The following is a 144,179-nucleotide window of genomic DNA, read 5'->3' on the forward strand; positions in this document are numbered from 1 at the left end:
GTCTAATGATCCACATGAATATTTAATCTAGAAAATTAACTTTTGATAAAAGTGGCTGAAATACCTTCTTACATCATATTGTGTTTATCAAATACTACAGTAACTGATCTCTGACGAAAACAGAATGTTAGTATTTAGGGACAGACTCCACTACTTCTTTTCAAATGAAAGTTTTGAGAGAGATTTATAGTGGCCCATGTCACAAAGGTTGCCAGAGTATGAATCTGATGTCTTTAATGCCAAAACACATATCTCTGTCTCTTGAGAGGAAGTAGCAGTGCCAATGCACCTCACATTCAGCATTTTTTTATGAGTTCATGTTGCTTAGTCTGAGTTCTAAGCCTGTAATTATTGCTGAATTTTCAAATTAATTAATTACATGATTGCCCTGTTCGTACATCCCTACATAGGAATAACTATCCATTAACAGAGAAGATTTAGCCACAGCTGAAATGTAACCACAGCACATCTGAGTTTTCATCGAGCTTTCATCCAGCTAACCATAGCTCCAACAGTGGAATTTCCAAGTTTCAAAAGTCTTTCCACAAGAGGGCCGTATGGAGGTAAAAACTTGAAAGTTTGTAATAGGATTTCTTCTCAGATACATGCTTACTTTCCTGACAAACTAAGACTTTAAACACCCTTTCAAAAACTGCATCATAGCACTGTACAGCTTTCTCTGTTTTACAATTGATTTAAGGGGCATGGACTAACACTAAATATTTTTGTACTCCCACCTGTGACATCTCTAAGGTGAGTGGACACAAAACCACTGTTTTATAACCAACTGCTGATATATTTGTCCTTTTTCTTACCACAGTCTACTAAACAGAGCTGGGGTTGCCACATGCACAGCTCCATTTTCTCCCCCCACACCAATCTATCACTACCAAACCATCATGTTTATAACATATATTTTGCCCTTAAGGATCACAGAGCACTCCAACGGGATGAGGTTGCTGAGGAGAGGTATTGAACTCATTAATGATGAACACTCTCCAACACAATAATAGGGGAAAGAAGCAGATTTTAGAAGCTGTGCACCCCCCCCCCCCCCCAAAAAAAAAAAAAGTCCCTTCACCTGCATTTCCCTGGCCTGCCTGAGGCCCCACAAGGTGCACATGCAGCAACAGAGGTGGGCTGGGTGAGGACACATACCCAGGGTGGCAATGGGGTGAGAACTGGAGCACAGGGAGCTGCCAGGGCCAGCAACAAGCAAGGGTCTCTTCAGGCTTTGAAACAAAATGCAGGTGCCTGCAAGAATGCAGATGCTCATGCATGCATGGCTTCTCTCTGTTTCTCACAATTTCCATTGCATGAAGGGCACCCAAATGTGTTGTGACCTTGTGTATACATGTCTTCTGCTTCACTCACAGTTGAGTTATCAATGATACAATGATATGTCCTAAGCCTTAACGAGGAAAAGAAAACAAATTCCAATCCCCTTCTGAAGTCAGCAATAACCACAATAGAGAATATTCAGAACACCTCAACAAAGGACTCTACATGACCAAGAGCTTAAGAGACAAAGCATCTCTTAAGAGGCAGCAGATCTATCATGTGAAAGGCAATTACAGACAAGCAATCCATAGCACTTGCTGACAAATAATAATTTAGGAAATGGAGAATAAAATACACCCTACCTGGTATCATAAACTGTAGTATCACCAAGGGATTTTCTTGGTGTTATTAAGTTTGAAAGACAAGCTCAAGTGGCTGAAATAATAGAAAGAATAAAATACAACTTCCAAAATGTTATGTCTCAAAGTACACTTCCTTGCGTGTAATATAAAGAGTAGTCTCACCCCAAATACATCTGAGATTTTCTACTTCATGTTCTGCAGCTCATATTTGCAGCTCTGTGCAGGTATCTAATTTCCATCCAATCTAAAACATTACACTGGAGGTAGCATGAGGTTATAGCAACAAGCCAGTCAAAAAACAAATTATTCAAAGACTGCTCAAAATAATAGTGTAATTCTATCTTGTGTGCAATCTTTGCTTTCTAAGGACAGAGTAATATGCTGTTCACTGGACAGACTTTTCAAAGAGAAAAAAAAACCACAAAAACAACACACCACAGTTTCTGTAGCCTTACTGAACTCCAAAGAAATATAATATACTCTTTATCACTAGTTTATCATTATTCTTAATTCTGCAGTACCAAATAACTGGACACTTATAAATTATTTGCTTCAAAGGGGAAAAAATCAGTAGCAGGCTAATTCTGCACAAACATTTTGTTTTGGATAAAGAAATTATTGATGAAATATAAAGTATATTATGTCAAGATGATGACATATCTGAGAAGCTTGGCCAAGTAACTGAAATCATAGAATCACAGAATACTTAGAGTTGGAAGACACTTTGAAGATCAACTTGTCCAACTTCTCTGCAGTGAAAAGGTACATGCACAGATAGATTTGTTCATCTGTTTGTGCTGCGTGATCCAGTTTCGCCTTGAAAGCCTCCAGGGACAGGGCATCAACCACATCTCTGGGCAACATATTCCACTGCCTCATCACCCTCATTATAAAAGACTTTTTCCTCATATCCAATCTAAACCTCCCCTCTTTGAGCTTGAGACCATTTCCCCTTGTTCTATCACCACAGACCCTGCTAAAGGGTCTGTCCTCTTCTTTCCTGTATCTCCCCCTTTAGATATTTGAAAGGCCACTATCAGGATATATAAGATCAGAATATATGGGATATATATTGCTATCAGAATATACAACAGGCTTTCTTGTGTATCAATTGCAAGATGCATAAGAAATGCTCCCCAACTTAGATCTACACCCATTTATGAAATTCATGCAGTTTGGGTGCAGAGCCCTTGCAAATCTCTCCAAAAAAAACCCAGTGGTTATGGAATGGTTCTTCCAGAGAATTACTAAGTGAATAATGGACAGGAAATAAAGGAAAGGAACCGATTTTGCCAGTTTCTCATCTTAGAGAGAATATTTTTTGACAAAGTGAATAAATCTTATGGCAGGGATAGATTTTAAATCAGCATTTCCTCTTCTTGAAAAGACCCGGAAGCCTGTGGCTACCTCTCTGAAACACCAGATCAGTGTTCAAGAGCAAGCTTAAAAGCATGTTCAACGTTAACAATTTTAAGGAGAATTGAGCACAAAACAGAAAAAAAAAAACTGTTCTGAAGACATACAAATCTACAAAGCACAGTCATCATGAATGCTTTAGGCAGCTTGGTGCAACCCATTTCCAGAGCAAGGGATAGAGATCTCAAAGAGGTTTCAGTTCAGAGAAGGAGGAGGAACTAAATAAACTGTAAACCTTGCATCTCAAATAGAAGTAACAGAGGCAGAGGGATGTGATATGACTTCACAAAGTGCCAACAGTCTGCTGTCTGTTTCTCACACCCCAACAGGTAGGGACACCCAACAATGGTATGTGACAGCAACTTTGAAATAAAAGAGGTGAGTTTCTAACACAGCACACAACTACATTGTGGAAGCAATTACCACAAGATGCTATGGAGACAAAAGTAAGAATACAAAACAGGTAAAAATAGCTGGTTACGAGTGGAAGTCAGTGGAAATATTTTAGAAATATTATTCTACATTTGGCTTGGCTTTTTTGTACTTTTCTCTTAAACATGCAGCAGTAAGCACTGTCAGAAAGTGGATACCAGACTACATGAGTATTTGCACTTGGTGTGATTATTGCTTTGCTCCTGCACTTTCATATACATTAAGGGTTAAATGCAGAATTCCGTTCTCACTCAGTTTTGCCAAGAACAAGGATTTGGGCATTTTGTCTCCTAAGCACTGTGACAGGTATTAGTTAAATCCGACTTTGTAAGGGAAACAGTGCTTAAAACTTGTACTGCTGTCCTATCATCGGCATAATCTCCTTCTCCTATGTTTTTCTTGAAGAATGATAGTAACTGAAGAAACTCTCTTAAAGAATTCATCCTCACTTTTCGATCATATCTCCTCTACTTAATAGCAAACTGGAAACCTTTCTCAATAATAGCATTCATTCTAACTTTTTGTATGGCACATCCATCAGCGTATGAAAAGAGCTGCATTGTATCAATCCTGAATTAACAACAGTACATTTAAGTGCAAACTATAGCTGCCATTCTGTTTTTTGCAAAAATTTTATTTAAAGGAGCTCAAATACTAAGTAAATATAAAGAGAAACCACATACATGAAACACAAAAATGCAGGGTTGATAATACACATTGCTTTGTGGTAAGAATTTGCAGAAGGAGTCAGCTTTTATGACTAGACTAAGATGCTATTTACTCACCTAAATAATTATTAGGAGGTTTTCAAAGGAGCTCAGTGCTCAGTGTACTGAAATCTTTTGAAAACCTGGTCATAATAGCCACAATGGGAACTGAGCTCTTTTGAAAAACTACTCACAGCTGAGAGTGCCAAACCAGTGAGGGCTGGATTTCAGACAGGAAACTTGCATCATAACACCTCTTGAAATAATCAGCGGTGGCTGATGGGAGTGGACGAGCATCTAGACTCTGTCTGCATCAGATGAATAACCAGTTGTGATTTTTCCTTTACAGTGATTTCCCAACAGGTATCTTGCTTTCCAAAAAATCCTTTTCTGAGAGAAGATACTGATTTTGAAGTACCGGTTTGTTTTCCATCAGAATATAATTTTCACAATCTGCAGCTATGAGCATGTCCTGGCAGCCTGTACTTCTCAGCTTGTGAATCCACAGAAACTATTAGAGAACAGAAAGGAAATCCATGAATTAAAAATCACACATCCGTAGAATTTTGTCAAGTGGGAACTTGTGAAGGAGACATCTGTGGTCATCCTATGCCCAGCCCCGAGTAGTTCCATAAGCTCTGCATCTCTTCATGCTTTCTGTTTTCAGCGGTGTTCTCATGCCCTTGGGTTGTGTTTCAGCTGTCCAAGACCTGGTGCGACCTGGTGTAGGGAGCCTGCTTTGGCAGGGGGGTTGGACTCGATGATCTCTGGAGGTCCCTTCCAACCCCTACAATTCTGTGATTCTGTGATTCTGTGATTCTGTGAAGACCATTTTGAATTCCTCCTGACATCCTCTGTGGCTGCCAGCTGCTGCTCCCGTGGGCCACAGCGCTCACCAATCTTGAAAATCTGAGGACATCTAAAGAGGCACTAGATGCATATGTCTACGTACTGAATTGCTCAAAATCAGCAGATTTTGGGACAAGCTGCTACTTCTCTGAGGAGTCCAGGGTGACAGGCCAATAAGCTCGAGCCAATAAGCAAGACACAAAGGTGAAAAAATGTACATTTTTTTCTGCAGTGTAATTTCTTCAAGTTGGCTGTAGAGACTTATATTTGGAGTTCAAGGAAAAAAAAAAAAAAAGTCACTCAAAATCTAATTATTTTCTACAAGAAATATAAGGTTTCTACTTGCTGCACAATTTTTTGCTTCTGTCATGATTTAATCATTGCCATTTTCATTCTCCAGATACTTCCAAATCCTTCTATGTCCTTCATGGGATGGGAGATCAGAATCAAAAACCATAGTCAGTTTAATATTCCACTGAGGCATATCATAGCAAAGCAAACTGAGAATTTCTGTTACTAAAATATTCAGGCCATATATTGAATCACCTTTTTAATCCTCTCCTGTTAAGAAGAGGTCCTTCCCCTCAAGAGGTTAAACCAGAATCAAAAGTTTTGTTAACTTTAACATATCAATGCTATCAAAGCGAAGTTCATGAGGTGACATCACAGTGTTCGTCTGTAATGCATTTCCTCCACCTGATGCCTGAAGTTTTAATGCAAGCTAAGATTTAAAAATAAATATGTAAACAAAAAGACATTGAAGCTTTGGCCTACAGAATGATATTCTGCACTACACTGCATAACTACACACTATCAGTCATAAAGAGAAATGCTACAGCCCTTTGAATATCTTCATGGCTCTCATGATTACACCTCCAAAAGCCAGAAAGTAGCCTTTCTATTTCTGAAATTTGAAAATAAGCCAAACACTCAAAAACTAGAAAATTTCTCATTTATAAACTCTCCATAACCTGTTTTTTCTCTCTTCAGGTGCATGCTTTATGTTACAGTCTCTAATTGCTGAACTGAATAATCCTTTTGGGGTAGAACATTTAAATTTGGTCTCTTCCTACTTCTAATTAGTCAACTTCTCTATCAGAACTATCAAAACTGTTGCCGTTTTCTTTTTGTACACTGCACATATGCTAAACTTTAAACATATTTGAAGATGAAGATGAGGCACAGTGCCTGCTCGTAACTCACAAATGAAATGAAAGCATTTCTGCATTTTATTTCAACACACTAAGAAAACAGAAAACCTTTCTGGCGCGGCTTAGTTTCAGAAAGAAGGGTGTAAAGCAGACTCTTTCAGATGGGACTTCAGTTGATGCTCCTGTACAGTTGAAATTACCACACACGGCACCTACACGCTGGGTGGGAATCCGGGGATGGGAACAGCCACCCCAGGTTCTCAGTGCTGGAGACGCAGCGCAGGTGCCTGGATGCATCTTCTCTGCTCTGCATCTAAACGAATCCCTCCCAGCCTCTGCACTCTATACAAACCATGTCCATTTAATGCCGTCCTTGTCGTTTTTCCACCCACGAGCCCTGAGGCTGCTCCTAGGACCTCAGCTATAGCATTTATTAGTCCCCCGCTGGCCGGCAGCGGGCCCGGTTATGGCGCCGTAGCCTGGGCTCTGCTGCCCCCTGGTGGCGCGGCGGGGACTCTTCCGCCATCTCACTTCGCCGGGGTGCAGCGGGCCAGGCTGAGGGGCTGCTGTGGGATCTGCTTTTTCTCACCCTCAGAGCACGTAGCAGATCCCCGTAGCCTGGTATAAACCACCGCCGGTTTATATATCGCAGCACGAAGGCGAGAAGAGATAACACTGTGTTATCCCATCTGTGGAAATCATGCTGGCATGATTGTTTTCTGTGTGATTTTCTTTTCCAAACAAATCTTAGTATGTCTTTCCTCAGACAAGATAACAGGCTGAAATCAATTCATTCCAGCCATAAACCCACACGTTTGGATAATGCTATAAAGGCTGCATTTAAAAGGTAGGGGAAAAAAAACTGGGCAAAGGTTGATTGTTCCTTATCGTTATCTGCAATTCAATTCTATTACTAGTAAATTATTAACTGTATTAATCTAACTTTGTCTGACTGTTCAAAACAAAGGCATTACTATGAAAGCATACAAGCTAGATGTAGGCCAAAATAATAACGAACTCTGCATTGTCTGGAGCAAGGAAGGAAGTCAGCAGGTAATAAAACCACAGTAAGAACACAGCCTCTGCTGCTTCCCCCAGCAGCATGAATTCCCTCACGCTACAATGCTTGGGATTTCCAAACACCCCTAGTTCTAATAGCCAACTGCTAAGGTCTAAAAGTTACATGCTGTGCTCTGACCTGCTTGTCTGTTGTGGGCTGGAGAAACCCACAACATTTGTCTCACCATTTGCCTGTTCCATATACTCCGTGTAACCCTATCCACTCTAAATTTGGGAATCTCAGGGTTTTCCTGCTATTTTGACCTTTCACTCAGCAGCTCTAGCAGAAATACAAGACATGTAGAAACAGTTCATCTCTCTCCTGTTTGAATCATTAGAAATTGCAAAATAGTTTTGACTGAGATTTGCCATTAAGACCCGTTTGAGCCACATTCTCATATTGTTTAACCTCAGTATATGTTTTCAGTTTCCAGTTTCACTGAATCATAGATTGATATGGGTTGACAGAAACCTTAAAGAATACCCAGTTCCAAATCCCTGCTATGAGCAGTGTTGCCACCCACTAGATCAGGAGTCCATCAAACCTGGCCTTGAACACCTCCAGGGATGGGACGTTCACAGTTTCTCTGGGCAGCCTGTGCCAGTGCCTCATCACCATTTGAGTAAGGAATTTCTCCCCAGTATCTAATCTAAATCTCTTGTATTTTAGTTTAAAGCCATTTCCCTTTGTCCAATCACTATCAGACCAGTCGGTTTCCCTCCTATTTATATGCTCCCTTCAAATACTGGAAGGCTGCATTAAGTTCACCCCAGAGCTTTCTTCAAGCTAAACAAGCCCAACTCATTCAGTCTTCCTTCATAGGAGAGGTACTTCATGGCCCTCCTCTGAACTGGCTCCAACAGTTCTGTGTCCTTCCTGTACTGGGGGCTGCAGGCTGCTGTACTGGACATTGTACTGTAGATGGGGCCTCATGAGAGCAGAGCAGAGGGGGATAATCACTTCCCTCTCCATGCTGACCTCCTCTCTTTTGATGCAGCCCAGGCTACTCTTGGCCTTCAGGATTGCAAGCCGACACTGATGGCTCATGTCAGGCTTTTCAACCACCCAGACCCCCAGGTCCTTCTTTACAGAGCTGCTCTTGTTGAGTTTTTTCCTGGTCTGTACACATACCTGGTATTGCCCCACCCCAAGTGCAACACCTTGCACTTGGCTTCGTTAAATTTCAAGAGGAGGGCCCACTTTTCAAGCCTGACAAGGTCCCCTTAGATGGCATCCCTTCCTTCTGTTATATCGATTGCACCACTCAGCTTGCTGTCATCAGCAAACTTGCTGAGGGTACACACAATCCCACTGTCTATGTCACTGATAAAGATTTGAAGAGCACCAGTCCCAAGACAGACCTCTGGGGGATACCACTTGTACCTGGACTCCTCCTGGACAAAGAGTCATGAATCACATCTTAAAACTTATGTGCTTACGTTATGCAAACAGGCAGATGTTGATTCAGTCCACAGGTTTACTTTGGTGTGTTTATCCACCATCTCATTATGATTTATTTCATTCCAAGTTTTTGTGAGGAGTACATGTTATATTTGCAGTCCATTAAATACCAGATTTAATGATTCTGAAGAGTACTGTGTTGCCAAAAAGAGTTATGGTGTTCAAAAAAGTCTAGATACTTCTCCAAGGCAACATCTTCCTCATTTGCTATGCTGCTAGCTGGCAGCAATATGGGACCATAGTCTATGCCTGGTCTCTGAAGAACCACAGGACAGAAAATGATGCTGAGCAAATACAGGAACACAAGGCTGGCTTCCGTAGCTCTTCATATCACCTGTACCATCATGTCTGAGTTACTAAGTCCTTCCCTTCATGCCTGTAGCATTGTCACCCAGGACTCCTGCAGACTTAGTCCCCTGTACATCTTGACTATATGTCACACAGCTGAGCATGAGTGATGCTTTCTACAACTCTGAGAGTTATTTGCACATTCTACAGGGCACAGAGTTTTACCTATGGCTAGAGCCCTACTTTCATGGTTTTTTTAAGCAACATGCTATTCAGGCACAAAAGGGCAGCAGAGGTAGCCCTGAGCAGAGTGGGGTTTTATGGTCATTCCCTGAAGAGCAGGGGTTATATCTGATTATAAGCTCAGCCTAACAGCTCACCCACCTAACACCACCTTAAAATTCACAGTAAATAACACTGTCTAGGTTTGTGCCACGTATGCTGCTCTCTCAGTGTCTCCCTAGCAAAGCCCTCTCTGCAATGGCCTCAGCTAGAATGCCTTTTGTTTACAATTTCACCAGCTGAAAGACTCTTTTGAGACCAAAAAAAAAAAGAGGGGAGAGAAAGAAAGCTGAAGAGGCCACTATGAGGATCTAATCTATGGCTAAGACTTGACTGGCAGTCTGCATTGCCATCAGCTGTATGCACTGGGAACGCATTTGGGTTTAGATCAGCTGTCTGTGCCTTCTCCCTCATTAACATTGATAAAAGCAATGGCCTCTGCCGGCCGCACGGCATTCCTCAGCATACCAGCTGCAGTTCTATCTTAATGCATCTTATGGGCTTGGAGAATTAATTAGTTCTGATAGTCATAGTGTTTCAAAATGACGCCTGTCATAACCCCGCAGATAAAATTACACACCCCTAAAATTCTCCGTATTGACCATTCAGACTCTCCATAGGCCATCATTGGTTTTCTCAGATGTATGGCACTAGCACGATTTAACTTGCCAAACCTTTTTTTTTTTTTTTTAACCTCTTTGTTACATTCCAATTAAAGCTGTGTTAATCAGAGCAGTATTTCCCAAATATTTCCCCCTCCTCTTTCCCCAAGCCTCCTCCTAGGCAACTTGGTGGCTTGTGCCCCCCTTCCTCCCACCTACAATTAGCATTCAGACGTTCCTCTGGGCCTCCCTCTCCTGAGGAAGCTTTCTTCCTCTGAGCATGCTTTATCTTTTCCTACCCTCTGCAAGGTGCTTTGTCAGTTTCCAAACAAAGAGAAAAATGACTTCCCTCGGACATGTGCAGCCTCAAATCACAGCTATTCAAGCACCTTGTGGACAGTTTTGCCGTGACGAGTCTAAAACTGAGGCTACACACTGAGAATAATGATAGCTTGTTTATTTTCTGATGTTCACTTACACATTAATTTTATCTCAAAATTAGCTCTTACACTTGGCACTGGCTCCTCAATTCACTCTCTAAGACCTCATAGTGAAGATGTTCTCCAGGCAGAAGAGTTGGAATACACGGTGACTTCCTCAGCAGAAGCCATTCCTGTAGGCAAGGTGGGATGTACCTGGAACATGGTGTCAGCTTTTGTCACACACAGCTCATGAGTGTTCAGGCTTCAAAATGGTCTGCTTTTTTATTTCTTCCTTTTAAATGTACTTTGTTCATATTCCAAAAGGGCTGAGTTTTGTATGAAACGCTGAGAACTCATGATGTGTTGTTCAGCCACCTTCTGCTTCACATTCCAAACGTTCAAAGAGTGATACACAACACAAGTCATGTGTTACTATTCAATTATTTTTTTTTAAGTGCAAGGTATAATGGAGTTATCAAAACTGCAGAGCTAGGTGAGTGCTGCAACCCTAGTGTCTGTATCTCCATTAATTTCTATTCACCTTTAAATTAACCTCAAGCATCAGACACCTGACTCTGAGGAAACATCTCCTTGTGATGTGCTGAAATATTATTTTCAAAACCATCTACACAAATGAACCATTGCATTTTCTCTGGTTGATTGACACTTTTCACACCAGAAATAGAAAGAACTACTTGGAGAGAAACAGTTGGTGGATGCAGAAAGTAAAAAGGCAATAAGATCATACCTATATGAAATCGGAACACAACAGCAGAGCAGAGGAAGACTGTGATGGGCTGTGTTACACATAAATGTATGCCACACTACCAGGCATTTGCAGCATTACAGCACATACAAACAGTCTTACTGATCTTTTCAACCAGGCTCTTGCAGCCTGAAGGCTTTCAGAGGTACAAGAGTGACAAGCAGCTGAGAGAGAACATTTGAGTGGCCCCAATGTCCCCTCAGATTGGTCCCAGATTTCAGGTGCAGTTGTACCCAGAGTCACTGTCACTTCATACTTGCTCGTTTCCCTTACCTGTATCAGCATTACCTATATAAAAAATCCAAGGGAGCCAACTCCACGAACTCCCTTTAATTTTGACATCCATAGCCTGTGGCTTCCAAAATTTTCACTTTCTTCTAGCAATTGAAGAGATCCAAGGCCTCTTCATTGCTCCAAATGGACAGAGGAAGAGACAAAGCACAAAGCTAAAATAAAAAATCCTGCTAAAGTCAGGAAGGTTGAAGAGTTAGAACTGCAAGAGTATGGAGTCTCCAGCAGAGCTATTAGAGCTACAAGAAAATGAGGATGCAATAGTTTGCTGCTGTGATCCTGGAACAGAACAACCCCAGAAACATGGGCTTAGGTCACCAGGGCAGCACATGAACACACCAAAGGCAGGAACTGGAGGATGATGAGGACAACTACGGCAGTGCACAGGTAGATGCTGCCTCCAAGAGGTGCCCGAACCCCTCAGCGCTCTGGAGCCTGGACATCTGCAGAGAAAGAGGAGAATATGCAGAGATCATCAGCAGAACACTGCTTCTAAAAGCAGGGGGTGAGACAGCAGGCAGTTGGCCATGCCAACATCACATCAACATAGACAACAGCTTTGTCACCAGTCAGTCTGAGATGACTTTAAGGCTGTCATCTGCAGCAATGCCACAATGCACCGGCTGCTTCAGCCCTCATGCTTGCCAGGAAACGTATTAACCTGTGTGTTTTGCCCAGAGTGGGACAATAGCACCCACACAGTGGAGTCCAGAGCCTGGCACAATCTAACTTATACAGATGAGAAAAATTCCCATAACCAGTAACAGGAAATAGTGGCCAGGCCTTCTGCAGCAGGGCAAGCTATCACCATGGGGGCTAGCAGAAACTATGCTTGATGTGAATGGAGAGGAAGGAAAGAGAAAAAGGGGTTGCTTCACAAAAGTGCCTCTAGGGGAGGTAACAGCAGATAACAGAGTGCTGATTTGTGTTGGTTTTTATCTTGAGTTACAGCACAGGAAAGGGACATGCTTGATTTACAGCTCCTTTCACCACTGTGCTGTCTGAAGTGGCAACAGGCAAGAAGCCTTGCAGCACTCCAGCTTCTACAGAAGCTGCTGGCTCCTGATGTGACACTCACCACAACCAGGCAAATGTGCTTTGCCCAGGTCGTCACCCTACCCAGGCTAGTTCAGCCTGCCCTGGCTGAGGCAAAATAGCTTTTTTAAGTCCATACTTCACATTTATATCTCCTTGAAAAATGGTTTCAAGTATCAGTTCAAGAGCAGGAGGAAAAACAGGTTGTATTCCCTCTCCTACAGTAAACACAGGACCTGGGATCCTCCTGCAGAGGGAAAAGGCCAGTCTCTGGGTATTTTAAGTATATGGCATGAGGCATCTTAATTCCAGTGCTGAGTGCTGGAAGTCAGGGTGCAATGCATCCCACTGCCCATGGAGTAAAGCCGTGGGTTGTCAACACTCAGAAGAGGAGATCCTCCAAAATTCTGCCTTTCTGGAGAAAAACCTGAGTGAATCTTTGGATCAGGCCAGATCATACACTGTATGCAAAACTGAAGTAAGGTTAAAGGCCTTGACCTCAGAAAAAAAGGAGGGGCAATTCTCAGGGTCATACATACTGTCAACATACACGTTGCAACTGCTGGCTGCTATCTTGTCTGCACAAACAAGAAATGATTTATTTTCCTTGCCATATAGAAGAAAAGAACAGAATCTGCTGAGCATGCAGAAAACATCTTGCCCTGCTGACTCCTACCAGCAACTTTGCAGTACTCACTCAGAGCACGTAATATGACTATATGAATTTGTGTATAATATATATATCATCACAGAGTTCTTTAGAAAAAAAAAAAAATCCTATTGTTCTAAGAATAGGTTACAATTGTATCAGGGAATACATTTGTGGTCTGAAGGTGAATGCAGCATCTAGCCATGACTACAAATAGAAATCTGTCAGAAAGGCAGGAGAAAGTGCTGTGCTTACAGTCACTGTACTTCTGTCAGCAACATAACCTAACACTGAAACACAGCTTTGTATGAAAGAGAACTTCCAAAATGACTTTAAATGATTGAAAAACCAAATGATATACAAAACTGGCAAACGAGAGTCAGCCAAATCATCAGTAACCTGAGAAGTGAGAAAGACTGCCCCTACAAGAACAGCTAGAGCAGCAGAAAAGAGCAGCACTGGAAAACATCCACAGAAGTCACTTTTGGCAGTATAAAATGTGTGTCTACTGATCCTCCTAATAATTTGCAAACAATGCAGTTAATTTTAGTCTGATTAGTTTAAGAAAATAAGACAAAGTAATTTGTCAAATAAGGCAATAAGAAAAATTCCCCTTTTTTATCCAGCTAACCAAAGCTGGAAGATGTGCCTTTGGCCCCCTGAGATAAAGTCAGAATTTATTTCCCAGCTACAGCTAGGGGCCCAGCCTTGTATTATTAGGGCTGATAAGTCAACTTCCAGAGAGCTTTGCTCTGCCTGAGAACAGCTAAGTAGATGGAATGATAACAAGCACAGCAATTGCTCCAGTCTCCTGTTCATGCCCACCTAAAAGAAGAAAATATCTTCTGTCGTAACAGTTCAGTGTCCTTGCTTTTTACTGTCAGCAACTTCAGAGAGAGGGATAAATGGATTGAGCCCTGTCAGGATATCCTGTCATTCAGTTGGGAAGGGTTTTCCAGCTTTGCAGTGAACACTTTCAACAAAGACACCACGTTTTGGAATTTTTCCTGTCTTCAGGCAAGCTTCACATGATCTTTCACTTACTTTCCATTAGGAAGACAAGTGTCCTTTTATATTATTCTCCTAAGTGTCTCAAGGAAATACTAGTTGCTATAGATCCTGATTTTAGTACTCATGTCTAAAGGGATCTGAAGAAAAACAATTCAAATTCCTCACAATGGAAAACAATCCATTCATTTTATACTTTTTGGCTTTTTTGGTTGCAATGAAGCTGCATTTGACATCACAAGTCCCAGATCAGGTAAGAAACACATTTTTATTCAAATATTGAATTGTTTGTGTTTCTGTTGCACCATGGGAGTGGCTGTTCTTTCATTGCTATAGAGAAAACAGTAACAAGGTACCGTACCTTATGGAAGAAAAACTACCACTTCAGTGGTTGCTGATACCATAAGACACAGAATTTCAAACAAATAGCTACGTAATTCATCCCTCTGAAATAAGAGAAATGTATCTGTTTGGTCTGGCTGAGAGTTTGACTCAGAGGATGTGTCAAATATGCCGAGAAAGTCTCTAAAAATAGCAAACCTTGCAAGGATTGTAGCTGGCATTCAGCACAAGCAACAAAAGAAAACCAATTGAATTTATAAATCAGAAGAGGCAGAAATTTTGCTGGAGTGAATATTAGCCAATTTACCAAATACAGGGAAAGAATTCTATTTCATATAGGTGTTAGGGAATTCAGCCACTGAAAATAATTGTATAATGTTACAAACCTAAACAAAGGTTTTGTAGGCTTTCATGGAGCTGGTGTGTATTTCACATGTGAGTCCTACTGATCTGTGGACTTTCACAAAATCTGTTTTCACCACCCTTGTAGTGAGGCAGAAAGAGTTGTTCTACAAAGCTGACCCAAGAGTTTGGCAGATAATTGAGATAAATATGCACTCATTTATACTATCTCAAAAAGTGATGCTCCAAGTTACTGCATTCTGGAGGAAGAAAAAAAAAACTGTAGAAACTGGAAATAAAAGGACAGTGAGAAACTGAAAAAGAAAAAAAAAGAAAAAAAAAGGCCATTCAATTTAGTTCTTTTTTTTTTTTTTTTTTAATGGAAAAGTACTTTGTTAAGTACAAACAAGTATGCGGGACTTTATTGTTCTTTCTCTGAGAACTGGCACATCTTTTTCTTTTTTTTTTTTTTTTTTTTTTTTTTTTTTTCCCCTAATGGCAAAAAAGAGAACAGGAGCAAATAGGAGAAAGTGAATATTACACTACTATTTTAAAATAGTTTATAGCTGGTGGTAGGGAAAGGGTATAACTATTTTTAATAATAATAATAATAATAATAATTAATAATAATTTTTATTTAGCTGTTATCTTCTATAGTATCTTTTTCAATTTTCTTGTTCCAAAAATAAAATTTCAGGGCATCCCGTTTTGATGAAAACTGATGCAGTGAGATAATTTTAGGTTGTCCTATCAGTAGATTTTCAAGTCTAAACTTTATTATCTTACAAGCCCAGCAGTTCACATAACCTCGAAGTCCTGATTGCTTCCCCCAAATACGTGTGAGGAGCCTGGCTTAAGGAGAACTTGGTTAAAGACTTGGGAAAATCAGCCAAGGCTCTGATTTTAGGAGGATTCTTCAACATTAATGATATCAATTCGACTCAGTGGAAAGGAGCTGAGGTATCTGGATTTTGTTTTTATGGCATTGGTCCTTCTTCTGGTGCATACAGGGTCTCTCATTGAGGCTGGGCCATCTAATGCCTTGTGACAATCAATGCTTTGAAAGGCTTCTGCTCAGAAGCTGCTGCTTGGCCAAATGTATCATCGAGCTGTATCTGCATTACAGCTCAAAAATCCGGAGAAGGGTCTCCTTTTTAATTCAAAAGTTCCTGAAATGCCTCTGCACTGCACAAAGAGGTTTCACCACCCAATTACAATTCTACCTGAAAGCTGCCCAAATCAGATTTCAACCGTACGCTTATGAAGACTGAAAACTGGCAACTAAGTAGATCTTGAAATGTACCTACAAGTGGGTGATCAGAATCAAGGAGAGTACCTCAAAGCTCGTGTAACTAAACATCCTTATCAGTATCTGAGACACATTCTCACAATCTTCATTACCAAAACATGCTACTATCACAAAAACAGGAATGATAACCAACAATGAGGGGAAATCTGTGGAGTGAGGACTTCATGTCAGAATACCAGGGTGCAGCACACACAGAAACCTTACCCTGTGTGCCAGTGTATCCACCAAGGCCAACTGCAAGCTTCTGCAGAATCCCACATGTGCTTCTTAGCACATGCAACCTAGAAAAGCGACGACAGGAGACTGAAGCAAAATATTCACCAATGAATTACGATAGACACAACATACCACACTTGTCTCTCCTCAACTGACCATTCCCAAATCAAATAAGTGCTTTCTAAGAGATCTTGCTTGATCTAAATTTTACGCTAGAACCTTCAGTGTCCTGTATGCTCTTCAAGTATAATTGTCCTTCTGGCTTTATAATCTGTGAAGCTAATTTATAATCTTAACAGACTGCTACTAACTTACAAAAATATTCCAGAACCAATGCTGCTGCTATAACTGGCCCTTACATGCATACACACACATAACCATGCACATAAGCAGTGGGCAGGTACAGCTTTTCAAGATGAACATTAAGCATTTCCTTGGGTTGATCTGGCAGCACTTCAGACATTGTCTTAATTGACTAAGTGACTAGTTAATTGAAAACCCATTCAGAGATTTCACTTCAATCACCCGGGATCAGATAGGAAGTCTGTGTGGTCAGTACTGCTTCAGTGAGTTGGTATCTTGAACAAGAAAATAGAGCACTTCACAATACTTCCTCTCCTGTAACGATAGCTTCATTTATTATTTTTTGTTGGCTCTTAAAAACCATATCTTGTATTACCTTATTTCTCTTCACTGTGAATTATGAACTCACTTCTAGAAACACTTAATTAGAAGACAGCATTGAATGGGGCTGCGCATAGTCTTTTTGCTTTTAAACAGAGTGACTTTTAGTAGCAAGAAGGAGACCGTTTTTGGTATATAGATGTTTTCAAAACTTTCATTTCTACAGCTACAAGACACAGTACCATCACTGTGACACTGCCCTACACCTTTTCTCCTTTTTGCTATCATCTCAATTCATTTGTAAGATTTTGCATTCCTGAAACAACAAGGCAAGAAGCATGAGGCCTTGGTATTTAAGCTGGAAGTCTATGGTGAGGTTTCCTAAGCTGAGTTGTGGTTTTCTCCAGGTAGGGAAAAAAAAAAGACAAGGCTGTGTTTCTCAGTGTGCTCCATGCTCCCTTATTCTCCAGTTCAGTACAGAAGTGCTGACAACAAGATATCTGCCTTTTGAAAAGACCAAAGGCTTGCGCCATGTTCAGCGTGCACAGAAGCACAAGCATTTTCCCCCACACCTCATGTTTGGTTTCAATGCTGATACAGGAGACACTTGCCAACACATCTTCGTCTGTCCTGCTTTGGGATTGTGAGGCAGTTTTGGAATTAATAATCCATAGGCTGTTGCTCTCTTGGTAATCCCTAAGACTGCTCGACTTAGCATTTATTGGATAAAGTGTTGCTAATAGAAATAGGGTTTATCCTGCATGAATGTATTGAATGTACTTCACAAAGAGAAGGCTACTGAAAAGCCCTGGTAAGTGATACACTGCCTAGTTCAGCCCCAGAGCTGCAGTTCATATCTGCTGACAGGACAGAGCCTGTGACTGAGAATAAAGCTGAGCTACATTGGTCACTTGCCAGCAAAGCCACTGGAGGCAGAGTTAGATCAGCTGAGACACCCTTTCCTCCTTTTTAATTAATCTTTTCCTAAAACAGATGAAGAAGCGATGTGATCAAAAGCTGCTCGTTCAAATGGAAACTCAATGTACACCTTGCTCTCTAAACCTTGAAACCCTGTGCCCTGCTGGCTACATCAAAATTACCAATGGGACTGGGATACCAGACTGCAGGTATTTCTTCTGTCAGAGGTTTTTACCATGAGCACTGTTCTCAATGGATTAGAATAGATTGATTTGTATTATGAACAATCTGTCCCATGTGATTTTCTTAACGAACACTGAAATTTATTTACAGACAGCATTTACTGGCTTCACCAGCACTAGAATTCAAGCATCTATGTCTAAAGTTAATCAACAAATTACATCAGAGGAAGATAAACATTGATATCAATGCCTAAGAGATTTTGCTTTGAGTGGTATCATAAGATGTCTTCCTCATTTATTCTGCATACTTCAGATGAATTATAGCATACAACAGATATTTTAAACTTCCAGATATTGTGTAGAAGTGTAGACAGAGCAGGAAGAAGTATCTCAAAAGAAATCTGATATTTTTCTGAAGAGAAAAGCAACATTTAGGGAAGATGAAATACCTACTTTGAACTTAGCATTTAAAAGAACCTTGATATTTAAAAAAAAAGAAAAAAATTAAATGCTACCTCAAACCCAAACAGATAAAATTGCTTTGTTAAGACTGTAGAATTGAATAAAATATAAATATACTACGCAAAGGACAGAGCTGCAAGGATGTTTTTAGCCCTTGATATGCAAGTATATTTTGATGAATTACATTACATTGATACAACTAAATTTGAAGGGCTCTTCTCTGACATTTAAAGAGAAGGAGGAGATTGGGAATTTCATTTTTCCCCACAGAAGTCTTTTATGTGCTTTAGCATTGTTCCAATTTCTTTTCCTTAGGTATTATCTTGAAATTAGATCACACAGTCTTTCTTTACCTGGATGCCGGCATTCTTGTATGAAGGAAATTCAACAACCAGAGTGCTGCCAGGGATACTGGGGCCCAGACTGCGCAGGTAAACTCTTTTCAGATAGAATTTGAATAGAAATAAAGAATTGGCTTTTCTTGCTTTCAGAAATTATTTCCATAAGAACTACGCTTTTCAGAGCTTACTACAGGATCAGAAATATACAGCGCTTTTTGTCTAAAAATTGGAGGTTTTGGAGAAAAAACAAAACAAAACAACACATATCCAGAGATTATTTTAGAAAGAATAATTACTTGAACGTTTCCCAAAATTCAGGAGCTCCATGGATTTTGAGATCTTCAAAACAAATAATTTCAGCCAATGTCTGCAAAACGACTTTTTGCATATTACACAATAGCTGAAGTGGGCAGGGGTGACTGGAGCTATCTGGTCTAACCCCTGTTCAAGCATGGCCACCCAGAGCAGGGTGCTCAGGACCATGTCCAGATGGCTTTTGAAGCTCTGTAAGGAGGAAACTCTACAACCTTTCTTGATAACCTGTACCAGTGCTCCAAAACCCATACCGTACTGAAGCCTTTCCTGATCTTCAGACAGAACTTTCTGTGCTCAAGTCTGTGACTACTGTCTCTTGCCTAGGCACTAGGCATCAATGAAAAGAGCCTAGCCCTGTCCTCTTTACATCTTTCCTTGGGGTACTTAAGGATACTGATGAGATCCCCCTGAGCCTCCTTTTCTCCAGGCTGAATAACCCCAGCCTTCTCAGCCTCTCCATCCAGAATAGATGCTTACATGCCTTCATCATCTTGGTAGCCTTCCATTGGACTACTTCCAGCATGCCCACTCCTGTCTTGTACTGAGGACCCAGAACTGGACCCAACACCCCACATGAGTCTTTGCCAATGTTGATCTCCTTCAACTGGGAGAATCCCCATAATAGATTTTGAAAATTGAAGTTTTCAAACTGAAAATTTTTAAGTTCTAATGTTAGGTCAGAAATGTCCTTTCCTGAATCTAAAGTATTTCTCAATATATTTAACTCTTTACTTCCTGATCTAGAAGGGTCTTTTTTTTTTTCAGTTATTTTTGAACAGCCAGCAAAAGTTCAAGGCCATTACTCAAGAAGCGACAATTAGGAGCGCCACTCCTCCAGCAGTCCCTTCCTCAGGAAGAATCTTTCAGCATCTCCACAAGTACTCTAAATTTCAGGTTACTGAAACAGGCACCAAGACCTGCATAGGATGTTTCCCTGCCCACAGAGAGCATTTCCTGCTTTAGGAAACAGAGTCAGTGTCCACTTCAATATCTATAAATTCTTTCTGTCCACAAAATAGATAAATAATCTTGACTCACACTGTGGTTTAAATAGCAAACATTTATCTTCTAAAACAAAATAATAAATAAATATAAAAAAAATTTAATTCCTATTTACAGTTACTTCTGTAGTAATAAATAGGAGTGTAGAGTGAAATGCAGTCTTCCTCTGAAGATAAGCGCTTGTGCAGTGATGTACCATTTTCCCAAAAGGAAATGGAAATTCAGTGTCCAGAGGGAGAACATTTGATCATCCCATACTTTAGGGTGTTGCATGAGGCCACGTGAGGTGTATGGATGTTTTTAGAATGGATGATGAGTTCTGCTTTGCTGCAGACAGAGGGTGCAGAAATAAGAGGCAAGGAGGCTCCCTCTTCCTTCAGGCAAGTTTCTTAGCCCCAAAAACCAATGTTTCTGAAAATTAAGGTCACAGAATTGTTTCTGCTGTCATTTGGAGGAAGAAAACAGCTCTCTGGATTATCACAATCTCTCTAAGAATGTGCAGCATGCCTTGAAATGTTTGGAGGAAAACAGGTCCTTCCTGAAGCTGAAGAAAAATCCCTGACTAGGAGTTTACTTCACCTTTGACATCTGATGGCAATGACAAAATTAGCTCTTAAATAGTTCTCTGACTTCCTTAAATGATAGCCCTTACTGCTACACATGGTATGAATGAAATATGTTTTGTCTGCATCCTTTCCTACTGTGACCCTTAAGAAATGAGCCACCTCTTTGTTAATAGGCATCAGGAAAAAGGGATCAGCACAGGGGAAAAGAGCACAGCCTTTTAGCACTGCCATCTTGCACCTGCCTTGAAAGAATATAAGTGACAACACCAGGCCACAAGAATATGGCTTTGTAGAGAGAGTTGTTTCCAGGGAGAGGTCCCCTCCATCTAATCCACCCACAGAAGCCAAAGCTGGTGTAGTTTTTGTGCCCAACATCAGTCACTGATGGTCCTCAGTGGGAGCTCCCCCTACCCCAGCTCAGGTTTCCACTCTGGGCACGTGTTTGCATGTCTCAGTGCTGCTGTCTGTGGGGAGCCCAATGAAGACAAGTAATCCAAGAAGGGGCTGCCTTTGAAAATAGTTAGGAAAGCTGAATTAAGCTCTCAGTTCACCCAAACGCTGGGGTTGGGCCAAGTGACAGTACCAGAATCAATGTATTCCATCTGTGTCCCATGTCAGTCCTGGTGCTGCCTCCTGCAGCCCTGGGAGCGAGGGGAAAGGAAGTGCTTTATCTGCCTGACCAAACTTGTTGAACAATGCGGTAATGTGCTAAGCTTCTGATAAAGCTGTCCTTTGGTGGTGGCAGCAAAACAGGAGACAAGATGTAGTGAAGACAAGGGGAAGTGGAATGAACACAAATCGTAAACACTGTACTGTCAGCAGTTTTGAAATATAATTTCCCAGAATTTGTACCATAAATGCTTCATTTTCTCTATCTTTGCTTAATAGAAGCATCAGAGCAGTTAAAATTGTTTTCATTCATAGCTAACATTAAAGAGTTTGTATCCATGCAAGTCCTAAAAATTGCTTTGCCTGCCACACAGTACCCAGAAAAACAAGACTCACTAAAAGCCACTTTACAGATTAAAGTACGTGTACTTATTGTACTTATATGTAGTTTAACTCATTTCTGGTTATTTCATCTCATCTCTTAATACACACTTCTATTTCAGCAAGTATAAGGTAAACCAAACTCAAACATCCACCTTTAAATGTACTGATTATTCCTTAGAAGCTTAGAATTCTTCCTGGATCTTCAGAACCAACAGATCTTAGAGATTCAACATTAAAATACAGACAAAGATTAGCAGATTGATACAAAGCCAAAGTCCTCACTAAAATTTCTTGCAGACGTATGCACATCCACTTAATTTGTCATCACTCCACCCAAATCAGATTTATTTTCATGCGAACTTCCGTGTCATTTAACCACTCTAAATCAAGATTAAGTTCCTCAATGGTGGCATAAATCCAGTGCTGCCCACTTCAGCCTGCACAAAGCTAACCAAGGCTCTTCACAACCGATAAATCTACCAGAAAGGTACAGCAGAGCAACCTCAAGGACAATGAGAGTTTGCTACACTTAGTCACCATCTGTACTGGGATTATGGTACTGAATGGGAACTCCAGCTACGCTGACAGCTTACAGGAAGGAAGGGTTTATGTAAAGAAGTTAATAAACCCCATTCACAGAGAGGCTTCACAACTTAAAAATAAGGATATTCCTACAGGGAGGAAAACTTGACAGAACAATTTGAACAAAAACAATTATTATATACATTTTCTATAGGTAATCGTTTATTAAAAAAAAAAAAAAAAAAAAAAAAGTGAATATTGAAAAATCTCAGCCAAAAATTAACTACTTTGATTCGGTAATGTAGTCTTTCATTCTCATTCTTTCTGTCTGGCTAGGGTTTGTGGTCAAACATCACCTCACTTGGTATACCACCACCTGTAACCATGGTTTTAGCATCTAAGGATTTGAAAAACATAGCACATCTTTGGCACTTAAGTTTTACAGTAGCCACAGACCATTAGGAGTGAAGCGGATCATGAGATACCCAAACCTCCATTTCCAAGAGGATTTGAATCAAATATCACAGTCTGATGGGAGGTACCAGGGAAGTACTTTCCAGATAGAATGAATATAATTTGGGGAGACAAAAGTAATGATGCATTTTGGAATAAGAAAACTATTTTTCGTGCAATCCTGTGATTACAGAAATAAGGAATTAAATAATTTTTTCTGTGCTAAAGAGGGATGCTGGTTTCTGCTGAAGTTGAGTTTCTAGAGGGTAGATTCAGCTGGATGCAAACAGTAGACATCATTTGAGGTCTCTGCCTGGCCCAAAGCCACTTTGAGGTCCTCGTCTCTAATATGCAAGGGGAGCAGAAGAGCAGAGCAAGGTGACTGACTGATTGTTCATTGTCATTTCCAGCATGTCCAGGAGGAGCTGCATCACCATGCAATGGGAGAGGACACTGTTCCCAGGGCTGGAATGGAAATGGAACATGCACTTGTCAGGTACAGCCTTTCTCTTAGAGTAAAAATGTAACAGCTGCATATAAGTACAGCTAAGGAATAACAATGACTACTATTATATAAAGTAACATATGCTACATTCTATTGTAAAATAGCTCAGAAACAGCAGAGGTAGACCACATGGAGTTCATTTTGCTTAGTTTGCATTAAACTTGATAGCATTATCACTAGTGGCCTAGACAGGTTGAGGAGAAATTATTAAAAAACTCTTCTACATTTAGGCTCAGGGGAGACCTTATCACTCTCTACAATGATCTGAAAGGAGATTGTAGAGAGGCAGTGGGTGGTCTCTTCTCCCATATTAACAACAATAGGGCAAGAGGGAATGGACTGAAGTTGCACCAGAGGAAGTTCAGGTTGGATATTAGGAAACATTTCCTCTCAGAAAGGAGTGGTGCTACAGTGGCACAGGCTGCCCAGGGAGGTGGCGAGGTCACCGTCCCTGCAGGTTTTCAAGAACAGTTTTCCTGTGGCACTGAGGGACATGGTCAGTGGGCATGGTGGGGATGGGCTGGTGGTTGGATTAGGTGATCTTAGAGATCTTTTCCAACATTATTCTATGATTATGTGAATCTTGAAGCATGTTGGTTTGAGTTCTTCTATTCTTTATGGCATGTTACTACTTATGATTTTTTGCCTTAACTGAAAGAATGTGTTTTTGGGACTGTAGTCTCAGTATTATGTTTATCTGCTGGGAGTGTAAAGTGCAGTGCTTAATAACTTCAGCCAAAAATAATTTAAAAGAGTAACACACTTCACACTTTTCTACTTCACTCAGTACTTATTAATCTTTGTTTTACACCAAAAACACATCTTTGGAGGGCATATGAAAAGTAGACAGAGTGAAAAATAGGCAGGAAATACAATTTCATAATTACAAGAATGGTTTTGGCATTATGCTTGATTGTCGTTCTCTATTGTTAACTTGAGAAACAAAAAAAAGTAGAGAGAAAAATTATTCAAAAGACAACACTTTCTTCAGCACCATAGACAATCAGTTCTGATTTCCTGACTGATTTATATTCTATTTCCTTAATAGTGTTATGGATATGGTTTGGTTATTTTCCTTGCTGTTTGCTTGCTTTTTGTGGTTAAAGATGTTGCTTTCAGGCTGCTAACCATATATCTACTTGTATATAGATGACAGATTTAAGTTTTAATTTCATTCTGTAATTCCAGAAAGGATTTGCTGGGACAGCCTGTGAAAAATGTGCTGAAGAACATTTATTTGGTCCTCAGTGCACATCAGGTGAGTTTGAGCTCTCTCAATTGAAATGGGGATAAGCAGGTGAGCGCAAGCTATATTCGTACTCTGAAAAATCACAGTGAAATGGGCAGGGAGCATAAGGTTTCCCATCAAGAGCTGCTCTGTGCTTCAGGAAACACAATAGGGAAAGAAAATGAGCAGCCACTGAATCCCTCATTCAGAAGGGGGCTGGATTCAACTCAGAGCTGTGCAGACAGTGCTGTCAGTGTAGCACTACAACAGTACCCTAATATTGTCCTTAATATCTTTGTTTTGGCCAATAGTAAAAAAAAAAAATTAGGAGTTAGAATAATTTTTGTGCTTCTGCAGTAGGGCCTTCCTGTTATCCAGTCATGTGAACAAGTTTTCATTCTAAATGATGAATTTGTATTTATTTGATCCAAATACAGGAAATTCTTATTGCACCTGAAATATTGGATGGGAATATATCAAATGCATAATTTACAGTGGCTTACAGAGTTTTAGTTTGACTTTTAAATACATCTACTAACTAGAACTTCTGTATCAAGGCAAGAAACATCCATGTGGCATTGAAATTAATGATTCCTGATGGACATCCCTCTCCAAAAAATTAATTACCTTGTCACTGGATCCAGTTTTGCTTTCAGTCTCCACAATATTCTCTGCCACACAGCTCCATAATTCTTTACAAAGTGTGAAAAAGCATGAGTTTATTGATTTTATAATGCATTTTTGATTTGTTGATTGTTTCGCTAGTTGGCCATATTTCTTTTAGAAGTAGTGGGACACTGAGTGAAGGACCAGAGCTATTTGGACTATTTAGTATGAAAAGAGATCACCAGTTAATATGCAGTATTCCCCTATTTTGCCTGTTTCTTAATTTTTATTTACCTTTCACACCCCTGCTGAACATTAGACATATTCAGAAAATTATCTGAAGAAAGAAAAATGACTGAGAGGTCCCTTCCCAAGTGTTAATACTTATGTAACTCTAAGTAAAATTTTCATAAGATTTGCATTAATTACACCTAGAAAGAGTCATGAACAGACTCAGTTCTACACTAATCCTATACCTCAGCCTACTCAAAGGCACTTTTGTCCACTGGATGCCAGTGTTGTTACACAGAAACGCAACTAAGCCCATGTTTTCATAAAGATAGAGTACTTGAATGAATTCAGTATTGGAAATGTAATTATTTTCTGAGCAGCTACTGGAGGATTCAATGGCATATTAATTTAAAAATCATTTTAGACTTCAGCTTTCAGATATTTGAATTCATCCAAGCTTTTTAAATATTTATAAATACTGTACATTTGTCACTAACTGCTTTTCCACAATACCTTAGATGTTGCTAATTATTACAGCAGGAATAGTAAGATGGGTAAAGTATTACTAATTAACTACAGTAGGTGATTTGTAAGAGCCCAGGCTAAGTTTGTAGAGGAGGGGGCAAAGTGTACCACTGTAACTTAAAGTTACCAATAAGCCTTTATACTTCTTGGTCTTTTTCAGTATAACTGTACAGGGCTTATTTTAAAAGCATTGCAATGGTAATTGAAACAGTTATAAGGCTTTTAAGAAAACATGGGGTTTCAAAAACAGCTTGTAAAAGGCCCTCACAGTTGACTGGACTCTGAATACAGAGTTATGTGTGCATATTTTCCCAAGGTTTGTAATCACATATAGCAGAGTAAAGGAACAAACAGGACCAAACTATGTGCTTCAGACCTAGTCCCACATAGTGACCAATTATCCTTTTAAGTAGATTAATTCTCTTTTGGAAAAAAATGTCACATTACTCATTTTCTTTTGTTTGAAAGGCAGGAAAACAGAATTAAAGCAAAAATTAGATATTTGCTACCCATTTGAGAAGAGTAATAAAAATGAATTGTATTACATGTTGTATTCAATTTGGACTCAAGATTGCATGTCTAATTTTTCAAGACTTATTGTATTAGCAATAGGTCAGTTTGGTTTTTCAGGCCCTCAAGCTGTTATTAGACTGTAAAAATCAGAATCTGTTACTTGCTGATGTATGCAGATGTAAGTACTGATTTTCTCATTGACAGAAAAATTTAAATGTAAGAACTCAAGTCAAAACTTGGTTTTGAAAATTGCACTTAGTAATACTTAACAGTTGTTGACCAGGAAACTATTTGCTACAGGTAACCACTAAATATATCTTTCCAAGTACCATGCTGAGTCATTAAATCCAATCACTCTCTCCATCTAGTTTGCAACTGCGTGCATGGAGTATGCAACAGTGGAATTACAGGAGATGGAAGATGCAATTGCTTGTCTGGATACCAAGGTCTCAGCTGTGATCAACGTAAGTAGTCTGTTTTCTATATAAGATACATTCTACTGCTCTAATAGATTTAGAATTGGTAAGGACAGACAACCAAGCGTACAATAAAGCTCAAATCCTGCTTATGAGCTGCCATAACCATTATCACCCCTTCAATCACAATAGCAGTAGGATTTATGATCTGCAGATCAGGAGAATTTTCAGCTAGTAAACTGGAGGATAGAGTGTCTCCTGGCATAATATGCAGACACAGCTTAATCTGTCACCCTCTGTTCCTCAGCAATAGCTGAATGCAAGGCACTGCAGTGCCCTGCAAACTCAAGATGCACTACCTCGGGCGAGGATGGCAGAAGACTGCAATGCACATGTCTACCCAACTACCACGGAGATGGTACAAAATGTGAACGTGAGTAATTTTCATCTACACTAAGTTTTTTTGAAACAGCAACATTAATATTTTAGTTCACATACTGAGTACACTTTCGAAACAGATCTCACCATCATCATGACTTAACTGTTCTTCAGTGCATTTCCCAAAACAATCTGAGATACACAAACCAGATTCCTTCTGGATAAAACTAAACACTAAAGTACACTCCAGAGGCACGTCAGTCCAAAAATCAGACAAAAGCTAGTAACGCATAGTGCTTTGAAATGCATATTGTGAATACTAGGTCATCAGTGCTTACAAATCCACTCCTATCACATCACTTGCTAAAGTCTGACTTCAGTTTTCTTTCATAAAAATCAACAACATCAAGCAGGGGTCTGTACTGACTGACTATCCATCATATGTTGGCTCAATTTTATCATTAAGCATAAACTCCATAGAAAAGCTCAGTTCAGCTTTCCTGTTTTCCATGAAACAAAGATAATAATCTCAGCTAGAATAAAAAATCTGCCATAAAGTTTTTTTCATAGGTTTGTCAACTTGCTGCTGAATACTCAACCGTATTGCAAGAACCCAGATTTTATTTCTTCTGCTTACAGTATATCTTGCAGCTTCAATTCCTCCTTCTAGACAAATTTCAGTGAAGAATAAAAGGCTGTATCTGATGCTGGAAACATATTTAGTAAATGTTCACTTGGAAAACCAGAAGTCCTTCTTACTCTGTCCAGGAATATTTACAGCATATAATTCAATCCTCTCAGTCTTGAATGCATACCATCCTTTCTGAGCACTCTTGAATACCACCTAAGAGGAGGACTTCAGAAAGTGACTCCTCAAGGAATGCAAAGTCCAACTGACAGGCAGCATAGGCAAGCAACCAGCAGAGAAGGATGCTAGTATTCTTACCCTCCACGTTTTGTAGTGATGCAGTCCATGACAATATTGTTCCTCTGCCCAAATACCTTCAAATACTGGGATCATCTGTGGCTTAAGTCCGCGTTACACATCTGACTAGCTGATAAACAGAGGACAAGCAGCTCTAGGACAATGAGGAATGTAACAGAGGACAGCAGTAGTTGCTTCAGACTCAGCTTGGAAGTGATATTGTTCCTGGACAGTTTGAGGGTATGAATGTCTATGTATGTGATTTTACACTGGAGCAGAAGAGAAGTCTTGACAGAATGAAGCTGAGCATTGCCAATTCTCCCAGTCCCAGTTGAGGGGAACAAAGAGGAGGACAAGAGGAGAAGACAATGAGTATCACCACCTTTTTGTTCACTCAGGGCCTACCACCACCCAGCTTCAGTGTGTGCTGAACTGGACACAAAGATGTGTGAAGAAGCATTGCTGAATGATGAGCAAGTAATGCCATTGCCTTTACAAAACTGGCTTCTGGAAATAGATAGTGAGCTTCTAGTCCAGTCCTGAATCTACAGCAATGTGGAAGACACAACTAAAGAACTTGCTGGCCAGTTTTCCATATGGCTGAATGGTTGACATTATATTGTTTAATTACCGGAAAGAAAACAGTGAAGGCCTATTATATTGAGAAATAGTTTCCAACTGATCTAACACGCACTTAAAGCTTTTACTGACCTTGTATCACCTATCTGGCCTCCTTTGGTTAAAATCCACCAGAGAACAGGGAAATAGATGTGATATTTTAATAAGCACATTATGTGATTATATCTGTTTATAACTCAATTTGCCATGTTAAGAGATCATTTCTATACAAAAGCAACAACAGATGGTTGCTATGTTAGTATAAACACATTCCTCCCTTCTATCTTCATGCTGCCACAATACTTTGGACTGGGATGTTATGAGAAGTTGTCATGAGAAGTGTAGTCTACCCGGGCTTTGTTTGGCATGGGGATGTTCCAGTAAATCTTTGTATTCAGTTTCTAGAATGTGGGCCTTAATTCTTTTACCTTTTTTCTTTTTTTTCCCCTCAAGCTATCAATCCATGCTTTACAAAAGTCTGCGATCCTAATGCCAACTGCACTTACCTTGGACCAAATCATCACAAATGCACCTGTCGAGAAGGTTACAGAGGGGATGGTCAAGTCTGCTTGCCTATAGACCCTTGCCAAGCGCTATACGGGAATTGCCCTGCACAGTCTACCATTTGCATATACGATGGCCCAGGAAAGGTTGGTGTTGAACTGGTGCCCCAGATGTTTCCTGCATCAGCTGCCTAGCAACAAATAACATTTCATCTCCAAAAAAGAGCCAGAAGTGTACAGGCACAGGTCTCAGGGAGGCCAAAGCCTATTCCTAGCTTAGGCGTAAGCTCTGTAGGTGTCCAGGAGGTATCTCCTTTCCCTCTGTATATAGAAGTGTGTGTCAGCCTCTGAAGGTGGGAATGAAAATAGCAGTCTTTTTTTGTAGAATGTTTTGGCTCAAATTTGTCTCACATAAGTGGAGGCACTGAAATGAATCTTCTCTCAGATACATTTTCTGTCTTGACTGCAAGGGACTTGTAGGATCAGTAGGGTCCTTACATAGGTACCATAGATAAACATACCTAAAGTTAGTGTAACTTGAGTCTTTGAGGACTACTGATGAAAGGCATCAATGTATAGGCTACACATTATTCATGCTGTCAGGAACTGGCTCAGATTTGTGTTGTACTTCTGCCACTGAAAAAAAGAAGACATCAGAAGGCCATGCTTGTTTTGCCTGTACACCCTATAGAGCAGAAAAAGGAGTCAGTCATCCAGAGCTGTCCTGACGCTCATAGGCAATCAACTTTTTTCACCCAAGTTACATGTGGCCAGTATGCTCAGGCTAGTACGTACTGCTGATATGTCTCACCAGTTAATAATATGCTTTGGCACTTCTTTTTGAGAGAGGGAAGTGGAAACAGAGGAAAAAAAGCCTAACCTATCAAAATCGACTTTAAATGTTCTCAGTCACAGAAGTGAATCTAAAGGCTTTATCTAAAGGAAAGTTATCTGGGAGTCACTAATTTTCTGAAGTGGATAAAGCCTTGAAGAAAGTTGTATAAATACGGATGGGCTTCATACTTGCATCTGAACACACAAGGTGATTAACTAAGGCTTTGATATTGACTGGTCTTTAATTCTTAGGAGCAGAAAGTATACTGAAATCTCTGCTTTGTGCATGTCTAATTTCTCTCTACCCTCTCCCATCTCTTTGATGCAGTCCCACTGTGAATGCAAGGAGCATTATACAAACTTTGTCCCTGGGAAAGGATGCAGCATGACAGACATCTGTGAAACGAACAACACATGCCACAAAAAAGCTAAATGCTCGATGGTTGCTCCGGGACAGATTACGTGAGTATTTCTTCCTATTAAAGCTTTCACTCAGCTTCTCCCTCCTCCTCATCATAAGCAGACTTAAAACAAATCCAGTGGATGAGCACTTTCCAAAGTTATTATTAATAGTTCTGTTATCAAGGACAAAGGACAACATTTAGTGGCATAAGGATCAACAAAATAGCACATCAGCCCAATAGATAATGCACCATTTTTTAAAAAGGATCAAGACCTGTTTTCTGTTCCTCAGAACAAACAGCATGGTTTGGCTTACAGCTAAAGGCTCTTCCTCTTCAAAATCACAGTAAATGCCTCTTGGCAGAGGTCCCTGGCACATGCTATCCCTTCAGCTGTGCCTGGGCATTGCCTGGGAAAATGTTGTGTGGGCCAGAACCATGCCAGGCAGCATGCTAAAAATTAATCAGCATTAATTATCACAGGACAGTGCTGGAGCCCTGGCCATTTTTAGTGTACTAACCAGGGCGTCTGTCCCCCATGCTGTTAAAGTAACACTCGCCTCAGCAGAATCCTCAAAGCACGTGAGAAATTGCACAACTTACAGCAGAATCTCTTTTTCTGTGCAGAAATTTATTTTGCAGATATTAGGAGGAAAGTCCATTTTAACACAAGACTTAACAGTGTTATATCAGTCCAAAAGCTCCAGAAGTGCTGGCTTTTGGGAGCTAAGAATTAGAATGTAAAAGACAAGACAGATCATTAGCCATAAGCTGGCTAACGAATCATTTTATAGATTCACAGACAGAAAGTGTTTGCATCGAAGAGTATACTCATTGCCAGTTCTTGCCTCATCACCCAGCTTATTCTTATAGTGAAAAATTAAAATCACCAGTGTGTAAGCTGTTGTGCATTTCCAACAAGTTTCATTTCTGGAACACAGTGTACTACACAAAATGCACTTTGCTGCCACAATCAGCACACCAGCAGCACCAGGTGTAAAAACTTCAAAGATAGAAGAATATTTCTATCTGAAATCAAGACCAAAATGCAGATTTTCTTGAGTTAAAGATTTTAAACAAAATTCCACAACAGATAAATCAGCTCATTTCTTTCCTAGTTTATCACCAGTTTACTGCAGCAACTCAGTTGTTAACAGCTACGTGTTTACAATTCCAGAATGGGAAAACTAAAAATTTATGATGATAAGGAGAAAAAAAAAAGAAAGAAACAATCCAAATGCCTTGCATGTCATTCATTTCATGACCTCTAACAGCAGACAAACAGACAAACAAACAAAAAGAACACTGAAGGATTAATTTGTATCCCACATCCTATCTATTGAGCAAAAAAGTGAAACTGCCATGAATAGTTTCCAAATAAGGCGAATCCAATTATGAAAGAGAAACTTTGCAAAGAAAATAATTGATTGGTAAGTGTGGGCACAGTAAATTCTCTCTGATACACATGACACCGTTTTTGTTGCGGCCCCAGATTTTAAATGCATTTGGGATTTGAGGCTAGGCATGGGCCTTATTTGGATTTCCTTTTTTCTGTTTATTTTTGGTTTGTTTGTTTGTTTTTGCTTGTTTGCTTGGTGTTTTTTTTTTTTAATTTCTTCTAAAACAGAGTTGTAACAAAGTCCACAAACGTGTTTTTTCCTTTCCACTTTTTTTTTTTTTTTTTTTTTTTTTTTTTTTTCCATTAAAGGCTCAGTTGCACTGTTAGCTTCCTACATATAATTACTTCTGCTTTCCCTAGAATCAAATGATTTGTACAGGAATAAATCTCGTACACAAAGATGTAGAAAAGACAAACATCTATGGTTTGTGAACATAACACAGCAACCCAATGGAAAATCAAGGCTGTCTACTTCTGTTCTCAAATAGATCTTTTCTGAGTGAGTGCTGACACTTTCTACAGCACTGCTTTAGCAAGCAATTACACACAGCCTCGCCCAGAAGCTGTGAAGTCTTGGCTGGTGCAGAATTACACTGCTTGTGAGACCATAACATCTCTGCTTTTCATGCAGAACTGGCTTTCCCTCATCCAGCTTCCATTATTTTCTGTTCTAATACCACTCTTATTTTACCTCTGACTCTGCTTTCAATGAGAAATTAGTAGCTTCATAAAGTAAAATTTTATATAGAAAGTTGAGTTTCTCTTGTTTAGAAAAGTTACAATTCTGCTTCCTGTCCTAGTTAGACTGGGGAATTGTCACATCAGCTCTTTTCCTATACTGTCCATGCATTGTATCATGAGAATATCAAACAGGTTAAAGTACACAGTGTATTCAATGCAAAACATAATCATATGAAGCATCAGTTGCAAACCAGATTCTCCAGACAAACAAGATAAAATTCATCTAGTCAGTCACATATATTTACAATGCTTTTAGGCTACTATTTTTACAAAGGTCTGGAAGGAACCAAAGCTTGAACCTCTTGGCCAAAATGCCATCTAAAAGTCCTCTGAATCTAAATGCAACCCTACTGCAGGAACTGCATTTTAGAATGAGATCACTATAATCAAGAATATACCTGTGGTAAAGACCATTTCTGTCCAGACGTAAGATGCCTAGCCAGTAAATAGGACCTGGAATCGGGTTGATATTACTGTGGGGTACAATTAAAAACAATTAGGTCATTATTTATATAAAGAAGTTCTTCCTGTTGCGTAGGTTAATGTTCCTGCTTTAATTATGCCTTTAGGAAAAAAAAGTCTAGAAAGGTGAATCATTATTGATAGGGCTTGTATGAATACTGAACAAGCTAGAGACGTGATTAGGAAAGGCGCTATTAAAAGCCAGTGTTTGGCAGCACATAACATAGTTGTTTAGCCTCCTAAATATAGTTAGAATATCTTTCTGTGTGTGCTACACGTTGACAAGTGCCTGCTTTAATTTTAGTACTGAAGATGAGTAGATCACAGAGCTGACACCTCCAACCAGTCCCATAGGCACAGCACTTCTGAAGAGTGCAACAGAAATTGATGAGATTGGCATAAAACTGTAGGTGTTGAGACAGATACAAGATCAATGCACAAGCAAGCCTGAGTTGCTTGTTGAAAAACAAAAGCATTTGTACCCATCATCACTTAAGAACAAGCACATTTCAACCACGTTGACAATCAGCAACTTCTTCCCCACCTCTCTTGTGACACAGAGACTTTCATGATCTTAAAATCCAATTTCCATGACACTTTTCCACCACTCATGAGACGGAAAATGTCAAGTTAATATTTGGGGTTGTTCTTCCATTAATTTCCTTTAGATTTTGCCTTGGCTGAAACACATTGCCTTATACACAGAGCACGTCCAGACAGCAACGCTGCTGAGGTCATCTCAAGGCAGTGCTGATAATTCTTATGGGTGCTGATGCTGCTCCAGAAGTCTGTTGTATAACACTGACACCTCCCAGAGACTCCAAGGGACACCAGAATTTTTAGGTGACATGATCTTGCCAGTGCAAAGACAGCAGCAGCATGAAGTATACATCTGAAAAAGCGTGAGATTTCATGCTACTTCTTCATTCAGAAGAATGAGAAGGCTGAAACACCAGTTTTGTTGCCCAAAATGTCTGTGTCACTCAAAAGACAGTTTAACAAACACAGCCACTTCGCTTTATTGAGAGAACTGACAACCTGGTCTGCCTTTTCTACCAGAGGGGCACAAACATTTATTAAAAGGATCAATGAACTGCTTTAGCATCCCCTTTATGTGTAACTACTATTATCCTGTTGAGCCCGACATAGTGGCTGGAGGCTTTACATGACCTCTTTGCCACTGTGAGGGTGGCAGCCCACAGTCATAACCTTCCCTTGTCTGTGGGCAGGGGGACTGAGTAGACTTCTAGACTCTTGTAACCAGCATGTCCAGAAACCCCAGAGGGTCCTCTACACAGCCAAGGGTGCCACACAGCCAAACCCCAATCATAGTGGCCCTGCAAGGTGAACACCACAAACATACTGCTACTTTCTGGCCCACTGACAAAAGACCATCCTAACTGGAAAGTGGCCACCATGCTTCTACACGCATCTACAAGCATAATACACTGAGATCACCAGCCAAAATTGTTTAATCAGGAAGGGTTTAAGAGTATCTTTGTGGCAAAGGGATACTGTTTCGCATTCATTATGCTTCCTAGATGAGGCTTATTAAAATCCATAGAAGAGGCTACAAGAATAAGAGGAGTTTACAGCTGGCAAGTGATGAAATAACAAATTAATACAGTTATCCAACAAATGACACATACAGCATCCTATCACCAAATGGTACCTTACTTTTGCTGAAGCAAAGTTGTGAAACTAAAATGGTTGTTCCTGAGTATGCCCTTCAGAGAAGTAAACATGCTTAGCATGCTTAGCTAGAGCCCCACTGACTCCACAGTGCATCAACACACGGCTGAAATGGCAATCCCTTCCCAGGTGTACGTGCCAGAGGGGCTCTGTGGGGAATGGATTTGTTTGCTATGGAAACATCATGGAGCGCCTCCAAGACCTGAACACAGAAGCAGGAGGACGGTGGCAAGGCAAGCTAACATCTGCCCTAGCACTCATGGGTAAGTGACCACATGCACCAGTCATCTCCTCTTGGGTTATTTTGCTTGTATTCATCAAAAAGCCATGATCCATGATCCCTCAAAATGAGTGTTTGAAGCTCAGTGCATTTGTATTTTCCAGCATAAATTTGACATGCTCCATTGTCCTTGTCTTAGGAAAGTATTTTATTATCATACTAAGGCATGGGAGAAGCTTCTGCAGCCACTCATTAACACTTTTAGGTACATGACTTTAGGAACTAACCCGTGTTATCACACACTATGTAATAATGAATTTACATTCATCATACCGTAAGACCCAAAGCCACCAAGGCTGTTGTCATGCATGTCATCAAATTGTACATATCATATGATAACATATCAGATAAAGACAGTGACAGTCAATAGATGGGGGGAAAAAATCTATTTAAGTTAGATTGTAAGCATACACTCAAGGTCCAAATGCAGATCCAAGTACTTCCTGCAATTGAATTTGTTATTTAGGACAAATACAATCCTATAATCAGATGAGCTGCAAAACCCTGGTATGTATGAGGTTTGGAAGTATGCCAGGGGAGTAAGAGGAGGAAACGGACCAGAAAGCAGTAAGCAGGAAGGATGATGGCAGTGGAAAAAAACTGCTGGTAGCAAGACTAACGTTTTGGAAATCAGGACAGACAACTGCTGTGCACCTGTGCACAAATTCCGTTTTCTTGGGAAATGAAAAGCAAATTATTTGTGAACTCTCAAATAGAAGGGTAAAAAATATTGAAGAAAAAAGAAAGGATTCTTTTATTTGTCTGAGTCATTCACCTCGCCAAAAATTTTTGTATCTGTTCATAATTGTGTCATAATATAAAAAATTCTTGTGAAGAGAACATAACTGTATTCACTATCTTCTGCTGCAATGTCAAAAATGTGAGACCTGAGCAAATACTGCTAGAATAAAGATGGATCTTTGAAATAGAGTAAAAATCCTACAAAGCTGGTCAAGGGCAAAACCTGGCAATTGCCTTCATACTCAGCACTTGAAAACAGAAATTGACTGCCTCAGCACTGAGAGCTAGGTTGCATTTTTTTCTGTACTGTACCATTTGTGTCAGAAAAGTGCCTGGCATTTTGGATGTCACCATTTTTCAACAACAGCAATCCAAATGTTATGTTCTTTGGTTAAATTTTGAACTTGAATATGCCATATGATTTACAAACCAGCAGCTAAAGACATGTTAAGCACACGGATTATTTTGCAGTACATTCTCTCCACATTAATGTCTTTCAAAATCTAAGAATATACAGCAGAACAGTCCACATTGTGTTGCGAGACAGAGTAATAATTTCAAGATATATCCTCTATTACACCATACCCATAATGTCTATGAAGATATTGTTCACTTCTAATTTTAATCCTCTGGAAAAGGATCCCATTATTAGAAATATGTAATGGCTTCAGCTACAGACTCAGTAGGCTCATCAGACTGTCTTGGAAATGGAAATACCATCTGGATAGCAAACAAATTCTAATTAATACCCAGTGCATCAGCTTTTATTACTAGCTATGTGTTTGCAGTTGTTTACATTCCCAGCAGGTTGTCAGCAGCAGATTCCCTCACCCCAAAAAAGCCCGAACTGATACGAGGCAGGAAGCTGCTTCCCTGCAAAGGCACAGCTCTAAAGATGTGCTGTTCTCATGGCCATCACCCTGGTTTGCATGTTGTGAATTCCAGGGTACCAAAAATGTTCCGAGCATTTTGCTTCATCCTGGGTCACACACACAGTAGCACCTGGATTTCATATGCCAACTACTTCTCATCTTTCAACAACTCAGGTTTTAGAATCTTAAATTAAAATTTAACAATCACAGATACTACTCTTGCTTATTCTATCCTTGTGTTCCCCATATTCATTTATCTTATTTTTTTCTTTCCTCATCAGAAAATGTCTATGAGTGGCCACTGAGCAGCCTGGGACCCTTTACCGTATTTGTACCAACAAACAGAGGACTCAAAGGTACCAATGTAAGTAAAAAGCAGTGAGAATTTTGAAGAAGAGGGATTTAGCTCCTTCAGAAATCTGACTTTTTTGATTCAACAGAATCAGAGGAAATTTTTACTCTAATCTACTTCTGGCTCACCTTTCAATCTTAGAGTCCAGAGATTGTCTTTTTCCTACTTGAAAGAAAAGCAGAATAATTTAGTCAATCAAAGTAGGATGCAGACATGTTTTGAGTAAGAAAGAAGTGGCCTGATTTTCAAAATGCTTAACATCCACTACCTTCCACTGAAAGGCAGGACAACTTTGGAGGTCCTTACTGCTTATGCAGGAGCATATAGGTAGGATCTGAACTGAAAACAAGAGACCTCTGCTTGGTTCAGACTCTATTATTTCACTTCAGAAGAAAACACGTCATTTCAGAATTTAACAGTTAGAGGGAAAAAAAAAAAAAAACATTCATTCTGAGACTCTTTTTTCGAAGAAGACTGTATTGAAATTAACCTTTGTTTTTTTGTTTTTGTAGGTAAAGGACCTTCTGAGTAACAATCTGAAAGCACAGTACTTTGTGAAACTCCATGTAATCGCTGGTCAGTTGAATACCACTAGCTTGAATAATACTGATATAATATATACTTTGACTGGCAAGTCAGGAGAGATATCAAGGGGAGAGAAGGTAGGTGAACTTCCAGCCTAATCAGCAAGGATACTAGTTCACGTTTTTAATTCAACAAGGAGTACAAAAGGTTTGTCCTCACTGAGATATCAGCTTGCAGAAACTTGAAATCTCACTGGAAAATTTGCCTCTAATATCAGTGAAAACAAAAGTTACTTTTGGAATTGCACCACTGCAGAAGGCTCTAAAATTAAATGATCTTAAATCTGCTGGCACAACTGACAGAGCCAGGGAGGCATTCAAAAAGCCCAAATAAACTCAGAGATGGTATGGAAGGGAAAAATCATAGAATCAGTAAGTTTGGAATGACTAATAAGACCATCTAATCCAACCATCAACCCATGCCTTAACCTCTCAAATCCCACTGTTTGTGCTAGAAACGTGCATGTACTGTTCACACAGAGCAATCACCAATTGCATTGAAGAGTCTACCTTCCTTTGAGCATCAGCCCAGACATTTTTTGAATTATGCAGGAAAGAGAAACATTCAACACAAGTAAAATTCACATGGCAGTTTATCATGAAAAATATGGAGTAAAGTTCATCGAATCCCACTTTATTCAACATCTGCAAAAATTGGGGCAGTCTGATGCCACAGTTCATTTCTGAAGCTGACATAACATTTTATGCTCTAGAACTATTGTTCTTGGCCCACTGTCCTTTAATAGCTTGAGCCTATATGAAGGCTGAAATCAAGTATTTTTCACGTTTTTCTAGTAAGCCAGTGACATCTAAGAAAAGAGATCTGTTTTTTTTCTTTAACGGTTATGCATTCCATTTGTAACAGGAAAATATCATTGCTGAGGCCCATCAGCTTCCTGCAGGCTTCAGTACAATGCACTGTCAGCAACATTTTGTTGTTTTAAACATACATATAATATAAGGAAATGGATTGTAGTCCCTTAAGATTACAGGACTTGACCAATTCACTACAACCACATTCTGAACCATTTCCTGACAGACTTTTATTAGTAGCAGCCATCAGAGCCCTTTCAGGTATACAGCTTGTTCCCTTGGCCTTGCTTCTCCTATGAACTTTGCTATTTTGAAACAAGATAACATGGTCCCAATCCAAACTCAAAGGATTTTTTTCCATTTCCTTGATAGGTATTAGAAGCAATCTTTAGCCTCCCCAGATTTAGATCACCCAGTTGTTGGTAATGGAAGGGGATGTTAGATACTATTCAACATGCACAGTCGCATTCCATAATAAAAGTTCACTACCCACTGCCTGGCTTCTTTTAGGATAATCAACTAAGAATTAGAATCCAGGGAGGAAGAAGGAAAGGAAAACTTTTGCAAGGCAATATTATTGCTTCCAATGGCATTTTGCATATTGTTGACAAAGCCATGGACAACATGGAGCCAACGTTTGGAAGCAACAAAGAGGTAAGGAGGAAGCTTTATCTGTGTGATGTTGGACTTTCTTTTACAATAGTTTCTTGTTCATTTAATGCAAAGAATGACTGACAGCAGCTAGAGAAACTCTGTTATGCCAGCATGCATCAAGTCAGAGAGACAACATTCAAGGTGAAAAGTAGCATTGTCATTTCTACACCAGGTAGACCTTTTCCACCAAGCTGGATCATCATCATGATTCTACTCAATGCATCTGAGTTGTTCATTCACACTCTGTGCATTCAACTGAACAGAATAACTAAATTAAACAAACTAAAACAAGGAATATTTGCACAGATTCCTGGCAAACTTGTGTTCAAATCAGCAACACCTCAAAGACTAAAATTCAGAAACCTATCGATTTGAATGCTTTGGGGTTTCTTGGTGCTCTGCGTAGCGTTCAGTTCTCAAAGAGTGCAAATGTTTTCTTTTTCTGTACTTTTCCATTGGAAATACAGAAATAATACCCTGTCAAACACACACACCTTTTACATGTTCTGTGAACATACCATTTTGAGAACTATGACAGACACTAACTCTAAGCCAGCATAACAATGAGGACAAGAAGGCACTGTCATTTCAGCTGCTTACAGACACTGCAATCACTCAAAAATTAAAGAAACCCAAATATATTCAGATCTGTAATAACTGAGACCCAAACCGATTCAGAAAGTAACTTATAAAATTGGCATTCATTCTATGTAATCTATCTAAAATATATTCTGTATTCATCCTATTTCAGGAAACCATAATGTCAGTGCTTCAAGACAATGGAAGATACAGCCAATTTGCATCTTTGATAGAGGTGAGGATCAAGATAAGCAGTTCCATAAAGATATCTTATAATGATTTCCAAAAATAATATGCAAATTTCACTTTCATTTTTAAATCAAAACAGAAAACTGGCCTGGGAATGGATTTACAGCAGGAGAACAGACCTTATACAGTCTTTGTTCCAAGTAACGATGCTCTGAGTAATATGAAAGCTGAGGATCTGGATTACCTGCTTTCTGCAGAGGTACAGTCTTTCTATAGCAGAAACTGTTCTTAGAGAAGTATGTGGAATGTATAGTAGATTCATAAATACGTATTATTCCATCTTTAATATTCATTTACACTAAGTTCCCATAATCAAGTTTTAAGCCATCTTGAAAAAAGATCAAGAAGACACCTAGAGAGGAATAGGATTTGGGATCACATCTGAAGTGATTGTGGCTCCACACCACGTCCCTGCTCACTTGCTCTTGCCCTGACCACCACTTGGGAAAGTCCCAAACCCAGTCCTAGGATGTGTTACCCCAGCTGGGAATAACTGATGGGAGTGGGTGCTACAAGAGCACTACAAACTGGGGATTACCACTTGTGGGGTCCTGTGGGGTTCTGGGATCATCATATCCCCAGGGTACCTCCTTGCCATTGCTGATGGAATCACAAGTCTTTGGGGGCTGAAAGTGTACCTCTGGATATACCAGGGGTGGTTTACAACACTTAGGTGACTTAGGAGCAAGGGCAAGGACCAGTAGGGCACAAGGCACAAGTTAAGCATTACCACTGATGCAGAATTTTCCAATTCCAGTGATGATGCAGTTCTCAACTCCATGCTCTCACATGGACCAGGTTGGGTTTGCATTACTCACACAGTGCTAAAAATATCCTCTTTCTTGCTCTTGCAGGGTTCACTGAAGCTACTGGAGCTGGTCCGATACCACACTGTTTCCAATGCTGAGGTGAGCGTGGACGCTTCTTAGATTGAGAGCTCAAGAGAACTTTTGGCAGTTTTCCAAGAACAACCTCCTCCAGTGCAATCTACAGAAAAGCTTCAAAGGAGAGAGGTGGTGCCTCTGCCTTTTCTAAGGGCAGACATTTCCACAGATCTCTAAGGATGCAATCACAGCAATATTTAGGGAGAGGTGATAACTTTGCTTAAACTGGATTCTACAGAGGAGGATAAATTAATGTCCTAGTCATAGAATCATAGAATCACCAAGTTTGGAAAAGACCTCCAAGATCATCTACCAGTCCAACCATCCATCCACCATCAATATTTCCCCAGTATGTCATGTCCCTTAGTGCCATATCTGAATGTTTATTGAAAACTGAGACTGAGACTGACTTCACCACCTCCCTGAGCAGTCCATTCCAGAGTCTGATCATTCTTTCAGAGAATAAATGTTTCCTAATATCCAACCTGAACTGCTCCTGGTGCAACTTGAGGCCACCCCCTCTCATCCTATAGCTAGTTACACGGGAGAAGAGGCTGATCCCCACCTCTCTACCACCTCCTTTCAGGTTGTTGTAAAGGGCAATAAGGTCTCCCCTGAGCCTCCTCTTCTCCAGACTGAACAACCCTATTTCCCTCAGCTGCTTCCCATCAGACTTGTGCTCCAGACCCCTCATAGCTCCTTTGCCCATCTCTGAACACTCCCCAGGGCCTCAGTGTCTTTCCTGTAGAGAAGAGCCCCAAACTAAACAGTATTCAAGGTGCAGCCTCACCAGAGTTGAGTATAAGGGGATCACCTCCCTGCTGCCGCTGGCTACACTATTTCTTTCTTATATGAGACAGGACAGAATGCCATTGGCATTCTTGGCTACCTAGGTACACTGCTGGCTCATGTTCAGCCAAGAGTTGACCAACATCCCCAGGTCCATTTCTTCTAGCTCCAAGCCTGCAGCATTGCCTGGGATAGTTGTGATCAAAGTCCAGGACCTGATACTTGGTCTTGTTGAACTTCATCCCATTGACTTCAGTCCAGAAAGCTGTTAAGATGCAGCAAGCAACTAGCTTTGTTGAAGTTTAAAGTAACAGCTCTAACTTCACTATGCTAACAGGTGTGATAGTACAAGGCTACCCATGGAGCTAGAGAAAACTGATGGAGTCTTTTGCTCATCCCACAAATAAAGATGGTGTTTTTTGTGAAATCTGTTTGGAAAGAATGATGATATTACATTTATTTCAATTCACTTATATTCATTTCAGCTAGAGGTTGCCAGCCTCATCTCAATAGGACACATCCAAAGCATGGCGAAGCAGTTCCTTAACTTTAACACAACCAGCACTGTAAGTACAAGGCAACTTTCACTTGTGGCCAGCTTTCTCTAAGCTAAGATGAAGCAGCCAGCCCACCACTTCTAGTGACTGTTAGAAATTAGTACTGTAAAAGATGCAGGACAAATGTTTTTTATGTAAGGATAGCCTGCAGTCTCTTTCTTCTTATGAGTAGCTCCAATCCAGGAACAGTCCTCATTTATGCTCTGTGTGGTTTGGGGTAGGAGAGGAATAGAGAAGTCTATTTCAAATATTTTAGTTTAAAAATTTTCTGTGCATACATAAGTATTTTTTAATTCCCTTTAATACTATATTCTCTGATCCTGATGAACATAGTGAATACTTTTTTAAAGGCGTTAATTTGTCTGTCAGAGCTTTTGATAAACCAGACTTATCAATATATTGAACTCCCTCTGTTCTATGTGTACTGTAATCAAATGTAAATGTTCTAGAGAAAAGATTCATATATGAGAATTATTGTAAAGGCAGAGAAGTTGCATGAGTAAATGCAGAAAGAATATTTATTTTCCTGTGGACTGGGGTGGCTCATAAATTGTGTCCCATTTTCTTCCCACTAAACTCCTTTGTCAGAGAGGGCACCACAGAACCCAAGCCTATGTCTGCTGAAACTAAGGAGCTGAAACCATTAGTGATCTTCCTATTCTAGCCAGGCTTTTCGTCACCACTTCTACAGGATAATGATGCAGACTAAGAAGAAAACATTAGGTGCCTCTTCTATCAAAGATTATAAAGAAAATGGGTGACATGTGCATGCTTCTTCCACAAATAAGTCTAAGAAAATCTAGGCAGCACATTAAAAATGAGAACCATGACTAGATTATTTTTTTTTTAATGGAAAGATCAAATATTGGGAAGTTATGAGACAATGAATTAATATATTATTAATAATAATGTATTGTTTCACAGGGACAAGTTTTGGTGAGTGGAGAAGAAATGGAAGAAACTGATATTGTTGCAAAAAATGGTCGCATTTTTACTCTTGCAGGAGTTCTTATCCCACCCACCATTGTTCCAATTCTGCCTCATCGGTGTGATGAGACAAAAAGTCAAATTGCAATGGTAAGAAAAACCAAAAAAGTACAATAGCTGTAACTACTCCATGCAACACACATAAAAAAGGGGGGAAATCAATATATCAGTGAAATACAGCCACCTGGTGAGCAATGCAACACAGATAATTTGCAAAGAGGGCACAACACTGTTCTGTATTTCAGTGAGTGGGACTTGGTACATCCTATTCAGTTTGGCAACAAAGTGCAGGCCTTTACATTTGATAATACTCAGGTGCTTTTTCTGGTAAGAAGCCTGAGCATCAGGCTGATCCTTTAGTTTGCAGTAAGCATGGCTCCTGTGAGCTATAGCTGGATGGTGTTCAAGCACATATCAGGGCCAGTAAACAGTTCCAGTACAATGATGAAGAACAATTGCCAGCTGAGCTCTTACAAGAGTCCAGAACCACTACTTTCAAACAGATTCTCAGCAGAGCTGAACAGCATCAAAATTTAATAAGGAAAACACAAGAGCTGGCAGTAAGGAGCTATTACCTCTGGCAGTGACTCCAAAGTGCCAGCTGCACAATGTGTCCGTAAATCAGGCAGAGCACACTTAGGACACTATGGTACTTGGAACTCCTTATCAGAAGCCTCCCTCTACACTGTGAGAAAAATGATTTAAGGAAAAAAAAAGATAGTGTCTGGCACAAAAACGCTTCCTCAAAGCGAAGTTAGGCACTTTGTTAGCTTTGGTCTTCATGCATAATTAAAATACAATTTAATGTTGAAGGCTTTGTAGCAGAGCACCAATGCCAAGGAGAATACCAGAATGGAGCTTCGCTGTTCTTAGCAGACATTCTGTATTTTCATTCTCAGAAAACAAGAACAATCTCAGCTCGTAAACCCAGCTTGTGGTATCACTGAAAAGGTTGTCAGAACTGGAGGTTACGCACACCTACAACAACTGCACTTCCTTAAATATGGAACTAATACACACATATCCATGTAACTGTACTTGAATGCTGCTCGTAACTACAAGGCTCAAAGTACGCAGAAGACAGATGAAGACTGGAAGACTACAAAAAAGTTAGAATCATAGAATCTTCAAGTTTGGAAAAGACCTTCTAAGATTATCTAGTCCAACCACCAGCCCATCCCCACCATGCCCACTAACCATGTCCCTCAGAGTCACATTCTAGGCCACATCCTAGGTAGTGAAAGGGGGCAATAGGTGACACTGCGTGGCACTGAGCAGCAGAGAGAGCAACGCCATCAGAGGAGACAATTTCCACAGTTATTAGGCAAATTTCGGAGCTCCAAAGAAGAAAAGAGGCACTTGCAGGGATTTTCAGAAACCTTAACAGTAGTAGAAGCCTAAGACATTACTACACAGCTTATCACAGAATTTTAATAATGTATTTGTGAAAATACTTTTGAACCATGAATCTTTAGAACTGAGTAGTGGCACCTGTGGTGCGCAGCTATGCGACACACAGATGCTTTCATACATCTGATCCTTTGTTCCCTAATGTGCTGTATGACAGGAGAGATGACTATATCCAAACCAGAACTTGATTCTGTCTCTACCAGCACCAGTGATAAGTGTGGGGGGGATATGCCATAATTCAGGTTCATGTCCACTTATCCAATCATTATAAAACACAGAGAAGTAACACATTGGATGCCTGCTCTAAGATTAATTCTAGTTTGATTATGACAAAACACGTTAGCAGTAATGAGTCTCATGGCTTTGACAAACTCCATATCTGTGCACTGAAAGGCTCATCCTCTCTGATGTTATTGAACACTGAGCTTGTCTGACGACTCACCTTTAAAATTGCCACTGTGGTTTCTATTTCCTCAGTGCTGTAATTGCCAGTCTCTGTCACCACCATCTGGTGGTTGGCTTAGCTATTGAGATAAGACAACTAAGAATTGAAGACAAAAGCAGCTACATACTGATGTATCATAGCAGAGTCACATGGAAGCAGAAAATATATTTCTCTTCACCGCCTGTGAAGAAAACACATTAGCTATATACAAGACTCAATTAACTTGGTCTTCCTAAGAAGAAATAAAAAATTCTTAAGTGTAGACTGCACCAGACCCTTAGACAGTCTTCATTAATGCATTATGTGAGGTCAAACAAAGGACACCAGCTAGCTTTTTCCCACGGTTGCCTTTTGTTTAGGAAGCTGCCAGGTCTTTAGAAGGGAGTGGAAGACAGAAAATTGAAGATGAAAAAGAGGAAGGAACAAGGAAGGAAAAAAACAGAGCCAATTTTACAATCACCCAGCATTCTGCGTCTTTGTAGTTGGTATAATGCCTTTCCAAATGGTAATCCTAACTGTCTCCATCTAGGGTGCCTGTGCAAGTTGTTTCTCACATGCATTGTCTCCCTGTCCACCGGATTCAAAACCAATTGTAAGTGATGTTTCCTGACACATTCCCCAAGATACAAAATGTATATATCCCCATGTGTTGTTTGTTGCTTTTCCAATACAGCAAGAAAAAGAACCAGATAGTATTACAGAAAACTGCATAAAAATATAAATGTAGGCAGTAGATTAGTCTATTTTTGGCAGCAATTAAAGAGTCAGGTAATTTTAGTGTTACTTTATTTGCTGTATCAAGATCCCTCACATTTCATAGCAGTTATGACTCTTCTCTCAGGCAAAGATCTATTTAGGATAGGGTTTGGTGAGAGAGAGAGGTGAAGAATTAGAATTACTGTGATTATGCTTTGGGAGTTCGTAAATGAAAAATAGAGGAGGGATGCATTTAAATTAGATCACAGATCTGTTAAAAATTTCCTTTTGATTAAGCATCCCAGAAGTAACTATCTGCAGAAATTTTCTTCCCCATGTTATAAAAATCCACTGGTAGTTAGTCCTATATGCCATATTCAGTAATAACCACAGGCAAAATTAAGAAAAATCACGATGTGTAATTCAATAAATTTAAAAAAAAAATGAAAATATATGACTTCTCAGCAAGATGCTTTGTTATCTGATTAAACTGTGTTCCAGTATTAAGATTGCACCACAACACTGTACACTGGTCATAAATACTAATGCTTCCATTTTGTGTGTTTTTCAGCCTTTCTCAAAGCGGACATGCATTATTGAAGGCCCAGCCTATCCAAAAACTGGCTGTACTAGATACTGCAACATAACAATAAAGGTACACAATTACAGTTCCTTAAGATTAAATGTACACAGGAGTTTTCCGAAGAGTTGTCTTGCGCATCATGATCTATCCTTCAGGGTTGAGATACAGGTGATAGATGTCCATGCACTTTCCATATCAAACCTTCTACAGGTGGATGAGGGCAAAATACCAGGCAATTTTTTGCCAGTATCGATTCCCCTACCTGCAATAACTCCTCTGTACAACTCATGCATACACTAGTACTTCCAACAAGTACTTCCTTTTCAGCTGCCATGTGTTATTGACAACAACAATCTCACACTAACTGAGCTCCTTGCCCAAACATTGTGATGGCCCCTTTCATCTACACCCACAAAGAACAGCACAGTGTGGATCCCCTGGACACAGCTGTCCCGGCCAGAAGACTTCACGCAATATTCAGAAATAATGAATGATGAACAATCCAAAGTCACAGTCTACTTGCTCTGCTTGTAGTCCTCACAGAAGCCTTTGGCCTCTTGGGAGGCACTTATACCTTTCCTGGCTTCCAGAACTCTGAGTTAGGTGCTGGTGTAAGGGGCTGGTGCCTTCCCTTATACAGATCCCTGTAAATACTAGGTTACTCTGGCTCCATCTGTCTCACTCAGGTTTAACCACTCGTTCAGATGGCAGACAGAACTATTTGCTTAATTTTGCAGAAACCTAAGTGTTGCAGGGGTTTCTTCGGCCCCAGCTGCAGTCCATGCCCAGGAGGTTTCTCCAAACCCTGCTCAGGAAATGGACAGGTAAGCAGAACCTCCAACCCCATCCTGCTCTCTCTCAGTTTTGGGGAGGATGGAGTGTGTCCCAAAAGCCCAAGAATAATTTCTGTATTACAATATTATTTGGTTCTGTAAGATCTGCACAGTCCAGTGATGGCCATGAATTGAGGGTTCCATTAAAAAGAGGAGGGAAAATGAATGTCTCCTCTTAAGCACTTGAACTGCAGGTTTGCCTGGTCCCAGTACAGAGGAAAAGCTGGGGTTAAATGACTTCCTCTGAGGCTTTTACTCTGCACACTGCAGGGGAGTAACAGATCTCTATTCTTATTTTAAAACTGTGAAAGAAGGTACAGAACAGCAGCAGTGTGACTATAAGCACAAGAAAAATTTTTGCATTAGAAGACGTTTTTCATTAAAGATGAGGATCTTTCTAATTGCTTCTCAAAAAGAAGGCATGAATAGGTCTATAATCTCTTTTCAGATGAGAGAGAATGATTTATTTCAATTTATACATAGAAATCACCTTTCTTCCTTATTGCAGTGCATGGATGGCCTGGAGGGAAATGGGACCTGCATTTGTGCTGAAGCATTTCAAGGCTCTCTCTGCCAGTTCTGCTCAGACCCTGACAAATATGGACCTCAGTGTGACAGAAGTAAGTACAGCCACACTTCTTATGCCCAAGAATCATAGACTTGTTTAGTTGGAAGGAACCCTTAAAGGCCATCTAGTCCAAATCTCCTGCAATAGACAGGGTCACTCACAGCTAGATCAGGGTACTCAGAGCCCCTCCAGTCTGACCTTGGACATCTCCAGGGATGGGGCTTCTACCACATCTCTGGGCAACATGTTCCAGTGCCTCACCACACTCATTGTTAAAAATTTCTACCTCATATCAAGTCTAAATCTCCTCTCTTGTAGTTTGAAACCTATTCCACTTGTCCTAATCCTACAGACCCTGATAAGGAATCTGTCCCCTTCTTTATTACTGCTCCCCTTTAGATACTGAAAGCCTGCCCTCATGTCTCCTTGGAGCCTTCTCTTCTCCAGGCTGAACAGCCCTAGCTCTCTCAGCCTGTCCTGATAGGGGAGGTGTTCCGTCCTTTGAATCATTCTTGTTGCCTTCTGCATGAACTCCAGCAGTTACTCCCAGTACTTTCCATACTGGGAGAGAATGGGATTTTCCCTTTATATTCTAGTATAAAGTCATTTATATCCTAATATATTCTATTATACACTAAGGCAGGTGCTAAATGCTACATAAACAATCTGCATAGCAGATGAGATGGATGTCTCTGAGTCAGGTTCATTTCTTATTTCAAAGGAATAAATTTAAGCCTAGATTTAGAGAAAATCTTCTCACTGGCTTAACTGGGTTTTCTGTGTCATATCTCACTTGATATTAATTTATTATTTATTTCTTTTCTGTCTCCCTCACACGAGTAATTGAAATGAAAATCTTTTCTATTCATTGCTGTTCTGCTGTTGCCTACACTTAGAACAGAATCTGTCTACAATGACAAATGTATGCAATCCAAGAACAACTAAATCTATAAAGAGGTTGTAGTTAGGTCTGCCTAGTAATCATCCCTATTGAATAATTTCTTATCTACTAAATAGTTCATAGCGTTAGCAGTCATCTTCTGTACACTGAAAAATTTAATCTTGCTGTGTCAAACTATACTGCATTGAATAGAATTATTAAAGTCGGAAAAGACCTCTAAGATCACCTAGTCCAACCACCAGCCTATCCCCACCATGCCCACTAACCATGTCCCTCAGTGCCACATCCACACAGTTCTAGACCACCTCCAGGGATGGTGATTCCACCACCTCCCTGGGCAGCCTGTGCCACTGCAGCACCACTCTTTCTGAGAAGAAATTGTTCCTAATATCCAACCTGAATCTCCCCTGGTGCAACTTATTTGAAAGTCTATAGAATAGGTGTCATGAAATATAAATATATTCCCCAACTTTATAATGCTTTTCTAGTCTTTTTGCTGTGAAACAGCCTGCCTTTCATCAGCCATGGCTTATTAAGATCCAGAGGTACGTGGACAAAAACTGAAAGACAAATTCTGTAAGAAAAGCTGAAATTGCCTAAGCTCCAACCCTGGCCAGGGGTTGGCTTCACTGATTGCTACTTGGGATTGCAGAAGCGTTACCTATCAGGCTCATTGGACATACTGATGTGCCTCCCATCAGCACTGATCAGTGCAGTCATAGCAGTGTGGCTAGGTCTGTGCTGCTGATTTGTGCATTGGCCCAGCTGATTCTAGACTGCGAAATTTGTAGGATTGCAGACACGGTATTTGAAGGCCTCGTACATTGTTGGAGCTGCATCAGAAGTTGTGCAATTAAAAAACTTTTGCCTTAATAACCCAGGACACAGTACTTTGCTGCCTGAAATACTTTAAATTTCACTGATAGATAAATGTACAATAGATTTTAAAAAGTTATCTGTGAAAGATACCTGAAAAGACATGGAAATGATAAAAAAATAAGTCCCTCCAATAGAAAGAGAAAAATATGAAAGATTAGATACAAGAATAAAAGAGCAATTGATTCATATGCTATACAAGGACAGATGTCTTTTGCCACTACGGAATTGCACATTGTGTTTTATCTCTGGTAGAGTGCCTCTGCATTTATGGGAAGTGTGATAACCGAATAGACAGTGATGGAATCTGTCTTCCTGGATCATGCAGAAATGGATACATTGGGAAATTCTGTGATAAGGCAGTTGTTCCCTGTGAGCCCTCTCTGCAGCTCTGCCATGAGCATGCAGACTGTCAGCTTAGTGATGGTGCAGTGAGGTAAGTCAGCAATTTCCATCTAATTAATATTGAATATGATGCAGCACTTTCCCACTTTCTTGATCAAAGCCACACCTTGTAGCAGCACACAAACATCAGCCACTGAACTACTGCTATGCAGCAAATAAGTGAAGCACAGACCATATCCATTTCCACTTCCTGGTAAGAATTAAGAGCTGTAAGTTCCTTATCCCATACAATATCTTAAAGACTGATCAGATAACGTTTATGGATCTGACCATTGTTAGAAGGCTGCCCTCCTTCTAACAATGCCCTACAAGGACTCTTTATTTCTGACCTTCCCTTAGTGAACTAGCAGCTTGAGCCTTACTGAAAAACTATGGAACTCCTATTGCAGTTTGGGGATAAATAACTCAATGAAGTCAGCCCAGATACAATTCAGATGCTGTAGCACTATGAGTCCATGACTGAACTGGTCATAAAACTGTTCCTACAGACAGCTATCTTTGCTTGCTTATGCCCACCTTGACCATCACATGTAGCAAGTTTGCTTCTTGCTTCACTGCACTAGTAATGAGTCATTGCAGTAAGCAGAATGCTGGATACTGCATAACTGTGCTTCAGAAATTCCCCCCTCTTGGAGAGGGAGGGACCAGGGAAACAAAGGAGCTCTTGGTCTTGTATGCACTTCAAATAGAAAGCTATCTTCTGGGTCAATGAAAGAAAAAACATCAATTTAGAAGTATTACCTTACCTTTGCCAAGATCACATTAGCACTGAATTAATTTCACTCTCAATTTCATACATGAGAACAGATCCCTGGTTTGTATTAAACCAGTCATGTATTCTCGGGGGGGGGGGGAGGGGAGAATGAGAGAGAGGGAGGGTGTGGAAATAAAACAACATGCACTATTTGCATTGTGAATCCAAGGTTACCAGTTTTAAATTGCCTTTAAGTTGCCTATAAATAACATATTAGAGTAGAAAACATTTCCTTAATTTTACAGCATCCCTAACACATTCAGTGATTTTCCTCTCCTCTTGTCTCTATAGCTGTGTTTGCAAGTCTGGCTATGAGGGAGATGGCATGACCTGCAGCAAAGTCGATCCCTGTGCTAGTTTAAATTCAGGTGGCTGCAATATACATGTAAGTATAGGCTTTTCCTCTGAGCCTAGCACCACAGAAAAGCAGGCAACAAGCAAAGTAATGAGCAAGGTTTGGCTGAAACATTTCCAAAAGAAGCATCACAATTTTCACTGCAGTTTCAAGGTCTTTCTCTGACAGGGATATTATTATTGCTTAGACTTAAAGGTGAATGCCACTTAACTGTCCATAGCCAAGGTAAGCCATGACATGTTCCAGCCAAGCAGCAGCAACATAGCTCTGGTGAAAACAAAGTTAGGATAAAAAGGAATTTTCCTTCCATTCAGAGGCAGCTACGAGAAAGCCTTAAAGTAGAACATGCCCAAGTAAGGAATTAAAGTTCTTCAACTATTAGCCTCTCTCACAGGAGCTATCAGAAGTCTGTGTGAATAGTTGTCCCCCACAGGTGGCATTTGCCCATCCCGGTATGTGGGCCTAAGGTCTGACCTCAGAGACATTAACACACAGGGAATTTTATTTCCCTTGCTGGTCCAGGGTTGGATGTTGCTTGGATGTTAGTGTGAGCTTTTCTTTTTGCCCCTGACAGCAGTTTTGTGGATTAAGGAGGATTTGATGCTCCATAGTTTCTACTGCTGCAGCCAAGAGCCTACTTCTTTGCACCCAGTGCCAATTTTACCCAAAAGATTACAGCATGGTTCTGCTGCCAGAAGGGGTGAGCGAGCCTCCTTGGCTGAGCTGCTCCCTACCAGGTTTGCATGCCCTTGCCTGCACAAATGGAGATTACTTTTTCTGCCCTCTGCTCCCTTCTCAGGCTGAGTGCATTCAAACAGGCTCAGGAGGGCACGTGTGTGCTTGCCAGCCAGGATGGACAGGCGACGGATGGGACTGCTCAGCCATCAACAACTGCCTACTGCCTTCCATGTCTGGATGCCATGAAAATGCCACATGCATATACATTGGGCCTGGTCAGGTAAGGCCTCACATTCTTCTCACATTCTGCACCAGTTCTCACTTGTTTTGTTCTGCTGGCACTTCCTGCCCTCATTCATCCCCAGTCTCTCCTTTCCCTCCAGGCCACATGCCCATTTCCACACAAAGCAGCCTCCCACAGCTCCCATTCCATTTTTTGCTTGTGTTATTTCTCCAGGAGCAAATACTGTAAAGTACATTAGGTGTCTAGTATCAAGGTCTACTGGAGGTATTAGTCAGTCACATTCCACTGAAGTCACTGGAGCTATGCAGGAACATGGACAGACTTATCTGCCAACGTCTAGAGTATGTACACAGTTTTAATCATTATAATATATTGCCGTGTTTTATTGAAACAACAGAATGACTGCAAGTGTAAAGATGGATTTAGAGGGAATGGAATTGAATGTACACCCATAAACTCATGCCTGGAACAAAATGGAAAATGCCATCATCTGGTGAGTAATAAGTCATTCTTTGAACAGAGTGTTCAGATACGTATCACACCTCACCTTCTGTGCACACCATAGAATTTCCTTGCCATTTCAAACCTGCAATTTTTGCTCAAGATTAAACAGAGCTTTTCAGTCCAAGCAGTGATACTGCCACCAAAAAACACTACGCAAGTTACGTCAGTATAGTACGTGCATTGGGCTGCTCCCATTTCCACCTTCATGGAAGGCACTCTCTGGAGTGAATGCCTTCTGCTTCTCTATCAGCAACTACAATCTGGATGCAATAGTTCTTTGAGACATTTACCTGAGTCACACATCTCTAACTGGACATCTGTCAGTTTTACAAGTAACTGTGTATGTTCAATGGACCTGCAGGGTTTGCAGAGAGAACACTGGGAAAGAGATAAAGTAAAAAGCAGAGAAAACTAGAGGATGGATATATGTTAATCAGATGAAGAGGCAGGGCTCAGTATTTGGAGGAAGTAAGAAAGGGTTTAGTTTCATGAATTTAGTACAAGGGAATTAGTGCCCTCAATTGGTGGAGTTTATCTTATGGGAAGGTAAGGAGGCTCATGGAAGATGGAACAGAAATACTTTGCTGAGATAATGTCTATATATGTATGTATATTGGGAAGGGTTTACAGGCCATCCTTGCTCTGGAGTAGCCTCCTGAGTATTTGACAGTCTTTCTCTCTCTCTCTTTCTGGTGTAAAGGCATCTTGTCAGCTTGAGCCTTCGTATGGCTGGGAGTGTGTGTGCCCCAAGGGCTATGAAGGAGATGGCAGAATATGCTATGGAAATGCTGCAGATGTAAGTAAGATGTTTATCATCTCCAAGCACAGGACCTACTGCACATTTCTTATACTGGATCTTAACCAGACAGCAAAGTCATTATAAATAGTTAGAAAAATGTGATACCCAACAGTGCTGACTGCAGAGTGTTTCTGCTGGAGACTCATGTCTGATACAGAAATTATCTGTTCTGTTCAAAAACATATCTTGGAAAGAGGCCTAATGGATATAAGTGTATTTCTTTAAGACAAATTATAAAGTGCCAGCCTCGGAGTCCTAACTTCATATATTCTAAGCAGTCCTAATTTCACATATGCTAAGCATTCATATCACAGCTGGGAATGGCAGGCTCTCAGCTCTATCAAAATTCTGCCTTGAGCTATCTCAATCGAGATGGTCAATTTATCACATTACTCAAACCATGCAGACTGACAGATAAATAAAATCCAAACAAGTAAATTGGAAAAATAAATGTGCTTTTAACATTGTAGGAAAAATGAAAGTGTCAGCTGTCTGAGCCATTGGCAGCAATCTTACATGCCTCCTGGCACTATCTCCCATTCTCGCTTATACCATCATCTATATCTGTTGCAAGAATTGTGGCAGAATAAAAGCAGAATTACATGTGAGGTGTTGTAGAAAGGTCACACACAGCGGGTTACTCCACAAGCTACAGCAAGAGTATTTAGTATTTAGCTTGTTAAAGCTTACATAATCATTGTTCTCTCTTTCTGTTTTCAATCAGGAGTTATCTACTCTATCAGAGGCAACAGCATTTAACCAATGGATTAATGTAAGTACTTTATCAACTTTATGGTTGATATTTTAGTATGTTCTAGTCCACAGAAAACCTTTTAGCCTTTAGAAAATAAAACCCCAAAGCAATATTCAATATTGTCTCATGCTGTAGAGACTTCAGCTATTTAAAGAAATTGGAGTATTTCTCCCACTAGTCAACAGCCATACTGATCATCCAATTCTCGATTTCTCTCTGAAAACCAGTTCCTGGTCCCAAATTCAAGCAGGCAAGAAAGCTCCACGAGTAGAAGAGTTAGTTACAAGCCTGCTTTCTGAGGCAGGGTCTACCTAGGCCATGGCCTGCCCTGTAGCACCAGGGTACACGCAGAGCCTGAGTATGCCCCAGGGAGATCCTCTCATCTTTCCTCATGCAATTTAACTACAAACAAGTAGAGAGACAGGCAATGCCTTACTGCTCTCATTCTCACTGAGCCTAGTGCCAGGAAAACATTACTATATGGCTGATCATTGTATTGCTGCTACATCAAGCACTAAGAAAAAAATTTTGTCTTCAGCCAGGCTTGACTTCAGTGCAGGAAATGAAGTGTATTAATGTGTTTGGCTTTAGATCAGGGAAAGATTATCAACTTAAATTTTATAAAAAAGAAGTTCTAGATAGGTTAATTAACACTGGCAACTTCTTATTTCCATATGTATCACCTATTACTAGGGCAGCAATAATATTAGAGACCCTACCCACTGAAATGAGCATTGGTACAAGTAAGATCAAAAACAGTTCTTCTACAGAGTTTAAAACATAAGAAGTGTGTAGCAAGTATATGGACACATGAAAGGAACAGTGATATGCTGATGAGTGGCACTTGAAGCAGCAGTCATGGCATATTAGCTGCTTTCATGCTTTTCAAAGTTTGACAGTTTGGGGATCATTAAAACATGCAATTGCAAAAGGAAGCTTAGGGAACTACTTGAAAGTAAGGCCGGTATGGCTGATTTAGATCTGTTAGCTGCCTGGCCCTGGGCTCAGATTGCAGCACCAGCAGCTCTAAAGGGAGCAAAACTAATGAAATTAAAGAAACGAGCATAATAGGAGAGGCTGCTCACCTGCTAATGTGCTCTTTAGATAATGAAGCAGGGAAAAAAAAAAAAAAGAGAATTTTTTCCTAGGGAGCAGACATCATTTCCTGAAACAGAAGTGCGGAAATTCCTGCTACTCTTTAAATTACAGTAAATAATAGTAGCTAAAAACATGAGCAAGACAGGGAGGTACATCCATCTGTGTGGTTTTTAACTTCATACTTGAACAGGAATGTGATGTTTACCACGTTTCATAACCAAAGATTTTTCTTGCTGGTCAAGAAGGTTGAGAAAAGGAAGCTTGTTGCTATTTTTATACTTAAATATTTGGAAGGAGACATTGGTGATGGCTAGAAAGAAAGATGATCTTAACAGAGACAAAATTCCCAGCTATTTAAGGGAACTGATTCCCTTCTTGACTTAAAAACCAGTATGAGTATAGAAGGATTATCTATTATAGAAGGTAAGCCAGGCAGCATACTAGCCACAGTATGAAAGGTAGAATGCAAGTTCATATGGCTCCCTCAAGTTTTGCAGTATCAAAAATGGCAACTTGCGAAAAGTTTGGAGAACCATATATTCAGATAGATCATACTCCATTCAAATCTTCAGCTCTCCTTTTTCTACCCCACAAAAATCAGTCAGTCAATCAACCAACCAACCAATCAATCAGTATAAACAAGTGGAAAAATACTCTCCAGTGAAGATTTGCTTTGACCTTAAGGTAGACATGAACATATAGGGGATGATGCATACTACAAAGCCTACGTCCCCCAGCTAAAATCATGGCTGTCAGAGCAGAAAAACCCATGGAAGTGCTGGTGTGCACTGTTGTACATCTTGAGAAATCCCAGTCAATTCCAAATCCAGTCTTATTCCAAATGTGAACATTGCATTACATGGATTTCTTGTTTTACGGATCACAAACCTCCTATCTATTAAGTAGGCAGGAGCATTCCGCAAGAGCAGGTTACTGCAGTTATGAGTGACTAGCAGAACTTAGCCCACTGATTTTCTTTTTTAACATTTAGGAACATAAAATAGAACCCAAAAGACAGGGCAGCTTTGGTGGGAGGTGATATGACTTCCCTCACGTGCTTCATGATAAAAAAAATCAATTCTGACCTGAACTTTTTTGTTGCCCTTTAAATGCTGTCAATCTATTCTGTAAAATATAGATACTCATTTACTATTTTTGTTCAGCTCTAAGTACTTCTGTTCAAGTCATTGCTCAGTTTAATAGTTTTCCCTCCTCAGGCCAGTCACAAAGCACGTCACACACCCCGCCTTGCTAGTAAGTCAGTGGCAGCTATTTATATGTCATAATTACAATTAATTCTTTTACTTTTCTTATTTTCATACAGGATGCTCAGTTAAACTCAGTGTTGTCCACCACCTCAAATCTAACTGTCCTCGTGCCTTCTCTTCAAGCAATTGAAAACATGGATGAAGATGAAAAAGATTTTTGGATGTCAAAGAGTAATATCCCAACCCTACTGAAGTACGTAATGGTTTTGTTTTTCTGTGAATTGCTTTTCATTCCAAACAAGTCTTTGATATGAAGTCCCCACAGCAAGACAGCTATGATATTTTTAAGGGAGGCACATAGTATTTTACTTCTAGTTACAGTACTATAAATCTCTGTAGCAGCTCCACTGAAAACAGAGACATTATTTGTATCATGCCAGAAATGTTTAAAGGCTAAGCTAAGATCAAAACATAGCTGAACTAGGCACTGTACAAACCATTTCTGCTTTAAACCACAGTTTTAGACAAAATAAATGTATTTGGGGGCGGAGGGGGAGAGAAGAAAAAAAAAAAAAGAAAGAAAAAAACCTGAGAAAATGCAAAACTTTAAAATTCCGTTCATTTCTTTTAGGTATCATCTACTGACAGGAGCTTTCAGCTTTGCCGATTTCCAGAATTTATCATCTTCTGATATGCTGCCAACATCCCTACAGAGCAACTTCCTACACTTATCTAAAGAAAATGGGGTGAGATGACCTGCAAACCACTGCGGTATCAAACATAAGACCCTGGCATCTCTGCTGACAGCATGCTCACGTTAAAAACCAAATAGATATTATGCACCTGTAGTTTTAAAAAGACTATGCCATAAAATTAAAGGAATAGATCAATTATATGGGGCCCTCTTGGCAAAACACTAATGTGATTTTCCCCACAAATTGTCCCAGCTGAAATTCATCGGCAGTATTATTTATTCCTAATGTCTTGTAGTAAAACAGAAGTGCAACCTAGTCTGTGAACTAATTTAAAATGAAACACATCAGGGAAACCCAAAAACTTATTTTAGGAAACTGGAAACATAGGAGGAAGAAGTGATGTCATGCAAATATCTGCATGTGCAACTCAATAGTCTCAGATCACACAGAGGTGTTTTTAAAGGTAAGTAGTTACCACTGACAGCCCTTCATCCTCAGCCTTTTTATATAGTACTCCATGTTCTGAAGAGAAGTATTTTCTAGACATACCTATGACACGTTTAAGCACATCAGTCCTGTTACAGGAGGAAAGAGTTCTCCACGTTGAGAAAAAAAGCATGTTGTTCCTGAGGGACGCAAAGACACAGCAGAGTGTGACAGTGGAGGTACAGAAAGGAGCTCACCCTGACTCAGGTGGGGCAAGCCCCCCTGCCCCAAATGGCCAAACAAGTATAACCATGTGGCTTTGCTGGTCAGCAGGTGGGTGCAGCACAAAGTCCCTGGGTTATGGTTTCCAGAAGAGAATTCAACATCAGGGCCAGATTGGTGCAAAGCAGAGCCATGGTAGAACCTCAGGCCAGAGTCTATGAAGCTGTGAAAACCCACAGCACAAACCACCAGGAAACCATTGCCACCATGATGCCAAACCCTTCCTTTTCTCCTCTTGTCCTTTCAGAACCTCACTGTTGAGGGTGCTCACATTGTGACTGGTGACATCGCATCCACAAATGGGATCATACATGTTATTGATAAGGTACGTGGCCAAGCAGAGAGGGTTCATTCCTCTGCAACCACAATCCAACAGAATGTAGTCAATGGCTCTTGCAAATAAATTATTTGAGCAGAAGAACATCTGCTCCTGCATCTGCTCCTTGTAGCTGCAACCACAGCATTTGCACAGGTGGGATACACTTTTGTATTAACGTGGAATGCATCTACTTTCTTTCTAGGTTCTGACCCCCCTACGAAGCACCATCATGCCGAGGCTACTGGCCCGTCTTGAGCAAATGCCCGACTACTCCATTTTCAGGGGATACATTATTGTAAGTTTTCATAACTTTTTAAAGATAGGAGCTTGAATTTGAACTGGTATCAGAGTATCAGTGATCATCCCATAGTGATTTGTGTTTTTTATGTATTTTGCAACAGCAATATGGCCTGGCAAATGAAATAGAAGCTGCAAACACATACACAGTGTTTGCCCCAAATAATGGTGCCATAGAAAATTACCTGAGGGATAAAAAGGTTGCTACTCTGGTATGTATTACTCACAGGGTATGTCTTAACAACTGAGGGTCTCATTTCAGTTTCAAGTGGATGGATTGAAAGGATACAGAAATAGGAAGAGATATTCATTTTCCAAGAAACTAGTAAGTTTGTTATTACCACCAGCAGAGATGAGGAGGAGTGGATCCATATATTTTCCTGGCTTGACAGAAATTAACTATTTGTTCTGGGTTTTGGCTTTCTCTGGATTAAAACAACACTAAAAATCAAAGTATTGGACTAGACTTTCTCCAATGTCCCTCAAGGGAGATCAGAACAGGAATGACCAGGAATACCACTGAAATGGCTTTCCTAGGTGAACAAGTCCAATCCTCTGTCGTCACTAGCGACCTCATCACAAAATAATTTGACTCCTTCTTACAGCTATCCAGACATTCGTCCCCATCACTCCTGCTGGAACACCATCCCACACCACTTCCTGCAAACTGTAATGCTGTAATACCGACATTTAAGCACCTCTGGCCAGTCCCAGAGTTAAGAAAAATACCTGAATATTTCCTGGCTAGAAAAAATTCATCTGGCAAACCCCATTACCATTGCCCTGTTCCAGCAACCTTATACTAGGCCCAGGCCCTACCCAGTCACTGGCTCCCTACACTAGAGTGGATGTGGTTATCCCACCTCCTCTGACAGTTTCAGGCCTCCCTCTCAGAGCCAGTTCATAGTATTTTGACAGCATACTTCTGGCTAGCTCATATCCCTTTATTCTTATGCCAGCATCATGCTTTAGCTGAAACATACTTACTCTGCTGCACTCTATCTCTGCTTCCATAGTCCCCATTTTCAGCATGGAAGCTGAAGGGCACAACATTCAAATGTCTCATCCCGAGACATTAAATGCTGAGCAGTTGTCCCATAACAGAATCCTGATTGCTTCCTCACCAGAAGAAATCATGCATTATCAGTGTAAGTCATCTCAAGTGACTTTTGATCTCTGTTTTAATTAATTTCAATGTCATCATTTCCACATCACTATAAGCATCTATAATAAATCTCTGAGAAACACATACATAGCTTTAAAACATCAGTCTTGTTGGATTTGTGTTACACACAAACATTTTTCATTTTCACTGCTTACTAGTAAGTTTATTCCATTTTTTTTCCATGCTCCCTAATTTCATATCCTCTTTATAAAACACCCCCAGAGAACTTTGTCTCAGAGAAGAGATCAGCACAGTGAAGAGATCCCATTTCTTGGCCTCTCAGGAAGCAAGGCTATGTTAAGAATGACTTCTCACCCTGCTGTTGACTACTACATGATACATAAATGAGACCCTGCGGGCAAAGCCAGGAGACATCACAAATCTTGCAGACTGGGTTACTTCATGTTCTCACACACTTTTGAAGGAGCAGAAGAATAAAGAGCAGTATGAATCTTCAGAACACGGGGACAATAGGCAATGGGATTTCTCATAGGTCTTGTTTACACTCTGAGAAAAGTTACCCCAAATAACTTTTTGTGCTTTGTTACAGAACCCTGAATTTAATTGTGTGTTTGCAGGATGAGGACCAAATCCGTTATCACATTTTGATAGATGAAAAGCTCCTGAAGAATGAGCTGCACAATGGCATGCACAGGGAGACCATGCTTGGGTACTCCTACCATGTTGGGTTTTTCCTCCATAACAGCCAGGTACTGCTGTCTGCAATTATTCAGTTTCATGCCTTACAAGCAGCCAAAAAGAGCTGTGCAGCCCATGATAGCTTCTGGGCTTAACAACACAAAGTATGCCACTCAGACGGAATGCCCCTCTCAGATCTATAATTCAAAGTCACCCTCGAAGGGATCTTCAATTGGATTTTATTTCAGTTATACTTTTTACATTCAGTACTGCATTTTAAAAACCATTGTGGTAGACATGCATCTCTAGCAGTCACAAGCTTGCATTGTAAAGTAGTCATTAATCTGACTTCCAAAGAACTATTAAAACCTACCTTCAGTTATAACACATCAAATTTATTTTCTGCAGATCTGTTCCACTTTCAGACCTAAGAGCTTTAAGCATTTGGCAACAAATATTAATTGCTTTTCAACACCACTCGTAGGAAAGTCAATCACAGAAAGATTAAGGAACCCACCCAATTCTGTGGCACAGACAAGAAGGGAATTTTGTCCTCCTTCTTCTCTGCCACAGAGCTCCTTATGGGCATAAACAAGGGAGGACGGAAAGCTCCTTACTAAAACAGTTTCAGCCCTGCTGCTTTGTGTGCAGATTCCTGGAAAAACAACTGCTTGTGGGGTGGAGGAGGGGATGAAGGGAGAGGGGGATAGCAGTGTGATGCTGAAAGCCCACCTTGAAGGAGCAGTTGCCAAGAAGTTCTTCCCTGAAACATCCTGCCCCCCAGCAAGGCAGCAAACACAGCCCTTGACTTGCTTCAGGCTTCTGCTTCTTCAAAGTGTTTATATTTTGCATCCCATGTAGAAAAAGCAGCTCAGACAGATCCTGTTGCTAAGTAACTCCAACAAGTTGCATCCATCTCATGCCCTCCAGTTCAGTAAAACTCTTAAAAGCATCAACTGAGATGCAAGAAAGTGCTTCAAATCGACTGCACCCTTCAGTTTTCCAGAAGTGAGCCATGTGCTCCACTCCTTCCTTCACTCACTACTGTTCAGTTACCAATGAGATAAGAGCTCTGCTGCTGCTTTAAAACTGATGGCATTTCTTTTGCAGCTATTCGTAAATGACGCACCTATAAGCTATGCAAATGTTGCAACGGACAAAGGAATTATTCATGGATTGGGAAAAGTTCTGGAAATCCAGAAGAACAGATGTGATGCTAATCATACTATTATCACTGTAAGTGGTTCTGTTTGTACAGATTCCCAAAAGACCATCAAAGATATCTTCAGCAGAACATGGCTAAAATGTACAGGCTAATATGTACAGGATGCATGACACTACGTGCCAGTAAGGAATGTATGCATTATCTATGAAGGATATTCCTACCAAGGATTTTTGCGTCAGTTAAAATGTATTTGATCCTGCAATCAGTGTACTGACAGCCTGGATAAGAAAATATAAGAATACCCCAGGAGTAAGCTGGTTAATAAGCTTTAATTTTCAGAAAATAATTACGTACCATTTTAATACATCTGTTCTACCAGATGATGTTTGTCAAGTAAAGCAGGAAGTGGGGAGAAAAAGAAAATACTTTTAGTAAAGTATTCATTCCAGAAACAGATTGCCTCTGCCTATGCACGTGAAATCTTTGTGCCCTCTGAGTAAAGCACTCTCCCCCTTCTGTTCCTTTTATATATGAAATCCAGATGGTTTTATATCCCTCTAAAGAAGGATGTAGTTTCCTCGTATGGGCAGAGAAAGGTTATTTTGGTTTTTCTCCTGAGGTGTGGAGATAGGACAGCAAACCTGCAGTGTACTTCCCTTTTGATGGAGCCCACAATCATCTAGGCAAGGCAGACAAAGTGAGATTAGTGCTTTGGCCAAAGCAAATTGAACTGGCATGAACTTTTGTAGCCTAATTATATTCTTTGGGATACAGTCCTGTATTTGTGTATATATCACCCAATTTTTTTCCAAGCTTTTCTTAGTCAGGTGCTAGGCTTCACACAGTCTTTGCTTTTGCTTGCAATATTATTTTCCAATAAATTCAGCTACACACTTTACATTTACAAGCCTAAGTAAAGTGGCACCAAGTTGCCATTACCCTCATGGCACAAGCAAGCTGTATCCAAGGTCAGGGTTTACTTCATATTGCACTCGAGTGGGGAGGTGTTCGGGAAGCATCACTTTACAAGGGTATTGCAAAGTATCTAAATGAGCTTTCCTTTTTCTTTCATTTTGCTTAAGGAAAAGTGCAGAATTTGTTCACAACCATCAAGTTGCCCCCCAGGAACAAAAGAAATAGTAAGTCTTTTATTGTACATACTTACAATATATATATAAAAACTTAGCATAGATATGTTCAATCTCCTTTTGTATATAGTTGTTCAACGAACATTTAGATGTTGTGTTGAGGGACGTGGTTTAGTTAGAGCTATTGGTGACTAATGTATGGTTGGACTGGATGATCTTGTAGGTCTTTTCCAACCTTGGTGATTCTATGATATGATTCTATGATGTAATAGCCTCAGTTTTAACAGCAGTCATCATAGTTAGTTTGGTATTCTATATACATTTTTTACAGAAACAGCATAAATCCACCCTTGGTCTAAGCCACCCTTTGGGCAGGGGAGCAGAATCAAGAGTATCTTAAAGATAGCTTCATCCAGAAAGACCAGTTTCTAGTTAGCGCTTTGTCACATGAAGAATCCTCCAACTGCAGTAGTTGCTCTACCAAGCACAACTCCCTACTATGAAGGAGCTGAGAACAACCCAGAGCATATTTGCTACCCGAGCAGGTTTCTTACTTATCACGTCAAAGTACAGAGCAGCAAAATCAGCCTGGCTCCGTGCTGTGAGTTACCCGTCACACAGAAACTTGGAGACTGTGGGTGCCCAATTCCCATGTATGGGAACTGTGGATATTTAGGAGGACCCTATCAACCTTAAGGAGATCTAAAATCTCTTGATGTCCGAATTTTTCTGGGAAAGACCCTCTGTTGGGATTATATAAACATTTTTTCCTCTAGAATTTTCATCTTTAATTAGACTAACTGTGTTGCTAATAGGATTCCAAAAGAGATCAAGTACCATCCACTCCATTAAAATAATTGGTTGGCAAAGCCCAACTAAAGCACTCATGGGTAAATCTCAAAACCGTTAACATTTCATTTTCAGCAAGTAGCTGGACGCTTATCTCAACTTCCTAACAAATGTACAAGACTGGCATTTCTTCTCTCAAGAGCAAGCTTCCCCAGCTGTGTCCAGATCTGGGCGATAATGTACCGATGGCTGCTTTTGACATACTTTGACACTTGGTTTTTCAAGAAGGTTAGGAAGAATGCACAGTATTGCAGAAAGAAAAAAGCCAGTCAGGCCTCAGAAAAAGTTTCACTTCAATTTTGAGGAGAGACAATATTAAATACATTTTTAAAATGCTACAGGGTGCTGAATTAATTTGGCTGCACATTCTTTAGCGAAAATCATTTTATCTAAGACGTTATTGCTGTAAGTACTTCTTAGCTTCCATTACAAATGTATGAGTCATTGCACAGCATGCAAAAAATTAATCCCAATCTTTTCAAAAACATTTGAAAGCAGCTGATCAGTGCTGCTCAGAAGTGCAGCTCTTTCTCCAATGTTCACTCAGGCAGGGGAGAAGAAATACTGCATCTTCTCAGAAAACAACATGAGACTGTACACCATCCAGATCGGATGCCAGCCAAAGTGTGCAAAAACCATTATTGTGAGTACACCGTTCCTGTCACAGGGATACTGGGAGCACCCATCCATGATCTTCACTTTCCTTGTAATTGTCACTAAACACATGGAGCTTGTATGTGTAGTCCCTGGCAGCATACCTTCTTGTATCTTGTATCCTCTAGGGTCTAGACACAGCAGAGATGGGACAAAGGCTGCTGATGGCCTGAGCAGAGGAAAGGGTGGGATGCAGAAGCAATTTGGAAAGGGTCACTGTGTGCTTGTCTTTCCACCTTTCCCATGGTGACCCCTGTTGATTTTGTGAGGGCATGGTGGGGGTAGGTTGACTTGGTGAGCTTAAAGGTCTTTTCCAATCTTAATGATTCTAGGGTTCTATGGCTCTAAGTCTCAGCAGGGACTTGGGGAGCACAGTAGGGATCAAGGCTGTGAACAGCAGAGCTAAAGCACTGCTAAACTCCAGGTCTCTAGCTCCCTCCACCCAACATCAGATCCAAGAGACAATTCCTTGCTGCCATGTTTAAGGGTCCCCACTGCCCTTATCCTGATCCAGTTTCTCACACTGCAGACCAGGGAGTGCTGTGCTGGCTTCTTTGGACAGCAGTGCCAGCCCTGCCCCGGCAAAGCAGGTAGTGCTTGCTTTGGCAACGGCATCTGCCTGGATGGCATCAATGGCAGCGGCATCTGCCAGTGCGGAGCTGGCTTTGTCGGCACGGCCTGTGAGAGCTGCGCTGAGGGCAAGTACGGCCGCAACTGTGATCAAGGTACTGAGTGGCCTGAGCTGCATCTTTCTTGGTCTTCTCAGGGGGTGCAGGGGTGGAGGATGGAAGGAAAATTTTGAGGGTTGCGTGTTGCAAAGTCACTGTGATTAACTACATGTCTGGTTTTAAAAGTGAGCTGTTTTCCATGTTTTCAGCTGTTTCTAGCTGGTCGAGGGAAGTCTCCAACGGAAATCTAAAACCTCCTTAGTTCTATCTGCATCCATTCTATGCTCTTGAAAGCTACATTGCTTATGTGTTAATTGGCCAGCCCTCTTGCCCTTTTCATAACTTTATCTTTCCCAGTAATTGTATTTTCTCACTATCTCCTTCTTCAGAGAAGCCCCTACATAGAGATATACCCCTACTCTGGGGCTTCAAGCAGCATCCACCATGAATGATCATCTAAAACACTGATTTTTCACCGATGTTTCCTATTAAAATACATTTTCAGTCCCTGTATTTGGGATCAGAGGGAAGATTTGAGCAAGATCAGAGCAAGATTTGAGTTTGGATTTATTCTACACGCTGGTTTCCTCCCGTCTCTCCCCACAGTGTGTGCATGTGTCCATGGAAAATGCAGCAGTGGGATCGATGGGGATGGCTCCTGTGAATGCAGTGTCGGCTGGAGGGGAGTGACATGTGAGAGTGGTAAGTGCCCTCCTTGTTTTCTGGGAAAGAAGTGAGCATTTTAGGAAAGGTCAGAACTGCAGAAGTGACCAGAGACCAGTGTCAGGCATCCAAGTGCACTACCAGATATCCAGCAGCTTCCCACAGGCCTGTGCTCAGAGATTTAGTCGCTGTACTAACAGAGAGTCAGATGCTCATGAGACTTAAATGCCATACTTAGCTAATTCTCTAGCCCTGTCACCCTATATCTGTCCTAGAGCATCCTGTTTGTTAAGGCTATGTATTTTGCAAAGCAAAGTTAGCAAGCAGAATTTGGTCCTCAGATACTACTCTCAGGGGTTTCAATAAGTTGATTCAGCTGTGCAACACTGGATATTAAATTATGATCTCACTAATACAATAAAAATTGACTGGCAAATAAATCAGTCTGTCTTGATTTAATACAGCTCCTCTATCAAATTAAATTATATTTAGTCAGACATAATTGAAATGTATTAAATAACTATTTCAGAACTCTGCATAAAATGAAGAACTGTAAAAATACATTAATAATAGCATTTAATATCTATTTTAAATTTCAGGGGAAAATAGTAGTGAGGGAAACTTAATAGCTAACACTGACAGGAACTTACAGTCCTTTTGGAAAGCTTACATAATTAAACTAATCATGCACAAAACTCACCAGCATAAAGATAAATGGCAGCAGGTGAAGCATTTTTGCTGGCAATGTGTGAACAATCAGTTTCTTTGTGGCTGAATTTAAGTGGTACTCACTGATCTGTACAGAGTCATTGAGCCAAAGGGAAGGCTAGATTCCTTGTGAGCAGCTGGTTGTCTGGCACAGGAGCCAGAGACTCCAGCTCTGCATGAGAGTCATGTGAAAGTGGGAAACTCAAAGGATATCAACCTGAAAGGCTCTGATCTCTGCTTCACTTTTTTCCCTTGCAGAAATCAAAGACGATGCATGTAACAACACATGCCATACCAGCGCCAAGTATGTATGAAATGTACTTTTTTTTGGAAGAGAGAGGAGAAAATGGGGGTCTCCGGTAAAACAAAACCATGGTCTATCTTGTTCTTTTTGAAGATTTCTCAGCAGTACAGATAACTCACATTTTCTACTCCAGAGATAAAGGACAGTGTTAACAATGTATTCAGTAATAAGGCTGAAATTTTCAAAATGCACATGTTAAAAGGGGAAACAAATGGGATTTAGAAAGAGAGGGAGGTGAGACACGTCTTGCCATGTAACAGACAGAGAAATTTAAATCCACACTTGCAGACTGAAGGTGATACCATACAAGCACAAACAAAAATTTACACGCAGCTTTTGAGTGGGCATGAATTTCTGGAGTTCTGCATGAGAAAACAGGACATCTGATGGCCAAAGCACTCATTTTTAATACTTGAAATGACTCATCTAAAGCAAATTCTGACAGCTTGGTCTGGCTGAGTTTGTTCCTATGATTGTAGTTACATCAAAATATATGGTTAAACATTTCTTTCTACACAAAAGGGAATGTATGAAAGACCTGAATGTTGTATTCATTTACTTTAATGTCACCTATCTCCTTTCACATCTCTAGCTGCCTTCTCCTGTCAAACAACACTGCCTATTGCAAATGTGCAGCTGGGTTCACAGGGAATGGGACATTTTGCACAGGCAAGTGAACAACATCTCCTCCCTGTTATAAAGAGTGCCTGAAATGCTCTGTGGTCACAGTGGAGCTGCTGAGTGAGGAGCACTCCCCTGCACACCACTTAAAAACAGGAATTGCTGCCAGTTTGCTGGAAATGAGTGAAAGTGCAACAGGTGCAGATTCATAGCCAACAAAAGGCTCAGAGCCTGCAAGTTAGGGGACGTGCTAAGAGAGACTAGAGGAGAGGGAACATCCTGTGCACAACTCAGGCCCCATTGTTTGCAGGGTAATGAAACCTGGATTATAACTTTTACTCCTTTTTCCAACAAAGCTCAGCAAACAGAGATCAACTCAGGGCACAACAGCACTTCCAGCTGCTGGGAACTGTACAGCCATGTTATTTCCTCAGCCTTTGGAACTTGTACAGATTTCTGGGGTGGTAAAATTCAATTTATTTAGGGCATACAGACCCTCCAACAAAGGCAATAGCAGCTTATCATGTGTGGGCATCCAAAAGCCTGGAGATCCAGATTTAAGGGATAGACCATTTCCGGCTGCAATTACTACAATTTTACAGTTTATTTACCTAATCCCTAGCTGATTAAGATACTAATGCTCTTGGGAACAGAAACATATCTGTCTACTGACAACGGCTGGCAAGATCTTAATCCAATACCTGAACTACTGCTATCCCAAACCCAAACCAACCAAAAGCAATTTTAATCTCCTAGTAGGAAATACACAAGTGCAAGAAGAGCTGGGGGATGTAGGTCACCCCTATAGGCTCTAAGCTCATCCTTATGCCCCTGCACAGGATTCCCAGACAAAAACAACTACAAGAAAATAATCTCCTCAGTCTGGCTGTTAGAGATGCTGAAACAGCAATTTGAGGTCATTTGAGGCAAAAACTAAAGCGGTGTTTGAGCTGGTTTGATCCACACGAGTTCAGAAGAAGCCCCCTCACTGCATTCTGAGTCACAAGAAGGGTCAGTTTGTGATCCTCTAATTCATTCAGAGCTACAGGAACAGCACAAGCATCCATCTGAATAACAAGCAGTACTTTTTGCCACAGGAGGGCTGGATGGTATTAGAGTCCATAAGAGATGACCATTTGATCTGAGTACAGATAAGGGCAAGCTAAAGAAAACCTTCAGACTCCTGTTTAATCTGGAGAAGAGTACAAAGGGGCCTTTTTTGTTGGTTGATTAGAATGTGCAGAATCAGAAGCTGGAAAGTTATCAAAAGCCAAATCTGAATTTGAATTCTTATCTTCCAGACCAGACAAATCTCCTGCTTTCCTTCTCATTACCTCCCTAGTTAGAGGTAATAAAGAGGAATAAAAAAGAGATAATAAATATTTGGTACAAATGACATCTACAATCTCTTAAATGAGAGTCATTCAGAAGATGTCAACAAATCCCTTTAGGTGTTTAAGACCACTTTATCTAACAAGAGAAGAGCCATGTGAGTATATTATTTGTTTAATCTGGGTTCTCATCACTGTTCAGCTATTGACGCCTGTGAGACCAGCAATGGTGGCTGTTCTGCCAACGCAGAGTGTAGAAAAACAACACCTGGAAACAGAGTGTGTGTCTGCAAAGCTGGGTACACCGGAGATGGAGTAGTCTGCTTGGGTAAGACATTCCAATGTCTCATGTATCACAGTAGGAAAATTACAGGAGTGAGCTTTCCTGTGCATGGAAGATCTGTCTTCTGCTATGGTCCGGAAGTGCAGTTTCTTGACACTAGAGACCATAGTGACAAAGGCATCCCTACAGGCTTGTCTGCAGCACTGCATGGTTGGTACTACTAGACAAATAGCCCAAGCGTTAGCAAGTTACAATCATAGAATGGTCTGTGTTAGAAAGGATCCTTAAGAACCATCTAGTCCAACTCCCTTGCAATGAACAGAGACACCTACAATTAGATCAGGGTGCTCAAAGCCCCTCCAGCTTGACCTCAAATCGTTGATACACTCCCGTTCCTCTGATCATAGCAGACTTAAAGACTTGAGGAGATTGTGTGCCATACAGTCCCACAGGTATAGCTTTCAAGATGCTGATGGCAGTGTTTTAGCGTTTACCGAGGCAACTGCAAGACCCAGACTGAAATATCTAATTAAATGAGTTTAATTGATTCTTAACTGCTTCTGTTTGTTTCATAAAGAAATCAACCCTTGTCTGGAGAACAATGGTGGATGTGATAAAAATGCAGAATGCACTCAGACAGGACCCAATCAAGTGAGTATTTTGTCAGTGTCGATGAGTAACTGCCTGCCAACATTTTACAGTTGGAAAAAAAAAGATTTCCCTATCTCAACTTTGTTTTTAAATAGAAAACTGAGTTTCATAACAAAGACTCTGAAAAGTGTGTTCCTTCAAAAATACATTTGAGGGGAAGCCTGCACAAACATGAAAACTTGGATTTCAGTGAAAGAAATCCAGAACTGCAGAGAAAAGCAGTATTTTGTTGTTTTGAACAGTTGGTTTTTTATCTCAGGATTTTTTCCAGTGAAAACCTTTTATTTTCAAAGTATTGACAAATTATTTTTGTTACTGTTATAAAAACTGCCTATGGAAAAATCCCATTTCAGACCAGCTCTTCTCCCAGCTCAAATATATTCACAAAGAAACAGAAGAGGCAGAATCATAATTCTCATTCAACAGTTACAGAATAGCAGCATCTCCTCCTGTGAATGTTCTGCAACTCCCATGCAGAAGTACAGCATGCTCTGCAAGGGAAGAAGTGTGAAAAGACAAAGGGAAAAAAGAGGAGCAAATTGCCCAGGCAATCAAGTGGCACAGATTAGTGTTTCTATTTTTGTGCCAGATCCAGGAGAAGCTAAACTGCCTGATTGCAGCACTTCTTGTCATCCTTCTATAGCTTCATATTGGGTATTGGCAGGACTGTAATCCTGCAACAGGCAGTTACAGCAAAATTTCTTCAGGAGCAGAAATGCTTCTGCAGGAATTTCAGTCATTCAGATACTAATATTTTGCCTAGCAGATTTTTCTCTGCCAAAGAAAACATCTTGAAAATTTAATCTCTTATGTATTACTTGTTCACTCAAAACTGAGAACCATCAAGCAGTAGAACTGGAAAGGAGAAGTCAAAGTCATTGTGGCCGTGTCACAGTTATCACAAAGATGAAAGGCTTAGCGCCCAACTAAGTGACTGTGACACAAACACTGAATATGCTGCCAGCAGGTGGGAAATTATCAGTAACATCAGGACACAGTTCTAAAGGTGTTTTGTAGGTATGACTTACCACTTAAAAAAAAAAAAAAAAAAAAAAAAAACAGTAAGGAAAAATAAAGAAGTAACAACCCATGCATAAAAAATGGGAAAAACAGATTAGGGTTTTAGTTTTCTTTGCCAGCAAGATGACTATCCAGATATGCAAAGTGTCATTTTAAGTGATCAGAGAAGCAGAGGAGAAACAAAAGAGATGAACAAACTTGGGGGGGGGGAGGAATAGATCCTGTCAGAAATTGCTTTTCCTCAGCCTTAGTCCGTGGTAGCTCAGAACTGAGGAACTGCTGCAAGATAGGTGAAGTACTTTTTGTTTAATGAGTTGTAAACCATCTCACTAGGAAATGAGTTATTCCCATTTAGCATAAATGTTAACCTGGCAAACAAGCAAACAAACAAACAAACAAAGGAAAGAAAATTAAATGTAAACTTGCTGAAAAATCTAACAACCCCGTGTATGCATGTTTCCTATTCTTCCTCTGTAGGCAGTCTGCAATTGCTTGAAGGGATACTCTGGAGATGGTAAAAGATGCACATATATCAATCTATGTTCACAAGTAAGTAACACATGAAGAGAGCATTTAAGATCTTGCTATGAGCATTACACTTTGAGGTTCGGTATAAGTTAGATAGGTAAACCAGCCCTTTCATGCTTAGAAATCACTTACATTAACTTATTTAATTTTTAAACGTTCTTACTTCACTACTTGCTTTCATACTGTCACTATTTTGGAAACAAAATATGCAGTGAAAGTTTTTCCTGGACCACAGCCTGGACATAATACAAGTGCCTGGACTCATCACTGAGTCTTAAAAACAACTTTAAATCAGATCTAGAGACACAGATCCTAGACTGTAATGGTAGCATGTAAATCATGTCTTCTCAGTAGATGATGGAATTCCTATAAAAAGCCACTAGCTAAATTAGGGCTGGTGTCCCAAAGGTCTAACCAACATTTTAGCTATTATGAGGAAAAACTCGGTGTGAACTATTACAGGCTACCTGCAATAAAATACATATACATATATATAATGGGGATGCTCAGTAGGTAGGCTGTAGCTGTTCCAGGAGCAAGGTGATTGAGAAGCAAAAGGAATCTACAGTAGGTCAAAACCACCATTTATTTTCAATATTCTCCAGCCACTAAACACCCTGGTGTGATATGGGAGTCCATGTGGGTGGCCTAATTGAGAGGAATGATCAGGTGAGAACAAACATATACCCTTCTTAGGCTGAAGTTTCGATTGCCAAATCAGAGCATTAAGTCCTCACCATTGCTGGATGTTTACCAGTCAAATCCATAGTGGGGCAAACAGTTGTTTGGAGAACTGATTGGAGTAGAAGTTCCCAGTGGAGGTCCCAGCCTACTTGCTCAGCTGGGGCAAAACTCCCATGAAGCAAAGACCAGAGCCATGCAGGCTTAAAAATAAATAAAAATAAATAAGAGCGTCTTCTCAGGACAAACTACTTTCCTTCTTAGCCTTTACAAAATGCAACCCAGACCTTCCCATGGCATTTCCCTTCCCAACCTTCACCTGAGGCCACTTCCATTTCATGCAACCACTGCAAGCCATGTATTTGCAAGCAATGCAGTGCTCTGCACAAGCTGCGTTGCACTGCCTCTTGGCAGGCTGCAGCAAGGACATACCCAGTCTCCCATACACATTAATTCTTTGTGTACTGAGCACAGCGACAATAATTCTTATGCTCCCTGCCTGTCAGCAAGCTTTCTCTAACCTTGAAAGGTTGCTGAGATGAAAGAGCAAGAACAAAGACAGAAGCTACAGGACGAATAGCTTGAAATTATGAGTCATTGTCCTATGCTTTTTTCTGTGCCATGTTCTAGCAACTTCCACATTACTAATCCTGCCATTTAAAAAAAAATAGCCTTGAGATTTGTTACTGTCAGACCAGAGACTAACCTAGCTCCAATATGGCCAAACCTCTCTGCAGCAAAACTGCATGAGTAGCTATGGCAAATCCAAGATTGCCAACAGTCTGCCTACAGCTAGCAAAATAAAAAGAGCAAGCGTATCCAAACTTAATACTTATGGCCAGCCCCACTGAGAGATCCCGAAGGATCCCAAAGGATGTTCCACTACTTTGCCCATGGCAAATGATAAGCAGCACTGAGAAGGACAAAACAAGCACACAAAAGAAAACAAGACAGCTACATTTTTTCCTGATTTGCTGTCAAGTCCAGGATAAAATCTTTACTGCAACCTGAGGTGCTAAGTGGGGAGCGCAGACTTGTGATGGGTCAAAGCTGTGAACCCCTCAGCTCAGAGTTTCCCAGAGGGTAAGCAGTGCTGGGGTGCACCTCTGCTTCCAAAGCACATTATCTGGATAAAAGGAGAGTCATGTGATTTCTTAGGTGCATTAAATATTCTTTCTTGTTTGCAAGAACAAATACATAGTAATAAGTGTCAGTAAGATCTGGTTTCTAAAAGCCACTTTGGATTAAATCCTCCTAATTTATATGCATGGGAATAAAAATGATAAACTAGAATTGTTTTATTACACCTGGAAACAAAGAAATACTTTAAATTTTGATCTTACAAGAATAACGGAGGATGCAGTGAATTTGCCATCTGTAAAGACACCGAGCTGACAGAACGGACCTGTACCTGCAAACCAAACTACATTGGAGATGGATTTAAATGCCGAGGCAACATCCACAGGGTAAAGTATTGCATACGTTTGCTGGCCCTTCTTGTTCTTCACATAGCTATTGAATACAAAACTTATCTATAAACATATATTTATAGATATATACTTATCTATAAACATGCCTTTATTTTTTAATTTTTTTTTATAAGTTGGTAACCCTCACCCAGAATTTGCAATTAACCTAATCCAAGAATTCAGAAGTAAGATTTGGGTATTGCTAGATAACAACAACAAAACAAAAAATGGGTATAATACACAGTACATCTGCAGCAGTGCAGCCTTCCAGTACTGACAAGCTAGTTTTTGTCTTATGGGATCTCTTTAATGATAACAGAGCTTCAAGAGAAAACCACTACACTGATGGATTGATTGTTACGAGTGCAGCACTAGCACATTACTACTGGTAGTTTCAAGTTTCAAAGAATCCTGTTATTTTATAGAACAAGGCAAGAATAGAAGACGGGCAATGGCAGCATTAACTCTAAGCTAGAAGTTTCCTTTTTTTCAAGTGCTGCAATTAGTTGCATTCCATGCACATTGCTCCAGATTTGCAGCATTGTTACAAAGTCAATGTTCTTGATTGCAGGAACTTCTCAGGAACTTCAACACATCTAAGTTTTATTTTCATTTAGAGGTAAGAAAAGTGCTGGCTTTTTTTGTTTGTTTGTTTTGCCTCAGGATGTGCAGAGGGGAACAGGCAGGGATCTGATGTGTACCAAAGTCCTTGACCAAAATCCTTGGATATAATTGGTACTGGGTTCGGATCGCAAGCCATTAACATCAGAGATGCTCTGATTTAAACTATTAACTGCTATAGAATCCCTAGCATCCCTGGGAAATGTTAGGCTTCCTTACCAGGCATAAAACTGCATTTTTCCACCAGTTCAGTATAAAACTTTCCAGTACTTCTCTCACAAATTCTGGTGTGAGTGAATATCAATCTTCTACCCCCACAGCAGCATTTTCATTTTGCTACACCATCTCCAGATGTCTGAAACATCACAGGATGCTGGTGTACATTACCAGTTGTCATTGCTTTCCAGTGTATGTCAGGAGCAATTGTTTACCCACAAGCTCAGGACAGCACAGATTCACATATATTGGCCTACTAGTCAGACTTATATTCTAGCTTCAGTTCTGTTGCCATGGTAGATGGATGAATTCATCCCACTTCAGCAGAGCTCTCTGCTTATTTTAGATTACTGGTGATCATTGCAAACTAATGACTCTGTACTGCTTTTATCCCATCCAATCTGACAGGCCTTGTCCATCAGAGATACTGCTGGCCCAGGCCCTTTCACTGTGTTCGTACCTCACACAAAAGTTTTAAATAGCGACCAGAGGGTGAGTAAGAAGGCTGTGAGTTTTCAGATGGAGCCACCTTGCTCAGCTGCTTCTCAATTCCCCTGCATTCTGTTGCAGGTGAGGGGATGGCTTGCCAAAGGGGTGATGGCTCAAATCCTCAGGTACCACATAGTGGGCTGTGCCAGTCTGTTGCACAGTGACCTGACAACGCTCACAAACATCACTTCTCTGCAGGGGGACACCATACAGATCAGCTATGTTCAGGTAACATGGTGAAGAAGAGGTAAGGGTCTGAACAGGCTGGGCTCATTCAGCCTTTTTCAAAAATGGAATGTTTCCCTACCTTCTCCGATAAATAAGAATAAATGTAGTATTAAAAAAAAAATCAAAAAAGTGTCTATTTAGCCAAAATGTGCAGTACTTATCTGCCATGTTAACACTGGAGTTGTGTCAACCTTGCTTTGAGAGTTCCTTTACCTTACAACTCTGGGGTTTGGTTCCACTGTTTTCCATGCTTGCAAGGGGTAATCTATTAAAACCACTACTTGTTGCACATAAAGACACCATCTCAAAGAAATTTGGCAGCAGCCTCACCATCCAACAAGAGCCCACAGAAAATATTTTTAATTGCCTTTTCAGAACTCTCTGTATTTGAACAATAAAGCTGAAATTATATCCAGTGACACTGTTGGTACAAATGGCGTGATTCATGTCATAAACCAAATCCTGGTCCCATCACACATTCAGGATTTTCCCCCAGGCTCTAAGAGGGTAAGTGCAGCTCATGGTTATTCTTAACTATGGGGCTTTTATATTACCTAACTGTTGTTACTATGCAAGTGTTACATAAAGTAGTGATACTAAGAAGACCTTCCATAAAAACAGTTTGACACTGCCCACGAAGTTAAATGCTATATTTTAAATTCATTCAGGAAGTACGTTCATGCTAAGAATAGTGTAAGAGGACTTTTGCTCGGAGCTTCTTCAATGGCTTTCGTAACAAAACACAAAACAAAACAAAAAAAGCAATAACACTTGAAGGGGAAACAAGACAATATCTGTGTTTTAAATACACTTATAATGTATTTATTACATTAATCTACTGGCAACTGCTTTCTTTGTAGGAAAGCCTTGAAATGGTTGCAGCCAAAAATGGATATGTCCTGTTCAGCAATTTGCTAGAGGTAAGTGCACAAGAGTCAGCAGCCATTAGGAACATGTTTAAAATGCTTTTTTAAAAATAAAAATAAAAATAAAAATAAGGGCACAGACATGGCACACAACATCACTGACAAGGTGCTCCTCAATGGAGCCAAAAACTTTCAGCCAGCTTTCATCTCCCAGCTCAGCTGTGTCCTATAGTAAGTCAGATCATATGACCAGTGTTCAAACCAAATATGTCTTTCACCCCTTATCTGGGCCCATAGCCTGAGTTTTGGTGGACAGCTGAAGCACTTCAGAGAATTGGGTCATATAGCTCAACTTGGGCAACTCAGCAGTAGTTTTCAAAGTCACAACATTTGCAAACCAGTAACCACTGCATCCCAGTTATACCAGTATTCACCTTATAGGGTCAACATCATTTTAGAGAGAGCATTAATTACATGCATGCAGAAAAGTATTTTGCATGTTGCAGAAAAACAAATTGCTTGGGCTGATCAATGATCCCATTCACAAACCTGTGACACTCTTCTGGCCCACGGACACAGCTATCCGCAGTCTGCCCCAGGAGCAGCAGGATTTCCTCTTCAAGAAGTCCAACACGGACAAACTGGTGCAGTATCTCAAATTCCACATTGTCCGCAATGCTGAGGTGAGACCTATGATTTTTTTGGAGCATTGCCTAGGTTGAAACCAGTGAGACTGAGCACACACATCTCTTTGCTTCTTTCTCAGATATTAGCCTACCAACTCCCCCGCTCCACCTTGCTGAAGACTCTACAGGGCTCCAACCTCAGCATTAGCTGCGGGGATAACAAAGAGATTGTAAGTATTTTCCATGCCAGCACCTTCACCCCTTACCTCTGCCATGGAATCAGCTCATATAAACCCTGCTGTGCCTGTGTAAAGAGCCTAGAAATGATTAGTGACACCAAAACTCAATTGCTTGTTGTCAGTCCATGTCAACAGCCACAAAACTGGTGCATCCACCCTACCCCTTTCAGCATGCTAGTTGGTTTGTAAGAGTTTTTCAAAGCTGTCATTTTCTCTCCTGTAAGATGCTATTTCTTCAAAACTGCTCTCAGCAACCTGAAAAGATAAATACTAGCACACTGACTTCTCCTAAAATGAAATACAAACTATTAGGATGAACCTGGGTTTGGCAGAAACCTTGTGAATACATCATCTGGGTGCAAACTGTGGTCTGTAATTGCTTACAGAATAAGATTGTAGGTATGTATGCAACCCATTAAGCCAAAACAGCAGCATTTTTTCTCTGCAAACATATCAGATCATACTCACATGTTCTCTGACAAGCATATGCCTCTGAAAATGTGGACAAGCCAAAATGCACTTGAGGTAGGCCAGTCCACTAGAGGAAACGAAAAAGATCTTCCCAACAGTGAGATTTTAGCACTGTGAACCCTAGGAAAAGAAGTTAACGTAGTCTCAAGAGCCTGCAGGCATCAACATTACCTACAGGACAGCTTGACACACCATTGCACATCAGGAGCATTCCTAAAGGAGAGAATCCTCCCTGATTCCTATTCAGAATCTGGATCCGGTCTGGCCCCACAGAAAACTGCCTCACCATTTGTCACACTCTCTCCCCATCTCCTCCCTCAGGGCACACTTTTCCTGAATGACAGACAGTGCAAGATTGTGCAGCGGCAGCTGGAGTTTGATGGGGGCATTGCCTATGGCATAGACTGCTTGCTGATGGACCCCAGCCTGGGGGGCCGCTGTGACAGCTTCTTCACCGTGGACATCATGGTTAGTCCATCTGTTTCTGCCATACTATCATTTACCAAAGACACAGCCCATGGGCCAAACCCTGCCTGCAGAACGACATGGGTCAATGCTCTGAGCAGCTTTGGCACTAGCGAGATTAGGTTCCATCACTTCAGGTTGCCTTCACCTGCGCTTTGTTTCTATCACACTTGTTGGAGACAGGCTCTTGGCCTCTCACATTTCTTGCTTTCATAGAAATAACACTCAACACACCTAAGCTGACACAGTTAGCGTGGATGAAGTTTATTCCATGAACTTCAACATGTCCTACAATCGGGAAGTTTTGAAACCCACCGATCTTCAGATGTTCGCAGCACATGCCACTGGTGGCATTTTTCTGAGAGTGGGCATTTGGTGCTAGAAGAGGGCAAAGTAAAGGTGATGAAACACAAATTTCCTGTTAGGCTTGGGCACCTTTGCATCCACCTTTGATCCCCAGATTGTGATTTTGCTTCTGAAACTCCTGTTGATTTCATTATTTCCAAACCAAAACATTTTAAAATAGTTTAAAGAAGAAATTTACTCTAGCTTAATTCAAAACATGTTAAAAAAATCACTTAGAAGTAAATTAAATTTCATGTAATCATTCTAAAAACATCTTGGAATTCATATTTCAGCCAGGAAACCAACAACTTTGCGTAGTTCACCCACTTCAGTTACCTCTTTTTTCCTTATTTTGTTAATTGAAATGGATGTCATTCCCTCAGAATGCCTCTGCTTCCCAAGAAGTAACCAATTACCAGTACTTCAAATTATACACCCAGATCTTATGCACCCCATGTGAATATTTTTTTAAAGAATATCCACCATCTCATTTTCTTACTTGTTTAGATCAGGAGTAGATTTCTTCTGGGGCAAACATTCGTTTCTTGCATTTCATGGCAATAAATCAATGCAACTATTTTGTTGTTCTCTCCTTTCTCCAAAGCTATATTCTGTTTCAAGCATGATAAACCCACATTCTTTTCTGCTCATATTTTCTGCTCACACAAAACAGACACTTTTTATCTACTCAAAATACTCTTTTGTTGCCAGTATTATTTTGCTTATAATGCTTATTTTCCTTTCCATTTTGTACAACAGGGGTACTGTGCTAGCTGCTTCAGTGGTGCCAAATGCCCTCCAGGGACAAAACCAAAGGTAATACATTAAAGTCTTGCATTTAAGCAGCCTAACTTGCTCATCTCTGTACTTCACACACACAAACTGGAATAAGTTGCTTGGCAAAAAGAGGGAAAACTCAACTGTTGTCTTATATGATAACATAAATCTGTCTAAAGGCATGCTGGGCATGGGAAGACTGTTGGTCTCACATGGCATCTCTTGTAGCAAGTGCTTCTGATCAGTCCCTGCCTCATTAGCCAAGCTTAGCAAGCTGTATGTGAAAAATGTATGAGGCTTCTTACATCCTATTTTAATTCAATGCATATCAGAAACGATGATTAAAAAATAATCAAATCTCCATATAGCACTCATCTTCCTGTTTTTTTTACCTCTCTGCACTGCCATGCACGATGCCCAGGAGGGGATCTACCGGTGCACTTATGATTCCTATGGGCTACGGAGGGATGGCTGCCGCAGGAACTGCTCCATGGTCATCCACACAGCCAAGTGCTGCAAGGGGTACTTCGGGCCCGACTGCCAAGGTAGGGCAGCACCCAGTGAGAAAGACAGGAAGGCCTGCGCCTTCTGAGGCTGGAAGGGTGCACAGCACCTTTCTGACAGGATTTGTAAAAGCACCTCGGGGATCTCAGGGCATGAAATTTGCTGTCAAAGCTGTCATAGCTGCTTGTACAAATCCGAGCAGATTCATTTACAGGCGTTATTTTTGTTCAAGATTTTACAAAACAATTAACAATGAACAGTGGCAATGGATAAGGATGCACTTGAGCTCAATATCCACTTTTTTAATTATTATTCTCTCGTTTCCTTTTTTTTTGACTTTTCAGCTTGCCCAGGGGGTCCAGAAACTCCATGCAATAGCCATGGCTACTGTGACGATGGCTACACTGGCACAGGAGAGTGCCACTGCTACAGTGGCTTCAACGGGACTTCGTGTGAGCTGTGCTTGCCAGGCAGATATGGCTCCAGCTGCAGGCGTATGTCTATGTTTCATTTCCATACTACTGCCCACCTCCAGTCTGAACCATTTTGTCTATGATGTGGTTTTGAGCAACAAAAAAAAAATGCTTCCTCCTTTCAACACTAGCATTTCTCTTGAGCATCTCCTCATGCAGAGGGATGATGCAAGGTCTCAAAAGGGAGGAAAAGGCAGTGAGGACAGAGGTGTTCTTAGTTTTCTGTGCAGAGCTCCTACTTTTGCGTGGTATATAAGTGACATGGAATGGAATCAGAGCCTCAGTCATCAAGGTGTATCAACTACAGCACTGCTTTCCCTCTCATTCTCATAGAGGACTGGTCAGTATTTTAGTTAGCACAACGGCTCCTCAAGGATCATAGGAGGCCAAGGCCATGCACTGCTTTTGCAAAAGAGAAGGAAAAGGACACTGAGTTGAAATCAGTTTGTGAAGAGGGACGGCAGACAAGAAACTGCTCATATATCTACTTGGCTGTGGTTTAAAATGTAACTTAGATGAAAACAGGATCAACAACATCCCTTAAACTTAAATGTTTTCCCAACATGAAGCCTTCAGATTAGAAGTTTTGATGTTAACTCTTCCATTCTAACTGTGTATACCTGCAGCACTCACAAGACACACGGGGTTGGAGGTTAGAAGCTGGACATCTTTAGGATTAAAGTAACACATCTTGCTCAGGAATACTCACGTCACCAGCTTATCCATCTTACAGCATATTGTAGCACAAACTCTATGAGAATTGCTTTTCTGAATCTCAAACTGTGATACTTAGCAGGAAAAAAAAAAGTCTTACAGCCACTTCTTTTCAATATGTACTTATGTTGAGTAAGAATCAGGTAACCAAACTAAATGGAAGAAAGCCAAAGGGTGAAATTCCTTTACAGCAGAAACAGGTTCTCATAGAATCAAAGTCTGACCAAATCTCACATCATTACCCTCTTTAAACAAGAATATTTGAGAAAGTGAAATGAGACAAAAAAGACTGGTTCTTCATTGCATAAAACAGAGAGCTATCAATAATTTTTTAAGACAGACTCAGTATATAAGTTATTATAGCACCAAAAGAGCAGAGAAAAACATCATCTATAGATTAGAGGAACCTCTAGGGCACAATGGGTAACATGCCATAAATAAAAGGAAGCCATAAGCAAAAATACATAAAACCTAAAAAAGGCATTATGTGTAACTTATCCATATTTTGCAGCAAAGCTTACTTACCTCATATTTGACTTTCTTAATCAGACCGACCTTCTCCTGAACAGCAACCAAACTCCTTCTTCCCTCAGGCCACGTTGCTGTCCAGCTGAGGCCTTCCCTACAACTTGAAGCTGCTGCTTATTAGGACAGGATCAGGCTGAGTCTTCACCTCAGCCATTAGCTCCTTCCTGCTGTAGTTCTGTGGGAGGTTTTCTACTGCTATCGCTATGCAGGACAATATTCATTTTCAAATGCACATTGAACTAATGCTAGTTCTACAGCCGTAAGATCACGTGATAATTCATGTTGCAAGGGATGTCAAGAGGTCTTGAGTCCAACTTGTGCCCAAAGCAGGGTCAGCTCTAAGCTCAGACCATGCAATTCAGAGTAGAACTGAAAGGACTCAAGAACCTCTAAGAACAGAGGCTGTCCAATCACCCTGGGCAATCAGGTCCTCTGCATAACTCAACTCATGGTGAAAAACTGTGAGGTCAAACTTAGCAAAGTTATTTCTAGGTAATAATGTACCTAAACTGGGAGTCTAAGGAAGGCTTCTCTGTGGAAATATCTTCTGCTTTCACAGCAACGACTCTGTAAATGATCTTTATGTGTTTCCTTTGCAGCCTGTGAATGCAAGAACAACGGGCAGTGTGAGGAAGGATATTCAGGGACAGGACGATGTTTCTGTGAGACAGGATGGACTGGCCGGCTCTGTGAAAATAAGCTGGGTATTTGCCTCTGCTCCCTGCACTCTGTTACTTGGAGATAGGTGCTGACAGCATTCACAACTCAACAGAATTGAGAGTGCATAGACGAGAGTGAAAAAATGCTGATAATGCCAGAAGCTCTCGCTGGAGACTAAGGGAGTTCCAAAAGCAGCATCCCTAATGCTGCTTCAGATTATGAGCAAATCCTTTCACCTCCCTGTCTCCCCTCCATGAGATGGGAATATGAGTGCTTCCCTCCCTGGAAGGTACTACCGAAGAGTTAATCAGTCATAAAAAAATTATACAAGTTTTTCTGTTAGCAAGACTTGAGGGTATGAGGGTGTTCCTGTCTATATGAAGCAAGAGTATTGCAATGGAAATACCATCTACATCCCAGCTTTTTTGCCTTCCCCACAGCTTTGCCACCAGTGTGTTCACCAAGCTGCTCTGCCAACGCTGTCTGCATGGAGAACAACACTTGCCAGTGCAAGCCACTTTACAATGGGGATGGAATCACGTGCACAGGTGAGCTCCCTCTCACAGTATTGCACTTTCAGGATCGCTTTCACTGGCTCTAGGTAAAGCAGCTCCCCAGTAGCATCACTGCAGTAACAGTCACTTTCAAGCCAGGTTTCTCGCATCCACCAAATTCACCTTGGATGGAGCAGAGTCCCCTAAAGGCAGCTCTTCTGGGCTGCCAAGAGGCAAAGCAGAATCTCCAAGTGTTGGTGCTATGTCTCCTAAAGCAAGGATGTCTGCCAAGCGCTTCAGAGCCCTAAGGGATAGCTATTCTGCAACTGCAGGAGTGCCTCAGGAAACTCAAATAGTATTTTTACCCAAAGAGATGTTCTAGTATTTTTAATGTGCCTTAGAAGAACAAACTGAAGGGGGTTTGCCTTTCAGAGGAACAAACCCTTTAAAAGCAAACATTACTCATGCATTTTTTTTTCCTTGTGCAGCTGCAGACCTCTGCAAACAAAACAATGGTGGGTGCCACAAAGCAGCCAACTGCACACAGATTGGGGTGAAGATCTTCTGCAACTGTCAGAAGGGATACAAAGGAGATGGCTTCACATGCCTTCCTATAAACCCTTGTGCCGATGGGTTCAATGGAGGCTGCCATGAACATGCTATTTGCACTGTCATAGGGCCTGTAAGTTAAATGATTTGGGTCTTCATAGGGAAGTCTGAGACACTTCTTCCCGGTGCCAAGAAGTCTGCTTTCCAGATGGATCATACTCTCTGCTTCTCAGAGCCCCCTGTTTCCCAGAACAATTATTATGTGACACCAGTCTACTTTCCATGTCCATTTTGGCATCGTTTCAGATGAGGGCCGAGGAAAAGGGTGCTACAGTAAATAGAATGTTTTGCATGCATAGTTTGTCTGTCCTCTTTTGTAGCTCTCCCTTCTTGGCTATCCCTATTTGCAATAGAAGTTTGGCAGCATGAAACTGTGTGTATATTGGTGTCTAAACCTGGGGACAGTTGGGAGAATAACATCACTTTCTGGTTGATCAGACCCTTAGATAGCTCCTGCAGCCACATGATTCTTGGCATGAAAGATCAAAGCTTGAGGAAAACTCGTGGCAGAGATTTGATCCAGCATTTGTGTTGGTGCTTTTGGGATCATCTATCTGTTCCATTTTGGTGGTTTGCCTGATGTGTCTTCCAGGAACTATCTAGAAAAGCCTCACTGTTAATCCATTCCAGCTGCTAACCATCACAGTCCCTGGTTGTATCAGCTTCCTCGGTTTATAGTTCCCAATTTATTATGATCAGTGGACTGCTAAATTCCTTTCATGTTTCCATGCTGCCATTTAGATATAATTTTGATTGGTGTGTAATCCGTTTGTCTTAATTACATGTCATATAATTCCCCAACGCACATTATTAGCTTTGTGGATGGAATTATGCCTTGGCATTTATTTAGCAAAACACCTAGGTACGTGCATAAATGTTTTGCCTAAAAGAAGAAACAACAGTGTGACAGTTTGCAGTCTGTTGAATCATGGTTGTTAGTAGCAACTTTTCTGTTTGCCCATTCTTGGCTGTATCAAGTGACATTTTTCCAGCAGTTCAGTATGTTGTGTGAAATACCACTTTTATGTCAGTGAAATACTTGCCTTGGCTTTTTTTATTCTCCCCCCAACCAGGACAAACGCAAGTGCGACTGTAAAAACAACTACATTGGTGATGGGCTGAACTGCTCAGTGATGCAGCTTCCTCTTGACCGCTGCTTGCAGAACAATGGGCAGTGCCACCCTGATGCAGACTGCACCGATCTCCACTTCCAAGGTGAGGATGGCACACCATGGGACAGAAAGGTCCTTGTCCCCGTGCCACTGCACTGATGTCAGTGGGTCTGGCCTGGATCCCTGTGTTTGTAAGATCCCCAGTCCTCTACATCCACTGGAAACAATGAGATGTAAGTACAACTCAGCTTAGAACATTAAATACTTTCGCAATACTGGGTTTATGAACCAACAGATGAAGGCATTCCAGGTAGAAATGTTACCCATGATTCCCTGTCTGTCCTAACTGTATTTCATAAAAGTTACCAATATTCCCTATTGCACAGTTGATTTTTAATGCAGAAATGGAAGCCCCATCAGTAAGAGCTGGTCCCTCTCTCTCTCTGCAGACACAACAGTTGGAGTTTTCCATTTACGGTCCCCCCAGGGGCAGTACAAAATGACTTACGAGAAGGCAAAGGAAGCCTGTGCCAATGAGTCAGCCACTGTCGCCACATACAACCAGCTGCTATATGCACAGAAGGTGATGTAAGCTCGCTGCAGGAGGAGTCCCTAGTGTGGATTTAGCCATGGTGTAAATGGAGAAGGAGGAGCAAGGGGGTTGCTCAGTGCCAATAAATTCTGTGTTCTAACCTTTCTTCCCTTCTGCCAGCCCAGGATATGTTTGCCTGAGAGCAGTTTTCAGACTGGTTTTGGGGCTCGTGCCTGCTCATACCATGGTGTAAATGGAGAAGGAGGAGCAAGGGGATTGCTCAGTGCCAATAAATTCTGTGTTCTAACCTTTCTTCCCTTCTGCCAGCCCAGGATATGTTTGCCTGAGAGCAGTTTTCAGACTGGTTTTGGGGCTCGTGCCTGCTCATACAGCACTGAAAATAATTCAGTTGCCAAATTTTTGTTTCCAGTTTTCCAGAGAATAAAGTCAGACTTGCAGAGGGTTTTCATGAGAGTTGTAATTCTTAGCTCTTCTATAAGAAATGTACAAGTTAGATCTATGTTTGGATTTTATTATTTTTATTAAAGTAATGCTCTAGGATTACTATTAATTCAGCAGAGCTATTTCCACGCTCCTTTTCTTGAGTGTGCAGGCAACACATGGTTGATGTCAGTGGGATAAGCATCATCACACCTCAGATTTGTAAGACTTGTTTTCCGTAGGGTGAGCCAGACTGTACTGTTCTGGCTCCTTCCCATCTGCAAAAGGAAGGAAGGAAGGAAGGAAGGAAGGAAGGAAGGAAGGAAGGAAGGAAGGAAGGAAGGAAGGAAGGAAGGAAGGAAGGAAGGAAGGAAGGAAGGAAGGAAGGAAGGAAGGAAGGAAGGAAGGAAGGAAGGAAGATGTTCATGGTTGAGAGATATTTTCACAAAATATGAGGCTGGACCACAGCCAGCAACAAAAGGGCTGGACGGGCAGGGAGCAGCAAAAGCAGAGCAAGCTGCAAGGCAGGGAGTTCACTCAGATTCCTAAAAGTGGGCTGGGGGATGTCAGATGCTGTCCCAGTCCATCGGCAGCTCTGGCCCCACAACCCAGCTCTCCCCATGTTCTCTCCCTCATGGCCTTGCAGGCGCGGTACCACCTGTGTGCAGCTGGCTGGCTGGATGGCCAAAGAGTGGGCTACCCTACTGCCTTCTCATCACCAAACTGTGGCGCCGGGTACGTCGGCATTGTGGACTACGGGAAAAGGGTCAACCTGAGTGAAACATGGGATGTCTTCTGCTACAGGGAAAAAGGTGAGAATGGCCGTCTCAGCCTCGCCACAAAGGGGGCCCTGTTTTGAGTACTTTTGGCAGCCAAGAACAAGGAGAACCAAAACTGCCTAGAAAAGGGCACTGGCCCACATAGCTGTCTGTGTTTGTGCATTCCAGAGGTGAACTGCACCTGCAGGCCAGGCTATGTGGGGGATGGCTCCTCCTGCAGTGGGAACCTGCTGCAAGTGCTGATGTCCTTCCCCACGCTCACAAACTTCCTGGAGGTACGGTCTGCCACGGGCACAGGGATAACCGGGCTGTCCCGGCACCCAAACACTGTCATGGATTCATAGATCCACCAAAGTTGAAAAAAATCTCCAAGATCATCCAGTCCAACTATCCACCTACCACCACCATTTCCACACTAAGCTATGCCTCTTAGTACCTTAGTACTGGCTGTTGTCCACAGCCAGTGTAGGGGACAGAAAGCGAAGCCTCTTTATTGTTACTCATATGACATCTTTTTATCTCAAAATTGCCTTTCACTAAAGCTGAATTTTGTTTCTGCCCAGAAAATCATGGCTTACTCCAACAGCTCTCGGAAAGGGAGAGCATTCCTGCGGTACCTCACCGACCTGTCAGTGCATGCCACACTCTTCGCTCCAAATGATAGTGGATTAAGGGAAAATCAGGCAAGAATGTTTTCACTTTTCTTTCTTCATTTTAATAGCACTTTCTAAACAGCCATTCATGGGTTTCTCTATCTTGATGCAATCTCAATTAAAAAACAGTCTTTGTATGGCACAATATCTTTGTAATCCCATATAGCTTGAACTGTGCTTCTGGAAGGGTTAATTTAATACTCTCTGCTTTCCTTCTATAGTCAGGAGTACTAAGTTACTGAAAGTCTGAGTCACCCCGGAGAATTTTCCATCAGGACTTTTAGTCATCCAGCTGTAAAGGTGTCTGACATGAAATCTCCCCTGGCTTCATTAAGCTCGGTTATTCAAAAAAAGCAGTACTTCTGATATTTCTTGCAAATGCTTTAAAGAAGGCTAGTCCTAGCTTCATTCCTGTGCCTGTCCTTTTTTCCTTCCTTCCACAAAACATTGCCTCCAACAGCTGAGGTGCAACCCCAGCCACAGAGATGAGGTCAGGACTTCTCCACCTGTCCCAGAGTGATAAGCCACTCAGGTATAAAGCTGTGTACTTATTAAAAGCAGCACACAAGAGATTTCAATTCCTATGAGTTTAAGCTCTGCCTTGCATCAGGCTATTCTGAGTATCTACAAGGCTCATCACTTCAGGTCACGAGAGAGTAAAACCCTTTGTGCCAGCACAGCCAAGATGTAGCCTGCAGCAGCCAAAGGGCCAGCAGGGTTGGAGGATCCTCCCTACTGTTTGCATGCAGGTTTCCCAGCAGACCCTGACCTGTACTGCACTTACTGAAACATTAATAGCAGAGAGGAAAAAGGTCACAGGCACTCTGACTGGAGGTAAATCCAGTGGATTAAAGGGACTGATTAATATTCCTTGTATTTCTTTCTGATTTTTAGACACTTTCCGGTCGAGACATTGAGTATCATTTATCTAATGCCAGTATCGTGTTTTATGAAGACTTGACAAATGGAACCACTCTCCTGACTCGTCTTGGAGAAAAACTTCTAATTACAGACAACAGGGGAAAAGAATACCAAGCTCCTTCCACCGAACAGGTACCTTTGTAAGAAATCCCCAGCTTTTTCTCTCTCATCCTGTACCTTCTAATCAGCTAACGTGCTGATCTGGAGAGCAACACTGTGAGGTTACAGCCAGCAACAATAAGAGGCTGAACTGAGAAGACTGGTGCTCCTAGGGTGGGCAGAGCTAGGACTGTAGCATGTCCAAAGAAGGGCAGTAGAGCTTTCTGGAGCGCAAGTCTTACGCGGAGAATCTAAGGAAACTGGGATCATTCAATCTGAAGGAGCTCAAGAGAGACCTTATTGCTCTCTACAATGACCTGAAAGAAGGTTGTAGTGAGGTAAGGATTGGCCTCCTCCCAAGTAAGAGTGACAGAACGAGAGGTAATGGTCTCACATTACTCCAGGGGAGGTTTAGGTTGGGTCTCTGCTCCAAGAGAGTGGTGCTGCAGTGGCACAGAGTGGTGGAGTCACCATCCCTGGAGGTGTTCCAGAACTGTGTGGATGTGGCACTGAGGGACATGGTCAATGGGCACGGTGGGGATGGCTGATGGTTGGACTGAATGACCTTAGAGATCTTTTCCAACTGTAATGACTTTATGATTCCATTATTATGATAGCAGCTGGCAAACTGTGAATATACACATCTGCAAGCAGCCACACTCCAACGTGCACAACTCAAAAGATGCAGCCCAGACTGCCTGAAAGCACTGCAGCATGGGGATACAGCCCTGGGTCAACCCTTCTTTCAGACAGTCAGGGTTACAGGAGAGAACAGAGAAAGGGCAGGAGAGACAAGAGCAGCAGCTTATCATTAAAGACACTTGCATTCGTGAAGTTTGTTGGTAACTTTCAAGTAGAGGGAGAAGAAAAAAAAGAAAGAAAGAAAGAAAGAAAAAAAAAGCCTGCAGGCAGTATAGAGGATAAGGATGAAGGCTCAAACCAAGCCCACCAGTGATTTCTCTTAATGTGTCAGTATCTGACATAGCAGCTGGGGAAATAAGCTCCCAAGACAGGAGGGCCAGAGCTCAGATCTCATTGTTCTCTCTCCTGGTAGACCGAGACCAGATACGTGGATGGAAGTGCTATTGTTGAGTGGGATATAGTCGCTTCCAATGGGATAATCCATGTCATTTCAGAGCCTCTGAGGGCTCCGCCAGCACCTGTAAGTACATAGGGACTTCTGGGGTAGTGGGAGGTGGCTGTGGCTTATATCCCATATTAATTTCTGATATTCATATATTCCCAGTTCCCCCCTTGCCCCCCATGTATACAGTTTCAGTTTAAAAGGTTATATTGAAAGAAATTCAGAGGGTGAGAACAAAGTGCTAGCGAAGCTTGTTCTTCCCATATATTTTTTTTTCAATTCAATTCAATCTCTTCAGCTATTTTGCACACCCAAGCTTTTATAAAGATCCCTCTGAATTTTCCCAAAAGCATCTTTCAAGCTTCTGAGGAAAACTCGTTACTGTTGGTTTTGGCACTTCCTCCTTTCCAAAACAAAGTGTTTGAAAACTCAGATTATTTTTTTGCACACATAAATTCCTGCTGTGGTTCCAGTTATCCCATCCGTGAGGAAGAGCAGCCAAGCCAAACCCAACAGCACATGGCGAAGCAACGCAGTGCAGAAAGGGCTGCTCTCACTTCCTTTGGGCTCTTTGACTCGATTCAAAATAACACACCATTTCTGTCAGTCCATAGCACCACAGTGATAATACTGTGCATATTATTTTCTTCATAACTCAAATGCAGGAGGACAACCAAAGATTTTTCTAATATTTAGCTGTACAACTGCACTATACTTCAGTGCAGAGTGTATATCAGTCAGGATAATTAAGGGATTGTTTTTGCCAGCGTGTATGTAGAAACCCTTTCTCTAAGAAGGACACAGAGGCATCATAGAGAAAAGCCAGAGTCTCTTCCGCACTGGAGACCCCTCTTCACTCTTAGGATTACCAGCAAAGAGCACAGTGGTTGGGAAACTACATCCGGAGTACCCTAGAACCTTCAGACAAAATTATCACCTGCACAAAACCAGCAGTTCCCTTCAGGACTGCAATCGTATCAGGCCACAGGGCTGCAGAAGGCAAACCACCAACCCAGTTTGGAAACATTCTTCCCACATAGGTTAAATCCAGATTACGTGTAAATTTCTTTCAGCTCTTTGCCTAGGAATTCATTAAGAAGTTATGCATATGCATAAAACAGTCTATTCTGGATATTTCAAAACACAAACAAGCTGAAGCTGTACCAAAACCATTGTTGAGTGCGCAGCATCCAAATTCTAGTTTGCAGTTATTATCAGAAAGTCGCATTCAAAGGTCTCTGCAGACCACATAGTGGGGAACTCCGCCACAAAAGCAGCTAAGGACTTCAGACGTAGCTTAGGGAAACATCACAGTACTGGGGTGCTGGCAGGCAATCAGTGCACACCCCATAGCTCACCCTGTCCATGCTTCCAGGCTCATCTCCATGCCAGTACGGGGACAGGGATATTCTTTGGCATCTGCCTGGTTATTGGAGTCGTGGCCTTCATCGGATACTCGTACCTCCGATTCAGGAAGCAAAGCACAGCCTTCCAGCACTTCAAGGTAAGAGGCAGAGGAGTGCAAAGCAAGCACTCCACACTTCCCAGACCCCACTGTGCTTTCCAGATCTCAGGCTCCAAGTTATCCTCACATTTCATTAAGCTAGAATTGCAGAGACATTGCAGATCACTTTATGTTTGAACTGCTCACGCTGACACATGTCAAAGGCTCCCACATTTGACTTGGGAACTCGGTTACTTTGCCTGCTGCACCACGCTGGGGGCCACTACCAGGGCTCCTGCTCTCGCTGACACTACCAACAGCAAGGCCTGGCCAAATGTTTACATCTGAACAGCACCAGTGCAGAAGGCCGTGTCTCCAGAAATGTCAGCTTTAGGGAAGCAGATCAGTTGAACCACTTACAGATGAACTTACTCTCTTCCCCTCCCCTTCCATGGCACTGCTAATAGTTTTATAGCTCTGGAGGTTCAGGTATTTGATAGGAAAAAAAGGCTGGATTGAGAGACAAGCAAATCAGAGCAGATTGAGAAGTATAAATTTTTATACTGATGTGCTCTCATGCTTGCTTTCTCTAACTTCGTTAGCCTCACAGAGCATCTTGATGATGCAAAATCAGCCAGTAGAAGCCAAGCTATCCAGAGACAAGGAAGTGATACAAAAAAAGTGATACAAAATCAATCCCAAGGAAAGCAATCAGAAACTCCCTCCTATTCTAGCTTACGTATATGTATAGTACTATAGAAATAAAAAAGGAGCCATGAACCAGAGGAAATGCTTGTATTTTTATATCACAGCAGCAAGCACACTTAAGAACAAGCACATACTTTTCATGCTAGGCAGAATGCCAGTGCAGTACTTCCCGTCCTGTCTTTCACAGTGACTTAAGAAGGGGGTAAAATGTTTGAACATTAAGTGATCCAAGACAACATGACACCCAGAGTTCATGAGTGCAGAGTTCATGCCTGGAGACACAGAATTAGATGATGAAGCCAGTTCACTCACAACACCGCACTAGTCTGCAGAGAAGGTTAAGTGCTCCACTTAAGGCACTGTAGGAGGAGAATGGATTTTAAGATCATCTGTGTTATTTTATGTAGTCAAAAGATGACACTGATGTAACATCACTGGACAAGCCCCAGCCTTCAAATATCACCAACCCCTCATATGAAAGTTCTTCTGCACTGACTCCATCAGAACCTACTTACGATCTTTTCTCAGTAAGTGTTAAATTTTATTTGGGACACAACTAAGATCATAGTAAGAGGGGTGATCTTATAAAGGAAAAAATCAACTTGGAAAAAGTATTTGGAAAAAAAATCATTGAAATTCCTGGCTTTTCTATCTCAGCCCTGCCAGGAACTTGGAGTTTCAATGAGGCTATAGTCTATAGCTCTGCCTCAAGTAAGACAAGAGATAATAGCCTTAAGTTGCTCCAGAGGAGGTTCAGGTTGGATCTTAGGAAACATTTCTTCTCAGAAAGAGTGGTGCTGCAGTGGTACAGGCTGCCCGGAGAGGTGGTGCAGTCACTGTCCCTGGAGGTGTTCATGAACCATGTGGATGTGGCACTGCGAGACGTGGGCAGTAGGCATGGGGGGGGGGGGGGGTTTGAATCAAGATGATCTTGGAGGTCTTTTTCAGCCCTAGTGATTCTACAATTCTAAGTAATGACTATTGAGGCTCCAGCTGCTTTCAAAGAGAGACAAACTAAACTGAACTTCAAATGGTGCTGCGACATATCTATACAAACTTTAAAGCCTTTCAGTTTTGTCTTCTCTTTGCTGCAAATGCAGCTGAGCGCCATGCTAGCACGCTGTTCAGTGTCTGAAACGCAGTGAGAAAGGGGTGGGAAACAAGAGAAGGAAAATCTGGGTAAGACTGAATCATCTGGGTAAGACTGAATCATCTGGATAGCCTTAATGGCCCGATTTAGCAAGACTCTCATGTATACACAGCAGCTAACGAGCAGAGTAGTCTTGTAAAAAGGCTTATTCAGTGCAAAAATGGCAGTTGAATACTTCCATCTATGTGGATAAAACCCATCTATGTGGATACATTTCCCAAAAATGTGAGTTTCACATGCATGATGTTAGTCTGATTTGTTTTCCCTTCTGTTTCATAGGATTCAGATGACCAGCAGCTTGTGATGAGTGGCCCTTATGATCAGAATTAAAGACTCAGCTTGGCATTAGTCAGTTACAGAATACATTTCTATTTACATTTACTGGGGGGAGGAACCACAGCAACTACAACTGTCAGGGAACAAAATCTCATTATAAATTAAAAACCAAAGCATAAGAGTTCTGCCTTGTTTAACACACAGTCTGTAGGATTTGCAAAGTTACCAACCTCAGAAACACTGATAGAAATATCAACTCTGAGTGCTAAATGCCAATGTGAGACTCAACTCTCCAGCTGTCCGAGAAAAAAGAGGCACTTATTTCTCTACAAAAAGCACAGGACTTTCACTGGCCTCTTATCACCCAGCTTTTATTCTTTGTACAGCATTTTAAATTGCCTCAAACACACAGGCTGATAAGTTGGCAAATATACTAAATTTGCTACTACTCCAGCTCTGCCTTTGTTTTGGCTCAATTGCAATTACAGCCAGCTGCCATGAAACAGAACGTGTTAAATCCATAGTTTTAAACAAAAAAAGAAAAAGAAAAAAAAAGCCATAGTTTTTTGGTTGGATTTTTTTTTTTTTTTTTTTTTTTTTTTTGTGTCAGTATCCTTTTCTGTAAGAATTGCAACATCTGCCTCAGTTGGCCTGCTCCAGCATTTCCAGCTTTCCTAAGTTTAGTTTATATCTCATGTCACTCTACAAAGGGCAATATTAAGCATAGCTGTACTTTTTGCTAAAGTTGCTATATGAGAGTATTAAAATAGAAATACGTTTGTACTTGAGCCATTTTTGTGAACAAGCAGCCAATGAAGATACTCTGCAGTCACATCCATATCTTCAGGTCTGACAGAAGACATCTGCTTCTTCACACGTGCTGCCATTCAGTCAATGCTGTAACAGCAGCTGCTATTTTCACCTTACTATTACAAGTGAATCAACCCCAAGTTTGACTGACAGAAACTACAAAACAGCAGGGAAAGGAGGATGCTATTGCTCAACAGCAGTAATGTTCACCTGCAGCGTATTTGCTACATGTGGGAAGGACAAGGGGAAAGACAGCACTGGAGGGACGCATTCATTTCCTCTGAAATATCCTCAGAGTACCTTCTGTCAGAATAAGCCAGGACTGATGACAACTATCAAGGACAGCCAGGGGAACCTCATGTGTAAATATACAATGAATGAAGGCCACAGATTGATTTCCCTAGGATTTGTTCTTGCTCCTATAGAGGTGTCTTCTTGAACTTCCCTAGAGATATTAAAAAAATATATATTACAACACACCTATAAAATACACACATTTAAGGGAGTATTTGTTAGCCAGTTTTGCAGCAATATAATTCATGTTCTTTCCTCCTCCCACATTACCAAAAAAAAAATTAACATTCATAGGGACAAGAAGATAAAGTTCAAGCATTTATTTTTGTAGTAATCATTAAGTATTTTCATCACAAAATGTTTCCACAGTTCATTAAACTCTTCTTTTACCAGACTATTGATTCTCTTTGAGTTTTTGATAGAACAGAAAAAGAAAATTATTCTTACTTCAGTGTTCCAACAAACTGTACTCCCAAAACAAACAGAAACAGACATTGCCCTTTCAATGCACCCAAAAATCTTTGAAGCCAGTAATGAAGGGTTCAAATAAATAATGCAGAGAACACAGAGGTATACAGCTCCAGTTCTTTGAAATCATTATAAAAATGCAAGACATTTTTAAAAGACTAACATTCTAGCAGTGAAAAATAAATACTACATTTTAGAACTCCCACTTAAACTCAAGTTGTATATAGTTTTAAAAGAACATGACTCTCCCATAATTAATTTTTTGTCATGCAGTGCTGTTTATTTCAAGAAGTCATGCAACATAAACAAGGTTTATTTCAGCTAGCTGTTGTCAGGTAGCTCTGTACAGACATTGGATTTTTTAAGGTAAGAGAGGAGACAACTGTCTTGAAACAAAATGGGCAGTGCGTGGCTAACATCATCCAGTCGTTTCTGGGTATCATGGAAAAAATGGGCAAACAAACTGACTCCTGGCCAGGTTCCAAAGAATCAACATCAGAGCGATTATTAAATTCAATAACGCAGAACTGAGTAGCAGTACTATTAATCGCTGGTAGCAAGATGAAGCACATACATTTTTTTGTTTTATTTTAAACAGCGCATTGAGATCTCTGGAACAAGAAAGGTGCCATATAGAGTAATACCAAGTTCACTTCTAGCTGAGCATGATGATGAGGAACCCAAGGCAAACTTCCAGCTCCAGAGCTCAGCTCACAGAGCAGCTCGTATTATCAAATTCTGCTAAGTCTCTTGCACAGCCCCACCAATACCTGTCCTGATAATGCCTAACTAACTCTGCAAAAAAGCATCTTTTCTCTTTCCCCAGAACAGCAGGACTGTCAGATGAGCTCCCTCATTTCAGGTGCACTCATCTGTTTAAACACACACTTCAGGAGTACTGCATGTCAAGTTTGAAACAGGAGCTCAAGAAAACCACAAACAGAAAATCCACAAGCACATCTCCAGGCTTTCAGACTGATTTCAAGCATACAGGAAAACTGCATATGAAATTGTGCATGCTAGATTAAAATACATTCATTACTTTGCAAATATGCTTTTAAAAAACATTCAAGATATCACATCTTGAATTCAGTACAGATTCGTATACATAAGACTGGTTAAAAACAAACAGGAAAACTTTTGGTCGCCAAAAGTTTGTCTACCTGACAATCATGATAGGAAACAAATGATGCCCTAAAATGAAAGATACCAAACTCTATATGTATTTTGTTAATTGTCATGCTTTTAACAAAAGAAACCTTAATTAACATTTGAAAGCCATTATATCTCTTACATGCTTTCTAAGATGGCTGGAGCAGGAAGCACCACTTAAGAAAACAAAATAGAAAAAAAGAAAGCTTTCTTTTGGATGCAGAGAAAAGAAAGCATCCCAATTTAAAAACAACTGTATAGCAGTTCTATAAAGTGCCTGTTTGAGGAAACACATCAACAGATGTTTTCCTTGTGCAAAATAGAGATTTTCAGCTCAAATCTTTGGAACATTTATGCCACCCAAAGTTTGTGCTCATGCCTTCCTTCCAATTTTAGTAATTCAGTAAAACTTCTCACCTGCACAGTCAAAATTGTTTTGCTTGATACAAATTGTCCATCACCCCTAGTTCAGCTTTGGGGGTTTCGGCTAAAAAAAAATAAATAAATTAAAAAAAAATGCCACCAGTTAACTCTGGATTTCTTTTTCTTTCTTCATATACTTCTCCACCCCCCCAACTCATTTACCCATTGTGCGTATGTACTATTGAATGCAGACGCCCATTACAGAAGGCTATGTGAAATACATTCTCTCCAAGGAAGCTCCTAAACTGCATTGTATGCCACTGTAAGACACTTAGAAATGTAAAAAGCAGCATTTTGGATCTATCTGAAGTCTGATGGAATTCCGCTTTCGCTTTGAAATGCATCCTGCTAGACCTCCTGAAATGGCTTTATTATCACAGAGCAGATATTTAGTTTGTTTAAAAACTAAGAAACATGTCTAAAAAGAAACAGAAGGAAGCTGAAGCAGCCCAAGCTTCCCATTGCTGTCAGGCTTTGGCTCAGGTCCACATACAGCCAAGCACAGATGTACAGGCAGGAAAAGAGCGCATCCACCTGAGCACGCCTGTATGGCAGCCATCAGAGCGCAGCAGAGATGCACACACATACCATACCAGTTACATCAGTTACAGATAACATGCTGGCTACATGCAACACAAAGTTAAAATGCTTACACCATCTCTCAAAATCTTACCATAAACTGGCTGGTAATTGCGTATCACTGCATTACTAATACCATATTTACGCTTTTGAGTGCCAAGAGCTACTGCAGACTGCAGCTAGAGATCTGAAGGGACAGCATAGCTCTCTCTAAATCACATAGCTGTCTCTAAATCACATAGCTATAGATCCAAGTTTCAAACCAAGAAACAAAGGCAACCACCCTTAAATGTCAGCCTTTCCTCCCACCCAGCCCACAACTGTTTTGGCAGTCCAGCATATCCTGTGTGTGTAAGAACAGGTTTTGCATCTCTGAGCAGGAGGAAAGAAAATAAGTACAATGCTTATGAGAACAAGTATGAATTACTTCTAAATCAAGGTAATGATTTAAGTGACTTAAAATACATCTATATTCAAAAACAAAAACAAAAAAACAAAAAAAACCAACAAAAAAAACCCAACAAATTAGCCCATTTTAGAGAGAACAAGGCAAGTGCTTATTTGACCTGAACTGTCTCTTGTAGGAAGGGTATTCTGAATGTACCAGTGCACAGCTGGTCTGACCAGCCAGGAAGTTCGTGCTGCAAAGGAGTCCTTCTTGGATAAAATGTGTAATCAGGCTCATAGTTCAAGAGACAACTCAGTGATGCCATGTAGATATCTGCAAATCTAGAGAGACGTCTGAGGAAGTAAGTGGGATTCTCATCTGTTCTGAATAAGCTTCCAAATTGTGCGTTGAAGAAATTCCTGTTCATTTCCCTGTCCCCCAAAAGAGAAAACAAAAAATGAAAGGAACACACTTGCACACATCTCTTTACACCAACTAGTTTCCAGAACCTGAAGCAAGAAGTTCCTATAATCTGTCATCTGTGTTACATTCTTGCCATTTTGCTTCAAGCCACTTAAATGTGCAATGTAAGAAGTGTTTGCATCTCTTGCACATACATGGTCCAGAAACAGTCATCACAGCAGTGAAAAGAACAGCTCTGACACTGAGCTTGCTGGAGTTCCAGAAGTATTTGGGCAGTGCTTTCAGACACATGGTCTGATTTTTGGGTGGTCCTGTGTAGAGCCAGGAGTTGGACTCTATCCTTGTGTGTCCCCTCCAACTCAGGAAATTTTATGATTTATATTTCTCCCACTAAAAGCAGTGGGAAGTTACTTCTTCAGAAAGATGGCATCTCAAGCTTTCACTTCTAGAGGTAGTGAAATAAGCCTTTATCTAAGTCCTAATGGCATCTATTTATCCCAGAGATAAAAGACTAAAAAATAAAGTTTAGCTTAACATACACAAAAAACAGGAGTTAGTTTGAAGGTGAGTTTAATAGTCTCCAGCAAGCTTTACTCCTATTTCATTTACTTTCAAATTCTAGATAAACCTGTGCAAAACATCCCATCAAACCCTTTGCTACCATGAAGAATACTGGAAATAGTTTAACTCCTCTTTCTTACCTCATCTCCTTTCTTTCCTTCTTCCATTCTTCTAAAATCATTTGTGAATCAGGATCACGGTGAACCTGAAATGTGATGACAGGTAACAAAGCATACCCTCATCAATGAACCTGTCCATTAATACATCTATCAGAACAAGAGCAATGCTTCCAAGATCACTATACAGAAGTTAACATGTTTTAATTAACTGAAAGCAGGAGTCAATCCAGAGCAACCAGTGGAAAAAGGTATTAAGATCATGAGAAAACTCTTATCATCGCAAGTAACTACATTTATCTGTAGTTGAACTGTGAAATTTCAGTGAGACAGAAGGTACTTACAACATTAATATCCAGCATTTAAAAACTTGGCTGGATCCCTTCAGCTGTACAGAACTGATTACACATACACAGAACAAACCTGCATGTGTTCCAGTAATCCTGTCAGAGTTTGCAGCCAGGTCATGGTTTGAATGTACTTCTCTGTGTTCATGATTTTAATCTCTGATCGTAACTCGGGGATAATCGCACCGGTGCGCCAGCCATGCTTCAGGGTCAAATCCTATTTACCAAGAAGAATTAAAGATGCAATTAGAAAGAAAAAATAACATTCAGATCTACTTAGACACTGAAGAATTTGAGCATTCTTTATTCCAAAGGGTATTAACTTAAATTAATTGCTTCTTCTGCATAAGCAGACATTAAACTGCAGAACCTAATTGTGCCAATGTGCAATAGGTTTTAATTTTAGAGTATGTTCCAAATCCCACATTTTCAGAGAGAAAGAACACATGAGTAGCTGCATATAAAACTAATTCATTAGGTTTAAAGGAAACAGCAGGAAATGCTTCTTACAGATGAGATCTCTGTTGCTGTCAAAAGCATCTAGGGGAAACTGTATGTTTCCAGCTATTCAAGTTCCTCCTGATGACTGCAACGTGAGACAACTGCTACCTGGCACAATGGAAAAAGGAGCACAACGAGCACACGGGCCTTCTCCTTCCTTCGACACTGAGCCCTCTGAAACACTCAGGCTTACTTTTCTATTTAAAAGCAGACTGGAGCAAAAATATTTACATCTGCTGCTGAAACTTTGTCACCACATTGCTGGCACTCACATCTGTAGAGGTATTTATATGCGATCAATTACAGAAGAGTTAAGTGATGGTAACTTATTTTGATGTGACAGCAAGCAGTATATTTACTGGTAAGGTAGTAAGAAGACACCTGGAGAACAGGACTGCAAACCTTTCAAGATCTTGGGAAGAATATCAGCTTACCATTAGTGACAGAAGGATTGCCACCTATCATTCAAGACAGAAGTTAATTCAGTTCTTATTATACTTGGTAGCAAGTGTCATCCAGATCAGCTACATTCTGTACATTTGGATGTCCACATTTACTTTCTACTACATCTGACACAATCAGTATCTGGACCATGAGTACAAACTCCATCCCCCTTAGTGGTAGGACAAGGGGGAATGGGGTTAAGCTCAAGGGAAGAAGTCCTAGATTGGATGTCAGGGAGAATTTCTTCACAGATAGAGTGGTGAGGTGCTAGAACAGGCTGGCCAGAGAGGTTGTGGATGCCCTGGCCCTGGAGGCATTCAAGACCAGGTTGTGGATGCCCTGGCCCTGGAGGCATTCAAGACCAGGTTGGAAAACTTGCCCTGGGCAGCCTGGTCTAGTATTAGATATGGAGGTTGGTGGCCCTGCCTGTGGCAGAAGGGTTGGAACTCAATGATCCTTGTGGACCCTTCCAAACAAAGCCATTCTACGAATCCCTGAGCTACAAGCAAGTTAAATGCTACAAGTCAGGTGGAAAGCAAGATCAGCCTTCCATGGCACCAGTTTTCTTTAATGAAAGAAAAGCAAAATGGCTTACTACCAACTCAGATTTTGTTGTATTCAGAACTTGTCATTAAAGAGCATTCTACTGAATAATTGTGGAAGAAGAAAGAAGCACAAACAGACTCAGCCTTCATTCTGTTTCATGAGAGTAAGCTACTTACTGCCAAGTCACTGTAGATGTGATCACCAAAGTAGAGCACCTTAGAGCCCCTCCAACCAGTCAGCTTCAGAAATTCGTACAAGTTGCCCTACAGAAACAACACAGACATTGTGACAGCATGCAACTTGCACTGTCACAGGCAAGAGAATTCAATATGCACTTAAAAATATTTCTATATCAAGCCTCCCCTCAGTTTATGGATCATGAATCCCAAATTTCACATGCCATTTCAGTAATACTTTTACTTTTCATATCCATTTTAAGAGGCAAGTAAACAGCAGAATACGATACAATCAATCAACTCAAACTACTTAAATTATTAATATAACCTTAAAAGCCATTTCCAAATCTTTGTGATAGCTGAAGACGTTTGGGACTCTAGGAAATTGGTATTAAATCTGAACTGAATGTGAGGGAAGTCACTGAAAGTGTACCTGTTTGTAGATCTGGCCTTTCTGCAGTTTGTGGATTTTGTCCCAAAGCAACACTCCCCTTTCATTCACCTTCCGAAATGGTCTAGAATAGAATTATACACATTTATTACACTGTTGTGAAGCGTGATAGAATTCCTACAAGATTTCTGCAAGTATGCTGGTATGAAAAATGCTCATCTTTCAAAAGGAAAACACACTTTCTACCAACTGAATATTTTGCAAGAGGAAAAGCAAAGCTGTAAAACTTCAGCTTTAGCCAGGTGAATGTTTCTACGCAGTATGCTGATGCCATCTATAAGAGTTTAAGAACAACTGTTGAACTAAGGCAGGGAATCAGCCTCCCCAGACAGAGGAGGGAAAGTGTCAGTGATCTGCCATTAAGGAAAGAATGCAAAAAAGAATGAAAATATTCACCTAAGTGAATAAGCAGTCCAAATATTACAGCCTGTCAGCCAGCCTGCCCTTTAAATACTATATGTGACTAAAGAAAGCCACAAGCAACAAAAACATTTCCAGATTGAATGTAATGTACTGAAACATACCAATTCCAGATTGAATGTAACTTCTGAAACGTACCAGCAGCTCCCAAGTTTAGAGGAACATTTAACCAAACTACACATTAAGGTGTTAAAAACAGCCTCTGTGGCTAACTCAGTCCAGGAGATTAGACCTCCATTAGCTATTGGAACTTTCTCAGATAAGAAATGGTAATATTTGGACATCAAAAAGGGGTGCTCCTGGATTTTGTCATGACCTTAAAACAGGATTTCATGAAATGCAACTTCATTTTACATCATACCCAAGTCAAAATTCTACATAACATGCTGTATAGCCTTATACTGAACAAGCTGCTTGAAACTGTCTTTACCAAATACCCACCTTCGCTTATCATTGAAGAAGTTTGGCTTATCAGCCTGCACAATGACCACATCAAAGAGATCCCTCCAGTCCTTGCCAACTATGAACCTCATGCCTTTGTCCCTAAAAAGGGCAGAGGGTTATTAACAGCCACATGTAACAGAAGTGCAACTGTTATTAGTGCAATGTGATAAATTACACTCAATCTCACTCTCCCCATCCTTTATAAATTGATAGTCGAACAGAAAATTACTTCACTTACACAAAGCTGCTGGGACTGTTTGTGATAAGAAACATCTTCTTGCCATGATCAGCCAGCTTAGCTAATACTGCACGAGTTTGTTCAGCATAACAGATATATTTCTCTGTGGGGATTAAGGAAAAAATGTTAATCTCAAGTTTCTCAAGAGAACAGTTTTCTGTGTTCAACCAAGGGTTCCAAGTGCAAAGCTATACTTACTAGAGGCACCCTAGATAAGTGGTAACACCTCTTCCAAGCTTTAAAATTTAGAAACTTAATATCTTAAATAATGTATTGACCATTCTGGCTTCCTTATCAGTGGAAAAAGAAGCCTTGACAGATGATGTCATTAGTACTTACCAATATCTGCTTCAATTGCTCTATACATTATTCCTTTGATGTGGACATCCCTGATTGAATCCTGTCAGGAAATCAACAGAGCATTGAAGAACTGCAAGAGCTTTTCAAGTATGAAAAACTGCATAGTAATAATTTGCTTTTATAACAATTGCATTCCCTGAATTACCTTTTCAGTTTCACAGAAATGCCACGTGGTATTCATTACGCATACACTACCACTAGACAAAGTAAGATTGTTCTCCTAGAAAACTCCTTCATACTTTCAGGAAGTATGAAATGGGCTTGTAACAACTGTGACAGAGAGCTCAGAAGGGTAAGGGAAGTGGGGGGAGTTGGGGTGAAAGCCTTATGCAGAAGCCAAGGCATCAATCACAGCTTTCTGATGTCCTGTGGAGTAAAATACATTCCTTTCCTTGGGCAAAGGGAAGCTGTAATTCAGGCTTTACATTATCATCACTCCCTAATGCCCTGATTTTAAAATAAATAAATAAATAAATAAATAAAAACAAAAAAAAACCCCACAACTGAACAGGCAAATGAAGCTAAATCCTTAAGCAGAGGACCAAAAGGAGCTCTGAGGGCATTTATGCGCCATCTCTACTGAGCTGGCTCTGCACCAGAATGCTTCGTTTAGGACAGTGACACTGCCATACTGGCACTATGCATAGCCCACAAATTCTTTAAGAAGTCACTTAGGCAGCTTCAAAGAAGCTGGTAATGCTGAACAGTTAAATGTATGGAAGTTTCTACAAATGTTTCAACAGAAGCCACCAAAACTAGCTTTCTGACTACATAACTGCAGGCAGGAGGAAAGATTAGGAGGAGATGGAAGGAACTTCTCCATTGGAGAAGTTAGAAGTTCAACATTCAGGCCTGTCACATACACTTAACTACACAGAAGAGGCATCAAGAAGAGGCTACAAGAAGGGTTTGGATGGCAAGTTCACATAGTCAAAAAATCATCAAGTTGGGAGTGGCCTTTTCTATTCTTAAGTATTCAGAACACAACTTTAGCTTCCCTGTAGGGTACATCTTCAGGAATCAAGACAGTCAAGTTGTTCTAATCATTATTACCATCCTTTTTTTGGAGGAGGAAAAGAAGTAAACAGGCAAGAAGAGATATGCTGAAAGCAAGAGACAAAAAATGATTGCATGCTAATAAAGATACAGAGGCAGCACAGACAGACATTCCGTGGATTTCCCCATAGCCTCTCACAATTCCCGCTAGCAAGAAAAGTATACCTTCAATAATAAGCAAAAGAAACTTTACTGACATGAGAGCTTCTTCACTTTCCTCTTAGCCACCCCCAAACCTATAGATAAAATAACTACCACAGAACATGACTTTTAAGACAAATTGCCAAATTACTGCATTTTTCCCCCCAAGGCTTACTATCATTGTGCTGAAGTTTATAGTCTTATAGCAATAACTACTCTATACAAAACCTAGAGTTGAGGTATTTCACTGGAATTAATGCAGCAGGATGAGCCTTGTGAGATGCTCACAGATAAGACACCCAAATGTATAGTTTTACCTAAATCTTCAAAGTTAGTACCTTGACATCTTTGTACAGATGAACAGGCTCATAGTCTATGTTGTTCTTCAGAAAATACTCATTCACACAAGAAAGGAGTGTCATCTCTGGCAAGGAAAATATATCCATGAATTGCTTCATTGTATTTCCTTGTGAGCTCTACAAAAGAAAAAAAAAAAAAAAAAAAAGAAAAATGGTCAGACATTGATTCTCAAATTGGAGCACTTCCATTAATAAAAAAAAAAATTCAGATTAACTGCAAACGCTCAGCCTTTGCTACCACTCTTCTCACCATATTAGGATTCTTTTTGAATAAACAGACTTTCAATAAAGTAACTGATGAAAGCATTGGCTTTATTCTGAAAATTTACCATGAAGAACCACTGCTTTAAGAACCATATTTTATTTCAGGAGCACATAAAAGTTTTCACAGATGAGTCAAAAGAAGTATTTAGAGACCTCTTTGTTGGATGTCTACAATTCTACAAGCAAGCAGTACTGTTATGGGCAGGGGAGAAGGGAATGGTTTTTTTGTTTGGGCTTTGACAAAATGTTAACTAGGACTGGGAGAGAAAGGCTATGAAGAAAGGCTAAGTGAACTGGGTCTGTTTAGCCTTTAGGAAAGAAGACCGAGAGGGGACCTGATCCAAGTCTATAAATATCTAAGGTGTGGGGGGCAGAGTGGCGATGCCAGGCTCTTTTCAGCAGCGTGTGGAGGCAGGACAAGGGGAAACAGCCAGAAACTGCAGCATAGGAAGTTCCGCACAAATGTGTGCAAGAACTTCTTTACGGTGAGGGTGACAGAGCGCTGGAACAGGCTGCCCAGGGAGGTGGTGGAGTCTCCTTCTCTGGAGATGTTCAAGTCTCGTCTGGACACCTACTTGTGTGACCTGGTGCAGGGAGCCTGCTTTGGCAGGGGGGTTGGATTTGATGATCTCTGGAGGTCCCTTCCAACCCTACGATTCTGTGATTCTGTGACTGCAAAACAATTTGCCTTCCTGAAAAGAGATAGAATGCTGTATCTACAATAACTAGTGAAAGAACAGACATCCACTGCACAAAAGTTGTACCTATAGTTAATTTTAATTTAAGTAGAGGATCTCACTGTACAGGAATAAATATTTAAGAGGGTAAAACAACCAGGTATCTTTGTTCAAAACAGCACACTGGTCAAGACTATAGAATAGTCGAGGCTAGAATGGATCTCTGGAGGCCGCCTGGTCCAACCCTCTGCTCAAGCAGGGGCAGCTATAGCAGGTTGCCAAAGAGCACAGCCAAGAGGCTTAGGAAGATGCCCAAGGAAATGACTCCATAATCTATCTGGGCAACATGTAACAGTGCTCAGTCACACTCACACTTAAAAGAGAAAAAGCACTTCCTGATGTTCAGAGGGAACAACTTGTGTCTAAGTTTGTCCTGTCACCCTCATTTTCAAGATCAACAGAAGAATAGTGCTGAAGAGCAAGGTACCCTATAAGGACTTCCAGGCTGATATTCAGAACTGGTGCAGCTGCTCCAGAGACCATAATTGAGAACTACATGGAAATTTTAAGTTGAAGGTAAGGCATCAGACATGGTTCACTTCCCAGCCTTTATCAGACTTGCTGTGTAACTGAGAAAGTCACTTGACTTTTCAATATTCTACTTCTGTACATATGACTGTGCAAGGGAACAGTAAAAAGATTAATGCAAGTAGTAGAAAATGGGTATTTGTCACATCAGAGAGAAAGCTTCTTATCTAACACTATAAGTCAACCAGTTATTGAGGAAAATATAACAGTAGAAGCAAGAACAAGATGCAAACCCTACCCACTCCATTAAAAAAAAAAAAAAAAAAAAAAAAAGATAATTCCATTTGTAAACAGCAGCAGTTAGTATTTTTACCTTTCCATAAAAGTCACTCATTTGTTCCAAGGGAACATGGGAACCATCATACATTGCAATGACTTCTTCATCTGGGACAACACTGAGGCCTCTGGAGAACAACAGAAGGTTCAAAAGTCACACTAAAATTCTGAAGTAATTACTGAATAAAAATCTATCAGATCAGCACTTAAATCTGGAGCTTACTGAAATACCAATGTCACAGGAACACATTAGTCTAAGTTGAAACAGCATCTCTCCTTACAGAAGTAACATTTTAACAGGCTGACGCATGCCAAAGGCATTCCAAATTTAAGTCTCCTACTTTCTTAAGAGGAAAAAAAGGCTAATTAGTTGCCATTGCAACTCTGCCTGAAGGGTTTATAGAAAGTAGTTAGAGCTTCCAACTTCTTAAAGTAGTTCCTCACTCTGCTTTTGTTTCTTAAAGCACTGATGATGTGATAGTGTGTAAACCAGACTTTTCTACATTATGACCTTGAAGAACACACACAATCTCTAAGTAAGAGTTTAAGCTGTATCAACTATTTAGGTTCCAAAATTTAAAATTACTTGAAGGATTGTTGACAAGTAATTAAAGTACAGAAGAGGAATAACAAACAGAGAACAAAGACATATCACCAGAGTTTCTCTACCAACTACACTAAAATACTAATGATTCCACGCTCAGGGACTGAGTTGGTATTTCTTGTTGGTTTTGATTATTTATAGTGTCAAGTGTCTTGCATTTAAGCACCTAGAACACTAAATAAATACAGTAATCCTCACCAGAAGAAAAGTAAGTAGAGGGTGAGGACAGGGAGGTTTTGCTTAAAACTGAAGAACACAGAAGTCAGATCATTTGGTCCTTTACTCCAAGTCTACTTATGTTTGTGGGTTGTTTTGTTTTTCTCCTGCAGCCTTATAAGCGAGATAGTTTATTTCAGTGACTCCTTTTCTTGGTCACCCCAAAGTGTTTAAAAAACTGTGTAAGCCAGTGTTGCCATTAATATAATTCATATTAGGCTTGCAGAAGAAGGGCATGACATACAAGCTGCTGCGGTAGCAGAGGTCCATGTCAACCAGCTCCCATACTGCCCTTTTCAACACTACGTTGACTTACGTGTAGCTCCATGCTACTGCTGGTAAAACTACAGCATTCAAGTTAGTATTGCACAAGAGCAAAGCAGTTATCTACTACATTACAAAATATACATATTAAAAAGTTATTCAGTGTCATCTATTCCACATCAAGAAACAGAAAAAATGCAACAAAATTGTTAAATGTACACCAAGCAATATTACCAGATTGACTTAGGTTCTACTTTGCAGACAACTATGCCAAATAGTTCTTAAGTACTGCTAAGAAAAGCACTCTTTTAAAAAAAGGAACTATTTAAGTGCAAATCAAGAGAGAAGACAAAAATTTGCAAAATCCAGAGAGGAGAAAAGACATTTGGTAAAGCAATACATCAGTTTTTCTAAAAAAATCCATAGTCTTGACAAAGTTCACAGTCCAGCTGTATAACTAAGTTTATTTTATTCCACTCAAAACATAGTACTAAAAGCATCATGGCTCATCTAAAGTAGTGCTTCCACTGCTGCCCTTGAAAATGGGCATTATTAAAACAGTATACCAGAATTGCTCAGAAGCTCTCAGTGCAAGGTCTCACGCTTGGGCAAGCCCTACTATTTTCAGCAGTTTAATTAGCCAACAAATACACAGAGCACATACAAGGTTAAAGCTAAAGAACTACAGAGCTTTGCTGCTGTCATTTGCTGTCTGTCTATGCTGGTACATAAGAGAAAGGTAATCTTATTTTAAAACTAAGAAAGTATATGATTGAAATGATAGTTTTCACTCACTCTCACAAAGACTCAAGTACCAATACATGTGGCTAAGAAGTCTGTCCAGAATTGCTTTGGGTGTGAAAGGCAACACATTAACTCTTCAGGAAATCTCAACATCTCTTTGGAATCTTCCTTATAAGCCATTATGTGCTGGCTCTAGTCTGATATTGTTAATGTAGGGCTTAGAAAAAAGAAACAGCAACAGGTGTCGACTGTTGAAATATACAGCATGAATAGGTCACAAGCAAATGGTGTGAAGCTGCATTACGAGTTCAATGATGATGCATACAGAACACAGACTGTTTAGCAGCTTTACATAGCCACTACACTGTCAGTATCAGCCTAATGCTGGACCATGACATCTTGTTTCCTTTTTATGACTGAATCGTGTACCTACCTGTCCAGCTGGCAAAACGAGAAGTAACGAGTGCATCATCATTTCACACAATCATACACACTTACATAGCAAATCACCTCATGGCTGCACTGTCTTCTGGCCCCAAAGGAGAACTTTTTGCCCAGTGAAATTAAGAAACGTACCCAGGCTTGTTGATTTAAGTGTGGCATTCACATTAATCAAGCACGTACTGCTTCATCAATGCAAGCCATGCTAAAGACTCTTATAGCAAAAATCACACTAAGACTGTGCCTACGCAAGAAAGCACAGCACAGTGACTGCCAATGGGACTTGAACTCAGCACACTCACTGAGCATCACTGTGTGTGTCACACTGTGTGGACACAAAGTGCTTGTGCTTTGACTACATCACACTTGCAGAACGATTTGTCAAAATTTGAAAGCTCTGTGTGCATCTGCAGCCACACTAAAGACATGCTAACGGGCACCCGGCAGCAATTGTTTACATTGAAAGCATCAGTGGAGAAGTCAGTGTATTTTTAGATGTCTTTCAGTACAATTTAACAGCCGGAAACAAAGTGACTCAGCACTGTGACCAACTAGCTTGCCAGCATCACCAGCTTTGGGCTGCGAAAATCAGCTGTACTGTACTGAGCTAGTAAGTGTGTGCTAGTGTTTGTGTATATACACAGAGGTGCAAAGAAGCCCCCTCCAGTAAGGCTGCAGTACTCATTCATGCCTGTGCTGTTCCAGATAGGGGTCAAGGCATGAATTAATAAAGGCAACTACAAGATTCAAAAACAAGAGTATACTTGGTTTCTTATTAATACAGGCAATAATTTTACCTACCTGTACACTGTTCCTAGCTGTATATAATGAAAAGCATCAATCTTCATTAATAATGCCTTGCAAGAAAAAAAAAAAAAAAAGTCAACATTAACTGCATGCCAACTATCTGAAATTGAACTCTTAAAAGAAAAAATAAAGAGAGCAATTTTATCTGTAACCATTCTGGTTCCAGACCAACTGAGCACCTTCCTTTCAACCACTGTTATTGCTTCCAAAATACTTTCTCAATGCTTTCAAAATACTTTATTAATGATTTCAACATAGGGCCTGCAAAAGTCACCAAACGTCCAGTGTCCTAAACTTAGTCATGAAGAAGTATCTTTTTCTAATAACAGCAGCGTACTTCATCCTGCTGTACTCTTCCCCACACAAAACATCCAGAACACTTTTTACATAAGATTAGGAAAAAAAAAAAAAAAAAAAAAAAAAATATCAAGCTCACAGCAAAAGGAAAACATTTAACAAAATCCTTACACAACACAGAATGAGAGATTAGAAGACTTCAGAGACTCGTTCATGTTCTTTGGCTGGGTTTTCAACACTATGTAACTCTTAACAAAGATACTTATACATACCCGGTGCACATCATAATGAAGTCCTCTTATTGCAAAATTCGGATCATAATCATACTTCCTTATTTCTGCAGGATACTAAGAGAAGAGAAAATAAAATTGATTTTAAATTATTTTAAGAAAACCTAAAAACTGTTTCTGCATAATTTGAAAAGCCTGTGGTTTATCTGCTTCTCGTTCCTGCTAGCCATCAGAAGTGCTTTTAAATAAGTTGATGAGACTCACAGGAACATACACACAGCATGAGACAAGCCAATATTTTAAACCCAAGTCACGCACAGCACTTGAACATCCACCATTTAATTAACTGTGAACATTAGTCTTCTGATCGAGAGATTTTAATAGATGCAACCATGAAAGTAGACTAAATTAAAATTTGAACTGCTAAATTACCTTGTACTCTGAACTCTTCCCACAAAATAAGCTTAGAAACACAGAATACCTCGAGCTGGAAGGGACCTATAAGGAACATTGAGTCCAACCCCTCAGTCCACACAGGACACCCCAAAAATCAGACCGTATATGTGAGAGTGTTGTCCAGGTGCTCCCTGAACTCTGGCAGGACAAACTGAAGACAGCTCAGTCTATGAATTCAAGATGCTCAATCTCATCTTAACAAAAATTTCTGAAGATATTTGAGATCAGCAATTTCAAACTATGGCACTGTTCTTCCCTGGCACAGGATTGGAGTGTACAATAACGTCAGACTTCCTAAAATGTTTGCTGGCTCTTAAAACTACTAGGCTTTAACAGTGCAACTAGCATTAGTTATGCCTTTTCACTAGTAGGGGACTTCATAAAAGCAAAGTTGGTAAGAGTGCAGACCCCCGGAATTTCATGTAGCATGTGGTACTACCAGACACAGCTGCTGATCAGCACCACATGCCAGGCCCACAGACTCTTGGCAGCCAGTCAGTGGTTTAATAGAACTGCACAATTCAACAAAGGCTTACAATCACCTTCTCCAAACATTCACCATGCTACATCTTAAAAAACATACACATGAACATCGACAGCATTAACATCAGACTTGCATCTGTGGAGCCAGTACCTTCCAGGGTACAACACACATCAGATCTCAAAGCAAGGATGGTGTTGAACACCATCCAAGTGAGTCACTTTAGAAGGGCATCACAGTGACCCAACTGTATTACTCTTGCAGGTTGCTTCACTGTAGATACACACTTGCTTTTCCAGAAAACCATGTACTGATAAAAAAAATAAGCAGTACTCATCCATTTTTACTAAGTTTCCTCATCTCTTCCTTATTTACAGCATAGATGGGAAAACAATTATTATCAGTAGCCTGGAGGGGGCACTTTCACATATGCTCACTTTCTTTAATGCAGAAGAGTTAGGTTCTGAATCATGCATTATTTCCTCAGGTTGTTTATAAAGAGCATAGGTAGAACACACCACCTATCAGAATGGCCCATTTTCAGTTGATTGTGATTTTATCATACTTTAAACATAGTATAAGCATGAAAAAAATTAAATGTCAGGCAAGTGCCTTAGGCTAGGGGTTATGTCCTTTTGTTTTCAAAAGGTAAAATGTTTCAGTCATTTTTTCCAATGCTTGAAAAAAACCTCATTTCTTTGATTAACCATCTGAAAGGCAATTCTTCATTTCCTTTTCACATACTACAAACCTCAGAGAACTTGATGCACCTCAGGCACACCCTCCACTTTTCTACACACCCTCCATACATAATACAGCTGGCTTACAAGTCTGAGGGGGAAAAAAAAACACATAAAGTTGTGCAGCCTCAATAGAGGCGCAAGCTATTTTTAAAGCAGTAAAATCCCAATTTTTCCAATAAATTTTTTATCTGTGCAGAAGAGCACTTGCTCTTCAACTGCTGCAGATAGGCACCTATAATTAAAGAAAACAGTCCTGTGCTTGGTATGAGCACAATCTTTCTCTTAGCTTCTCAACTGCCATCCCTACTATTGGTTCCAGAGAACACCGATTTCAAAAAAGAATTGAAAGCCTAAAGACTGTTTCTGAAGATGTGCAGAATCAGCCAGGAAACATGAAGCAAAACAAGAGAAGGGGAAAAAAGCAACAGGAGAGGATATGGACTGTGATCAATTAAAGACTACAGTGTACTGCATGGGCCTAAAGTGGCCGCACCAAGAATAAGAGAGGAAATTTGACTTTTTGAAGTTTCTGCCTGCTTGACTTTACGACTTCAATCTATTCTGACAGAGGGCTGTCTTTTGCACATGTGGCAGTACATGCAAGCAAAAGACTAAGCCCAACCTGGCACACAAATTAAAGCCTCCTTACAAGCCAAACAAAATAATGATAAAAATAGCACTGTTTGCTTATCCCTTTACCACCACTTTTGGTTGAGGTAATATATATTATATGGACTGAACAGCAGTCTGAAAAAGGTGGCACAAGGCCCATACATTGGGGAATACACAAACCCAAGAACAAGAGCTTACATTCCACACTTGCTGCCAACCATGAGATGAGCATTAAATTCATATTTATTCTTTCAAGCACACTTGAAAATTCCACATCTCCTACCACGTATTTTGCAATTTTTGAATAATTACCTTACACTGTCATGGCCAAAACTGGTCATCTTCCATGCTATCACAATCATAATCAACAATGTAACATTAGGAAAAACTTCCAGATAATATTGAGAAAATCATTAAGGAATTGGTATTAACAAAAAGTGCTTTCCCTCAAGCTCCAAAAGATCATGTGGATGTGGCTCTGGGCAGCCTGGTCTGGTGGTTGGCCACCCTGCACATAGCAGGGGGGTTGAAACTAGGTGATCATTGTGGTCCTTTTCAACCCAGGCCATTCTATGATTCTATGGTTATACATTTCAATAAGCTGTCTCAGAAGCTAATTGGAGCTTCACTCACTACAGCGTAAGAGATTCTTCCTGAAACAAAAAACAGTAACAACTTTACCATCTGAATCGAATCCAACGATAAAAACTTGAGTAATGTTTTTATTGTCCCCTTACTGCTACTATAAAGGCCCTTTCAAGAACCAAGTCACTTTACTAAAGTGCATTTATTCATTCCACAGAAATTGCTACCAAAGCATGCCAAAATTTTAGGGGGATCAAATTGTGTATGCTTCTAGTGCCCATGAAGTTTTGTTTGTTCTTGCAGAGATATTTATAGATTATTTATATATAGCTCCTAACCTTTGGATTGAAACATGAATGGATGGTGTTATTCTACTTTCAAGCTTAGTTTGTATAAAATATACATGCAGTTTTACTAATTTAGCCTGTAGATTTCTTCCTTTTATTTTCCTGCAATTCCTATACAGTTATTTATGCTTCCTCCAGTCCACACTTGCTTTAGACCTTTTCCCTCCAACACCTTCAGTTTTCCCTGCAACCTATCTGTATCTCCTTCCCTGCTTCCTGACGTACAGCAGCATCTCCCACGCCCAACCCACCTCTAAGCTGCCTGGATGTTGACAGGCGACTGATACAAATGCACCACTTGATAGCAGCAGATACACACTCCCTCTTAGGGGACTACTGAGCTGAGCACTTATTTGGGTCTCTTACACCCAAGCTCTGGTTACAGTGCCACTGCACACACTGCCCCTTTAGGTAACTGGGCTGAAATGCTGAAAGCATAGAGAGGCACGCAGCACAATCACAGACCTCATAAGAAGACAGGCTGAAAATATTTTGCATGGAAACTCATGGCTGCAATCACAGAGTGCATAAAACACTGAAAACAACTTGGAAGTTTCTTATATTTTGGGGTGACACCAATAACTGACAGTCAGGTAAAAAAAAAAAAAAAAAAAAAAAAAAAAAAGCTATTGCTACCACCAAGTGAAAAATAAAAACAATTAAAAAACAAAACAAAGAAGAAAACAAAATGTTCCCTGACTGCTGCCAGACTGTACTCTGCTCAAAAGTGCAGCTGAGAATAAATCAGGACTTCTGCGGTTTGTATGTTAGCTGTTGTATGAAGTGTGTTACAAAGGAGCCAAGCCAGGGCTGAAGCATGAGAAGATGAGTTATACCTCCCTCAACTACAAATGACCTGTCACTCTCTTCAATACTAAAATTATTGTAATCCCAATAATTTTACTTACCCTATGCTCATTAATAAGAAGATCTCGCGCAGCGTTGAAGATCAAAGTGTGCAGATGCTTAGAATAAAAGACCAACGTGTAGTCATAATCAAAGCCATAGATTTCAATATCTGACAGGCTCATTTCATTGTTTGAAAAAATAGCATCCGGGTTCAGCATGTTACTCATAATTGAAGGAACTAATTCTGCAAACAGAGGAGAGGGGAAAAAAGTTGTAACAGCCTCACAGTTTTGGTAAGAAAACCATTAGCAACTTCTAAATATAGAAATTTCATATAAATGAAAACGGAATCTATTAAACTGATTCACACTAATATATCATCTAACCCTCAGCAAAATTATGTTACTGAAAATGCTATCCCTACTTTGTCATTGACTCAATGTTTTTATTTGAAGGCTTTCCTCAAACAGATCAAGTAAAACAGAAGATGTGTTTCCAGATCACGCTTAACACAAAACCCCAGAGTCAATACACAAAGTTTTTGCTAACTCCATTAATTCATTTTTATTTAATAATTACGTTGACAATTCTTGGTGGAGTTTGAGGAGCGGAGGGTTGTTATCACTGTTACGCTGAGAGCTTTGTCTTCTCTCATTATTTGGTCCAGGCTCTGCCCCAAGAACAGAATTACCACTGTTTTAACCAGACGTTGCTAGAATTTTTGCCTGGCCATATCAAGGCTACCACGTTACTCCATTCCTATCCATACGGATGTGTAGGGTGGATGTTAGGAACAATTTCTTCTGGGGAGAAGTGGTGCTGCAGTGGCACAGGCTGCCCAGGGAGGTGGTGGAGTCCCCGTCCCTGGAGGTAGGTGTTCCAGAACCGTGTGGATGTGGCACTGAGGGACGTGATCAGTGGGCATGGTGGGGACGGGCTGGCGGCTGGACTAGCTAGTCTTAATGGTCTTCCCTAACATCAATGATTCCAGGGTTCTATGCGTGTGTAGTTTAAGTGATTGCCACGCTTTCTGAAAACAGCTTCATAAGCATAGCAATGCACACTTCCCTTCCAGCAAGCCAGAAACTCAAAACACTCTGCTTATTCTCTTCTCACATACTTGATGTGTGTAAACGGCTTCAGCTTTTAAGGGCACAAACTCTTGTTGTTTACTCAAAAAGCAGATTGAGCAAGAAGATCCTTTACACCGAGACACAACTCTAAGGCCAACATCACAGTCATCATTAAAGATGTTTGTATTGCTTCATTTATTTTTTCTTTAAAACCCTGGAAGAACAGCTTCCAGAGGTTGTTATCTCATTAGAAGCAAGTTCCCTTTCCTTTCTTTCCTGTATACTAACTTTATTATCCAGCCTTTACTACTAACAGAGAAAAAAAGCGAGCTTTCGTCATCAAGCTGCACTTGGAAGGGTGACTTTGAAGGAAACAGGCCTGGTTATTTTCTAGGTACAGCTGTAGAAGGAGGGACGCCAGCTCTGAGGACACACAGACTGCATGCTCCACCACGAGAGGAAACCAAAGCAGTGAGACAGGCAGGCAAGGCTATTGCACATCTTTTAGAAAGATAATGCTTCTATTTTGAAAAATCTGACCAACCCACAGGAAGGGAAAGAGCACTTCTTTCATAAAAGCAATGCGTTAGATCGCTGCACAGCTAACAGGCAGATGCTACAAGCACTTCAGAGATGACCGATATCTCAGTAATCTGAAACCCTTCAGACACACACACACCTGCTATTCACTGAGACAGAACAGCAGTTTCACCAGGTCTCCTTCCAAGTTTCGTATGAAGTGCAGCATCTCATTCACCGAGTAGGACAGCAGGAATTTGCCACGCTCAAGCTGACGTGCAAAGCGACATCCTTCCTAAACAGTCACTGGGGGGATCTAACAAAATAAGCCTCAACCAAAACATTACCTCCTCCTGCCTCCGGTCATCTCTCACGAAAAAAAACAGTAAGTAATTGTCATGTTCACTTGAGGTGAGGAAAAAAAAATACAAAACCAAGTGCAATTTGACACGCTACTATTAAAACAAACACTCTCATCCTATCAAAGAGGTCATGAATCATTTAATTCCTTGAAGTCCTAACTTGAGTTTTAAGTGAACTTCCAAAGTGATGTCATTTAAACCATAATGTAGGAACACATGTTGTACTTTTTCCAAACACCAACTGTGGAGCCTGGTGAGACGATGCATTTCAAGCAGATATTTCACACAAACTTAAAAAAAAAAAAAAAAAAAAACAACCCAAAAAACAAAACACCACACATTAACCAGCCACTGCCTGAAAAATGACATCACAAACAGCTATTGCATATTTCAGCTTGCAGACAGAACCTATAGAACTTAGATCAAAAAAGTCAGGACAGGTTAGTCATCTTGTCATCCCAACAAAACAAAGGACAGACACCTGAAGCATTTGACAATTCAGGCAGTAACTAAGTATTCTGAATGACTCTAAAAGCACTCACCTTCTCTGCTGCTGACCCACAACCACCCAGCACCTGCCTCTCTTCCCTTAATGCTGCCCTACACTCTGACCCCAGTTCTAAAGTATTACAGGGTGTGGGTTGGGAAATAAAGATAACTCCAAAAGCAGGAAAGGAAAAAAAGAAAGACTCAAAATAAAAAGCAATCTCTCTCCTCCTCTTTTCCCTCATCCCACTGTCCCAAGCCTACAGTACCTTTCAGACAACTGCAGTACTGGTCTTACTCCACTGCGGCAATGCTGCCCACTTTATTTGCACCCAGACCAAAGACATCACCAGAGCTCATGGCTCAGGATTCTCAGGTTGTCTTACGTTACAAATTTTGTTTGTTTCCCTTCTGCAAAAGGCAAAATGTGCAAGAATACGGCAATATTCAGATAAGCACAGCTTTCCTGCTTGCCAGCACTGAAACAAGTTACCTCTCGGTAATGTCCAAGCAGCTCCATCACATTAAGCATCAGAACAAGGATGGGAACAAACTATATTTCAGAGAATCATAGAACGGTTTGGGTAGGAAGGAACCTTAAAGCCCACTCAGTTCCAACCTCTGCCATGAGCAGGGCTGCCCTCCAGCAGCTCAGGCTGCCCAGGGCCCCATCCAACCTTGAGTGCCTGCAGGGATGGGCACTCACAGCTCCTCCGTGCAGTTCCTTGCCACCTGATTTTGCCATTTGTATGACGACTTCTGCAGCCTGTCAGCAATCAAGCAGTGAGTCCTAGAGCAGGGTACTCCAAAGGACCCAAAGCAGCAGTCCCCCAGTCCCAAGCAGAAAGTATTTAGTTTGCACGACACCATGGGCCACCTCTGGGACAACCCTTGACAAGCCTCCAGTACTTTCAGATCTGGCCGCACCTATGACAACCAATTTTGTCTTTATATGACAGCTCCTGCAGCCTGCCAGACAGCAACCAAGCAGTGGGTCCTAGGGCAGGGCACCAACACACGGGCACAGAATTCCCTGGATTTCTGTGGAACTGAGGCATTTGCACAGCCCTAACTTTCTGCCCAGCAGGGCAGGGGCTTCCTTTCATTCATCTTCACACTCCAAACAACCGCCTGGCTCGTCACTGACACAGCATTAGCATGCTACTTCACGGTGCTTTTAACGGAGCTGCAGGCAAAATGAAAAAAACTCAGCTAAGACTTCTCAGCGTCACAACTTCTCCGTGAGACGAGCCCACCGCAGCAGGCACCTCACGCTGCCGGACTCCCTTCCTGAAGCCGCTTTCCGGCACGCAACGCACCGGCCAGCAGCAGCACTACTCGGAGGGCACACCCCGGCACGACAGATGCCGGCTCACCATCGGCCCAGCCGCCGGGTTTCAGTCGCTTCTGCTCGGAGCGCCCCCCTCCCCGTGCCCCGCTCACCCTTGGTAACCCGCTTGGCCTCCTTGTAGCGCGACCACAAGTAGCTCCTCATATCAGCGGGAGGCTGCCGCCGCTCCCGCTGCGGAGCTACGGTGCAATACGGAGCACCAGCGACGACAGCGGGCAGGCCCCGGCCCCGCCGTCCGCAGCCCGCCCGCCCCACCGCCAGCGCAGACCGCGCCACCACAGCCATGACCCGCAAGCGGCGCGCCGCCGCCGCCGGCTGAAGTCACTTCCTCGGGCTCCGCCCCGGGGCCGTACCGAGGCGGGAGGCGGACCCGACCCAGCGGCAGGTAGTGCCGGCCGCCCCGCCTACCCGCCCCACAGACGGAGCTGGAGGCGCTGCAGCCTCACTGAGCGGCTCTCCGCAACCGCAACCATTTTGTCAGCGGTGCTGAACTGGGAACACATAATGCGAATAAAGCCATAGAAACCAACAAGCATGTTTCGAGACTCCAACTAATAGCGGTACACCCTACAGCTCTAATCATGTGTGTTAACACATGTAAAGGAAAAAATATGGAAGGCATGGAAGGCAAGCAGACTCCAAGAGGTCCACTAACTCCACACAGACTTACCTAGGCTTGCCATGCCATGGGGCTGAAACCCGATTGAAACCCTTGTGCTACACGGGGCCTGCCTGAGTTGGCATGTTTAATGGCCAGCTTTGCCTGGTGGAAAGTGTCCTGTTCTGTTCTCCCCCAGTCCATCATCTCAACAGCCAAGTTTCAGGACATCAGTGTTTCTCCCAGGTAGCAGTCCAATGCAACTTTAAAGGATCAGCAGTGGACACGCAAGAGGGAAGGGATGCTGTCCAGAGCGACCTGGACAGGGTTCAGAAGTGAGCCCATGCCGACCAACCTCATGAATTTCAGCAACACCAAGGGCAAGGCCCTGCACCTGCTTCAGTGCAATCCTGAGCACGGGTAACGGCACGCTGGAGAATGGGTTGAGAGCAGCCCTGGGGACAAGCATTTGGGAGCATCGTTTGATGATTCACCACGAGCCAGCAGTATGTGCTTGCAGCCCAGAAGGCCAACTGTATCCTGCATTGCATCAAGAGAAGCATGACCAGCAGGTCGAGGGAGGTGGGTCTGCCCCACTGCTCTGCTCTCGGGAGACCCCACTTGGGGTACTGCGCCCAGCTCAGGAGCCCCGAACACAAGAAGGACACCAAGCTGTTGGAGTGGGTCCAGAGGAGGGCCACAAAGATGATCAGAGTGCCAGAGCACCTCCCCTATAAGGACAGAGCTGGGGCTCTTCAGCCTGGAGCAGAGAAGGCTCCAAGCAGACCTGCTCCTTTAGTTCCTTTAGTGCCTCATAAGGCAGGGATTCCAAGTGGGGGGGCTGATTTGCACGACACAACGCAGGAAAGGCTTGCGGCGCTTGTATCAGCGTCACCCCCTAATATCGCTTCTTTTCTGCACTGCTCTAAAGCACCGTAGTACGCCCTAGAAAAATTTTTCTTTCCCGCACCCTTCAAAATACCATCGCGGGGAAAACGTTCGGTTCGTCTTCCGGATCTACCGGACCAGGATCAGGCGACGTAAGCGGGCCGGAGGGCGGCGGCGTCACGGCGAGCGTCGGGGGCGGGGCGCGGTTTCTCTTCTCCCCGGCCGGGAGCGGGGTCGGAGCCGCGGTTCGGGTCCGGGCAGGGGCTGCTTTCCGCTGCACCGAGGGGGGGCGGCGGCGGCGGCGGCGGCGGCGGGGGTGGGAGGGAGGGCGATGGGGAACAGTCGGAAGAAATTCTTCCTCGTCCAATTTGCTTAAGCCCTTCCATTATGTGGCGCCAAACAGGCACGAGCTTAGCAGCCGTTCTGTCTTCAGTCATAGAAGCCTCCCAGAGTCCCGTGCCGACTTTGTCCCAAAGCTCTCCGCGCAGAGAGAACCCAGTTCTCGGAAATTCGGGGACGTTTGGCTCAGCCATTTAAGAAGGGTAGCTAATGCTGAAGCGGCTGAAGGCTGATTCTGAAGCCTTAGCCGTAATGCTTCCACAGTTACTTGTTGCTCCGTCGTTAGCGAACTCCCCGTAGCTCCCGACTGCTCACCTTCTGGCCTGCAGAACGCTGCGGCCGCGCGCCAATCAATCTCTCCGCACTGGAGTCGGGCGGCGCTGCCGGGCCGGGCTCGCTCAGCCTCGCCTTCGTTTGCTCCACGCGGTGGGCGCCATTTGCAGCGTCTGATGCACGGACTCAGAAGGGAACGATCCACATCGTTCACTGCAAATTCTCACATCGCTTACATACCTTCACAAGTTTTCTTTCTCTAGCTGTCCCACCCGGCCCCACCACTTTCCCAGCCACATTTACATGTCAACAGAGCATTCTACGGACGCTCCCCAGCCGTTCACGGGGGCGCTTATCCAGTCAGAGCCGTGAGCTGTTCCTTGTCTTCTAGACGTGCCCTTGCCTTTCATGCTTTGTCTTGCTCCACAGCTGCTGATCGGTACAGTGCTCCTTGTACTCCCACACACCCGTGCTAGCGGCCTTCCAGGACCTGAAGGGGGCCTGCAGGAAAGCTGGGGAGGGACTTTTTAATAAGGGCACGCAGCGACAGAACAAGGGGAAATGGCTTTAAACTGCAAGAGGGCAGATTAGTCTAGATAACAGGAAGAAATTCTTTCCTTTTACCATGAGGCTGGTGAGACACTGGGACCGGCTGCCCAGTGAGGTTCTGGATGCCCCCAGCCTTGAGGCATTCAAGGCCAGCCCGCATGGGGCCTGGAGCAGCCTGGTCCAGAGGGAGGCGTCCCTGCCTATAGCTGGGGGTTTGGACCTACATCATCTTAAAGGTCCCTTCCCAGCCTAACCATACAGTGACTCTCTGGAAGGGAGGAAGTGGAGCTGGGATTTGGGTGTAGAGGCCCAAGCCCGAGCTCGGTGCGTGGCTGCCCTCCTGCATGCCAAGGAGCCACGTTGGTCCAAATCTGGACAACAGTCCCATTTGTAGCTTTTTTGTGGGCCAATAGAAAAGCATGCTTCTGGTATTTCAGTCTGCTAGACCGAAAGTACTGCTAATGGGAAATAAAAATGGAGTGAAGCTGAAGTACACTGTTCCCCGCTATTATTAATTCTTTCCTTATTATGAAATCTTTCCTTAAAGTCACGTCCAACATTGTCCACATTGTCCACATGTCCACAATGGCAGCCTCCCCCAGCACACTCATTTGGGACAGCCGCTGGTGCTCACTGCTGGAGCTCTGCTCTGGGTGACAGCCGTTTCTGGGTTGAGATTGATCTTTGGGTGAGAACAGGATGAATTTCCGCCAGATTCTCTTCCTGACCAAAGCTCTCTCTCTGTCCCCACTTGCTGGATTCGACTCCAGCTATTGCAGCTATTTTGCCTGGATTTGGAATGGAATCACAGAATCACACAGAATCACAGAATCACCCGGGTTGGAAGGGACCTCAAGGATCATGTAGTTCCAACCCCCCTGCCTAGCAGGGCCACCAAGCAAACACATTTAGATCAGGTTGCCCAGGACCCCGTGGAGACATGGAGACAATGGAGACAAAGGGCCAGACCATCCTCAGCAGCAGGAGCATCCAGTTGAGATTAGGACCTGCAGCCAGCCTCGCTGGTTTGGCTTAGCCACGTGCCATGTGACAATGGAGGATGGGGACCAAAAGACGGCATCCCAGGAGCAGCAGCTGTGCCTTCAACTGGCCCCACCAGCAAGGCCTTTCTGAACGCCCCAGGTGGATCCAGTACAGGGTCAGCAAGGTTGTTACTCCAGAGGACCCAAAGCAGCAGTCCCCAGGCCCCAAGCAGAATGGCTTCAGCTTGCACGACACCCTGGGCCACCTCTGGGACAACCTTGAGCAGAGAGGGGCAACCTGGATCCTCATGGATGTCTTCAAGCACATCTGCATCCAGAGCCTGCTGAGCATTGCCTGTGGCCTCTGGAGAAGACTAAGACAACTATGGGAACAGGTGAGCTACTGAGATGCATCGTGCAGGGAGGGCATCTCAGGTAGGGAGCAGGCAACCACAAAGCCCTTGTCTGTGAAGACTTCCGAGGAAAGCAGTCTCCCAGCAGTCCGCTAACTCTCCCCAGGGACTTACCCAGCCGTGGGTCCGACACCCAATTGGAAACCCCTGTGCTACACGGGGCCTGCCTGAGGTGGTGGGAGCCCCGTGCTTGGGGCAGTCCTGTGAGGCAGGAAAAGCTGCACAGGAATCGGAGCCCTGCAGGGCAATGCTCTGCAAAATGAGCCTGCATCCCTTTCACTGTGCCCATGCTCTGTCACTTCTAGGAAACGGGACCAAGAGCCTCAGCCTCCAGAACAGAGCACCGGGGGAAGGGGAAGGACGACATCAGTGTCCTTTTCTGACCTGCTCTGCCACATGGAGGCTGACATAGACTCAATGGAGAGGCACCTGAGGACCCTCTTCCAGTCCCGCCAGGAAGCGTGCAGGAGCATGCAGGAGACGCAGGCAGCGCAAGATGCAGGGAACAGGAAGAATCCCTCTGCTGACTCCACATCCAGCACTGTCGAGGGCGATCGTTCTACGGATACACAATCTCTTCCTAAATAAACATGTACCTCATTTCTGATCAAGCTCACTGGCTTATGGACCCAGTGGTTGTAGTTTGGACTGCATTTCGTGAGCAGGACTCATTCACAGGTTACATACCATCCTCCATTCACAAACTCCAACTCTGGAATACCACTGAAGGCTCAGAGCAGACGTAACACCTCTTCTCTGAATGTGCATCCATATACCATCAGGAATTGGGCATCAAGATGTAACGCTGTTTTCTGCGTGCTCTCCTGCTTCCAGGAGGCCCGCCATTGCAATTGCAAATAAAATCTGCTCTATCAGAGACAGCATCCTGATAAATTGTATGGATATTTCCAACACCTCCCAAACATGAAGAAGTACATGGAAAATTCAACTACAAAAGAGGATTATTCTAGGTGGGCCATTTGTTTGTCTGAATAAATTTGAAATGAAATCAAACAACTACACTGCAATATAAGATGAATATAAGCTTTGTATGTCCCAACAGCCCATTGCGCTCACTGAGGCTGCCCCATACTTAGCACTACGGAATGCTCCAAGTCCCTGCAGAGCCCATGCAAACAACAGCTTGCAGCTTAGCTGAAGACCAGCAGATCCCCGGAGGGATCCATGTCCACTACCTAGCACACAGCACTGGCATTCTTTTTCCAGGTTTGACCCACCAAAAAAAAAAAAAAAAGAGAGAGGCAGAGATAATAGATAAATTTTGTCTCTGGCTGTTTGCTGAGAACTCCTTTCTGTGCATTCAACAGGTTGATTTCTCTGACTATTACAGTTTATTTATGCTGTCTCCAAATGGAGGAATGAGCACTTTTTCCCTGACCCAAATAAGGGTTGTCTGCTACCTTCCCTGGCAGCACTGCAGAAAGCCTCTTTCTGGGAAGCAAAAAGTTGTGACATTTTTGCAAGGAGGTGGCAACCTGTCTAACCACTGGGAAAATAAATAAAAATAAAAATTACCAGTTAAAAAGAGGCAGAGGAATAGTTTCTTTTTTAAAAACATATGAAGATACATAAACATATGTAAAGAATACTTGGGAAAAAAAAAAAAAAAACTGAGAAACAGCTCTTTCCAGTCTTAACTTTATCCTCATGGGGATGAGCACACAAGGGTAATGCGCTCTGGTGTTTTATGTTTAATTGTCTACAAACAATTCTCAGTTATTTAGCTCTTGTACAACCAAAGGGCAGATATAAGCAGTTCACACACAGATAACTCAAACCCATGGAAAACATGATGGTAAAATATTTCTTAAAAGAGGCAGCAGCAAGGCTTGGTGTTTGGATGTAAAGCCACGGCATGGAAATGACGATCAAGGGCCGCTAGGGCGAGCTCTCGCCCAATACATCGAGCCCAAATTCCTGATGTTTGCATCCTTCCCCACCTTATTTTTCTCTTTAGCTCTGCTCTGCAAACCGAGAACATGACAGCTTTCTCCCTTCTCGCTTCCCCTGTACTGAAGCTTCTGTCACACACAGTGCGAATGCACGTGCTTAACCTCAAAGATGTGCCTGCTTTCCTTGCTTTTTAATGCATGCCCCCAGCTGGAGATGACACCCAAAATTCAATGACACAGCGCCCAGAAGAAAGCACCTAGATGAAGCCTCTGCCAAGCAGAAGGAGTATGTAGTAGACGCTCCATCTCATGCACCTGTGCTGAACCACTCCACCCTTAAGTCTTTATTCGGCTGTGGGAAAATAGTGGTCACAGATCCAAAGAAGGCTTAACTCTTCCCATAGAAACAGCGCTCCCTGTGATATGTTTTGTATTCTTAGCCACAGAAATACATCACTGCAGGTGTGGATTTCCAGTGATACTGAAACTCACAGAGGTTTTAGCATCTGCAGAGCCTGGAAGGTTTTTGTAACGATCAAAATAGTTCTTTTATCTGTATGGCAATCTTCAAGTTACAATTCTTCACCTCCATAGTTTTTGCCCTTCATGCTAAGGGCAAAAAAACCCTGCATAAAAGCCATTTCCTTCTGCCAAATACTACAAGAATACAACATGAATCTTCAAAGGACAGCTGGCAGAGTTCAGAAACACTCAGGGCAAAGGGCAGATACAGGTTACTGCCTTTTCACTACCAGCTCCAGCTGCAGTGGTGTTGTCAATCTCAGGAGGAATGGCATAAAGCAGACAAAAGGCCACATGATACTTGAAGAACAAACACTTTCTACCAAACTCAGAGCAAGGCAAAAATACAAATTAAAAGTTGTGGAAGTATGAGACTGAATTTTAAGACATTATTTGTCTTTAATAGTTTCACACTGAAACCATAAAGCAGTGGAAGATACAGATGGAGGGCTCTTTCTAATATCATTTTGATGGTGTTATGTTGAAATAAACACTTATACCAAAACTGCTTGCTGAAGGAATGATTGGGACCCCAGTCCCTTAAATCTTTAATTCCACCTCGGAACAGGTGAGCAGCCTGCCTAGTGTCAGCCAATCTTTTTTCAGACTCACAGGACTTGCGTATCAGTACGAACACCTCTCCTGCACATTCAGTGCTCGAACTGCACGTTTAGTGCTTGAAATGTCACACATCTCCTGGAAGCTCCTGGAGCTCGAATCCACGGAAAACCACAATTGGTCTCCAGTGCCCTCTTCAGGCATATGGATCCATGACTGCTGCTTCTGAAAAGCAACTGTTTGCCCTTAAAGCCACCTAAGCATCTTGGCTTTCATTCTGAAGCCCCCAAGCACTGAAAATCTCTGGTATTGTTAAAACTTACTGCATCAAGTAATGACAAGCCTAGCTCGCTCCCGACCTCCTCAGAGCAAACAACTCTCTCTTTCATACCTGACAGATCTCAGTCCAGAAAGGAGGCTGAGAGCATGTCACAGATTAGGCTTCAAGAAAGGTGGAGTCTGCTGCCTTGCTTCAAAAAACAGCTGTATGCCTAGCATTTACCCGGCTTTCATCCAGCAAATCAGTGATTGCAGTATTAATCCAAGCTGAGGGAGATTTCAATTCAACTAGGGTCTTCACCTTCCCATCTCTCACCACTATGAACAGTGACCTCAAAATGGTGGGGATAAGGAAGTAAAGTTGGAAAAACACAAACAACCTGCAATGCTTCATAGCAGTTATTCTGTTTTTTTAATGACGAATGACGAAGGATTAATTTGACCCATCATTTTGGTACCTAAGGCTCCTTTCTGGATTTCATTTTAACTGTATCCTACACCCATTGCATTCAGGCTCCTAAGCCTTCAAGCTGATCAAGTTAACAAAGCATCTACAAATGCCCGTAGTACCCAGGAATGGCCACCTCAGATCAGCCTGGTATCTTCTCTTCAGCAGCAGCCAGCTGCAGAAGTCCAGGAGAAATAAAAGGACAAGAGGAAAACCAGTCATTAAGAGTCCAGACAGTTCCTGTTTGCATCATGTAGCTCACTGTTTCACTGCTCACTCAATTTGCTTTCATCCAGCAAATCAGTGATTGAAATATTAATCCCAGCGGAGAGAGAAAAAAAAAAAAAGACTCAAAATAAAAAGCCATCTCTCTCCTCTTCTTTTCCCTCATCCCACTGTCCCAAGCCTTCAGTACCTGTCAGACATCTGCAGCACTGGTCTTATTTTGCTGCTGCAACGCTGCCCACTTTATCTGCACCCAGACCGAAGACATCACCAGAGCTCACGGCTCAGGATTCTCGGGTTGTCTTACATTACACATTTTGTTTGTTTCCCTTCTGCAAAAGGCTAAATGTGCAAGAATACGGCAGTATTCAGACTAGCGCTGCCTTCCTGCTTGACAGCGCTGACACAGCATACTTCTCGGTAATGTCCAAGCAGCTCCGTCACACTAAGCATACGAACAAGGATGGGAGCAAACTATACTTCAGGGAATCATAGAATGGTTCGGCTAGGAAGGAACCTTAAAGCCCGCTCCGGGAGGCGGGACGCGGGAGGCTAGAAGCGGGAGGCGGGAAGCGGGAGGCGGGAAACAGGAGGCGGGAAGCGGGAGGCGGGCCCGCCCCTCAGACAGAGCGGGAGGCGCTGCCGCCTCACGGAGCAGCTGCGGCGCGGCGGCAGCGAGCGGCTCTGCGCAGCCGCAACCGTTCTGTCAGCGGTGCTGAACTGGGAACGCGTAATGCGAATAGCGCCATAGAAACCCACAGAGCTGCTTGCAGGCTCCCAGTGACAGCGGTAGCCGCTGGCAGCTCTAATCATGTGTGCTAACACCTGTAAAGGAAAAAAGAGGCAACGCGTGGATACAGAAGAAAAAGCAGACCTCTTCCACAGAGGAGAGAGTACAGCTGCACACAAAGTTCCTAAACAAGAAAATACATTCCTTTCCCCATACACTACATGAGCAGGCTGCTGTATTACCACAGAGATCCACACAGAGCTGTGCAATCGTGGAAGTTGGAGAAGACCTCTACTCTTCTGGAAAGGACCATCAAGTCCAGCTGTCAAACCATCACCACCATGCCCACTGAGTGCGTTGCCAATTCCAACTCAAAGTTGCTCAGCTCTTTCTCTCCATGCATCTCCCAGGTAGCAGCCCTGGGAGTGGACACACAAGAGGGAAGGGATGCTGTCCAGAGTGACCTGGACAGGGTTGAGAGGTGAGCCCATGCCGACCAACCTCATGAATTTCAGCAACACCAAGGGCAAGGCCCTGCACCTGCTTCAGTGCAATCCCGAGCATGGGTAACGGCACGCTGGAGAATGGGTTGAGAGCAGCCCTGGGGACAAGCATTTGGGAGCATCGTTTGATGATTCACCACGAGCCAGCAGTATGTGCTTGCAGCCCAGAAGGCCAACTGTATCCTGCATTGCATCAAGAGAAGCATGACCAGCAGGTCGAGGGAGGTGGGTCTGCCCCACTGCTCTGCTCTCGGGAGACCCCACTTGGGGTACTGCGCCCAGCTCAGGAGCCCCGAACACAAGAAGGACACCAAGCTGTTGGAGTGGGTCCAGAGGAGGGCCACAAAGATGATCAGAGTGCCAGAGCACCTCCCCTATAAGGACAGAGCTGGGCCTCTTCAGCCTGGAGCAGAGAAGGCTCCAAGCAGACCTGCTCCTTTAGTTCCTTTAGTGCCTCATAAGGCAGGGATTCCAAGTGGGGGGGCTGATTTGCACGACACAACGCAGGAAAGGCTTGCGGCGCTTGTATCAGCGTCACCCCCTAATATCGCTTCTTTTCTGCACTGCTCTAAAGCACCGTAGTACGCCCTAGAAAAATTTTTCTTTCCCGCACCCTTCAAAATACCATCGCGGGGAAAACGTTCGGTTCGTCTTCCGGATCTACCGGACCAGGATCAGGCGACGTAAGCGGGCCGGAGGGCGGCGGCGTCACGGCGAGCGTCGGGGGCGGGGCGCGGTTTCTCTTCTCCCCGGCCGGGAGCGGGGTCGGAGCCGCGGTTCGGGTCCGGGCAGGGGCTGCTTTCCGCTGCACCGAGGGGGGGCGGCGGCGGCGGCGGCGGCGGGGGTGGGAGGGAGGGCGATGGGGAACAGTCGGAAGAAATTCTTCCTCGTCCAATTTGCTTAAGCCCTTCCATTATGTGGCGCCAAACAGGCACGAGCTTAGCAGCCGTTCTGTCTTCAGTCATAGAAGCCTCCCAGAGTCCCGTGCCGACTTTGTCCCAAAGCTCTCCGCGCAGAGAGAACCCAGTTCTCGGAAATTCGGGGACGTTTGGCTCAGCCATTTAAGAAGGGTAGCTAATGCTGAAGCGGCTGAAGGCTGATTCTGAAGCCTTAGCCGTAATGCTTCCACAGTTACTTGTTGCTCCGTCGTTAGCGAACTCCCCGTAGCTCCCGACTGCTCACCTTCTGGCCTGCAGAACGCTGCGGCCGCGCGCCAATCAATCTCTCCGCACTGGAGTCGGGCGGCGCTGCCGGGCCGGGCTCGCTCAGCCTCGCCTTCGTTTGCTCCACGCGGTGGGCGCCATTTGCAGCGTCTGATGCACGGACTCAGAAGGGAACGATCCACATCGTTCACTGCAAATTCTCACATCGCTTACATACCTTCACAAGTTTTCTTTCTCTAGCTGTCCCACCCGGCCCCACCACTTTCCCAGCCACATTTACATGTCAACAGAGCATTCTACGGACGCTCCCCAGCCGTTCACGGGGGCGCTTATCCAGTCAGAGCCGTGAGCTGTTCTTTGTCTTCTAGACGTGCCCTTGCCTTTCATGCTTTGTCTTGCTCCACAGCTGCTGATCGGTACAGTGCTCCTTGTACTCCCACACACCCGTGCTAGCGGCCTTCCAGGACCTGAAGGGGGCCTGCAGGAAAGCTGGGGAGGGACTTTTTAATAAGGGCATGCAGCGACAGAACAAGGGGAAATGGCTTTAAACTGCAAGAGGGCAGATTAGTCTAGATAACAGGAAGAAATTCTTTCCTTTTACCATGAGGCTGGTGAGACACTGGGACCGGCTGCCCAGTGAGGTTCTGGATGCCCCCAGCCTTGAGGCATTCAAGGCCAGCCCGCATGGGGCCTGGAGCAGCCTGGTCCAGAGGGAGGCGTCCCTGCCTATAGCTGGGGGTTTGGACCTACATCATCTTAAAGGTCCCTTCCCAGCCTAACCATACAGTGACTCTCTGGAAGGGAGGAAGTGGAGCTGGGATTTGGGTGTAGAGGCCCAAGCCCGAGCTCGGTGCGTGGCTGCCCTCCTGCATGCCAAGGAGCCACGTTGGTCCAAATCTGGACAACAGTCCCATTTGTAGCTTTTTTGTGGGCCAATAGAAAAGCATGCTTCTGGTATTTCAGTCTGCTAGACCGAAAGTACTGCTAATGGGAAATAAAAATGGAGTGAAGCTGAAGTACACTGTTCCCCGCTATTATTAATTCTTTCCTTATTATGAAATCTTTCCTTAAAGTCACGTCCAACATTGTCCACATTGTCCACATGTCCACAATGGCAGCCTCCCCCAGCACACTCATTTGGGACAGCCGCTGGTGCTCACTGCTGGAGCTCTGCTCTGGGTGACAGCCGTTTCTGGGTTGAGATTGATCTTTGGGTGAGAACAGGATGAATTTCCGCCAGATTCTCTTCCTGACCAAAGCTCTCTCTCTGTCCCCACTTGCTGGATTCGACTCCAGCTATTGCAGCTATTTTGCCTGGATTTGGAATGGAATCACAGAATCACACAGAATCACAGAATCACCCGGGTTGGAAGGGACCTCAAGGATCATGTAGTTCCAACCCCCCTGCCTAGCAGGGCCACCAAGCAAACACATTTAGATCAGGTTGCCCAGGACCCCGTGGAGACATGGAGACAATGGAGACAAAGGGCCAGACCATCCTCAGCAGCAGGAGCATCCAGTTGAGATTAGGACCTGCAGCCAGCCTCGCTGGTTTGGCTTAGCCACGTGCCATGTGACAATGGAGGATGGGGACCAAAAGACGGCATCCCAGGAGCAGCAGCTGTGCCTCCAACTGGCCCCACCAGCAAGGCCTTTCTGAACGCCCCAGGTGGATCCAGTACAGGGTCAGCAAGGTTGTTACTCCAGAGGACCCAAAGCAGCAGTCCCCAGGCCCCAAGCAGAATGGCTTCAGCTTGCACGACACCCTGGGCCACCTCTGGGACAACCTTGAGCAGAGAGGGGCAACCTGGATCCTCATGGATGTCTTCAAGCACATCTGCATCCAGAGCCTGCTGAGCATTGCCTGTGGCCTCTGGAGAAGACTAAGACAACTATGGGAACAGGTGAGCTACTGAGATGCATCGTGCAGGGAGGGCATCTCAGGTAGGGAGCAGGCAACCACAAAGCCCTTGTCTGTGAAGACTTCCGAGGAAAGCAGTCTCCCAGCGGTCCGCTAACTCTCCCCAGGGACTTACCCAGCCGTGGGTCCGACACCCAATTGGAAACCCCTGTGCTACACGGGGCCTGCCTGAGGTGGTGGGAGCCCCGTGCTTGGGGCAGTCCTGTGAGGCAGGAAAAGCTGCACAGGAATCGGAGCCCTGCAGGGCAATGCTCTGCAAAATGAGCCTGCATCCCTTTCACTGTGCCCATGCTCTGTCACTTCTAGGAAACGGGACCAAGAGCCTCAGCCTCCAGAACAGAGCACCGGGGGAAGGGGAAGGACGACATCAGTGTCCTTTTCTGACCTGCTCTGCCACATGGAGGCTGACATAGACTCAATGGAGAGGCACCTGAGGACCCTCTTCCAGTCCCGCCAGGAAGCGTGCAGGAGCATGCAGGAGACGCAGGCAGCGCAAGATGCAGGGAACAGGAAGAATCCCTCTGCTGACTCCACATCCAGCACTGTCGAGGGCGATCGTTCTACGGATACACAATCTCTTCCTAAATAAACATGTACCTCATTTCTGATCAAGCTCACTGGCTTATGGACCCAGTGGTTGTAGTTTGGACTGCATTTCGTGAGCAGGACTCATTCACAGGTTACATACCATCCTCCATTCACAAACTCCAACTCTGGAATACCACTGAAGGCTCAGAGCAGACGTAACACCTCTTCTCTGAATGTGCATCCATATACCATCAGGAATTGGGCATCAAGATGTAACGCTGTTTTCTGCGTGCTCTCCTGCTTCCAGGAGGCCCGCCATTGCAATTGCAAATAAAATCTGCTCTATCAGAGACAGCATCCTGATAAATTGTATGGATATTTCCAACACCTCCCAAACATGAAGAAGTACATGGAAAATTCAACTACAAAAGAGGATTATTCTAGGTGGGCCATTTGTTTGTCTGAATAAATTTGAAATGAAATCAAACAACTACACTGCAATATAAGATGAATATAAGCTTTGTATGTCCCAACAGCCCATTGCGCTCACTGAGGCTGCCCCATACTTAGCACTACGGAATGCTCCAAGTCCCTGCAGAGCCCATGCAAACAACAGCTTGCAGCTTAGCTGAAGACCAGCAGATCCCTGGAGGGATCCATGTCCACTACCTAGCACACAGCACTGGCATTCTTTTTCCAGGTTTGACCCACCAAAAAAAAAAAAAAAAGAGAGAGGCAGAGATAATAGATAAATTTTGTCTCTGGCTGTTTGCTGAGAACTCCTTTCTGTGCATTCAACAGGTTGATTTCTCTGACTATTACAGTTTATTTATGCTGTCTCCAAATGGAGGAATGAGCACTTTTTCCCTGACCCAAATAAGGGTTGTCTGCTACCTTCCCTGGCAGCACTGCAGAAAGCCTCTTTCTGGGAAGCAAAAAGTTGTGACATTTTTGCAAGGAGGTGGCAACCTGTCTAACCACTGGGAAAATAAATAAAAATAAAAATTACCAGTTAAAAAGAGGCAGAGGAATAGTTTCTTTTTTAAAAACATATGAAGATACATAAACATATGTAAAGAATACTTGGAAAAGAAAAAAAAAAAACTGAGAAACAGCTCTTTCCAGTCTTAACATTGTCCTCGTGGGGATGAGCACACAAGGGTAATGCGCTCTGGTGTTTTATGTTTAATTGTCTACAAACAATTCTCAGTTATTTAGCTCTTGTACAACCAAAGGGCAGATATAAGCAGTTCACACACAGATAACTCAAACCCATGGAAAACATGATGGTAAAATATTTCTTAAAAGAGGCAGCAGCAAGGCTTGGTGTTTGGATGTAAAGCCACGGCATGGAAATGACGATCAAGGGCCGCTAGGGCGAGCTCTCGCCCAATACATCGAGCCCAAATTCCTGATGTTTGCATCCTTCCCCACCTTATTTTTCTCTTTAGCTCTGCTCTGCAAACCGAGAACATGACAGCTTTCTCCCTTCTCGCTTCCCCTATACTGAAGCTTCTGTCACACACAGTGCGAATGCACGTGCTTAACCTCAAAGATGTGCCTGCTCTCCTTGCTTTTTAATGCATGCCCCCAGCTGGAGCTGACACCCAAAATTCAATGACACAGCGCCCAGAAGAAAGCACCTAGATGAAGCCTCTGCCAAGCAGAAGGAGTATGTAGTAGACGCTCCATCTCATGCACCTGTGCTGAACCACTCCACCCTTAAGTCTTTATTCGGCTGTGGGAAAATAGTGGTCACAGATCCAAAGAAGGCTTAACTCTTCCCATAGAAACAGCGCTCCCTGTGATATGTTTTGTATTCTTAGCCACAGAAATACATCACTGCAGGTGTGGATTTCCAGTGATACTGAAACTCACAGAGGTTTTAGCATCTGCAGAGCCTGGAAGGTTTTTGTAACGATCAAAATAGTTCTTTTATCTGTATGGCAATCTTCAAGTTACAATTCTTCACCTCCATAGTTTTTGCCCTTCATGCTAAGGGCAAAAAAACCCTGCATAAAAGCCATTTCCTTCTGCCAAATACTACAAGAATACAACATGAATCTTCAAAGGACAGCTGGCAGAGTTCAGAAACACTCAGGGCAAAGGGCAGATACAGGTTACTGCCTTTTCACTACCAGCTCCAGCTGCAGTGGTGTTGTCAATCTCAGGAGGAATGGCATAAAGCAGACAAAAGGCCACATGATACTTGAAGAACAAACACTTTCTACCAAACTCAGAGCAAGGCAAAAATACAAATTAAAAGTTGTGGAAGTATGAGACTGAATTTTAAGACATTATTTGTCTTTAATAGTTTCACACCGAAACCATAAAGCAGTGGAAGATACAGATGGAGGGCTCTTTCTAATATCATTTTGATGGTGTTATGTTGAAATAAACACTTATACCAAAACTGCTTGCTGAAGGAATGATTGGGACCCCAGTCCCTTAAATCTTTAATTCCACCTCGGAACAGGTGAGCAGCCTGCCTAGTGTCAGCCAATCTTTTTTCAGACTCACAGGACTTGCGTATCAGTACGAACACCTCTCCTGCACATTCAGTGCTCGAACTGCACGTTTAGTGCTTGAAATGTCACACATCTCCTGGAAGCTCCTGGAGCTCGAATCCACGGAAAACCACAATTGGTCTCCAGTGCCCTCTTCAGGCATATGGATCCATGACTGCTGCTTCCGAAAAGCAACTGTTTGCCCTTAAAGCCACCTAAGCATCTTGGCTTTCATTCTGAAGCCCCCAAGCACTGAAAATCTCTGGTATTGTTAAAACTTACTGCATCAAGTAATGACAAGCCTAGCTCGCTCCCGACCTCCTCAGAGCAAACAACTCTCTCTTTCATACCTGACAGATCTCAGTCCAGAAAGGAGGCTGAGAGCATGTCACAGATTAGGCTTCAAGAAAGGTGGAGTCTGCTGCCTTGCTTCAAAAAACAGCTGTATGCCTAGCATTTACCCGGCTTTCATCCAGCAAATCAGTGATTGCAGTATTAATCCAAGCTGAGGGAGATTTCAATTCAACTAGGGTCTTCACCTTCCCATCTCTCACCACTATGAACAGTGACCTCAAAATGGTGGGGATAAGGAAGTAAAGTTGGAAAAACACAAACAACCTGCAATGCTTCATAGCAGTTATTCTGTTTTTTTAATGATGAATGACGAAGGATTAATTTGACCCATCATTTTGGTACCTAAGGCTCCTTTCTGGATTTCATTTTAACTGTATCCTACACCCATTGCATTCAGGCTCCTAAGCCTTCAAGTTGATCAAGTTAACAAAGCATCTACAAATGCCCGTAGTACCCAGGAATGGCCACCTCAGATCAGCCTGGTATCTTCTCTTCAGCAGCAGCCAGCTGCAGAAGTCCAGGAGAAATAAAAGGACAAGAGGAAAACCAGTCATTAAGAGTCCAGACAGTTCCTGTTTGCATCATGTAGCTCACTGTTTCACTGCTCACTCAATTTGCTTTCATCCAGCAAATCAGTGATTGAAATATTAATCCCAGCGGAGAGAGAAAAAAAAAAAAAGACTCAAAATAAAAAGCCATCTCTCTCCTCTTCTTTTCCCTCATCCCACTGTCCCAAGCCTTCAGTACCTGTCAGACATCTGCAGCACTGGTCTTATTTTGCTGCTGCAACGCTGCCCACTTTATCTGCACCCAGACCGAAGACATCACCAGAGCTCACGGCTCAGGATTCTCGGGTTGTCTTACATTACGCATTTTGTTTGTTTCCCTTCTGCAAAAGGCTAAATGTGCAAGAATACGGCAGTATTCAGACTAGCGCTGCCTTCCTGCTTGACAGCGCTGACACAGCATACTTCTCGGTAATGTCCAAGCAGCTCCGTCACACTAAGCATACGAACAAGGATGGGAGCAAACTATACTTCAGGGAATCATAGAATGGTTCGGCTAGGAAGGAACCTTAAAGCCCGCTCCGGGAGGCGGGACGCGGGAGGCGGGAAGCGGGAGGCGGGAAACAGGAGGCGGGAAGCGGGAGGCGGGCCCGCCCCTCAGACAGAGCGGGAGGCGCTGCCGCCTCACGGAGCAGCTGCGGCGCGGCGGCAGCGAGCGGCTCTGCGCAGCCGCAACCGTTCTGTCAGCGGTGCTGAACTGGGAACGCGTAATGCGAATAGCGCCATAGAAACCCACAGAGCTGCTTGCAGGCTCCCAGTGACAGCGGTAGCCGCTGGCAGCTCTAATCATGTGTGCTAACACCTGTAAAGGAAAAAAGAGGCAACGCGTGGATACAGAAGAAAAAGCAGACCTCTTCCACAGAGGAGAGAGTACAGCTGCACACAAAGTTCCTAAACAAGAAAATACATTCCTTTCCCCATACACTACATGAGCAGGCTGCTGTATTACCACAGAGATCCACACAGAGCTGTGCAATCGTGGAAGTTGGAGAAGACCTCTACTCTTCTGGAAAGGACCATCAAGTCCAGCTGTCAAACCATCACCACCATGCCCACTGAGTGCGTTGCCAATTCCAACTCAAAGTTGCTCAGCTCTTTCTCTCCATGCATCTCCCAGGTAGCAGCCCTGGGAGTGGACACACAAGAGGGAAGGGATGCTGTCCAGAGTGACCTGGACAGGGTTGAGAGGTGAGCCCATGCCGACCAACCTCATGAATTTCAGCAACACCAAGGGCAAGGCCCTGCACCTGCTTCAGTGCAATCCCGAGCACGGGTAACGGCACGCTGGAGAATGGGTTGAGAGCAGCCCTGGGGACAAGCATTTGGGAGCATCGTTTGATGATTCACCACGAGCCAGCAGTATGTGCTTGCAGCCCAGAAGGCCAACTGTATCCTGCATTGCATCAAGAGAAGCATGACCAGCAGGTCGAGGGAGGTGGGTCTGCCCCACTGCTCTGCTCTCGGGAGACCCCACTTGGGGTACTGCGCCCAGCTCAGGAGCCCCGAACACAAGAAGGACACCAAGCTGTTGGAGTGGGTCCAGAGGAGGGCCACAAAGATGATCAGAGTGCCAGAGCACCTCCCCTATAAGGACAGAGCTGGGGCTCTTCAGCCTGGAGCAGAGAAGGCTCCAAGCAGACCTGCTCCTTTAGTTCCTTTAGTGCCTCATAAGGCAGGGATTCCAAGTGGGGGGGCTGATTTGCACGACACAACGCAGGAAAGGCTTGCGGCGCTTGTATCAGCGTCACCCCCTAATATCGCTTCTTTTCTGCACTGCTCTAAAGCACCGTAGTACGCCCTAGAAAAATTTTTCTTTCCCGCACCCTTCAAAATACCATCGCGGGGAAAACGTTCGGTTCGTCTTCCGGATCTACCGGACCAGGATCAGGCGACGTAAGCGGGCCGGAGGGCGGCGGCGTCACGGCGAGCGTCGGGGGCGGGGCGCGGTTTCTCTTCTCCCCGGCCGGGAGCGGGGTCGGAGCCGCGGTTCGGGTCCGGGCAGGGGCTGCTTTCCGCTGCACCGAGGGGGGGCGGCGGCGGCGGCGGCGGCGGCGGGGGTGGGAGGGAGGGCGATGGGGAACAGTCGGAAGAAATTCTTCCTCGTCCAATTTGCTTAAGCCCTTCCATTATGTGGCGCCAAACAGGCACGAGCTTAGCAGCCGTTCTGTCTTCAGTCATAGAAGCCTCCCAGAGTCCCGTGCCGACTTTGTCCCAAAGCTCTCCGCGCAGAGAGAACCCAGTTCTCGGAAATTCGGGGACGTTTGGCTCAGCCATTTAAGAAGGGTAGCTAATGCTGAAGCGGCTGAAGGCTGATTCTGAAGCCTTAGCCGTAATGCTTCCACAGTTACTTGTTGCTCCGTCGTTAGCGAACTCCCCGTAGCTCCCGACTGCTCACCTTCTGGCCTGCAGAACGCTGCGGCCGCGCGCCAATCAATCTCTCCGCACTGGAGTCGGGCGGCGCTGCCGGGCCGGGCTCGCTCAGCCTCGCCTTCGTTTGCTCCACGCGGTGGGCGCCATTTGCAGCGTCTGATGCACGGACTCAGAAGGGAACGATCCACATCGTTCACTGCAAATTCTCACATCGCTTACATACCTTCACAAGTTTTCTTTCTCTAGCTGTCCCACCCGGCCCCACCACTTTCCCAGCCACATTTACATGTCAACAGAGCATTCTACGGACGCTCCCCAGCCGTTCACGGGGGCGCTTATCCAGTCAGAGCCGTGAGCTGTTCCTTGTCTTCTAGACGTGCCCTTGCCTTTCATGCTTTGTCTTGCTCCACAGCTGCTGATCGGTACAGTGCTCCTTGTACTCCCACACACCCGTGCTAGCGGCCTTCCAGGACCTGAAGGGGGCCTGCAGGAAAGCTGGGGAGGGACTTTTTAATAAGGGCACGCAGCGACAGAACAAGGGGAAATGGCTTTAAACTGCAAGAGGGCAGATTAGTCTAGATAACAGGAAGAAATTCTTTCCTTTTACCATGAGGCTGGTGAGACACTGGGACCGGCTGCCCAGTGAGGTTCTGGATGCCCCCAGCCTTGAGGCATTCAAGGCCAGCCCGCATGGGGCCTGGAGCAGCCTGGTCCAGAGGGAGGCGTCCCTGCCTATAGCTGGGGGTTTGGACCTACATCATCTTAAAGGTCCCTTCCCAGCCTAACCATACAGTGACTCTCTGGAAGGGAGGAAGTGGAGCTGGGATTTGGGTGTAGAGGCCCAAGCCCGAGCTCGGTGCGTGGCTGCCCTCCTGCATGCCAAGGAGCCACGTTGGTCCAAATCTGGACAACAGTCCCATTTGTAGCTTTTTTGTGGGCCAATAGAAAAGCATGCTTCTGGTATTTCAGTCTGCTAGACCGAAAGTACTGCTAATGGGAAATAAAAATGGAGTGAAGCTGAAGTACACTGTTCCCCGCTATTATTAATTCTTTCCTTATTATGAAATCTTTCCTTAAAGTCACGTCCAACATTGTCCACATTGTCCACATGTCCACAATGGCAGCCTCCCCCAGCACACTCATTTGGGACAGCCGCTGGTGCTCACTGCTGGAGCTCTGCTCTGGGTGACAGCCGTTTCTGGGTTGAGATTGATCTTTGGGTGAGAACAGGATGAATTTCCGCCAGATTCTCTTCCTGACCAAAGCTCTCTCTCTGTCCCCACTTGCTGGATTCGACTCCAGCTATTGCAGCTATTTTGCCTGGATTTGGAATGGAATCACAGAATCACACAGAATCACAGAATCACCCGGGTTGGAAGGGACCTCAAGGATCATGTAGTTCCAACCCCCCTGCCTAGCAGGGCCACCAAGCAAACACATTTAGATCAGGTTGCCCAGGACCCCGTGGAGACATGGAGACAATGGAGACAAAGGGCCAGACCATCCTCAGCAGCAGGAGCATCCAGTTGAGATTAGGACCTGCAGCCAGCCTCGCTGGTTTGGCTTAGCCACGTGCCATGTGACAATGGAGGATGGGGACCAAAAGACGGCATCCCAGGAGCAGCAGCTGTGCCTTCAACTGGCCCCACCAGCAAGGCCTTTCTGAACGCCCCAGGTGGATCCAGTACAGGGTCAGCAAGGTTGTTACTCCAGAGGACCCAAAGCAGCAGTCCCCAGGCCCCAAGCAGAATGGCTTCAGCTTGCACGACACCCTGGGCCACCTCTGGGACAACCTTGAGCAGAGAGGGGCAACCTGGATCCTCATGGATGTCTTCAAGCACATCTGCATCCAGAGCCTGCTGAGCATTGCCTGTGGCCTCTGGAGAAGACTAAGACAACTATGGGAACAGGTGAGCTACTGAGATGCATCGTGCAGGGAGGGCATCTCAGGTAGGGAGCAGGCAACCACAAAGCCCTTGTCTGTGAAGACTTCCGAGGAAAGCAGTCTCCCAGCAGTCCGCTAACTCTCCCCAGGGACTTACCCAGCCGTGGGTCCGACACCCAATTGGAAACCCCTGTGCTACACGGGGCCTGCCTGAGGTGGTGGGAGCCCCGTGCTTGGGGCAGTCCTGTGAGGCAGGAAAAGCTGCACAGGAATCGGAGCCCTGCAGGGCAATGCTCTGCAAAATGAGCCTGCATCCCTTTCACTGTGCCCATGCTCTGTCACTTCTAGGAAACGGGACCAAGAGCCTCAGCCTCCAGAACAGAGCACCGGGGGAAGGGGAAGGACGACATCAGTGTCCTTTTCTGACCTGCTCTGCCACATGGAGGCTGACATAGACTCAATGGAGAGGCACCTGAGGACCCTCTTCCAGTCCCGCCAGGAAGCGTGCAGGAGCATGCAGGAGACGCAGGCAGCGCAAGATGCAGGGAACAGGAAGAATCCCTCTGCTGACTCCACATCCAGCACTGTCGAGGGCGATCGTTCTACGGATACACAATCTCTTCCTAAATAAACATGTACCTCATTTCTGATCAAGCTCACTGGCTTATGGACCCAGTGGTTGTAGTTTGGACTGCATTTCGTGAGCAGGACTCATTCACAGGTTACATACCATCCTCCATTCACAAACTCCAACTCTGGAATACCACTGAAGGCTCAGAGCAGACGTAACACCTCTTCTCTGAATGTGCATCCATATACCATCAGGAATTGGGCATCAAGATGTAACGCTGTTTTCTGCGTGCTCTCCTGCTTCCAGGAGGCCCGCCATTGCAATTGCAAATAAAATCTGCTCTATCAGAGACAGCATCCTGATAAATTGTATGGATATTTCCAACACCTCCCAAACATGAAGAAGTACATGGAAAATTCAACTACAAAAGAGGATTATTCTAGGTGGGCCATTTGTTTGTCTGAATAAATTTGAAATGAAATCAAACAACTACACTGCAATATAAGATGAATATAAGCTTTGTATGTCCCAACAGCCCATTGCGCTCACTGAGGCTGCCCCATACTTAGCACTACGGAATGCTCCAAGTCCCTGCAGAGCCCATGCAAACAACAGCTTGCAGCTTAGCTGAAGACCAGCAGATCCCCGGAGGGATCCATGTCCACTACCTAGCACACAGCACTGGCATTCTTTTTCCAGGTTTGACCCACCAAAAAAAAAAAAAAAAGAGAGAGGCAGAGATAATAGATAAATTTTGTCTCTGGCTGTTTGCTGAGAACTCCTTTCTGTGCATTCAACAGGTTGATTTCTCTGACTATTACAGTTTATTTATGCTGTCTCCAAATGGAGGAATGAGCACTTTTTCCCTGACCCAAATAAGGGTTGTCTGCTACCTTCCCTGGCAGCACTGCAGAAAGCCTCTTTCTGGGAAGCAAAAAGTTGTGACATTTTTGCAAGGAGGTGGCAACCTGTCTAACCACTGGGAAAATAAATAAAAATAAAAATTACCAGTTAAAAAGAGGCAGAGGAATAGTTTCTTTTTTAAAAACATATGAAGATACATAAACATATGTAAAGAATACTTGGGAAAAAAAAAAAAAAAACTGAGAAACAGCTCTTTCCAGTCTTAACTTTATCCTCATGGGGATGAGCACACAAGGGTAATGCGCTCTGGTGTTTTATGTTTAATTGTCTACAAACAATTCTCAGTTATTTAGCTCTTGTACAACCAAAGGGCAGATATAAGCAGTTCACACACAGATAACTCAAACCCATGGAAAACATGATGGTAAAATATTTCTTAAAAGAGGCAGCAGCAAGGCTTGGTGTTTGGATGTAAAGCCACGGCATGGAAATGACGATCAAGGGCCGCTAGGGCGAGCTCTCGCCCAATACATCGAGCCCAAATTCCTGATGTTTGCATCCTTCCCCACCTTATTTTTCTCTTTAGCTCTGCTCTGCAAACCGAGAACATGACAGCTTTCTCCCTTCTCGCTTCCCCTGTACTGAAGCTTCTGTCACACACAGTGCGAATGCACGTGCTTAACCTCAAAGATGTGCCTGCTTTCCTTGCTTTTTAATGCATGCCCCCAGCTGGAGATGACACCCAAAATTCAATGACACAGCGCCCAGAAGAAAGCACCTAGATGAAGCCTCTGCCAAGCAGAAGGAGTATGTAGTAGACGCTCCATCTCATGCACCTGTGCTGAACCACTCCACCCTTAAGTCTTTATTCGGCTGTGGGAAAATAGTGGTCACAGATCCAAAGAAGGCTTAACTCTTCCCATAGAAACAGCGCTCCCTGTGATATGTTTTGTATTCTTAGCCACAGAAATACATCACTGCAGGTGTGGATTTCCAGTGATACTGAAACTCACAGAGGTTTTAGCATCTGCAGAGCCTGGAAGGTTTTTGTAACGATCAAAATAGTTCTTTTATCTGTATGGCAATCTTCAAGTTACAATTCTTCACCTCCATAGTTTTTGCCCTTCATGCTAAGGGCAAAAAAACCCTGCATAAAAGCCATTTCCTTCTGCCAAATACTACAAGAATACAACATGAATCTTCAAAGGACAGCTGGCAGAGTTCAGAAACACTCAGGGCAAAGGGCAGATACAGGTTACTGCCTTTTCACTACCAGCTCCAGCTGCAGTGGTGTTGTCAATCTCAGGAGGAATGGCATAAAGCAGACAAAAGGCCACATGATACTTGAAGAACAAACACTTTCTACCAAACTCAGAGCAAGGCAAAAATACAAATTAAAAGTTGTGGAAGTATGAGACTGAATTTTAAGACATTATTTGTCTTTAATAGTTTCACACTGAAACCATAAAGCAGTGGAAGATACAGATGGAGGGCTCTTTCTAATATCATTTTGATGGTGTTATGTTGAAATAAACACTTATACCAAAACTGCTTGCTGAAGGAATGATTGGGACCCCAGTCCCTTAAATCTTTAATTCCACCTCGGAACAGGTGAGCAGCCTGCCTAGTGTCAGCCAATCTTTTTTCAGACTCACAGGACTTGCGTATCAGTACGAACACCTCTCCTGCACATTCAGTGCTCGAACTGCACGTTTAGTGCTTGAAATGTCACACATCTCCTGGAAGCTCCTGGAGCTCGAATCCACGGAAAACCACAATTGGTCTCCAGTGCCCTCTTCAGGCATATGGATCCATGACTGCTGCTTCTGAAAAGCAACTGTTTGCCCTTAAAGCCACCTAAGCATCTTGGCTTTCATTCTGAAGCCCCCAAGCACTGAAAATCTCTGGTATTGTTAAAACTTACTGCATCAAGTAATGACAAGCCTAGCTCGCTCCCGACCTCCTCAGAGCAAACAACTCTCTCTTTCATACCTGACAGATCTCAGTCCAGAAAGGAGGCTGAGAGCATGTCACAGATTAGGCTTCAAGAAAGGTGGAGTCTGCTGCCTTGCTTCAAAAAACAGCTGTATGCCTAGCATTTACCCGGCTTTCATCCAGCAAATCAGTGATTGCAGTATTAATCCAAGCTGAGGGAGATTTCAATTCAACTAGGGTCTTCACCTTCCCATCTCTCACCACTATGAACAGTGACCTCAAAATGGTGGGGATAAGGAAGTAAAGTTGGAAAAACACAAACAACCTGCAATGCTTCATAGCAGTTATTCTGTTTTTTTAATGACGAATGACGAAGGATTAATTTGACCCATCATTTTGGTACCTAAGGCTCCTTTCTGGATTTCATTTTAACTGTATCCTACACCCATTGCATTCAGGCTCCTAAGCCTTCAAGCTGATCAAGTTAACAAAGCATCTACAAATGCCCGTAGTACCCAGGAATGGCCACCTCAGATCAGCCTGGTATCTTCTCTTCAGCAGCAGCCAGCTGCAGAAGTCCAGGAGAAATAAAAGGACAAGAGGAAAACCAGTCATTAAGAGTCCAGACAGTTCCTGTTTGCATCATGTAGCTCACTGTTTCACTGCTCACTCAATTTGCTTTCATCCAGCAAATCAGTGATTGAAATATTAATCCCAGCGGAGAGAGAAAAAAAAAAAAAGACTCAAAATAAAAAGCCATCTCTCTCCTCTTCTTTTCCCTCATCCCACTGTCCCAAGCCTTCAGTACCTGTCAGACATCTGCAGCACTGGTCTTATTTTGCTGCTGCAACGCTGCCCACTTTATCTGCACCCAGACCGAAGACATCACCAGAGCTCACGGCTCAGGATTCTCGGGTTGTCTTACATTACACATTTTGTTTGTTTCCCTTCTGCAAAAGGCTAAATGTGCAAGAATACGGCAGTATTCAGACTAGCGCTGCCTTCCTGCTTGACAGCGCTGACACAGCATACTTCTCGGTAATGTCCAAGCAGCTCCGTCACACTAAGCATACGAACAAGGATGGGAGCAAACTATACTTCAGGGAATCATAGAATGGTTCGGCTAGGAAGGAACCTTAAAGCCCGCTCCGGGAGGCGGGACGCGGGAGGCTAGAAGCGGGAGGCGGGAAGCGGGAGGCGGGAAACAGGAGGCGGGAAGCGGGAGGCGGGCCCGCCCCTCAGACAGAGCGGGAGGCGCTGCCGCCTCACGGAGCAGCTGCGGCGCGGCGGCAGCGAGCGGCTCTGCGCAGCCGCAACCGTTCTGTCAGCGGTGCTGAACTGGGAACGCGTAATGCGAATAGCGCCATAGAAACCCACAGAGCTGCTTGCAGGCTCCCAGTGACAGCGGTAGCCGCTGGCAGCTCTAATCATGTGTGCTAACACCTGTAAAGGAAAAAAGAGGCAACGCGTGGATACAGAAGAAAAAGCAGACCTCTTCCACAGAGGAGAGAGTACAGCTGCACACAAAGTTCCTAAACAAGAAAATACATTCCTTTCCCCATACACTACATGAGCAGGCTGCTGTATTACCACAGAGATCCACACAGAGCTGTGCAATCGTGGAAGTTGGAGAAGACCTCTACTCTTCTGGAAAGGACCATCAAGTCCAGCTGTCAAACCATCACCACCATGCCCACTGAGTGCGTTGCCAATTCCAACTCAAAGTTGCTCAGCTCTTTCTCTCCATGCATCTCCCAGGTAGCAGCCCTGGGAGTGGACACACAAGAGGGAAGGGATGCTGTCCAGAGTGACCTGGACAGGGTTGAGAGGTGAGCCCATGCCGACCAACCTCATGAATTTCAGCAACACCAAGGGCAAGGCCCTGCACCTGCTTCAGTGCAATCCCGAGCATGGGTAACGGCACGCTGGAGAATGGGTTGAGAGCAGCCCTGGGGACAAGCATTTGGGAGCATCGTTTGATGATTCACCACGAGCCAGCAGTATGTGCTTGCAGCCCAGAAGGCCAACTGTATCCTGCATTGCATCAAGAGAAGCATGACCAGCAGGTCGAGGGAGGTGGGTCTGCCCCACTGCTCTGCTCTCGGGAGACCCCACTTGGGGTACTGCGCCCAGCTCAGGAGCCCCGAACACAAGAAGGACACCAAGCTGTTGGAGTGGGTCCAGAGGAGGGCCACAAAGATGATCAGAGTGCCAGAGCACCTCCCCTATAAGGACAGAGCTGGGCCTCTTCAGCCTGGAGCAGAGAAGGCTCCAAGCAGACCTGCTCCTTTAGTTCCTTTAGTGCCTCATAAGGCAGGGATTCCAAGTGGGGGGGCTGATTTGCACGACACAACGCAGGAAAGGCTTGCGGCGCTTGTATCAGCGTCACCCCCTAATATCGCTTCTTTTCTGCACTGCTCTAAAGCACCGTAGTACGCCCTAGAAAAATTTTTCTTTCCCGCACCCTTCAAAATACCATCGCGGGGAAAACGTTCGGTTCGTCTTCCGGATCTACCGGACCAGGATCAGGCGACGTAAGCGGGCCGGAGGGCGGCGGCGTCACGGCGAGCGTCGGGGGCGGGGCGCGGTTTCTCTTCTCCCCGGCCGGGAGCGGGGTCGGAGCCGCGGTTCGGGTCCGGGCAGGGGCTGCTTTCCGCTGCACCGAGGGGGGGCGGCGGCGGCGGCGGCGGCGGGGGTGGGAGGGAGGGCGATGGGGAACAGTCGGAAGAAATTCTTCCTCGTCCAATTTGCTTAAGCCCTTCCATTATGTGGCGCCAAACAGGCACGAGCTTAGCAGCCGTTCTGTCTTCAGTCATAGAAGCCTCCCAGAGTCCCGTGCCGACTTTGTCCCAAAGCTCTCCGCGCAGAGAGAACCCAGTTCTCGGAAATTCGGGGACGTTTGGCTCAGCCATTTAAGAAGGGTAGCTAATGCTGAAGCGGCTGAAGGCTGATTCTGAAGCCTTAGCCGTAATGCTTCCACAGTTACTTGTTGCTCCGTCGTTAGCGAACTCCCCGTAGCTCCCGACTGCTCACCTTCTGGCCTGCAGAACGCTGCGGCCGCGCGCCAATCAATCTCTCCGCACTGGAGTCGGGCGGCGCTGCCGGGCCGGGCTCGCTCAGCCTCGCCTTCGTTTGCTCCACGCGGTGGGCGCCATTTGCAGCGTCTGATGCACGGACTCAGAAGGGAACGATCCACATCGTTCACTGCAAATTCTCACATCGCTTACATACCTTCACAAGTTTTCTTTCTCTAGCTGTCCCACCCGGCCCCACCACTTTCCCAGCCACATTTACATGTCAACAGAGCATTCTACGGACGCTCCCCAGCCGTTCACGGGGGCGCTTATCCAGTCAGAGCCGTGAGCTGTTCTTTGTCTTCTAGACGTGCCCTTGCCTTTCATGCTTTGTCTTGCTCCACAGCTGCTGATCGGTACAGTGCTCCTTGTACTCCCACACACCCGTGCTAGCGGCCTTCCAGGACCTGAAGGGGGCCTGCAGGAAAGCTGGGGAGGGACTTTTTAATAAGGGCATGCAGCGACAGAACAAGGGGAAATGGCTTTAAACTGCAAGAGGGCAGATTAGTCTAGATAACAGGAAGAAATTCTTTCCTTTTACCATGAGGCTGGTGAGACACTGGGACCGGCTGCCCAGTGAGGTTCTGGATGCCCCCAGCCTTGAGGCATTCAAGGCCAGCCCGCATGGGGCCTGGAGCAGCCTGGTCCAGAGGGAGGCGTCCCTGCCTATAGCTGGGGGTTTGGACCTACATCATCTTAAAGGTCCCTTCCCAGCCTAACCATACAGTGACTCTCTGGAAGGGAGGAAGTGGAGCTGGGATTTGGGTGTAGAGGCCCAAGCCCGAGCTCGGTGCGTGGCTGCCCTCCTGCATGCCAAGGAGCCACGTTGGTCCAAATCTGGACAACAGTCCCATTTGTAGCTTTTTTGTGGGCCAATAGAAAAGCATGCTTCTGGTATTTCAGTCTGCTAGACCGAAAGTACTGCTAATGGGAAATAAAAATGGAGTGAAGCTGAAGTACACTGTTCCCCGCTATTATTAATTCTTTCCTTATTATGAAATCTTTCCTTAAAGTCACATCCAACATTGTCCACATTGTCCACATGTCCACAATGGCAGCCTCCCCCAGCACACTCATTTGGGACAGCCGCTGGTGCTCACTGCTGGAGCTCTGCTCTGGGTGACAGCCGTTTCTGGGTTGAGATTGATCTTTGGGTGAGAACAGGATGAATTTCCGCCAGATTCTCTTCCTGACCAAAGCTCTCTCTCTGTCCCCACTTGCTGGATTCGACTCCAGCTATTGCAGCTATTTTGCCTGGATTTGGAATGGAATCACAGAATCACACAGAATCACAGAATCACCCGGGTTGGAAGGGACCTCAAGGATCATGTAGTTCCAACCCCCCTGCCTAGCAGGGCCACCAAGCAAACACATTTAGATCAGGTTGCCCAGGACCCCGTGGAGACATGGAGACAATGGAGACAAAGGGCCAGACCATCCTCAGCAGCAGGAGCATCCAGTTGAGATTAGGACCTGCAGCCAGCCTCGCTGGTTTGGCTTAGCCACGTGCCATGTGACAATGGAGGATGGGGACCAAAAGACGGCATCCCAGGAGCAGCAGCTGTGCCTCCAACTGGCCCCACCAGCAAGGCCTTTCTGAACGCCCCAGGTGGATCCAGTACAGGGTCAGCAAGGTTGTTACTCCAGAGGACCCAAAGCAGCAGTCCCCAGGCCCCAAGCAGAATGGCTTCAGCTTGCACGACACCCTGGGCCACCTCTGGGACAACCTTGAGCAGAGAGGGGCAACCTGGATCCTCATGGATGTCTTCAAGCACATCTGCATCCAGAGCCTGCTGAGCATTGCCTGTGGCCTCTGGAGAAGACTAAGACAGCTATGGGAACAGGTGAGCTACTGAGATGCATCGTGCAGGGAGGGCATCTCAGGTAGGGAGCAGGCAACCACAAAGCCCTTGTCTGTGAAGACTTCCGAGGAAAGCAGTCTCCCAGCGGTCCGCTAACTCTCCCCAGGGACTTACCCAGCCGTGGGTCCGACACCCAATTGGAAACCCCTGTGCTACACGGGGCCTGCCTGAGGTGGTGGGAGCCCCGTGCTTGGGGCAGTCCTGTGAGGCAGGAAAAGCTGCACAGGAATCGGAGCCCTGCAGGGCAATGCTCTGCAAAATGAGCCTGCATCCCTTTCACT

General features: G+C 42.9%; 2 protein-coding genes across 2 annotated transcripts; one reads left to right on the forward strand and one right to left on the reverse strand.

Moving 5' to 3' along the window:
• Positions 1 to 14,231: 14,231 nt before the first annotated feature.
• On the forward strand, positions 14,232 to 91,162 carry STAB2 (stabilin 2; the record flags this gene model as incomplete). Its single annotated transcript, XM_079544001.1, has 69 exons — positions 14,232 to 14,315; positions 17,889 to 18,022; positions 18,773 to 18,888; positions 23,060 to 23,145; positions 24,343 to 24,412; positions 26,626 to 26,721; positions 26,981 to 27,106; positions 29,048 to 29,244; positions 30,260 to 30,393; positions 34,756 to 34,889; positions 36,801 to 36,883; positions 37,384 to 37,533; positions 38,779 to 38,922; positions 39,674 to 39,736; positions 39,830 to 39,949; positions 40,605 to 40,658; positions 41,909 to 41,989; positions 42,905 to 43,057; positions 45,352 to 45,414; positions 46,090 to 46,173; positions 46,839 to 46,925; positions 47,443 to 47,554; positions 49,535 to 49,715; positions 50,730 to 50,823; positions 51,593 to 51,751; positions 52,113 to 52,208; positions 52,920 to 53,015; positions 53,743 to 53,790; positions 56,195 to 56,331; positions 56,710 to 56,824; positions 57,729 to 57,806; positions 58,003 to 58,095; positions 58,202 to 58,309; positions 59,841 to 59,972; positions 61,012 to 61,137; positions 62,149 to 62,205; positions 63,551 to 63,646; positions 64,187 to 64,382; positions 64,932 to 65,027; positions 65,955 to 66,000; positions 66,593 to 66,669; positions 68,155 to 68,280; positions 68,813 to 68,886; positions 70,384 to 70,455; positions 72,462 to 72,581; positions 73,156 to 73,203; positions 73,830 to 73,913; positions 73,992 to 74,138; positions 74,514 to 74,645; positions 74,999 to 75,058; positions 75,511 to 75,687; positions 75,771 to 75,860; positions 76,662 to 76,808; positions 77,910 to 77,966; positions 78,349 to 78,472; positions 78,776 to 78,925; positions 80,746 to 80,850; positions 81,247 to 81,354; positions 81,789 to 81,982; positions 82,983 to 83,124; positions 83,471 to 83,604; positions 84,641 to 84,806; positions 84,942 to 85,048; positions 85,337 to 85,456; positions 86,321 to 86,479; positions 87,501 to 87,608; positions 88,906 to 89,034; positions 90,090 to 90,209; positions 91,112 to 91,162. The coding sequence occupies 69 exons, from the start codon at positions 14,232 to 14,234 to the stop codon at positions 91,160 to 91,162; spliced, it is 7,653 nt and encodes a 2,550-aa protein (XP_079400127.1).
• Positions 91,163 to 95,391: 4,229 nt separating this feature from the next.
• NT5DC3 (5'-nucleotidase domain containing 3) lies at positions 95,392 to 115,362 on the reverse strand (the record flags this gene model as incomplete). The annotated part of the gene is made up of 14 exons (XM_079541923.1): positions 95,392 to 95,653; positions 96,347 to 96,411; positions 96,746 to 96,886; positions 98,337 to 98,423; positions 98,770 to 98,851; positions 99,649 to 99,750; positions 99,890 to 99,992; positions 100,229 to 100,289; positions 101,785 to 101,922; positions 103,648 to 103,738; positions 106,681 to 106,736; positions 107,256 to 107,330; positions 111,346 to 111,530; positions 115,170 to 115,362. The coding sequence occupies 14 exons, from the start codon at positions 115,360 to 115,362 to the stop codon at positions 95,392 to 95,394; spliced, it is 1,641 nt and encodes a 546-aa protein (XP_079398049.1).
• Positions 115,363 to 144,179: the final 28,817 nt, after the last annotated feature.

The sequence above is a fragment of the Tetrao urogallus genome, assembly GCF_951394365.1.
Source record: "Tetrao urogallus genome assembly, chromosome: 1".
NCBI classification, from domain to species: Eukaryota; Metazoa; Chordata; class Aves; order Galliformes; family Phasianidae; genus Tetrao; species Tetrao urogallus.